General features: G+C 36.9%; 11 protein-coding genes across 29 annotated transcripts; 3 read left to right on the top strand and 8 right to left on the bottom strand.

The window, feature by feature from the left end:
- Nucleotides 1-3,722: 3,722 nt before the first annotated feature.
- Nucleotides 3,723-25,715, bottom strand: LOC127791157 (uncharacterized). Of its 8 annotated transcripts, XR_008020877.1 has the most exons (5): nt 25,257-25,715; nt 19,765-19,887; nt 18,211-18,257; nt 14,915-17,234; nt 3,952-4,100 (listed from the first exon to the last, which is right to left on the bottom strand). XR_008020877.1 is itself a non-coding variant. In XM_052320981.1 (4 exons), the coding sequence occupies exons 1-4, from the start codon at nt 25,522-25,524 to the stop codon at nt 4,083-4,085; spliced, it is 456 nt and encodes a 151-aa protein (XP_052176941.1). In that variant the 5' UTR covers nt 25,525-25,715; the 3' UTR covers nt 3,952-4,082. The 8 variants fall into 8 exon arrangements, 7 of the variants coding, with proteins under 7 accessions (XP_052176935.1, XP_052176937.1, XP_052176941.1 ...); XM_052320981.1 differs by lacking the exon at nt 14,915-17,234; XM_052320974.1 differs by lacking the exons at nt 3,952-4,100; nt 14,915-17,234 and adding an exon at nt 17,310-17,484.
- Nucleotides 25,716-26,305: 590 nt separating this feature from the next.
- Nucleotides 26,306-27,445, bottom strand: LOC127791034 (small ubiquitin-related modifier 2-like). The gene is made up of 3 exons (XM_052320763.1): nt 27,302-27,445; nt 26,520-26,669; nt 26,306-26,386 (listed from the first exon to the last, which is right to left on the bottom strand). The coding sequence occupies exons 1-3, from the start codon at nt 27,443-27,445 to the stop codon at nt 26,321-26,323; spliced, it is 360 nt and encodes a 119-aa protein (XP_052176723.1). The 3' UTR covers nt 26,306-26,320.
- A 5,172-nt stretch (nt 27,446-32,617) lies between these two features.
- LOC127791154 (pentatricopeptide repeat-containing protein At2g13420, mitochondrial-like) lies at nt 32,618-35,053 on the bottom strand. The gene has a single exon (XM_052320964.1). The coding sequence runs from the start codon at nt 34,417-34,419 to the stop codon at nt 32,743-32,745; it is 1,677 nt and encodes a 558-aa protein (XP_052176924.1). The 5' UTR covers nt 34,420-35,053; the 3' UTR covers nt 32,618-32,742.
- Nucleotides 35,054-35,303: 250 nt separating this feature from the next.
- LOC127791155 (WEB family protein At1g12150-like) lies at nt 35,304-39,228 on the top strand. Of its 7 annotated transcripts, none has more exons than XM_052320972.1 (3): nt 35,304-35,489; nt 36,339-36,452; nt 37,601-39,228. In XM_052320972.1, exons 2-3 carry the CDS (start codon nt 36,345-36,347, stop codon nt 39,125-39,127), a joined length of 1,635 nt encoding a protein of 544 aa, XP_052176932.1. In that variant the 5' UTR covers nt 35,304-35,489; nt 36,339-36,344; the 3' UTR covers nt 39,128-39,228. The 7 variants fall into 7 exon arrangements, with proteins under 7 accessions (XP_052176932.1, XP_052176930.1, XP_052176931.1 ...); XM_052320970.1 differs by having other exon boundaries at nt 36,291-36,452; XM_052320971.1 differs by having other exon boundaries at nt 35,304-35,707.
- Nucleotides 39,229-49,826: 10,598 nt separating this feature from the next.
- LOC127790867 (probable LRR receptor-like serine/threonine-protein kinase At1g74360) lies at nt 49,827-54,626 on the top strand. The gene is made up of 2 exons (XM_052320593.1): nt 49,827-50,358; nt 51,103-54,626. The coding sequence occupies exons 1-2, from the start codon at nt 50,283-50,285 to the stop codon at nt 54,366-54,368; spliced, it is 3,342 nt and encodes a 1,113-aa protein (XP_052176553.1). The 5' UTR covers nt 49,827-50,282; the 3' UTR covers nt 54,369-54,626.
- A 7,162-nt stretch (nt 54,627-61,788) lies between these two features.
- LOC127790593 (probable calcium-binding protein CML41) lies at nt 61,789-62,840 on the bottom strand. Its single transcript, XM_052320163.1, has one exon. It carries the CDS (start codon nt 62,606-62,608, stop codon nt 61,868-61,870), a length of 741 nt encoding a protein of 246 aa, XP_052176123.1. The 5' UTR covers nt 62,609-62,840; the 3' UTR covers nt 61,789-61,867.
- A 2,432-nt stretch (nt 62,841-65,272) lies between these two features.
- LOC127789541 (cyclic dof factor 3-like) lies at nt 65,273-67,792 on the bottom strand. Of its 2 annotated transcripts, none has more exons than XM_052318441.1 (2): nt 67,504-67,792; nt 65,273-66,838 (listed from the first exon to the last, which is right to left on the bottom strand). In XM_052318441.1, the coding sequence occupies exons 1-2, from the start codon at nt 67,702-67,704 to the stop codon at nt 65,579-65,581; spliced, it is 1,461 nt and encodes a 486-aa protein (XP_052174401.1). In that variant the 5' UTR covers nt 67,705-67,792; the 3' UTR covers nt 65,273-65,578. The 2 variants fall into 2 exon arrangements, with proteins under 2 accessions (XP_052174401.1, XP_052174402.1); XM_052318442.1 differs by lacking the exon at nt 67,504-67,792 and adding an exon at nt 66,944-67,497.
- A 2,385-nt stretch (nt 67,793-70,177) lies between these two features.
- Nucleotides 70,178-77,226, bottom strand: LOC127791113 (enoyl-[acyl-carrier-protein] reductase [NADH], chloroplastic-like). 3 transcript variants are annotated; one of them, XM_052320893.1, is made up of 13 exons: nt 77,091-77,226; nt 75,379-75,672; nt 73,701-73,810; nt 73,503-73,558; nt 73,338-73,422; nt 73,199-73,246; nt 71,764-71,838; nt 71,540-71,651; nt 71,348-71,399; nt 71,200-71,251; nt 71,041-71,098; nt 70,670-70,768; nt 70,178-70,567 (listed from the first exon to the last, which is right to left on the bottom strand). In XM_052320893.1, exons 2-13 carry the CDS (start codon nt 75,653-75,655, stop codon nt 70,413-70,415), a joined length of 1,179 nt encoding a protein of 392 aa, XP_052176853.1. In that variant the 5' UTR covers nt 75,656-75,672; nt 77,091-77,226; the 3' UTR covers nt 70,178-70,412. The 3 variants fall into 3 exon arrangements, with proteins under 3 accessions (XP_052176853.1, XP_052176852.1, XP_052176854.1); XM_052320892.1 differs by having other exon boundaries at nt 77,087-77,176; XM_052320894.1 differs by lacking the exon at nt 77,091-77,226 and adding an exon at nt 76,939-77,059.
- Nucleotides 77,227-88,681: 11,455 nt separating this feature from the next.
- On the bottom strand, nt 88,682-90,073 carry LOC127791187 (protein RKD1-like). Its single transcript, XM_052321022.1, has 2 exons — nt 89,696-90,073; nt 88,682-89,218 (listed from the first exon to the last, which is right to left on the bottom strand). Exons 1-2 carry the CDS (start codon nt 90,053-90,055, stop codon nt 88,931-88,933), a joined length of 648 nt encoding a protein of 215 aa, XP_052176982.1. The 5' UTR covers nt 90,056-90,073; the 3' UTR covers nt 88,682-88,930.
- Nucleotides 90,074-92,511: 2,438 nt separating this feature from the next.
- Nucleotides 92,512-97,093, bottom strand: LOC127791124 (protein EMBRYO DEFECTIVE 514-like). 3 transcript variants are annotated; one of them, XR_008020867.1, is made up of 3 exons: nt 96,626-97,093; nt 92,793-93,136; nt 92,512-92,677 (listed from the first exon to the last, which is right to left on the bottom strand). XR_008020867.1 is itself a non-coding variant. In XM_052320911.1 (3 exons), exons 1-3 carry the CDS (start codon nt 97,049-97,051, stop codon nt 92,855-92,857), a joined length of 666 nt encoding a protein of 221 aa, XP_052176871.1. In that variant the 5' UTR covers nt 97,052-97,066; the 3' UTR covers nt 92,512-92,854. The 3 variants fall into 3 exon arrangements, 2 of the variants coding, with proteins under 2 accessions (XP_052176871.1, XP_052176870.1); XM_052320911.1 differs by having other exon boundaries at nt 92,512-93,136; nt 96,626-96,934; nt 96,977-97,066; XM_052320910.1 differs by having other exon boundaries at nt 92,512-93,136.
- Nucleotides 97,094-98,581: 1,488 nt separating this feature from the next.
- LOC127789969 (uncharacterized) lies at nt 98,582-115,442 on the top strand. Its single transcript, XM_052319104.1, has 8 exons — nt 98,582-98,726; nt 99,624-99,919; nt 104,533-104,604; nt 105,200-105,267; nt 111,066-111,222; nt 111,855-111,944; nt 112,035-112,124; nt 114,959-115,442. Exons 2-8 carry the CDS (start codon nt 99,647-99,649, stop codon nt 115,127-115,129), a joined length of 921 nt encoding a protein of 306 aa, XP_052175064.1. The 5' UTR covers nt 98,582-98,726; nt 99,624-99,646; the 3' UTR covers nt 115,130-115,442.
- Nucleotides 115,443-124,357: the final 8,915 nt, after the last annotated feature.

The raw sequence follows: 124,357 nt of genomic DNA, 5'->3' as shown, positions 1-124,357 counted from the left end.
CTAGCAATATCGAGCTTGGAAGGAGATCATACCTATGAGTAAATGATGATATGTATTATACCATTTAGTGGGAGAGGGCCTCGGATGCAAATGACCTAAGGCTAAGGTAATTGTCAAGGTATCTATTGAAGACCTGGCCATTTCTTTAGGAATAGTAGGAAGAAAAATGGGGTCTCTATGTGAAACAATGGTCTTTGGGAAGCGATGCAACTTGACTAGTAATTTGAGGAACAGTTGAGAGGCCTTTAGGCAGTGAACTTGGCTGGCAAGGTTCCAAAGTGTGCATATTTGGTCGGCCTGTCTAGCATCACAAAATTCCCTTGGGATGGGAGCAAGGTCTAATTAACTCCAGCGTGTCCTCCTACAGGAGACTCCAGCGTGGAATTCTTATAGGATGACAGCCTTTAATGGGGGGATCCTAACCTTGTAGCAGATTAGACCATTGTCAAGAGTGTCCCTGCCTCTGGGTGCTCTACCTTTCAACTACTTATATGGGCTCAATAAGTCAAGGTCAGTCTTATTTTCCCTCTGGATCTGGTCCAAAAGATCAGAAGTTAGGTGGGCCTTGCTAATCATGAACTAACCACCTTTTGTCTCCTATTTTTTTTTTATTATTTACCTGTGATATTCGAAATTCGCCTGATTAATCACCAAGGAGAGGTGATCTTTCCATTGATGCACTTCATGATAAATTTGAATATGGACACAGTTTATACATACTCAGAGCTAAATATTAGATGTAATCCATACAATACTTGCCTTCCAGCCTTATTGCTACCTTCTAACTAAATATTGTCTTTCAACAATAATTCTGTCTTTCAAGCCGTCACACTAATTCGAACCCCGATACTTTATGTAAAATTTCAAATACTTTATCACTGTACCATACCTGTTGGGGGTATTGCCTCCTATTCTTTCACTCAGCTAGAGTGAACCTCCTACTACTAGAGAGGGCAACTGCTACTAAATATTCTCTTTGTCGGTCCTGGAAGTGATAGCCTAATCAAACCTATACAACTTGCAAAGGTAGTGCTGCTGCGCAAGTTTGGATCACTTGTGTCATTAAGCTTTTCAAGCTTCCATGGTATGTCAAGGTAACTGAGTTGCTTCCTAATACATTACCGCATCCACTACCATACTGCCTAGATGCTGGCAAATAATTCCTTCACATACACACACTGATGCCTTGGCCAGTTTAGGATTGAACTTTTTGCAGAGGACAATATGATGATGATTTTGAGTGAGTACAGCACCAACATATACCTGTGTTAGAGGCATCAGTCTCCACTAATATAAGGGCTTCGCAAAGTTGGGAAGAGCTAAGACTTGTGTCTCTGTCTCACCGTCTGGAGATTTTAGGATGCACCATGAGATGCTCCCTTCAATAGGTTGAGTGGAGCAACAATAGAGGCATATTGTTTGATGAACCTTCTATAGTATCCCGCCGAGCTTCCCTAGGTTTGTTTGGCACTAGCCCATCTCTTGGCTGCATTTGACTTATCTTCCTTAGCTTGGGCAAGCCAAATGCATGGTTTAAGGTGATAGGCCGATCAGCAGTCATTTCTCTTCTAATTGCAAACTTCAGACTAGAGATAAAATGGCTTGAACGGGCGGGCCTAGTGAGGCCACAGACTTGGCTAGATAACTGGTCAAATTGAGCTGATACTCGAGCATTGTCCTTCTTTGAGTAAGCTTAGCTAAATTCCCTTGAGTGTCATCCTGAGGACTAATAGGCCAGCTTCAAACTCCCTTCAAGATCTCAGCAGATGGCTGTTGCACATCCATTGGAACCACATGGATGCAAGACCATCTAGATAGGAGAGTAGCTGCATCTTTTTCTATTTTGGATGTGAGAGTACCAAAACATTTTTCAACATTGAAAAGCCATATTAAGGGGTTGCCTCCACCAAATATTGAAAAATCCTCAATATGATGTTTGTTGCCTTTCTGCCGGTGCTGTACTAATTCCCTTGTTAGCTTCTAGTTCAGCTGAAATTTCCGCAACTGTTTATGGAAGGGATTGACAAAAACAGCTAGCTCTTCTTTCATTTGTCCAGCGATTTCTTCCTTCCTTCCTTCATCCTCCTTTGAGATATCTGCATGTCTATTTGAAGGTTAGCCACCTGATAGCTAATCTTTCCAGAGTTTCCTCTAGCTGTTTGAATCTAGTTTCTTCTGTCATATTAACTCTTGATGAAAAACACCAATGATGTAGCTAAGGGTGTCATTAAATATGAATCAGTGACAAGTTCCTTCATAGAAGAATAACAAAAATATTCTTTTAGCTCTACCCTTCCAAATGGCCGGTTGCCAGCTTAATTCTCTCAATGAAACCACCTCCTTGTAGAAGTTGTCATTTGCACATGACAAGAAACCAAACATGTGCCCTTCTCTTCAGCCCAGCAGCCCTCGAGTCCCCGGTGCAACCACAGCAGGAGCCTACATTCTAGCTGGCATCTAGCCAAAGTTAGGGACGATCGAGAATAGTAGGGCTAGGGGCCTTTGTACTGCAACAAGGGAAGGAAAGGAACGATAATACTAAACATAGAAGATGGCATTTACCACAATGACGTGTATAGAGGTTTGCTAAACTTATTTTTTTTTTTTTTTAATAAGACAAGACCGCGATCTTAGTGTTAATTTTCCAGCTTCAACCATTAGGTTTGATGCTCTAACCAACTAGGCTATCCCAAGTCGGTTATCAATGGATTCTCTTTTTTCTGCCACACATATTCCTACAGGATTTTTAAAAGTCAAAGAAGAAAAATAACAAACTTTTGCAAATTCACAAATCTATTCCACACTATTTTGACCCTGTACAATCCATTCATGGTTAAAAATCTAGAGGGAAAAAAGAAAACAAATACTACAAGAATAGCAAATCCATAAGAATAGTAGATAGTAGGGTTTCAAGGTCTAGTTCAGAGTCTCTATCTTTCAGAAGCATCTTTTGCAGTTTGTTTACTTATGTTTTGTTGGGTAGATCTTTAGACTCTTGGATCTCTTCATGGGATCACAATAAATATGAACGAACAAGACTGTTTTGTAACAAATAATTTGATGAATGCTCAAGTTATCTACTTCAGCCATGCATGGCCTGGATTTTCGGCTTGTACCTCATATTCAATTTTTCAAGACCTCTTCCCCATATTTATCTAATGCAGCTGCCTGTCCCGTTTATTTAGCATGAGCTAATCAAAATTATTTTTTTTTTTGTTCGTTAGCTATGATTTTCTGATGCAAGCAGACAGGAAAATGAATTACCCCATTTTTGTGTATATTTAATTTTCGAATATACATATAACAGAATTGTTTTTCTTTCCTTTTTCTCCATCAAATCCTGATTCCAAGCATAGCATTATTGTTTCTTTCTTACTGACAACAGATCATCGAATTGGTTTGGGTGCATAAAGGCTACCTTTAGGAACGCCCAAGCCAACTGGTGGGAGACAGCTACTAACACTATGATCTGCTTCAAATGTGCCTTCAAAAATCATTTGCACTTTGTTCCCAAAAAAAATTGTTTAAAAAAATTAAAATAAAATCCTCCAATAGTCTCAAATCCTGCCCATTTAGTTTGTGTCACAAGTTTGATGGTTAACCCAAGAGTTGAATTTAACTACACATGTTGGGTATACTGCAAGTTGACAGGAAGATATAAACAAATCACTTCATCCTTGATACCATCAAGATCCACAACTTTCTATTATGATTGCAAATAGTACAGCAAAAAGGAGAAGAACACCACAGAGTTTCCATTTTTCAAACGTTCTTTCAAATTTGTGGGGGTGGCATCTTAGAATCAGTACAAAGGCAATACAATAAGAAGCATATGGAGATTGCCATATGCGTCTTTGCATGAAAGTCAACTTAGAAATTTTAACGATCAATATGTTTCGTTTATTCTCAGAAGTTCTATAATCGATTTTGAATCCTAGAATGCTACAAAGACTCATCACTATGCGGCAACTTGCAAGCAGCCTTACGGTCCTTGGACTTGTATTGGCCAAGCGCTTCTGCAACAGTTCTGCAACGGCATTGATTTCCAGGCCGGATCACATCCCCATAAACAGCCATTTCAATCATGTCAAGTTCCTTATCTACATGTTGGATAAACAGGCAAATTGATGGTGAATTGAGCTAGTTGAAACAAATTTCAAACGTGAAAGAATGTCTAGACACAGCCACACAAACTACTGATTCAAGCAACAAAACAGTTCGGGCAGGTCTTCATGAAGAAGATAATATAAAAGAAACGGCAAGGCCTAAAACCGGATATACTTGTTAATCAATGAGAGTTTAAGGTTTAAATCTTGATTGAAATGGTCAGCAGTACACTGCACATGGTAACTGATACCCCCCCCCCCCCCGATTCACTTGACTTATCAAAGAAGATCTAAGGGGCAACGATCAAGGTCAGAGGAGTAAATAAGTTGGCTGGCATAACAACCAGCCATGTGCGTAAGGGGTAGAATGGGGTATCGCTGGTGTAACAACCCAACTATGGCATAACATAATTTAGTTAAGGGGAAGGGGTAGGAATATGTAAGGGGTGGGGGGGGTAGAGAGGAAGGGAAGTTGTTTTTCTATAGGAATTTGGGAGAGAGAGGGCCTCTCGAATGCCCTAGGTGATCTTGTTCTTGGCTGGAAAGTTGTTTGTTACTAATACTTGATTGTTGTTTGGAATTCTATCGGAAATCTTACCATTTTGGTATCAGAGCATCACCGATCCTAATGGTGAACTTGACTGACCGAGTGGGTGAGTTAGAAGGCAAGATGGAAGGCATGCAACAGAGTGTTGAATCGGTGGCGAAGAATGTAGCGGACTTGCTGGAACAGTTCGCTTGGATGAGAACGAGATGGGAAGAACAGGAGAGGGAGAGGACGAACAAGGAGAAGCTGGGAGGCCAGCCTCCGGAATTCGCCCAAGATTCAGAAGCGACACCAGAAATCGGGGTGAGGCGAGTGGAGGCAGGGGGTTTCGAGGGGGGGGTGGCGTCCAAAGGGCCGAGGCCGACGGTTGGAGATGCCCCTTTTCGAAGGCGAAGACCTCGATGGATGGATATTCCGAGTTGATAGATACTTTGCAGTGAATGGGCTGACTGAAGAAGAGAAGATGGACCCGACAGCGTTGTGTTTGGAGGGTGTTGCGCTCTCGTGGTCTCAATGGGAGGAGAAGCGGCGAAGGGTTAGGAGCTGGGAGGACTTCAAGTTCCTAATAAGGAACCGCTTCCGACCCACCCAAGAAGGCTCAATCGAAAAGCGTTTTCTCGCCCTCCGGTAGAAAGGAACTGTCAAGGAGTACCGCCAATGCTTCGAGGCATTGGCATCGCCCCTTGAAAACCTGCCGAAAGCCATGCTAGAGGGGCATTTCATCAATGAACTGCAACCTGATATCAAAGTCGAGTTGAGGGTGTTGAGGCCGAGAGGCTTAAAGCAAATAATGGACTTAGCCCAATGCATAGAAGAGCGAAATCGGGTGGTCTGAGGTGGCGTGGGTGGTTCAGGGTCGAACAAGGGACAGGCCATGCTAAACCCAGCTCAAACTTATCAGCGAGGGAGAATTCTACCACCCTTCCAGTAGCCCCAAAAACAAACGACGGTCAGTCCTAATTCTTATCGACCACAAGCCATGGGGAGAAGGAACAACCCACTCTTCAAGCGGCTTAGCGAAGCTAAGTGGAAGGCAAAAAGAGATAAGGGTCTAAGCTTTAGGTGCAATGAGAAGTATACTATAGGTCATAGGTGCTGAAACAAGGAGCTGCAAGTGCTTATGATATACGATGAAGAGGTAGATGGGGGAGAACTGTTGGAAGAAATTACAAGAGAGCCTGGGCAAAGTGGGGAGGTCATTGAGCTCTCCATGAATTCGGTAGTTGGATTAACCACACCACAAACTATGAAGCTTAAAGGAGATATAGAGGGGCAGCCAGTGGTGGTGCTCATCGACGAAGGAGCCACCCACAACTTCATTGCAACAGATTTGGTGCAACTGATGGGGCTGATCAGGGAGGAAACAACAAGGTACGGTGTGATTTTGGGTACGGGAGTGGCAATTCAAGGGGCTGGAATTTGCAAAGGAGTGAAGCTTCAGCTCTAAAATTTGCAGATTGTGGAAGATTTCTTGTCCTTGGAGTTGGGAAGCTCGGATGTTATTCTGGGAATGAGATGGCTAACAACGGTGGGAAAGATGAATGTGGATTGGAAAACTCTCACCATGAAGTTTCAAGTAGGGGGCATGGCTGTAACCTTGTGGGGAGCTTGAGCAAGACATTGGTATCTTTAAAAGCTATGGTAAAAGCATTCAAGGAGAAGGGGGAAGGGATGTTGCTGGAATTGGGGACAATGGCAGCTGAAATTGAAGAAGACCAAAGAGCAGTTCCAGAATTGCTGAAAGGGGCATTGGCTGAATATGGAAGGGTGTTTACTGTTGTGGAGGAGCTGCCACCTAGTAGGGAAAGGGACCACGCCATAAACCTAATTCTAGAATCCTTACCGGTGAGTGTAAGACCCTACCGTTATCCTTATTTACAAAAGAATGAGATTGAGAAGTTAGTGGGTGAAATGTTGGCCGCGGAAATCATCCAACCCAGCTCCAGTCCATTTTCCAGCCCAGTATTATTGGTTAAGAAGAAGGATGGAGGGTGGCGCTTTTGTGTCAATTATAGGGCCTTGAACAAGGTAACGGTTCCAAACAAATTTCCCATTCCGGTGATAGATGAGTTGCTTGATGAATTGCATGGTGCTCGGGTTTTTTCCAAGCTTGACTTAAAATCTGGTTACCACCAGATTCGGGTTAGGCCTGAGGATGTTCCAAAGACAGCATTTAGGACTCATGAAGGGCATTACGAGTTCCTAGTGATGCCTTTTGGATTGATGAACGCCCCGGCTACGTTCCAAGTATTGATGAATGAAATTTTCAGGGATTATTTGAGGCGTTTTGTGTTGGTGTTTTTCGATGATATCTTGGTGTATAGCAACAGTTTGGAACAACATGAACATCACCTAAGATGTGTGTTAAAGGTGTTAGCAGACAACCAACTGATGGCCAACAGCAAGAAGTGTGTGTTTGGGCAACTGGAAATTGAGTATTTGAGCCATATTTCCTATTTGGGAGTTTCAGCTGATAGTAACAAGGTGCAAGCGATGATAGATTGGCCTCCTCCAACAACAGTAAAGGAATTGAGGGGGTTTCTTGGACTTACGGGGTACTATAGACGCTTCGTGAAAGACTATGGTAAGCTGGCTCGGCCTCTAACGGATCGATTGAAAAAGAACAACTTCTTTTGGGATGTGGTTGCTGAACAGACCTTCCAACAACTAAAGGCTAAAATGGTATCCTTACCCGTTTTAGCCTTGCCCGATTTTGAGAAGCCCTTCATCATTGAAGCTGATGCCTCGGGGCATGGAATGGGGGCTGGTTTGATGCAAGAACAGAGGCCAATCACTTATTTCAGCCAAGGGTTCAGTCAGTTGGGAAGGAAGAAATCAATTTATGAAAGGGAACTCATAGCCATAGTGTTTGTAGTGCAAAAGTGGAGGCACTACTTGTTAGGTAGAAAAAAATTTATTAGAAAGGATCAAAAAAGCCTCAAGTACTTGATGGAACAGCAGGAGGTAAGTCCTGAATATTTGAAATGGATGGTAAAGCTAATAGGATACCAATTTGAGATACATTATCGGGCTGGAATGGAGAATAAGGCGGCTGATGGGCCGTCCAGAATCTGTCACACAGCAGCTTTGATGGCTTTGACAGTGCCTAGGGTGGTCCAACTGGAGCAGGTGGTAAGCAAGGTAAACGCTGATTCAGGGCTGCAAAAATTGATCCAAGAGTTACGAGCTGACCCCTCCTCCCATTCTAATTTTCAGTTGGTGGACAAGCATCTCGTCTACAAAGGACGACTTTACTTACCCAAGGGATCCGCACTAATTCCGTTGATACTCCAGGAAGGGCATGATAGGAGTGTGGGAGGACATTTGGGGTTTTTAAAAACTTACAAAAGGGTGTCGGCAAATGTCTATTGGTCGGGTAGGAAGAAGGATGTGCATCGGTATGTAAGTGAGTGTACGACTTATCAACAAAACAAATACATAACATTGTCACCGAGGGGATTGTTACAGCCACTACCAGTTCCTAACCAAATTTGGGACGATATTGCCATGGACTTTATTGAAGGGCTACCAAAATCGAACTAGATGGATTCGATCTTGATCGTGGTGGATCGACTTAGCAAGTATGGGCATTTTATTGGCCTTAAACATCCATTTATAGCTGGGGATGTGGCTGGAACTTTTATCAAAGAAGTGGTGAGGCTCCATGGAGTTCTTAGGTCCATTGTGTCGGATAGAGATAAAATTTTTATGAGCAGATTTTGGGAGGAGATTTTTCGGCTACAAGGCACCAAACTCAAAAGGAGTACAGGTTATCATCCACAAACGGATGGGCAAACCGAGGTACTCAACCGGACTTTGGAGACCTACTTAAGATGTTTTGCTTTCTCCAAACCAAAGGCATGGTTCACTTGGTTACCTTGGGCTGAATTATGGTACAATACCTCATTTCACACAGCTGCCAAGTTAACTCATTTTCAAGTGGTGTATGGGCGGGAACCACCTCCCTTATTACGGTTTGAGAAGGGAACTACCCCTATCTCGATGGTGGAGCAGCAAATGATTGAAAGGGATGTGACCCTAGATGAACTGAAGACACAACTATTGAGGGCACAGGCAGTAATGAAGAAAAGAGCAAATAAGGGAAGAAGAGAAGTGAAGTTCCAGGTAGGAGACTTGGTTTATTTGAAACTAAGGCCGTACCGACGAAGGTCCTTGGCTGCTCGTGCAAATGAGAAGCTAGCTGCTCGTTATTATGGCCCGTTTGAGATTGAAAATGAGGTAGGTCCGATAGCTTACAAATTGAAACTGCCACCACATTGTCAAATCCACCCTACATTTCATGTGTCCCAACTACGGGAGGCTAAGGGTGCAGTGAGGGCTACTATAGAGTTGCCCCAACAGCTTAATGAAGACCTGGAAATGGTGGTGGAACCTTCAGCAGTGCTAGGAGTGCGGTCAGGTGCTGGCAAGAACATGAAAGGAGCAGAAGTGTTGATCCAATGGAAGGGCCTTCCACCATTGGAAGCCACTTGGGAGCCTTACTCAATAATTCAGCAACAATTTCCATCCTTCCACCTTAAGGACAAGGTGAAATTTGGGGGAAGGAGTAATGATAGGCCCCCGATTCACTTAACTTATCAAAGAAGGTCTAAGGGGCAGCGATGAAGGGCAGAGGAGTAAATAAGTTGGCTGGCATAACAACCAGCCATGTGCATAAGGGGTAGAATGGGGTATCGCTAGTGTAACAACCCAGCTATGGCATAACAGAATTCGGTTAAGGGGAAGGGGGAGGAATATGTAAGGGGTGGGGGGGTAGAGAGGAAGGGAAGCTGTTTTTCTGTAGGAATTTGGGAGAGAGAGGGCCTCTCGAATGCCCTGGGTGATTTTGTTCTTGGCTGGAAAGTTGTTTGTTACTAATACTTGATTGTTGTTTGGAATTCTATCGGAAATCTTACCAGTAACACCTATATCTCCACCCCCATGTCCCTAAAACAATCTGGACTGCTACCTTTTGCGACTTTGACTTGAAACGTGGTGTCAACTCTTAACAACTCATCAAAAGACTCTCTCTTTACACACACACTATACTAAAAAACAACTGGCATCCAGATTCCAGAACGAGGGTCTCTCCTTGAGATCAGTCCTTGAACAATATATAACTACTGTTCCTGCCAAATTTCAATCAACTTAAATGTAACTCTGATGTCTTTACATTTTTCACTGTTGGAAACAACAATAGCAGCAATTATTTAACCCTAAAATCAAAAGGATCTTGTATTATTATTTGTTGTTTACAGACAAAATAAGAAATGAACATTAGTAATACAAGAAGACTTGGCATGTCCACCTTTTATAGCTTTAGAAGTAAAGAAAACATATGTGCTCTCATTACTCATAAGATACAACATATGCATAACATTATCAAAAATTGGTTATATGTCTACAATCAAATCTCTCAACCCTTAGATATTGATATTGTTCACCATTTTGAATTTCCTTACCTTCTGTCAAAAGTGGCTAAAAAGATATTCGATCTTATTACCCTTGAAGGGTTTAGCTGAATATATATATATATATATATATATACAAGATGTTCTATCACAATAGGCAGCTTCCAAATCTAGATTAAGCTGTTTCCTAATCTAGATTTGGAAATACATATACAATCTAGGATACAACTGGAACATATAATCAAGACACAATCTTCTAGAAGATGTAGCACAAAAATATAGAAAGCAAGATCAAGCATATCAAGTCCAACATATAGACAAGGAATCTCGGGTAGTTTCTAACACCATCAATACCAACTATCCTTTCACTTGTAATTTGATGTTAACCAAAGTAGCATCCATATAGTCCTTCTAGTTTTTTATTTATCTTAGAACCTGTAATTCTTTAGTTTCTCTTCAAAATCAAACTTGGCATTTATGCATTCTTTAATGGTATCTACTCAAACAATATTATATTTCGTAAATCTAACCAATGGATGGTGGATTGCTGTGATGTAAGAGAATCTCCAAGGGAAGAAAAATCCCCCCAATATATATAGATCCCAACAACCCAATTCTCATAGGAGATGGTTCTTGTCAGGAATAAGAATAAACCCACCTGCAACAGTTTGGTCTATATGCTGATATGCCTCATCTCCTATAACTCAATATTAAGAGAACTGAGACAAGAACTTTCTCTCGTAAATTGATCCTTTACCACTGAACTATTTGTCCATATGACATGCTATGATGAACCTCTGTCCAAGCTTCTAAGACAGTCATAGAACTCCCACTTATTCAATCCCAAGGTGTTCAATATTGGCGCACATACAAACCTCTACATCCTATTTGAACAATTCAGTTAATAAACAACCTAAACACTAGCCAAGTGACTAGTTATCTAGGACCAGGTCTGGATAGCTTCCAAAAATACATGCCCCAATCTGTGGCTAACATGTTTGTTGTTATGAGCTTACCATGTGGTCCATGTGGACATTAAGCACTTGCATTTGACACCCCAGCAAGCACAATTGTGAACAGTACGATTGCACCCACAGTATGTCAAATTTTACTCATCACATCCTCGCAAGAGCTCCATTAATGCATGGTAACCATGCATTGAAAAAGGAGTCAGTGTGGCCCCACGACAATGCAAGACTTTTGGTTATAAGGTGACAGGAAGAGGAACTTTGTTACAGAAGAACAAGACTTAGTGAAGCTTGAATCTGAAATATAGAAATTTGGTGAAAGCTTGCCAACCATGGCTATGCAATTGTGATGAATGGAGAAGATTGAGGGGCAGTTTGACAATGCAATGAAAGTCCAAAGACAATGCAACGAAAGTCCAAAGAAGACTGTAAGCCACGTAAAACTGCTACTTGATATTGGTTGAGGAGGCAGTGACAATGTGGGTTGGTTGATAAAAGCTCTGATACCTTGTCTGATTCAAGATGGAGATGAAAGTGCAGAAAGGAAGAAGAAGAAGAAAAAAAAAGGAAGAAAACCAAGGGAAGAATAGAGAAAAGAAATAGTGGAAAGAAAGAAAGCAGAAGAAGAAACAGATAGGAAGAAGCAAATTAGGGAGAAAGTAACCAATATTATTCAATATCCAACATTACATTGCATCTCTATTTATTGATTAAAAATCCTAAAATAGGTTTGACCCTTTCAAACTAGTCCTATCAAAAAATCTATTAAAACACAAAATACAACATTCAAAATAGTAATCAACAGGATATTTTAAGTCTCAAACTGCAAGAATTCAAAAATTCCTTAGCCTAAATGAATCACTTTGTCTCTAAGCACCATGTCAGTGCTTTAATTTATTGACAAAGAACGAGGAGAGATCTTTTGGTTGTGAGAACACCTACATCTTAGAACTGTTTGTATTCAAACATTTCCCAAAGTATGCACCTCCTCCTAACTAATTTCCCTCCATTTATGAGGGCCAGTATTAAAACAGTGAGCTTGAAAGCTTTATCCTAGATAGAAATTGGAACAAAGTGACCCTTGTGCTTCAAAAGGTTCACCAAGAACAATGATGGAAGACTAGTGAGCAAAAAGTTTGGGGCGACTCATGACTAAGAGGATTTGCTTAGCTTCATGCCTTACATAGTAGTTCTCAGGGATGGGGTTTTGATCCCGAACACCAAAGAAACAATGACTACCTCTTGGAGTACTTTTTGACATTTCCAATTTATGGTATTCAAAAATGTCTGAAATATCTACCGATGAGGTACATTGTTCAGCCAAGAAGACAAGAAAGCATGATAAAGATTTCAAGGTTTTCTCATGGACCTTCTTTGGTACATTACATGAGAAATAATGCTTCTGAACTGGACACCTGGCAAAAGGAAAAACTCAAGAAGGGGTTCATCAAAGGTCTCCCTCAATAACCTTCTCTATTAGGTTTATCATTTTTAGACTGCTGAATGTGTCCATTCTTTAATGACTTCCTGTGGTAGGTAGAACTAGTTCTTATTTTTCTCCAATTGTAAGTACCTTCAGGTACTAACATCTCAATTCCAAGGACCCTCAGCCGAACTTCTTCACCCCAGTGTTCAGTTCAAATAAAAAGCTAAGATTTCCCTGGCTGAATCAGACATTCATTGATGTTACCAACAGCATAGACACATTGCTTCTTAAATAGGTAATGCACACATGAATAAAAAGTGTGGAAAAGAGTTGATTACAAAACGACAAGACTAAAAAAAGGACAAGGGCAAAGAATCTGTGCTCCAATGCTGCAACTGTGAGATCAACGTGATTGCAAGGAAACCTTCTGAGGTGAAAGTGCTGAATATGTACAGCAAAAGAACCTAATCCTCATAGGAGATGATTTCTGCCAAAGATAAAAATAATCCCAATCTAAGCTGGTGTGAACTATCTGTTGTTATGCCTTATCTCTTATAACCCATTCCTAATAGACTGAAACAGCAAGAACTTCCTCTCCAAGTCAAGTTGCCCTTGGCACTGAACCATGCATTAATGTGATGTGTCATGGTGAATTTCTGTCTCAACCATTTGAGCATGTAACTCTAGAATTCCTATGTATCCTATTGTGAAGTGTTCAGTGAGTGCATCTTCTTGCCTCTGAGGGCTATGCTTATCCACACATTTGCATCCATACTCAAAACAAGTCAACATAAGAACAGCCTAAAACACTAGCCAATGCCTTAATTACTCACAACCTGGTCCAGATTGCACCTCAAACATATGTTTACCACTCAATGATCCAATACATCCCATTGTAACTACTACTTTAATATTACGAGCTTACCACATGGTTCATGCATACCTAGGCAATCAAGTACCTATAATCATAAATTCATCTATAAACATTGACAAAGAACAAAAGTTTAATGAAGATCATTTATATAACTTACATGAAAATCATCAGTTTTCCATAGAACTGCCATTGCCGTGGTCCTCAATTGCTTCAATAAATAATTATTTATAATTCTTCCCTCAACACCACCCCCTCCCCCCACCCCCCCAAAAAAAAATCTAATAATGTTAATCAATAGGGAGCTTATCATACCTTGATCTAACTTCAAAAGGATCACATTGAGATCATTTTCTTTTCTTCACATACCTTATAATTAGTCTACTATACTTTCTTCTTCATCCTACCACAAATTATAACACCAATAGGGTAAAAATGGGAACATCTAACCCAACAGTCAAAACTACATAGGGTCCTGTCCATTCCAGACTCATGGGGCTAGATCTTTTTACCCCTGCAGGCAAGAAACCAAAATTAAAAACAAGTAAAGTTTGACTAGAAATGGTTAAAATTATAACCTATTGTGTGGGATATTAAGATATACCCCAATGACTGGAAATGGTTAAAATTATAACCTATTGTGTGGGATATTAAGATATACCCCAAAACTGGAACTTTGGGGTTCATAGGTAATATATTTGAGCTAGCAGCATTATTAAGTGCCGATATATATCATCCAACGTTATCAAAGCAATTAAAACATTAAGTTTGAATGCTTAGCTTATCCAGTTATTTGATAGTGGTAGTTTAAATTCTGATGCTAATACAAGAATAAAATTAAAAACACATTTATGAAACAACAATACAATGGAGAATGCATGAGTATTGAGGAAGAGGCATTCTTGCCTGGTTCATCACTGTCTTAAAGGCACACTTATCCATGCATTATGACAACTTTTCGGTACTTGTAGATGACATCCACATAAATTAAAAAAAAAAACCTGATAAAGTATGTAGGTTTTTAACATTTCTAAAACTTTGAGAACTAGTCATCTCTCTCAATGATTACTCAAAAGAACTGTGATTTTAGGACTTTTTGCACAACAACTTAACATAACACGTGTTACTTGCAGATTTTTATCAATCAAAAACAACATTGATTTTTTATGCGTGTGCAGACTAATCAGACTAGAGCACGTTCATCATCTCTGCTTCAATCCTCCCAACACAATTATGAGATGATCAATGGAAAGACGCCTCGTTAAATAAAAATCCAAGACTTGATTCTGCAGAGGATGCAAACTACATTTTGAATGGAAGCCTACAAATACTGCCAAATTAACAAACAAATTACTTGAGATACATCGAAGTTGTTGAGATTCTAGAAGATTTGTAGTATAGAATCGTTTGTGATTCTTTCCTCTCAGTCTGATTGCCTTGTTGTACATTAGCGGTGAGATTGGGCTTAATTATGGGTATGATTGGGTGTCTGTAAATGAAAGTGATTATAGGTGCTTAATTGTAGGGGATCCTCCTCTATCTATTGGGTGTATATTGACTGAGAAAAATATGAATGAAAATATACCATTCATCATTTTGAAGTTGGTATCAGAGCCACACTGAAATTTTTTCTTTTCCCTCTCCGCGTTCAGTCGATCCTTGGGCATTCAGTCGATTTCTGCACAGAACCACCCTAGCATCTCACTGCTATCGCCATCCTTGTGTCATCGCCAAGCATCTGCCATATTGCTGTTCGAAGACCAACACCGACACAGTTCATAGCCCAAGTTGAGTTCTTCATTTGACTTGTAGTTTTCTTTTATTCTCAGCAAGCAAAAAAAGGGAAAAATTGTTGTCGTTTAAATATTTGTTCGTTTGAAAAAAAAATGAGTGAAAAAAATATCAAATCGTCTGGGACAAAATCAGTTCCAGTTATTGTTCAGTCAGAAAGTATTTTCAATGCAGGAATCATACTCACCGATTGAGGAAATACAAAGCCATCCACAGAATCAGAAGATGGATATGAAAAATGGTATGCTGAAAATCAGAAGGTGAAGAGATGGTTGTTAATGTCCATAAGTCCAGAAATTATGAAGCCTTATTTACACTTACCCACCGCTCAAGAAATCTGGAGTGCTTTATCAAAGGCTTTCTATGATGGAAGCGATGAATTACAAGTTTTCACCTTGAATCAGAAGGCCTCTACTACCAGACAAAGTGGCAAGTCTCTCTCTTAATATTATGGAGAATTGACTGAGAATTTTCGCGAGGATCATTGAGATAAGGTACTCATGAAAAACCCGGATAACATTGCAGCATACCGAAAATCCACTGAACGACTACGACTGCACATCTTTCTTGCTGGACTGGATGGTGACTTCGAACAAGTTTGAGGAGAGATTCTACACAAAGATCTAATTCCTGATTTGGAAGAATGTTATCTGTTGGTTCGACAAGAAGCAGTACATCATGGTACTTTGAAAGGAGAATCTGACAATTCTGACACCTCGGCCATGATAGCTCAACAGCTATCAACTCACAATTGGCAGGACCGATCCAAGAACAACCGTCCCAAGATGAACCCTAGTGCTGATAAGTCAACCTCCAAAGGCACTCATTGCAATAAGACTGGTCACACCAAGAGCAACTGCTTTGAACTTGTGGGATATCCAGAATGGTGGGATCATAATCGCGATCAGCAGAAGAAGAATTCCAATAAGACCTCGACTGCAGCCATTGCCAAAATAAAAACAGAGGATGATGTTGTTGAGAAGGCCTCTGCATTGGTAGCCGCTGCGGATAATGGTGGTAAGGTTTTAAATATTTCTGCACCTGTTACTAATAGTACACGGATAATTGATTCTGGTGTTGCAAATCATATGACTTTTGATTCTAGACAGGTCTCACCCCTTAGACCTTCCTAACAAAAATTTGTTTCCACAACCAATGGTAACACAACCCCAGTTATTGGGGAGGGATCCTTAACCCTTACTAATACTTTAAATTTGGATTCTGTGTTAGTTGTTCCATCTTTAGGCTACAATCTTTTGTCAGTTACTCAAATTACTGCAGCCTTATCTTGTATCGTCATTTTTTGGCCTGAATTTTGTGTATTCAAGGACTTCCAAACAAGACAAACGATTGGTTGTGGTATTAAGCAAGGGAAGCTGTATTACTTGGACCTGCAGTCAAAGGATTCCATCAAGCTGCAACAAGCCTTGATAACAGATTTGAAAAAATTATTTCCTAGTTTGTTTACAAGGTACGATATTTCTAGTTTCCATTGTGATGTGTGTGAACTGGCAAAAAGTTGCCACCGTACTTTGTTACCATTAATTTTGAATAAAAGTCCACTTCTTTTTATGGTTATACATTCTGATGTTTGGGGTCCATCTAAAGTCCCAACTATGGGGGGATCACTTTGGTTTGTTATTTTTATTGATGATTGTACCAGAATGACCTGGTTATGCTTGATGAAATCCAAAGATGAAGTGAACTTGTTATTTCAAAATTTTCATAAAATGATTAGAACTCAGTACAGTGCAAAGGTTCGGGTCCTACATAGCGACAATGGTGGAGAATATCAAAGTTCTGATCTTCAGCAGTATTTAGAAGCACATGGAACCATTCATCAGACCACTTGTTCCAATACACCCCAGCATAACTGAGTCGCAGAACGAAAAAATTGACACTTGTTGGACATTGTTCAAGTATCGTTGATAGCAACAAATATGCTTAGATCTTATTAGGGAGAAGCAATTGCCTCTGTCCCATACTTAATCAATTGGGTACCTTCCAGCTCAATTGACTTCCGGACACTTCTCCAAGCTTTGACTGATGTTGTTGTTACCCCAACTGTCCCAAATCTGCCTCCTCATGTCTTTAGTTGTGTGGCATTTGTTTACCTTCACAAGCACCAATGCAACAAGTTAACTCCTTGTGCATTGTGATGTATGTTTGTTGCCTATCCCTTATACAAAAAAGGATATCGATATTATCATCCTCCAACTCGACGAATGTTTATTACAATGGATGTGGTTCATGAAGAAACAATGTATTCTTCCTCTGGGTATGAACTTTAGGGGGAGTACCATCAGGAACTTCAAACTCTCGATTATGATTATCACATATTTGAGGAAGGTGAATCTGAACAATCTGAACCAATAAATCAGGGAGTGAGCGAATTGGATTTGAGTAGTATAACTTTGGAACTAAGTGGTGATGAGCACCCAGAAGCTAAAGAAATAACAGAAGAAACATGAGATAGTATAACTCAACCTCCACCATCATTCGAACAATTTGGGACCAAGGATGCCTTCACTAATATACCAAACCAATCGTTGTCTGCTGAGGATGTTCTTAATTTAGAGTCTGAGCCATCTAGAAAACAGTTACTGCATCGTCACACTAGAGGTACTCCTAAACCCACATATGAACCTGAACTATTTAGCAAACTCAGATATCCCATGAGTAACTATGTGTCTACCCATCGTTTGTCTGAATCAAATAAGTCATTCGTAAATCAATTATCTACTATAGTTATTCCTAACAGTGTGTAGGAAGCCTTAGTTGATCTAAGGTGGAAAGCAACCATGAATGAGGAGATGAAATCATTGCAAAAGAATGAGATGTGAGAACTCGTGGAGTGTCCACCAGGAAAGAATCCAGTCACATGTCGTTGGATTTATACCATGAAGTACAAGGTAGATGGTAGTATTCAACGCTTTAAAGCAAGACTGATAGCAAAAGGGTACACTCAAACTTATGGGATCGACGACACAGAGACATTTGCACCTATAGCTAAAATCAATACGTTCGAGTATTACTTTCTTTAGCAGCAAGCTTGAATTGGCCGTTACAACAGTTCGATGTGAAGAATACCTTTCTGCATGGTAAGTTGTCCGAAGAAGTATACATGGATCTTCCACCTGGATGCATGGTGTTAGAAAAGCAAAGTCAAAAGGTGTGCAGATTGAAGAAGTCATTATATGGGTTAAAGCAATCCCCGAGAGCATGGTTTGGAAGGTTCACAAAGTCAATGAGAGCTTTTGGTTATCGTCAAAGCAATTCAGATCACACTTTACTCCTAAAGAAGCAACATGGTAAGATTACAGCACTCATCGTATATGTGGACGACATGGTGGTTATAGGAAGTGATCCTAAAGAAAGAAAAGCTCCACAAAATTATATGTCTAGAGAATTCGAAATGAAATATCTAGGGCCTCTGAAATACTTTCTTGGGATTGAAGTTTTTCGATCAAGTACAAGAATTTTTCTATCTCAAAGAAGGTATCCCTTAGATCTTTTACAAGAGACTAAAATGTCAGGATGTTAACCTGTTGATACACCAACAGAAAAAGGTCTATAATTTTGTGTTAAACCCAATCAAATACACGTCGATAAAGGAAGATACTAGAGACTTGTGGGCAGACTGATGTACTTAGCTCATACAAGGCCAAATCTTGCTTATACATTAAGTGTGGTGAGTCAATATATGCATAATCCTGGAGAACAACATATGAATGCAGTCATGCGCATTTAGAAGTATCTGAAGAGTGCTCCTGGGAAGGGAATTTTGTTCACAAAAAATGTTGATCACCAGAGTATAGAAGTATATACTAATGCTAATTGGGTCGGTGTTGTGGATGACAGACGATCTACCTCTGGTTACGTTACTTGTATAGGTGGTAATCTTGTGACATAAAGAAGTAAGAAACAGAATGTCATTGCTCATTCTAGCGCAAAACCTAAATTTAGAAGCATGGCACTAGGACTTTGTGAGGCATCATGGCTAAGACTCCTCTTACAGGATCTGGGTTACCTATCTAGGCAACCAATTCGGTTGTTTTGTGACAATAAAGCAGCATGTGACATTGCTCATAATCCAGTTCAATATGAAATGATCGTACAAAACATGTTGAGGTGGACAGATTTTTTATCAAGGAAAAGTTAGATGAAAAGATTGTGGAGTTGCCTAAGATAAAATCAGAAGATCAGCTGGCCAACATCCTCACCAAAACAGTCTCATATCGAGTGTTCTCATTATTTTTAGGCAAGTTGGGCATGTGTGATATCTATGCACCAACTTGAGGGGGAGTGTTGAGATTCTAGAAGATTTGTAGTATAGAATCGTTTGTGATTTTTTCCTCTCAGTCTAATTGCCTTGTTGTACATTAGCTGTGAGATTGGGCTTAATTATGGGTATGATTGGGTGTGATTATATGACTGTAAATGAAAGTGATTATAGGTGCTTAATCGTAGGCGATCCTCCTCTATATATTGGGTGTATATTGACAGAGAAAAATATGAATGAAAATATACCATTCATCATTTTGAAGTGAAGTTACCTAACAAGCAAAGCATTTTTGGAAGACAAAATGCATAGATGAAACCACGTTTCTGCTAAAAAGAAGGCAAAAGAATGAAGAAAAGTACCGGTGAACTTGATATCACACGAGTAACCTCTCAGTTGAGTCGCATCAACCTTATCCTTATCTGATTTGAATCTATTTACCCTGGTTTGTAGAATCTGACAATTCTCTGCAACTGACTCACCACCTGTAACATGTAAGACAAAACATGGTGAAGTACTGGTTTCTTCCAATATTTTTGCTAGGAAAATGAAAAGAGAATAGCTTGCCCTTGTTTGATTTTAAAGGAAAGAGAAAAGAAAATGATAGGATAACTATTTAATAGGGCGGAAATCCCTGCCCTGTGGCCCTAGACCCCACCGCATAAGCCCAGCAAAATATTGGCCCAAAAGACATTGGATCCTTCTATATCTGCTTAGTTCTATTCTATCCTTAACATCCCCCCTCTCTTCCTCTCTTCTTTAATTGTTGAACAGCTTTCCATTTTGTTTTTTGGATCCATATATGGATTCTGACTTAGGCATTGGAGAGCCCTTTCAGGGACAGCCCTGGGCAGTTCTCACTATAGGTCATTTGTAAGGTTCATGCTAGGAGGCTGCACCTGATCCAGCCTTATTGTTGGCTTATGTAGTTTTGCACGTTATCAATATTGTTTACAGAATAGGAGAGAAAAGAAAAGTGGGAAAGAAAATATATTAGTCTTGGTTTTCTTTACGTTGTCTTGTATCTTGGTCTCCTTCAGAGTTTCACTTCTTTGCACTTTGTCCTCAATTTCTAAACAGATACGACGCCCCGGTTTTGAAGCAAACGAACGCCTCCCAACACCCCCCCACCCCACCCCCCGGCCCCCAAACAAAAAAAAAAAAAAAAGAGTAGAACAATGCAGTTGAATTACAAACCCGAAAACCCTATCCCAAACATGGCCGAACCTCCACTTTTGAAGCAAACCCTAAAAGCAGAACGAAAAGAAGTTCAGTTTCCAGACCCAGAAAAATCGAGCCCCAACAGAGCCAAAGCTCCAATTTTGAAGCAAGCAAAAAAGAAGACACAAAAATTCAATTTACAAACCCTGCTCGCTGCTCCAAACAGAGCGAGGCTCCAGCATTAAAGTAAACACAAAAATTAAATCCCCCAGCCAAGGATCCATAGCACCAGCCGAAGAGTCAAAATTTCTCGAACCCACCCACGTATATTTTCAATAGAAGCAGATAAAAAGGACGAAAAATAGATGGGAGAGATAGAGATGTAAATGGACCTTTGGAGTAAGGGATGATGTGGTCGTACTCGAAGCAAAGGCAGCCCAGGCAGTTGCTGAAGCGCTTGCAGACAACATTGCCGGCGGCGTCCTTGCGCCACCTCTCGGGGTGGCGGCCGGGAACGGTCTCGGCATTGGCCCAACATCTGGCCTTTGCCTTGGCATCGAAGTACCTTTCCCTTTCACGGCTGTTGCTATTCCCACTCTTACCGCTACTGCCACCAGCCGAAGAAGAATCCATTTATCTCTCCCACCGATGGATCATCAGGATGTTGGGGAACAGAAAAACGCAAAACCTCGATATATAATTAATTTTCTTTTTGCATTTTGGCCGAGACGGGGACTTATCTTTTATTTATAGTTTGGTGACGTTGTTAGAAGGCTGATTGGTTTAACCATTTTCACACTAATTTAAAAGCTTAAAAGTTAAATACCATTTAAATTGATAATATATTTGAATAAATGTGTTTTAAGTTATCAATTTTTAAATTATATATTTGATTTATAAAAGATGATAAACTGTTAGAAATTAATCAAAATATTAAGATGGATATACTGTCATGCTGATGAATAATATAAATAAAATTTATAAAAATATTAACTTTTAATAAAAAATTATATATAATTATTAAAAAATATATTAATACAATAAATATGTATATATGTTATATAATTCATGTTATGTACATATATATGTTATATATACATATATATATATGCACGCACAATGATGGTCGATATGGAAAATGTTGATGATGGAGGCGCATACGACGATGGAGGAGATCCGACGATAGATTTGCTAGCAGGAAGTGGCAATAAGAAATCTAATAATGAAAAAGGTGCAAATGTTGGAAAAGAAAGATGGAAGAAAAGGAGAGCAATAGAGGAGACGGAAAAGAAGATTGAAGACCAGAGATGTAAATATGTGAAATGTATAAGGGCAAAATCATAATCAGGGACAGATATAGAAATTTATGTAAGGGGAGGTTAAAATTTTTGTTTAAGGTATAAAATTATACATCATAAATTTTGGGGTGGGTTGGAATTTTTTTTTACTAAATTATTAGTAAAATTTATTATTTTTTATATTAAAAAATATTTTTAATTATGAGTTGCCCTGGGCTCACGCATGCATCCACCCCTAATCATAATTTGGGCTCACGCATGCATCCGCCCTTAATCATAATTCAATCGATCAATGCAAAAGCTCTTGACAACATTTTTGCAAAAGTTGAGAGCTTTTTCCAAATACTATTGGTTTAGCATTCAAGATGTATAGCTTTTAAACTATATAGCTTTGCCAAACACTTAATAAAACAAGCTATATAACTTATAAGATAAATTATTAACTTATAAGTGATCAAAACGATAAGCCAAACACCCTATAGGAAAGCAGTTTGACCACTTATAATCTATTAGTTTAGTTTATAAATTGTTAAGTTTCTTTTGTTAAATGTTTGGCAACACCAAACAGTTTAAAAACTATACAACTTAAACGTTAAACCAATAGCGTTAGGAAAAAGCTCATATCCCCTAACTTTTCCAAAATGCTGCTAGATTATTTTATGCATTAACCGATTAAATGATTGTTTTACCCTCATAAATTCCACATATTTACAACCCTTACCCCCTCTTTCACATCTTCTTCTCTGCCTCTTTCATTATAGTTGCCAGATCTCCTCATTTGTTGTCGCCTCCATCCCTGTGTTGTCATCATTGTTGGATCTCCTCTTTTGTCGTATCGATCGTCGCCTTCTCCATTGCTGAATTTCCTTCTTGTAGATCGATCATTGTCCATCTCCTTGCTTGGATACCCCCCTACACTTGTAGATCAATTGCTGCCTCTTGCTACTATTGCCTCCTTCCTCATCGTTGTGGCCTCTTGTCCCGTTGACCATCTCCTCCTCCATTGCCCACACACACTATATGAACATTGTATTAAAAATTATATTAGTATATTTGTTAAAACATTGTATTAGTATATTTTTTTAATAATTGTATATAATTTATTAGGTAAAATTTTATTAGTTAGACATAAATTTATAATTTATTTTTATTAAAAATTAGCATTTTATGTAAAAAAAAATTATTATTTAACAACATATTTATTTTTATTTTTTATTAAATTATGATAGCTTATTAATTATTTCAAACCAAACATATAACTATTAATTGATAGTTTAAAAGTATATTTATTCAAATAAATTACTAACTTAAATGCTCCTCAGCTTAAAAACTTTACACCACTTAAAAAAATTGAGTAACTTAAAAGCTGCAATCCAAAATGCTCTAGCAAACAGCCTCTTAATCATCCTAATACAATTATGTGGATCGAGATAGATAAACAGATGCTTAGCAGTTTGGGCTTTTAGTTAGCATATATACACCCACGCTGCTTGTTTGAATCTAGGGAAGGACACACATGGTAATGGTAATTAATTCTGAAGTTGTGAACCGAAGCTCAAGGTAAATCTTCGACATATATATATATATATATAAACAATTCAATAGAAGAAATAAGTTTTAAGGTGGCAATTATAAGTAAATACCAATGAGACAGACATGGTGTAATGATCAGCATATTTTGTACTCTTATTTAGTTGTCTAAGTTTAGCATTTAAGTATTCAATGAACATGATTGCTACTCATTTGGGCTCAATATTGTCAATATAGGTATACATCACATGCAAAGTAGACGTGGAGCAAAAAAGGGTGATTTTGGTGCATGATAAGAGTGAAAATAAAGCTTGAAGGTATGGTTGGCTATTAATTTGAAATGAGGTGGAGAAAGTGAAAGTGGAACAAGAGCGAAAAGTGAAAGGCGAAGAAAAGAAAGGTTAAGGAAGAAATCTAGTGGTCTACAACGGTATGCATTCCACTGTAAAACTGCTGCAAAAGTTAGTTTCTGGAGCTTACGGTCTTACAGTGGTATGCATACTGCTATAAGACCGCTTTATGAATTGCTATCTGGAGTTCACGGGTCTGCTGCAACAAGTATACCGCGGTAGGATCGCTTGCGGTACAGTTCTAAACTTCAATTCAAAGTGCGATTTTGGCCATTTCCATCTAATTCAATGGGGAATGAGAGTTTTCATTGAGCATGGCTCAAAAACCCTAGGGATGGCTATATAAATGCTCCATCTTAGAGTTTTGAGGAGTTTTGGATGGAAGAGGAGTCGACGGAAGATTGAAGAGGTGAATGAAGGCAACTTGAAGATTATACTTTTAGTTGTATTTTTCTTTTCTTTCTCGATCTCTACTATGGATTTCAACTCTTTTCTTTTTCTTTTGATTATAAGAATGCATTGCTAAGTGTTTATAGCTAGGGTGAAGGAAGAAACCTCGACTTCTAATGGTTTGATTTAAAGTTACTCAATTTACTATTTTCTTATCTATTCGAGTTGATTGTTTGTTATGTTCATAATGTCATTTTGATGCTTGATCACCATTAAAACGTATTTGTGATTGGTATTGTTTTCGAGAGATTCAATACGGATTAGACATGATAGCAAACAACGTAGGGTCCTATAATAAATAAAGATATCGTTATGTCCTGTGAAATCATTTTGGGATGATTGCCGTGATTGAATGCATGTTTATATGTTCAAATGTTGATTAGAGATAATTAATCTCATATATATACATGAAACTAAATGACCATCGAGAGAGAGGCTTTTGGTTGTAATTTGATCATCGATTTTCAATCTAAGATAAGGAATAACAAGATTCGAGTAATGAACAATTAAATTATAGAAGGCCAACGGTAGATTCATAAACTCCAGTGTCTTATCCTTGTGAGTTTTGAATCAAAGAAATTGTTATAGTTGTATCTTTTATTAGTAAATTAGTTTTCATTACAGTTGAAGTCATTGTTAATGTGTGTGTTAGGTTGAGGTTAAATCAGTTAGAGTAAATGTCAAAAGTTAGTCTTCATGAATATGACACTCTATTTATTACTATATTACTTGTCACGATCCATTCACTTGCGGAATAGAATAGATGGATATGTATGATTCCAGAAGTGTAGTTCTCCGAAGACCTTCAAAAGGGTAAAGTTGAGTGTATATAAGAGAGTGGCCAGTTGCTTGGTGAATCAATGCAAAATGTAACCACCCATATCGAACAACACTTGCAACAGTATCCGGATTCAATGGCTTAATAATGTTGTTCCCAATCTGGAATTCCCCTGCCCATGTGTGCGCGCGTGTATATATATATATATAATTCAATCTATGGATAGATAGATAGATAGATAGGAGAGAATTATAAGTTGAAGATAAGGGGAAAAAAAAAAAAGTTACCAGTACTGATCCAAGATATCCAAACAGAATCGCAAGTGGAAGAGAGGGAAACTGATATTTGCTGAGGCTCAAACCCTTTGACTGTTCTCTGCGGCCGAGGATCGGTGTCTGACAAATCTACAGCGTGGCCGCGGAAGGACTTGTCGAGAGGAACGGTGGGGTTGAAGGGGCCATCGAGGGTGGTAGGAATCTGGGCATGAACAAACACCAATAAAAATCCCAGCTGAGCCCAGAGAGCAGACATCGTCACTTCAAGATGGGACGCCATTAGTGTCTGGACGATCGAGCTTATTAATAATTTAATGAACCCATCAAACAAGCAAATTCAACCCAGCTAGCACAGAGAATATGCGCAGGAGCTTCCGGGATTAATACATAAATAATAACAATGGATGCATAAGAAGGGGTGGCCGTCGTCTATAACGACAAAGAGTCTAACAGAAAGGTGGCAAAAGGGGATGGCATTGACATGTATGATGTGTTCCTTCAGCTGGTCTAAGCCCATACTGGCAATACTAATAATAGTATTATTGTGTAATTAAAGGCATAAAAATATGTTGGCAAAAGTGGGTGTTTGTTGGGGCTGTGCTTGTCTTATATAATTAATTCTATAAAACTTTAATAGCATTTGGTGATTTTCAAAACTAGACACGTACGATTACTCCTTAATCCCTGTATTTATGATCATACACACATATAGATAGAGCTTAGAGTACTGTGATATGTCCCATTTCTTTTATATATTTGCTCTCAATGAGTCAATGTTACTGCGTGCTTTGTTGCTTTCATAATCTGTATTTTAATGGTGGTGGGAACGGCACGTAAGAGTGTTGACATTTGAATTGGCACATTCCCATCACCTGCAATATTAATATCTATATATCTATACCTTAGCCTTAGAGATATGAATAAAGCATTCATTTATTAAAATATATAGATTGTCTTATTACATTTGAAGTTTCATTACGAGCAGCAGCTAAACTAGGACTAGGAGGAAACATAATTTCCCTTTATTTGTGCGTCTATATTAGGAGAAAGACACTTCATCTGCTGCTGCTGCTGCTTCAAGCCTGCCCACCACCCAGCTGCTCAAGCATCGCATCGATGCTATCGCCATCTTCCAGTTCAAGCTGTAAATTAATTAATATTCCAAATGAAAGCGTGATCTTTAATTACTATATATATATATATATATATATATGAAAATGAATAAGGGAATAGAAGAAGAAGAAAGAAGAGAATGAATGAATGAATGAATTATACCTGGTTTGCAGTCTTCTTGGGATCAACTTTTTTCCCATCAATGAGAAAACGAACAGTCTCATACTGCAGACCGCGTCGCGTGCAATAGTGTGTCATCAACTTCTTCATCTTCGTTTCTCCATAGATCTTGTAAAAGATCTCACGCCCGTCCTAGGGATGATAGATCCGAGGTTTAAAAGAATTAGAAACCACAATCAATTATTAAGTTTTAATTAAGACAACTAATTACAAAGCAAAAATGATGTCAAGTCTTCGTGTTAGCTTGGCTTTAATTCATGATAAGTACCGAGCACTATTTTTTTTTTTATTAACACTTTGAGCCATACTCAAAAATCTAATCAATCGTTTGATTTCTTATCTCTTAAAATTACATTGTCGATATTTATCTAGTTATTTATTTCAAACGAATGATGTGACTAATGACAAATATATAAATAAAGCAACATTTAGTTGATACTTTTGTTTTCGTTGGATAAAATTTGAAATAAATTTAAAAATACAATCAAACAATTTTTTTTTTGTGGACCCTTTCTTTAATTTATTAATTAAGAAAGAAAATTTTGGTCCCTTATTCAAAAGTTTTTGACTTTTCATATTAAAATGTGTGAAAATAACAGTGATGTGTATGAAAATTTGTGAAAATAGCAACCAATCAATCGAGCAGAAACCAATTAGGCCGACATAAATCACATATAGATAGATAGATAGATAGATAGATAGATAGATAGGGTACCAAATTTAACATTTTTGATGAGAATAGAGTAAGGGCGTAGGGAATGCACCTGAGCTGTGACGAGAATAGTAAGAACATTTTTTGGAAGGGGAGAAGTCGAAGATGATCCAACTGGAGCAAGAGCAGCTGCTCCGCTGAACGATTGGCCTTTGCCTTTGTTAATTCCTCCCTTCTGCTGAGTGAATTTTTCCATCTCTCTTTCTCTTACAGACTGAGAGAAAAAAAAAAAAAGAAGATGAAGACGATAATGATGAAAAGGGTCGGGATTTTCGGGTATATATACATATATAAATTTCGAATCTTCACAACATTCTAATTAACACAAGATGCATGCATTTTACTGTATTGTTCAACGTAAGTACTTAAGTATTCGCCTCTATTATTTGAACTAAATAAACATTATAACACGTCTTAATTAATGACCTTTACTCCCTTCAATTCCTTCCCAACTCGTGGAGCTGGTAGGTACCCTTTCTTTTTAACAAATCACTCCTTGTTAGAGGTAAGGTAGGCACCCTTTGGGCAGCAACTTTTAATTTAGAGGGTTGCTGATTATTTCGAATATGCATATTAATCAATGACATTTGTTGCTGCAATTAGCATGGTTTTTACTCACCATCCCTCTCCTTTTCCTATGATGCACAAAAACATTTTGGGGGTGTCGTTTCAAAATTTTCAAAAATGTTTCGTATATGGAAATGCTAAGAACTGTCAAAAAAAATATTTTTAGACCATTTCTACATTTTTAAAAGACATTTCAGGATCGTTTTATAATATTAGAAAAATATTGAAAATGCTTTTCTATCCATGAAGAGGTTAGATGCATTTTTTCCGTCTCTAACTCAAATGCATTATGGAATTTATATTTATTTTTAAATTAAAAAATTATTTTTTATAAGTTTATATATTAAAAATTGTATTTATGAAAAGAATTGTATATTTTTTTATTTATACATTTTTTTCGCATTTCCATTTCTTATTTTTTTTTAAAATATCAATTTTTTCATTTTCGTCATGTATCGTAGCCGTTTCACGTTTTTATTTTATTTCCATGCAACCTAATCCTCTGGTGCATTTGGAATTTGAAATGTTTACAAATTTTGAATTTTAAATTGTTATTTTTTTTTTCCTCTTTCGTGCTGTGGGATGCAATTGGAATTTTGAATTTTAAAAGTTTTTAATGATTAATTATTATCTTTAGGATAAAAAGATAAACTGAAAATGTCTAAGATTTAGAAATAAAATTCTAAAATTAATTAGAATTTGTTCGAGATTAAGTTTAATATGTGAAATGAAACAAAGGGTAATATAGTTGAAAGTGTAATGTGTCCACTTATTTTTGGATAATGTTTATTTATTGTATTTTATTTTAATTTTAAATAATTTTATTTATTAATTAAATATTTCAAAATAAAATGCAAACGTTGTCTAAAAATAGCATTCTCCCTAGTTGGTATTACTTATAAAATAATGAGTAATTTACAAAGATCATCCATGAGATATGATTTAATTGCAAATATCCCTAAAGTTTCAAAAATAGTCATAAGTGTCCTTCCATTTAGTTGGACGTGAAAAATAGGGCGAAATAACAAAGATGAGAAGATGGAGTGAAATTTAGATTTGGAAATATTTCTAGATTCAGAACCTTGATTTGGCTTTTAATCAAAATCAAATTAAAAAAACACAAAAAAAAAAAGAAAGATAGGCGAAATCTTTACTGATAAGTCGAGTGAAAATTTAAAATGAAAATCTAAAACCTTATCGACGAAAAAGTTTTAATACCTTTAAAACTCTTTTAAATTCGACAAAAAATCAGACATTTAGACTCGATTATGAATAAGGTTTCAAAGCACTAAAACTTTATCATCAATGGATTTTCAATACTTTTGTATTTAATTGGGTCCTATCAAAATCGAGACACACACGTAAAGAAAGAGAGATGAGTTTATACATTAGGACATTTATTCATTTTATAATGTTAACTAAGGGTTCTATCAAAATAAACCCAATGTTAACTAACAATAGAAAAGAAATTGCAACATACCATTAAATCTCAAAAGTATTTGTTATATTATTTTAACAATAAGAATAGTTTTTCTAATTATTCTAAATCTTAGGAGTATCATGTATAAGCTTTTGCATAAATTCCTTCTTTATTTTGGGTGAAAAATGACCCTTGTTCTCCTAGCTTACCACACTCACTCATACTAGAGTGATTGGTAGGTTTGAATATATCAGGACTCATCCTTATCCCAAAAAATATGGATAAAATAAAATAATAACAAAGAAATTAAGCACCAAAGCACAAAATAATAACAAATAAAATATGTATTATACTCGTCATTGTATAATACATGGTACATAAACACAAGCACCCAAAGACAGCAAAAATAATTTTAAATATAATCAAAGGCTCAAAGCAAAGCATATGTGATCACTCTTTTAATTTGTGGTAATTAACATATTAACTTAATCATCAGCATATGTACCTCTAAATTAATATTAACTAACATAAGAGAACCTTGTAAAGTAGCAACAGAATCAAACAATAGATATATGTTTCTATGACACAAAAGAGAAATAAAGAAAAAAATAATATAAGTAATAGAAATTATATATGTTTGTGTAAATGTAAATACTTGGCCATTAAGCTTCGATTAGTGGCTATACAATAAGCTTCTTTATTATATATATATACATATATATATATATATTAGGCCAAAAATCAAAAGGGAAACAAAAGAAAATTGAATATCGACCCAGAGTATCACCATAAATATTAAATTTGAGTGTTCAAACCACATCTCAGCAAAAACAAATATAACACAGGCATAGATAGATGATCAGGCTGCTCTTCGACGTCTGTATAATATATATCCTCTGCTGTACCAGACTAGGTTACTTTATCATGCTTCATCTTTTCCATGAAATTAACAGAAGCATATATGGCACTAACTACACCACCAACTCCAAAACAGAAGAGAATTATCAGATTCAATTCAAAATAAAGTATATAATTTGCATTGCTCTATGACAAAACAACAGCTCATAATGGTGTATGGCAAGGTGCTCCGTTGAAAAAAATTGCACCCAGAAAGTAGTACAAATAATAGTAACAATACATTTACAAAAGCTTACAAAAAAGAGTAGTAGAAATTCAGATCACGTATCTATGAATTCTGCAGAAAGGATGGTCCTTAGAAGCTCTTTCAAATTAGCCAGTACATGGCGCGGGCCTAAACTCTTGACGCCAATGAAATTCAAGAGCTGCGCTATATCCTACAATCATTATAGAGAAGAAGAGAAACAAAGAAAAATAAGATAAAAAGTCGTCATTCAGGAAAGGCAGTGACTAATCATGCTTATAATTCGAGAATCTTCAATGAAATCATGTCGACAAATTAAGGATGTAAAAGCCAAATGCCTAGCTTGATCCATTTCTTCTACTAACTTGATTCATTTGTTTGTAGGAGTAGAACTCATGAAGCAGCCACTATTATTACATTTAACAAAGTGGGAACATAATTTGATAGGAAAGAGTTCATCCCTTATCCCTCTTGCATTAAGAAAGTTCTAAAAGGCGTGTATTGTTGATGTCCAACACGACATGCTACTTCTGTTGTAAATTTCCCATTTTTTGTTTGCTATGCATACGAGGAAGACTTTTCTATAACCAAACACTAGAGAGTGAGACTTTTCTACTAAAAATCAGTTATTAAATCTAATCTATTTTTATGTATGTTAACTCCCTTGACTTGGTATTTTTAATGATAGATTCTGATCGTAAATCTCTACACGACAATCGTTCGAGTGTAATGGTTAGTGTTTTAATTCTCTCGTCTTATCAAATCAAATGTCAATACATAAGCAATATGAATCTGTTTTTGGGATTGTGCATCATGTTAGCACAAATATCAGAATGATTTCTTTGGGTTAGAGGGATTGGAATTGAAAAATCTCAAAATCAAATAAACTCATGAAAACAAAACTATTTTAAGCTTTTTAAACGAGAACAGTGAGATTGTGATTCTATCAAAATTTAGAGTGAACTTAAGAACACTCTTAAATTACATGAATTATAACTTACATTAAATAATATAAAATAAATTATATTACATAAAATCTCATAAATGATAATTTTTTAAATATATTACATAATATAAAATTAAATATTTTACATAAATTTCAAAATATAAAATTAATTACATAAATTCTAATTTTTCAAGAACTAAATTTACACTCAAATAAAAAAAATTATTTTCAGAATTACAAAAATTAAAATCATCATCTGTTCTTAATTTTCCATTTTCACAACCAAATTATCATCATCACCACATAAAAAAATAACAAAAGAAAATAAAAAAGCTAAAACAGAAAAAAAAATATATAAATATATAAATGTATGTGTAGTGGACGACCCGGTGGGGGCAAATGGCGGTAGCGAGGCCGACAGGTGGGGGAAAAGGCTGGGGGGTGGCCGTCCGAGCGGTGGTGTGGTGGGTGTAGGTGGTTGCTCACGATAGAGAGATGGGCGACAATAATGAGGGGCAACTATGGTGTTGTGTGAGCGGCGATAAGGGGCCAGCGGTGGCCATTAGAGTGGCAATGTGGTGGATGCAAGCAGTTGCCCACAACGAAAGGAGAGGCAACGGCATGTGGGGGCGAGGCAGTGCGAGCAATTGCTAGGGATGCGATGGGGGTTTGAGTGACGGTGGGGGGAGGGGGGGGCGATGGCGGTTTGTGGCCGATGGTGGGGGCAATCGATTGGGGGCAAGGCGGCGTGACCGGAAGAGGGAGGGGCAACGACAGACCGTGCTCAACTGGGTGGGGGGTGACGATAGTGCTCCTCGTGGTGGCGGGGCAACGACGAACGTTGCAACCCACCGGGATGGGTTTGAGAGAGAGAGATGGTGGTTTTGAGAGACAGGGGGGGCGGGGGAGAGAGAGAGTGGGTTTGAGGGAAAGAGTGGGTTTGAAAATGGATGGACAAAGATGAAAAAATAATTTAAAAATAAATTAAAAAAATCAATAAATCTTCTTTTGACAAGTAACTTAATCCAAAAAAGAAATACTATTGGTACACCTTTGTATACATTTTAGACTATACAAAAGTGTACCAATGATAAAAAAATTCCTCATGAGGCACGTAAAGCACATGAAGACGGGGAGTATTTTGGTCATAATATTCCTTTGTGTAACCCAATATGTACAAAAATAACATACATCTAACATGATTCTAATCCAAAATCTAAATGCATCTTCCCAAAGTAAAATTATTTTGAACCTGAAATTTATGGACTGAATTGATAGCATGAAGGGTGAAACATCAATCAATTGTCTAGAGCACCCAATTTGAGCATGAAGATGAAGGGGTGAAACATCAATTTTTTGACTTTTGTTTTCATATATACAAATATCAAAACTATCATCATCATCATCATCACAAACTTAATTTACTACTGCAATAATAATAGGGGAATTAGGATGGATTCATCTCCTGTAAGGCTTCAAGTGGTAAGCCTGGAATTCGGCACCAAATGTTATGGACTCTTGCTCCAGCTTCTTCTTCAACCTTCTCCAGGTTCTCAGCTTATCAGCCTGTATTAACCCCCGGTACAGCGTCTCAAATGTTGTCTTTTGGGGAAGCAAGCCCCTCTCTATCATTTCCACAAACAAGTGGCAGGCTTTTCTCCACCGCTGCTTCTCGCAATAGGCATGAATCAGCACTGTGTAGGAATCCAGATCTGGCCCAGCCCCACTACCCTTCATATCATCCCATATCTCTTCCACAACCTCCATTTGGTTCAACTTCGCAAACATTCCCGCTAAAATATTGTACGTCTTGATACTGATGCTGACGCTAGGCGGCTGCTTCAACTTCAACTTCCGGTACAATGTCACAGCACTCTCCGCATCCTTCCTTCCCCTGTATTCCTTGAAGAAACAGTTGAAAGTTGCAGCCGACGGAGTCACCCCATTACGTTCCATCTCGCTCACCAATTCTATGGCATCTTCTAGTCGCCCGCATGAACTAAGGCATTTCACAACCGAAGTATACGTCGCCACCGTTGGGCATATACCCATGCTTTTCATGTCCTTCAACTTTTCCAGACACAACTCGGGTTTATGTGCCCGGCTGTAGACGTGAAGCACGACAGAGTAACTGGTGACGTCGGGCTGAATCCCCCTCTCGCGCATTTCGTCGAGCAGTTTCTCTGCAGCTCGAACGGTCCTCTCGAATCGATCCTCCGGGTGCAAACTCGACCTCCTGCAGATCCCATTCAGCAAGACGTTGTAAGCAATTACATTGGGCTCAATCCCGCGATCCACCATCTCCCTGAAGAACCTCTCCCCCATTTGTGGCCTGTTTATCTTGCACCAACCGTAAATCAAGACGGTGTACAATTTGACGTCGGGCTCGAATCTAGACCTGCTTTTGTTGAATAACTCCGTGGCTGCCTTCACGTAACCGTACTTGCAAAGGGTATCGAGAAGGAAGCAAAAATCGTAACGGTCAGCTTGCCTGTCGACGAAACACTCCATATCTTCGAACGCGCGGACGGCTTGGCGAGTCAAGCCGGAAGAGACCAACCTGCGGATCAAGATTGCGAAAGTGGCAGATGTGGGTTTGACGTGAGGATTATAATTATGTTGTGAATGGGACATTTCGAGGATGAGCTGCCAGGCGACGTCGAATTGGCGGACTTTGGCGAGAATGTCGATGAGGAGGTGGAAGGCGGGGGCGTCATGGCGGTAGGAGGGTTGGGATTTGGCCCAAGAGAAGAAGGAAAGGGCGATCTTGGAACAGTTGGAGAGACGGAGGAGGGTTTGGTGGACGAGGCGGGTGGAGAGGGAGATGCCGTAGAGCTGGAGAGAGGATTCCATGGCGTGGTAGGGGTTGTGGTGTTGGAGGAGGATTCTGGAGACGAGGTCGGCGTCGTGTGAGGGCTGGAGGGACGGAAGAGGGCTGAAACCGCAGGATGATGATGATGATGGCGATGATGGAGGAATCATAATATCATTATCGTTGCCGTCGTAATCAGAAGAAGAGAAGGGCCGGCGGGTCAGGTGAAAGGGCAGGGAAGTCATGACAAGGAGGTTCCTGATGGCGGAACGACTGTAACTTTGGTGGAGGAAGAAGCTCTTCTTCTTCTGCAACGACAACATTATTCACTACTGCCGCCACCACAAACAAACAGCAGCTTTGCTACAAGTAAAGTCTTCAGTTTCACTCACTCTTCGTACAGTTGCCTCTCCATCGGCCTCTCGTCCAAACCTAACTGTAAAAGCCGCTCCCACAAAGATTGTATTGCTACACCCAGTCATCCACCCACTGAGGAGGGTTTAGGAACGAAAGAACCCAGATCCAATTGGGTCTGATTTTCTAGACTCGAACCAGATCTGGTTAGGTTTAAACAAATCATCTGGGTTTAGGGATGGTTTGAGAGAGACGGAAGGGGTAAGGGGTAAACTAGTCTTTTTACTTGATTTTTTTTTTTTTTTAAATAACTAGAGAATAGAATAGGGTCGGTGAAATATTATCAAATTTAGGAATGATGTATGAAACTTACCATTTTTGTCTGTGTTGTTGAAGTATGCAAATGCCACAGGTCCTTTGGTCCTTAGCCTCAAACTTAGTTGGAGGGTATATATAGGATTTTAACCTATAAGAAGGACATTTTGAGCATTTTATCTTAAAAAATTAGTGACATTAACATATTCAATAGTCACTAATATGATTGTTTAATGAAAGAAGAAAATTGGTATTTTCATTTTATTTATTGGGTAGATGGACATAAATGTCTATATTAAGACACATGAGAAGATTTAATCAAACAATTTTATACCTACCATGAAATGTTAGTTATCACCCAATTCATTTAGAGGAGATAAAATTGATTTAATTTTAGAATACTAATTATATTGAGCATAATTATTGAAATGGGAGTAATAGTTTATGTGGATTATCAAATCTCGTGAATTTTGTATTATATTGTATTTCTATATTACATTTGCGAAGGAGCAAAAGGTGCGCATAACAGCAAAGACAAGACCGAAAGTAACAATAACAAGAAGCCCAGCTCAGTGTTGCCACGGCCGATGGCTTCAAGGAGGGGGGAGAGAGAGAGACGAGAGAGAGAGCCCAATCCCAATCCCAATCCTCCAACGTACTTGCCTATGAAACTTCGTCATCTTCGATATACCAAAGTGGCTGTAGTTCCTTCTCCATCGGCAAGGCATATCCATTTCCTCCTCTCCTCTCCTCTCCTCTTCTTATTCTGCTTCTCACTGAATCTGTCATGCATCATTCTTTCCCTGCTTCGTCTCTCAGAAAATTTGGCCTTCGCTCTTCATTTCTTCTCCTCCTTCGTCTTCTTCTTCTTGATGCCTGCCTATTTTAATATTGCTTGGATTCTCTTGATTGAGTGTCGGTTGAACTAGGGATCCATAAAAGGTTCTGAACTTAAAGTTCGTTTCTTCTTTATGCCAGTCTATTTTTCTGTTGAGGTTTTGATTGGCCAAGAGTTGCATACAGAATTCCAACTTCTCTGGGTTTTCTCGATTGAACCAGAGATGCATGAAAAACTTCAATTTTAGATCTTCTTTGATGCAGCCCAAAACTTTTCTATGCTTTCTCGAATCAGTTTTAGTTGAAGATGCATGAAAGATTCTATATTTTAGATTTCTTCTTCTTGCCGGCAGCCTAACTTTTCTTTGGGTTTTGTTGATTAACAAACTTCTTCTTGATGCTTGCCTAATTTTCTAGTTGCTTTTACATCCTTATGGTAGAATTTCTTAGTCTAGTCATGTCTCTTGTGTAAAAACTTAAACGGGAATACAGGTAACGTATAACTGAACTGAATGAAGCTCAATATATATGCCACTGACTGTATACTGATAATTTGATAGATTAGCATGTTTAGACCCTCTGTAAATTGCATTTATTTGTCAAATTTCCCTTGGTTTTTGTAGATAGTTTCTCTTCACTATTCTATCAGATTAGTCTCACTTTAACATACCTTGCCGATGGCTTTCAGAAATATAGGATAAGCTATAACGCAGTCACAGTGGACATCTTTTGGCAGGCGACCATGGGGGAGGTCGATACAAAACCCATCGAGTCAGTGCAGGCTGCGTTATCTCTGTTTGGCGAGAAAAGTGAGCAGAGGAAGAAGAAGCGGTCTTCCAGCGGCAGTGATGTAAGTTGAAATCCAAAGTATTTGGAGGTTAGATTTTGTGAATCATCAGAGATTCAATTTGGGCTTTGCGCAGCTTCCTCTTCCGATAATTCAATTCTAGATCTAGTCTACTTCGTGGTTGTTGTGTGTGAGTGCATATGTGCTGTGTATACGAGCTAAGTGTGTGAGAGTGTTGTGGTCTCACATTGCTTGGTGAAGAGGAAGGAAGTGGGTATAAATAGTCAAGTTATGAACTTGGGTTTGGGCCCTAAAAGGGCACTCAAATTTGGTGAGCGGACAAATCCATATCCACACACCGTTACCTTATCGTCCAATCAATCAAAAAGAGTAAAATAATATACTTTTGTTAAAGATTTATTTGAATTTTTTTTATTTTTTTTAAAAAAAAGTCCGAACATTATTCCGAAATTTCTGCGCGTCTAGATGCTATTACAATCCCAGCAACCTTTTCGATTTTCCTCCACGTGTTTCTCTCCGGCATGTCGCACGAACTTTTGCAAATTTCGTGGCCAATTTTCCTGACTTGTCTGGCAGGTTGCTTGCCTCTATGTTGAGTCGAGTCAGGTTCAGTTATATATAACCTAACACCATTCAACTGCAAGGGGGTTAGCCGTAATTGAACTTCTGAGAGTCTCTCTCTCTTCTACTTCTTTCATTCGTCCTATTGTTCACCAGAGAACAAATTCCACTTTGAGTTTTGCCAGCTCCAACAATTCTTAGCTGTTGTTCTGCTGGTGAGATCGTTTTATCCTGCTAAGACTATCGTTGTAGTATGTTAGTTGTCGGTGCAGGACGATTCTATCTTCAGGACAACGCGTTTGCACGACTCGATGTGTAATATTTTTTTTGTTTGTGCTGATCGTGTCGTCTTGATAGGCCATTAGTTGCATCTTTCTTATACCGGTTTTATATATAATATTGTTGTTTACCCCAACAATGGTAACTACTAACTGTAACTAACTCTGTTGTTGAACTCAAAAATGAATGTATATTGGGCAAATCTAATTCGAAGCAAAATCTGCTTAGTTTCTGGAATATGGGATTTTGCAACTGACAAGTTGTTCATCATCTAAAGAATTTTGGATACTTTTCTGTATATGTATAGGATCAGATGGAGACGATTGTTAATGTTACCTCTTCTCCTGTAGGATTCTGACGAGAGAGAGAATGATCTCCAAGGGTTGCTCAAGGGCTTGGCCAACCACAAGGTCCAATTAGAAGCAAAGGACTCGGCCTACAAGCAAGCCCTTCTAAAGCTTGACCAGCATCAGAAAACATCCGATGAACTCGCTGTCATGCTCAAGAATTACGAGTTTGAGAAAGACATATACATGAGTGAATGCAAACAAGGTAGAATGAAGATACACAACCTTGAATCAAACATGAAGCAGATCTCTGATCAGCTATCCGAGAGCGTAAAGATGCGGGAGCAGCTCTCTGTTTTCGGAGCAGAGTTGAAGGCTACGCGGGCAGAGCTACTCAGAATGGAGTCGGAGCTCGCTGCTGCCAGAGATGAAAAGCTTGGGGCCCTAAGCAAAGCAGAAATTGTGGAAACTGAACTACGAACCGAAAAGGGAAGGACTGGAGAGCTTCTGAAGCAGGTACTGGACCTGGAGGAGGCTATTGTGCATTTGAAGCTGGCTGCTGCCGAAGAAGAGAAAGAGATGTCGGCTCGTCTATCAGAGAAAGAGGTTGAATTAGGGCTAGCAATGAGAAAAGCAGCGGAAGCAATGGAGCAAGTTGAGAGTATGAGAAACGAATTAGAAGCTCTGCAGGATTTGGACAATCAGCTCGCGGCCAAGTCTGGAACCATGGAGGAGCAGCACAGGGATGGCATTTATACGGAATTAAACCGGCTGAAATTGGAGCTTGCCGCGCAGGAGAGGAAGAACTCGGATCAAATAGGAAGAACAACAGAAGAGGCGAACGACCTGCAGAACTCTGAGACGGAGAGGCTGATGAGCGAAATGGAGAAGATGGCAATCCAGATGGAGGAGATGAGAGCGAGGGAGACGGAGGCACAGGTGGAGATAGCAATGCTGAAATCGGAGCTCCACAAAGGGAGGTCGAAAGTTGCAGCGGCAGAGGCAGCTGAAGCGAGAGCGTTGAGCGAGAAGTTGGCCCGTAATCTGGCAGTTCAGCAGCTGGCGCTAGAAGCAGAAGAGGCCAAGAGAGAGGTTGGTAGGTTAAGAGCAAAAGCTGCTGCAGGAAGGGCGGCCCAACAAGAACTCGCTGAATCAGCAGAGTATGTGAAGATTGGGAAGGAGGAATACGAGGCGTTGATTAAGAAGGCGGCATCAGAAGCACAAGGCGGCGGGGTGGTGGTGCCAGTGCCACAGAACAAGAACCTAGTATACGGAATGGAAACCAACCTGAGGAAGGAGTTGGAAATGGCGATGGTGAAGATTGGGGAGTTGAGGAGCAGAGCAGAGCAGGCGGCGAGCAGGGCGGAGGCGGCGGAGAAGGCGAAAGCGGCGTTGGAGGAGCAGAAGAGGAGTCGACAGGAGAGGAGGGAGAGGCGAAAGGCGGCATGGGCTGCCCTCAAGGAGGAGACGGGCGACTATCCATTAATGGAAGAAGAAAGTAGCATTAATGGTGGTAGGATTGGGCATCATCATCAGGACTCTCCCAAGACGGATCAACCATTGTTTCAGGTTCTCAACATGAAATTCTAGCACAAAAACAGCATGAATGTTTCATCCTTTGATTGTTTGTTTATTGGCTACTTCTCAATCACAATAGAAAATTAATGCATTTGCTATGGGTTGCAGTGCCACCACCCACGTCTAAAGTAATCAGAGAAACTTTATCCCTCCCTCGCACAAACAAATGCACAAGAAATTGTGTTTAGTGTTTACAATTTCCATTCAATTAAAAGATTTTAGCCACCAGTCCACCCGCCGGTCAACACTAGACTCCCCCTAAGCCAGCCAATCATTCTCTTGATGATGATGGTGGCTAGTGATAAACCACCAAAGGCAAATATACCGTAAATCCAAAATTTCGTACAAGGGTAATGATTATGTTTGTGAGATTACCACCAATGTATTTAGGATGACCTTAATTGATAAGTCCTTTGCTAATTCCCTTGGTTTATTGACCTAGAGATCATGAGCTACCCCTAATAATTCCTTCTTCAGGTCCATTGGTTAGGTTAGGGGTGGATCTTGGAGTGAATTAGGGAGAGGATTGACTCTCAGATTCATAGACCGTTTTAACCCCTTCTCCCCAAATAGACTAAATTTCCAAGGCAAATCTGGGGAAGGGCTGAGACTAGCATAGGTTGTAGCCCATGTCTGCCCCTTCCTAAATTCACCCATAGGTTAGGTAGGATCTTGACCTAATTTAAGTAATTGAAGATGCCTCAATTCTTCAAATTCCTTTGAATTAGATGGTTGATGTCAGGGAATGAATCAAACGAGAAAGAAAATTTGGAACAAAATCATATATACAAAAGATTGAATTTACATAGTTTGGTAAAAAATGATTACGTATATAATTGCACTAGATATTTTTTTATCGATTTTGTGTGAATATCATTGTTGACGTTCGAATTTGGTCGACCGCGATTCATTTTGCCCATTATGAGAAATGAATGCGAAAAAGGGAAAGAGAAAACGCATTAGGGAGATTTGAATGATTCGGTCAGCGCTTTAGCGACTAACACTTACAAGCACTTCGACGCCAAAGTAAGTAAGGGAATACGCTGTGTATTAGCAAGTCAGAGAGTGAGAGCATACTTTAGCTCTAAAGAAAGCCAGCTAAATATAGGAGAAGGAGATGTCCTATCCACATGTCTTGTGCTTTTGTAGGTGATGGGACTATATACTGACGCCAGTGAGGTTTCTCAGGTGGCAGCATGGTGTTGACTGGTCCCTCATTAATGTGGATGGGATCTGAGACGGGTGCACGAATACCCAGTAGAAGTTGTAATAATATTGATGCAGGATGGTATGAGGCCAGGATGAGACCGTCATGGGCCAAGAGATGGGCCGAGAGAGAGGCCAGATCGGGGCCCAGACAACCCAGCTAGAATAATGCCTAGCCCATCATTATTCTGTTGTCTCCTTGCTCATGCGAGTTGATTAGTCGATTTGCGAGCTGATAGCGTCGCTGGGAGTTCGAACTGAATGATCTCGCTATCTGCAAATTGAGAGTGTCGTTGAGAGCTCGCATGGTTCACAATTCGAGCTCGAAGTTAGGTGTTGTGCAACCTAGAAATAACAACCTTAAGCTTGGGCCGTTGGGCCTCAGGTGATTGGGCCGGCCTGTAGAGTCGAGTCCAGCCCGCTTCATACGAGTAGAAAATACATATAACAATCATAAATTGAATTAGGTTTCACAGTTACAATAATTAGAATGTCCTTTTAAGAGGTGACCCTCTAAGTGGCAGGTTATTAGTGCAATATCTTAAACTCTTTTAAAAATCTTGGATATCAAAAAAAATAAATTTTAAATTAATTAGAATTATACCCAAAAAAGGTCTAAGGCGTAATTCGACAAATTAATAGGCCTATGGAGGAATCCAAGAGAAACAAAATGTGAATCCATGATAAAATGGGCCTCAGTGTAACTTATGTGAAAAATTGTAAAATATGTCAATTTTACTTAAGTTAAGGAGGTAATTTTGATCACAAAATTTGACTAAATCGGGGCAAATTGGGTTGATCCCAATACTAGGTTTCATAGACCACATAAAGGCAAACTTGTGGATCCAATTTTATTGAAAATCACCAAATGGATTAAAAGAAAATATAACCCAAAATTAGTTGAAACACGGATCAAGTTGGTCGAGTAGTCTATTTTGAATCTATATGAGACCAGATTGGGTCCAGTTGAGATAAATTGAAAAATAAGTGTTAAAATATACATAACCAAGAACACGGTAGTGCCTTCAGATCCAAATATCAATAATAGGATAAAACATAATCAAGATCGAAATAATAACTCGAGACATGATAGCAATTCAAGAAGGTGACTTTGGACTCACATTCCAGACAAATAAGTTCTAATTGGATTAAACCGTTTTACAAGTCTTATAGACAGTGTGAGGAAGAGCAAAACAATACCTTCAATGCCCATTTTCGATCACTAATGAAAAAGATACATGAAATCAAAATATCAAAGAAATAACTAAAATGAAATCAAAGATTGACACAAACCACTCATGGGAATCTTCCAAAAATTCGATGAGATTCCAAATTAAAATCGGAGATTGATTGAGAATCAATTGAGGACTAGGATAAAGCCAAAAAAAGTGGAAAAAAATTGACTAGATATCGGCCTAAATCAATGCAAATCACATGGCTTGGAATGGAAGAACTCTGACTGGAAAAAAGGGATATGTTTGGGCCCTTTTCTAAGCATTATAGAGAGAGCAAACGAGCAAGAGGGTGAGAAACTAAGGGATAGATTTAAGTGAGTTTTTCCGGCTAGAGAGGTAGAATTCGACGAAGCAATGGCGAGGTGACAACGACACATAACAGTCCCAACTTTTCCAAGCGACAAGAGAGAGGCGTTTGCTTAAGGTGTGCAACTAACTAGCTATTTAAAGCAATCCAAAATAAAATATATAATGACTAGCAATTGTCCGTGCAAAAATTATGTTTGGAAGTGAATACTCTTACATAATATTTGTTAATTAAAATAAAAAATAAAAAATATTAGATATGGAAAATGTTTCGAATGTCTGTTCCTTTTAACGTATTTGTTAAACTTATTTGGTGACTCGTGAAAAAGAAGTCACATGATATTTTTTATTTTATTTGTTAATCCGTTAACTATTAATATTAATCTAATTTTATTTTAATTTTCTTTTCTCGTTAACAGTAATAACAGATTAATCTTCCTTCATTTCGAGTTAAATGTTAACTGTTAATCTGCTATTTTATTTTAATCTGCTATGGAAAGGAAGATTAAAACAACAGATTAAAATTGTTAGATTTTGTTATATTATTATAATAGAGTATAATATTTATTCTTGAAAAAACTTTTAGTTTACTAGTTGGGTTGCAAATAGTTGTGTAGTTAATTTTAATCATAAATTTGATTTTGATGTTATCGAACAATTTTGAATGAATTTGATAATAGAAATATTTTGGTAAAAAAAAAATTCTTATTTTGATATTTATTATATATATATAACAAATATATAAAAAAAAAATTACAGTTACTAATGAATTTTAACAAATTTAATTAATAATTTAATAGAAATCTTAGAATATTTCTCGTCTTTATTTTGATCATTTCATATCTTGATCCAAAAAATATTATGACATTATCTTGATATTTTTTTATCTTACTAATTTTAACAAAAATTAATATTTATCTCCTTACAGTGGAATTGTAAACACAGACACTGAGATTGAACTATATTAAATATTTTGTGTTTCAATTTCTCTTAATTTTCTTTGATGCCAAATTAGCATGATCGATCTTCAATATATTTATTTATATATCATTAATTAATATATTTCTAACACGTGGGGTTAGAACAATTAATAATAATATATATTACAGGAAGGGAAGAATAAGGTAGGTAGAGAGATGAAATGATAGTATTAGTAAATGACGTTGACGTTGACGTTGACCGTTGTATTTGGGGGGGGGGGGGGGGGGGGGGGGGTCTTGTGTTTGAAAAGCGAGCGAGCGATGGATGTTTGTTGGATTCTTTCCTTCTTCCTTGCTGCTATTGCAGGTGAGATGCAGTTTTGGTCATGCAAGCAAACAAACAGAGAGGAGCAAATTCATCCACTCCTCCTCCGTGCAAGTTCATTTCAATTTTCATTGCTTGCTAGCTAAGGGTCCAAATTTAAATTTAAATTTAAATTCAAATTCAAATTCAAATTCAAATTAAATTGTAGTCTCCGCCCGCCCGCCCGCGGTCCAAAAACCCCATTTGCCATTACCCTTCCGCCAAGCCAAGTCAGTCATTAATGGGGGCAACGTGCAATTTTGAAACTCACACTGAATCTGGATGGAAGCATTATTTTTTTTTGAGTCATATTAGATGTACAACTTTTTTTATACATCTTAATCTATATAAAAGAAAATTATGACCAAAATATTTTTCGCCTTAAACACGTCTCTATGCACTCATAAGAAATTTTTTTTATTATTAATACATCTTTATATAATTCAAAATATATAAAAAAAATATACCAATAACATTTTCCAATCCTTTTTTCTTTCCACCAAGCCATGCTTCAATGCTCAAAACAAAATGACATCACGGAAACCTTATTCTTCAGCCATGCCATCATTATCTTTTTCCTACCTGTCCCATCTAGGCTAGATTCCGGTCCGTTTCATTGGTATTATTTTTTATAAAATTTATTATATTAATAATTTTTCTATATTTATATATTTAATTACTTAATATGTTTCATAAAAAAAAATTATAGTACAACACATTAAAATATATTTTATCTCATTTTTTATCAAAAATTACAACTAGAGAAGAGATGATAATTAATTTTTATGAAATTCAAAAATATTTTTCTTATCCCTCTTTTTCTAATCAAATACACCTTTCATGTTTCTTTTCTTATATTTTTACTTCTCTTTTTCATGTGATTATTTAAATTTTTTATTATTTTAATTTCATATTTAGATTGAATTTTTGAGTTAATTTAACTTCTATTCTTTAATTTTTCTTTCATGGAGCAATTCAAACTTTTCGTTATTTCAATTACACCACAAAACATGTATTTTTGAGTCAATTTATTCATTATTTTTCATATGTAAAAGAAATAATAAAGTATACATTATACTCTATTTACATCAAAATACACAGGTTAAACTGATTCAAAAATACAGATTTAGGGGTATAATTGAAACACTTAAAAATTTAAGTTATCATACCAAAAAATAAAATAAAATATAGGAATTAAATTGATTCAAAAATATAAATTCAATAATGTAATTGAAATAACAAAAAGTTCGAATAACTACAAAAATATATATATATAAAAATAGATGGAGTAAAAATATAAGTTTAGCTGCCATTTTGTTTTAAAAAGTTCCAAAAATTATTAAGATTTAGTAACTTTTTTCTTTCTTGAAAAATTCAACTGTTTAATTACAAAATTATAAATAGTTTTTTTTTTTTTTGCATGAAAAATTTAATTCAATTTTTAGGCTTTTATCAACATTTGAAAAGGTTTAAGCCTACTCCAAAGTAACTTTCTATGCTCTTTATTATATTATAAATAATTTATTTTTTATTTTAATTTTATCTCGTTAATTGTGATTACCTCAACTACATTCTATATTCTTTTCTCCATTTTATTTATTTATTAATAAATTTTAATTGTATTTATTTTACTTTACCTATAATCTTCACACATACATAAAATCAAAAATCAAATACACAAATCAATATACAAATACACAATATCACTTATCTAATACAAAAATAAATAAATAAAATTCCAAAATCACAAACCCACCTTTGTGCTCGATTTGCTCTTTGCTGAAGAAGATGTCGTCGTCATTTTGCTCGTTATCGCTGCCCACTTTTGATGTCCGCAACTTGTCTTCTTTGAATCTGCTCATCACCACATCTGTAACTCTAAATCCAACCAAGTTTGTCTTTTGTCGCATTTGGTCGGGCCTCTTTTATAACATCCCGCTCGAGCGATAGGAAAGATTGGAATAACTTATCCTGATAGGTCTACGCGAACTTCCCAAGGGAGTCACTTATCCCTAGATTACCCCAAGTCAAGTACGCTTAACTTGGGAGGAGTTCTTTGTCAACATTCAGCCCAAAAGGTATCCAGCTAGTGTTGTTTCATTTCTTACACTATCCTTGATATATACTAATCTCTCTAGGCTCTCAAGATATTACATTCTCCCCCCCTTAAGCACATGACGTCCTCGTCATGCGACCTTACAACTGGTCCCAGCTCTCTCCCGTCCAGTGTTCCCGATCCAGTACCCCCAGCCTTGGGCTAGTACACGGCCCCTAGTCTAGTACCCCCAGCCTTTGGCTAGTACACGGTCCCAACACACGGCTCGGGTCGGCTCTGATATCACCTGTAACATCCCATTCGAGCGATAGGAAGGACCGGAACAACTTATCCTGATGGGCCTACGCGAACTTTTCAGGGGGTCACCCATTTCTGGATTACCCCAGGTCAAGCACGCTTAACTTGGGAGTTCTTTGCCAATATTCAGCCCAAAAGGTATCCAGCTAGTGTTGTTTCTTTTTTTACACTATTCTCGATATATACTAATTTTTCTAGACTCTCGGGGTATTACATCTTTACACATTGAAATAGTTGTGGAGGAGAGATAGTAAGGGTGGTTTGGCTGAAACTACTCGCCAGATCTATCAAGGGGATTGGATTTCACCAAAATTTTGGTAAGCCAATTTGGAGATGGCGAGCATGTTCGAGGTGGGTTTTTGAATTTGGCTCACTAGATTTTGACTTGGTGAGAGATTTGACTTCGTCTTCTTTAAAGTTAGCCCAAGAGCATGTCTAATCAATACACCAAATTGGTGTATGGTGTCATTGAATACGCCATATTGGTGTTGGATATAAATTTCAATCATCAAATTTGGTGTTAGTGAATACTTCATCAATACCAAATTTGTCTTTTTGTTTTATTTCCAATTTTACCCCTCTTGATATAACTCTAATACAAATTATTCCCTTTATATCCTTTATTACTTTTAGTATATTTGTATATTTTGATTAATAATTAGAAATATAAATTAAATTATTATAAATAATATATACTCTTGGAAATATTTTATTGAGATCTATAAAATGAGTATAATATTGAATATATTTTAAATTTTTTAATATATATTATAAATATCATGTTAATATAAAATGAAATAACTTTGTTTATATATATTAAAAACTATTATTTCAATAATTTGGCTTGATAGAAATATAATATTCTTAATGCAAAAAACTCAATAATATAATAAAAAGCAGTAACATTCCCATTGACTTAAATTAAAAATACATGATGAAAATAGAAAAAATGTTAAAAATAACAACAACAACAACAACATGGTTTAAAAATAAAATACTTGATATACTTAATTCTAAATTATCATTTAAAAATTCTGAAGGTCATCTCCATTTTCTTCAAGCTTTAATAAATTTTAACATTTAATATGTATTAGACCAATTAGGGGATGACATGTCAATGAACTCCAAAAACCCATTGAGTTACTCTAGGAATGTCCCTCCTCTTCATTCATCTCATCGCTGGATGGTAAGAGAGAGAGAGAGAGAGAGAGTGTGTGGATAGGCAATGGGAAAAAATAGCGTTTGAATTAATCTCACTAGGAGCGACATCTTTCTATTTGTACAGATGAAGTGATTAGGAGTTAGTCAGACAAATAATGTTATCACTAAAATTATAAATAAAATCGAAATTATTATATTGTTCACCTCGAATAATATAAAATCTATCTGATATAGATAAAATCAGAAGATAAATTTAAACCGTGCATTGAATTTACCAGATGATGACAGTAAAACAAAACCCTAAATAACGTTAAAGGTGCGTTTAATTGCAAGTATAGAATTTGTATGGAAATAAAATATTTTCTGGATAATGAATTACTTAAAATTAAATTTTAGAAAAAATATTAATTGAAGGTGTTTGATTGGTTTAATTTTTTACCTAGAAATTGTTATACTCTTTTAACTTTTGATATTTGATTGCCATTATTTTTTATGAAAATAATCACATATACACATATGCAGATAATCAATAATCAAATACATAAATTAATAATCAACTATATAAAATAATTAAATATACGCATATTCAAAAAATAAATTAAATATACATACACAAAATAATATAATAATTAGACAGTGGGTCTTTAGTTTCTCAGCAAGTTCAGCCACAGTCGTCGTCGTCGCCCAACTATTGTTGTCGTCACTACAGGTCGCCACTGTCTACTGCGCCATAGAATTGCCACCCTTGCATCATGACCTTCTGTCTTTCTCTTATAACACATCTGTTCGTCATCTCTGGTCACCGCCCACACCTTCATCATTGCCAAAGCCTCAGCCAATGGTTGTCGCCTACGTCTTCTCCAGTCATTGCCCATGCCTTTGTCATCGCCTATGTTCTGCAAGTCACCGTTGCTTATTGCTCACCGATGATCACTACAATCACAGGATTTGACTGATCCTTCTCTTCTCCAGTTGATTCTTCTTTTCTTTTCTCTATTGATGGGCAGTGGTGGAAAAAGAAGGCCAACTATGTGGTGGGTGGATTTTTCAATTTTCATAAAAAATTGCATCTATCTTTCATGAAAAAACTATTTCCAACAAAAGAAAAAAAAATAGTATCACGTGACTAAGAAAATATTTTTTAAAAAAATTTGATCATTCAAACACCTCAAAAGTTAAAATTTAAATAAAAAATAATAATCAATCAAACACGACACTAAGACGAGGGAAGTGCCCGTCATGTGGAGACTATTTCCAAGCTGTAGCTAATGAATGAATGAGGCGACGATGGATGAGCCGTATGGTCTCCTCCTCCTGTTCATCCCTCAATTTCATTCTCTCACTGGGCCCGCCCCCAATTGACTTGTTACTCTTATTACTAATACAATAATAATTATCATTTAATTAATATAATTGCTGATGGTGGATGCGTGTCTAATTTGGTCTTCTTGAACAAATCTCTATATATTAATTAATTAATTAATTATTATTCAAAACTTGAGGAGCAGCCAACCTAATACATACAGTCTAACAATAATAATAATTATAATAATAATAATAATACAATGAATTTAATCCTCATCATACTCCTGCCTGCCTGCCAAATAACATTAATTAATTAATTAATTAATTTGACCACCACCCACACCCAACCCCAATCCCAATCCCAATCCCAATCCAGAAGAAGAAGTAAATATAATATGAAACTCCCGAAAACAAACTCCCTCCGTCACGCGCACACGCCCGCGCGCACGTGGGGTCCTCCATACATAGCAGCTCGGTCTTGTCTCACCATTCCTTCCATCCATATTCCCCGAACCCAGCCCCAATGCGTGTGCCCAAACTGGCACGTGTGCCATGTGAAAATTCAAAAGTCTCCCTCAGTCAGTCCTGCATATATTTATTTATTTATATATATATATATGTGGAATTTAATAAATATTTTTTGAGTTTGAAATTAATGTCAATAAATAAAAAGCTCTTTATTGAATTACGGGACATCTTTGAATTTTGTCTCCACCCAACCACACGTTGCCCCGTACACATTGCTTTCTCCTACTTTTATATTAAAATCTATTATTTATTTATATTAATATATATATGTTCTAAGTTTTAATTTTATTCTTGGATGAAATTAATTACATTACATTAAATTAAATTACATTTAGGTTGTTTACATTATTAAATTAAATAAGTTTTGCCTTCATTAATCATTATATATTTGCTATTCTATCTCAATGCATAACAACATATGATTAAAGTGTAACATTAAGTATCAATGACAATAGTCTTTAGGAGGTAGATCAAGTAATTGGGCTAAAATAATGTGAGATTCATACCAGTAGATCGTGAATTTAATTTCTTATCATGCGCAGTGAAACAAAGTCTTCACATATAATTTACTTTCTCTGTCGAAATTGAGAACATAAGTGACGAAAGACTGCAAAATGACGATAATCTCAAATATCACTGGCAAATAACATTAAATATTTTCTTCAATTCAATATCATAAGAATCAAGTAATTAAATAGTTAAACAATCTTAATTATAAGATAATGATAGGGTCACTTATTTGTAACACGTCAAAGGGGGGGAAAAATGAATAAATTTCTTTTGGTGATGTTATCACAGGTTGAACAATTGCAATTTAATTAATTAAATAAATAAATCAAAGTTGGAGATGGTGATAGCCAGCGTTTAAGGCTTTTATCTGTCTAATTTTATGAAAGTAGACAATAGGGATTATAACCTTAAATTATGGCATGACATGACATGTCATGTCAGCTGCTGACAAGGATTTGGGTTTTTTTTATTTATTTATTTACTGTAGTTGGTCTACATTTAGTGGGTGGCCACTTGAGTTTGTTACGAGGTATTTACACTCCCAAGTCAAAAACTTTAATCTGGGTTTAAATTGTGGTTAAGTTGTAGTTAGTTAATGTGATTATTATAAGATAATGTGCCACAAAACAAAAACAAATTAAACTAATACCATTTGCACACATAAACAAGGGCTGGCTGGGATTTGACCCAAAAAAAGTAATGGAAAATGGAGATTTAGTCATTGGATTCTAGATGGGGGGGGAGGGGGGAGGCACAGTTTGATGTGAAGCAACGAATCCGCAGGCAAAAGCATAACCAACACAACACAACACACTACACGCCCAATTCCGGTCAACATGGGCGGCTCTTTCTGCAACTCCCCCAAACACCTCCTTAACTCCCTTCTTTTCTCTTTCTTCTTCTTTTTCTTCTTAATTTCCTAAACAAACATCTTCATATACAAACTCGGACTTCAACGATCTCATCAACCCATCAGATTAACTTAAAGCGGCCAAAATTTTCAACTTATATAATGAATATAACCAAAATTTGTAAAATAGTTTGGAATAGGGACATTTCTTCCCTGTTTGGTTTGGTTTGGTTGCTCTAACTTGAGCCGCGCTCTCAGGCACCCTTCATTTCTTGCACCCCTTCTGCAACAAGACAGAGAAGAAGATTACACTCGTTTCAATTTTATTTCTTCATCCCCATCCGAGTTGGCAAAGAAAGATCACCCGGTATTGTTAGGGGGCCGGGGAAGAAATTAAGCAGAAGAAGATTAGGCTGAATTACCAAGACGATGATGATGATCTTGTCAAGGCACAAACTTGATGCTCATGGACTCGCATTAATCTATTCATTGGTCGTGATTACAGGTACCGATCAAGTTCTTCCAGTACTGCTTCTGATTAATTTCTCTTTTCTTTATATATATATGGGGTCAGTGATTCTCAGTTGATTATTATCAGCTAGCCTGGTCGTCTTTGGGTTTGGTCTTGTTTGTTAGTTTTCTCATCGCGGAGGTTTTCATTTGGTTTGTGTCGTGTCATTTGATTTGAGTTTATGCTTCCTTTCTGGGTGCCTTAATTTGGAGATGTTGTACTGAAGCTATTTCCATATGGGGTCTCTGGTCATCACTAGATCTATATATATTGCCGTTAATTATGCTGCTGGTTTAGGACGGACGGAGGGCGGTTAATCATGCATACATGCATAATTTAATTAGCTGCTGCTGCTGATGCTGCTTGGGGTATGGGTGCACATGGAGATTGAAGCAAATTAATGGACTTCCCTTTATTTAAATTTGATCATGTGGGTTTTCAGATTAATTTTACTGTTGAGTTAATCTAGAGCTAGCTGCTAATTAATTAGTTCTTGGAGATTAGATTGGTGGCATATATATATATATATATAGGTGTTTGAGGCAAATGGGCTCCTGCTGGATTCTAACTGTGTTTGATTGCTGTGTGTGTATTGAGCTAATTAAGGGCCAGTTTTCCTTTTAATACGCCGATTCTCTTTCTCTCTCTCTCTCCTTCATGGTTAGCATCGAGCATTGAGCTTTCCGAGGATGATTTTCTTGCTTTGACTCGAATGTTAAATTCTCCATTCACCTGCAGTTGCAGGCACAATTGTTGCCGGAGATTCGCTGGGATCCGACAAAAAGGTGCTGCTGAGCTTGAAAACCCACCTGGAAGAACAAAACCCCATGAATAATCGAGGAAGATACTCCCTCTGGAACCAGCAGAAAAACTCGTCAGAGTCCCCCTGTAACTGGCCCGGAATTTCATGCTCCGGGGCCCGGGTCACCGCCGTAGACCTCCGCGACAACAACATCGCCGGCCGGATGTTCGGAAACTTCTCAGGCCTGACAGCCCTCAGCCGCCTGGACCTCTCCGGGAACACCATTGAGGGGCCTCTTCCAGCCGACTTAGGCCTATGCCACAGCCTCAAAGTGCTCAACTTGTCACATAACATCATGGATGGTGAGCTCAACTTGACCGGCCTCAGAAGCTTGGAGTTTCTTGACCTCTCCACCAACAGAATATTCGGCACAATCCAGTTGAATTCCCCAGAAATCTGCAGCAGCTTGGTTGTAGCCAATTTATCCACCAACAACTTCACGGGCACCAGTCCTGTCCATGGCTTCGATCAGTGTCCCAACTTACAGTCCCTTGACATAAGTGGCAACAAGTTCGCCGGCAGGATCTGGCCGGGTTTCACCAGGCTTCAAGAGTTCTCAGGCTCCGAAAATCTGTTCCATGGCGAGCTTCCGCCGGAAATCTTCTCCGCGGATAAGTACTGCCGCCTACGGGTCTTAGACCTGTCTGAAAATGCTTTTAACGGGACGGTTCCCGGGGAAATCTCAAACTGTAAAGAATTGTTAATGTTGAATCTGTGGGGGAACAATTTCACGGGCCAAATTCCCGAAGAAATCGGACGTCTTTCCAGCCTACAAGCCCTCTACTTAGGGAACAACAGCTTTTCAAGAAATATTCCAGAGTCTCTGCTTGGCTTGGGAAGCTTAGCCCTTCTGGACTTGAGCAGGAACAATTTTGGAGGTGAAGTACAAGCAATTTTCGGACGATTCACCCAGCTCAAGTTTCTTGTCTTGCACTCCAATTCATTCACTTATGGGTTAAATTCATCTGGGATTTTCAACTTGCAGAACATCTCTAGATTGGACCTCAGCCTCAACAACTTCTCCGGCCCACTTCCGGTCGAGATCTCTCAGATGAGGGGCTTGCAGGTCTTGCTTCTTGCCCACAATCAATTTTCCGGCTATATCCCATCCCAGTACGAAAATCTGTCAATGCTCCAAATCCTTGATCTCTCTTTCAACAGGCTAAACGGGTCAATTCCTGCTAGTTTGGGAAACTTGAGCTCGCTGTTGTGGTTGATGCTGGCCAACAATGCACTCGCCGGTGAAATCCCGCCGGAGTTGGGCAACTGTAAGAGCCTGTTATGGTTAAACCTCGCAAACAATCAACTTTCCGGGCGTTTTCCATCCGAGCTCACGAACATTGGCCTGGATCCAACGCCGACTTTCCGGGAAAATCAGCAGGATGATTGGGTATTTGTAGGGTCGAGCGAGTGCCTGGGAATTAAGAGGTGGATTCCGGCTGACTACCCTCCCTTCAATTTTGTCTACACGCTTCTCACGAGGAAGAACTGTAAAAGCATTTGGGACAGATTGCTTAAAGGCTATGGACTATTCCCACTCTGTATTAATGGCTCCAGAACATTTCGAATCTCCGGTTACGTTCAGCTCAGTGGTAATCAAATCTCCGGCGAGGTCCCCTCGGAGATTGGGAATATGAGAATCTTCAGCATGTTGAATTTGGGAGTCAATAAGTTCTATGGCGAGCTTCCCCACGAGATTGGTGCGATGCCACTTGTGGTGCTGAATGTTTCACGGAACAAGTTTTCTGGAGAGATTCCGTCGGAAATCGGGGACATCCAGTGCTTGCAGAACCTTGATTTGTCCTACAATAATTTCTCTGGAGATTTCCCGGCCAGCCTCCAAAATCTGAGTGAACTGAACAATTTCAATGTCTCCTACAACCCGCACATCACCGGGGAGATTCCAGAAACAGGGCAGTTGGCAACGTTCGAGAAAGAGGCTTTTCTTGGCGACCCACTGCTAAAGCTTCCGTCTTTCATAAATGGGTCTACAGATGCGAATCCAAGAGCCAACAATAGCGATTCAAGGCAGCCCACAAAAGTAGCTTCATTTCTGGTGTTATTCGCCCTGGCGATGGCCTTCCTAATATGTGGAATGATGTCCATCATAGTCTGCCATGTTGTGCAAGGTCCGGCGGACATGCCGGCGGGATACTTGCTGGAGGAGGCAAAGGGGGGCCGATGGGAGTACGGGTCGAGCTCCTCCTCCGGCATGTCCTCCTCGCCGTGGCTGTCGGACGCGGTTAAGGTCATCCGCTTGGACAAGAGGGCGTTTACGCACGGCGACATCTTGAAGGCGACGGGGAACTTTTCCGACGAGCGGATCATCGGCCGGGGAGGGTTCGGGACGGTGTACAGAGGCGTGTTGCCGGACGGGAGAGAAGTGGCGGTGAAGAAGCTCCAAAGAGAAGGCAGCGAGGGGGAGAAGGAGTTCCAGGCAGAGATGGAGGTTCTGAGCGGGAACGGCTTCGGGTGGCCGCATCCGAACCTGGTGACGCTCTACGGCTGGTGCCTGGACGGATCGGAGAAGCTACTGGTGTACGAGTACATGGGGGGAGGCAGCCTGGAGGATCTCGTGTCGGACCGAATCCGGCTGACGTGGAGGAGGCGATTGGACATAGCGGTGGACGTGGCGCGGGCGTTGGTATACCTGCACCACGAGTGCTTTCCGGCGGTGGTGCACCGAGATGTGAAGGCCAGCAACGTGCTGCTGGACAGGGAGGGCAAGGCCCGCGTCACGGACTTTGGGCTGGCGAGGGTTGTAGACGCCGGGGACAGCCACGTCAGCACCATGGTGGCGGGGACGGTGGGGTACGTGGCGCCCGAGTACGGGCAGACGTGGCAGGCGACGACGAAAGGGGACGTGTACAGCTTCGGGGTGGTGGCGATGGAGCTGGCGACGGGGAGGAGGGCGGTGAGCGGCGGCAGCGGCGGCGGCGGCGGCGGAGGAGGGGATCAGGAGGCGGAGTGTCTGGTGGAGTGGGCGAGGAGGGTGATGGGGAGAAGTAGCAGGCGGCGGATGGTGCCAGTGGCGGTGCTTAGAGTTGGGTCGTCGGGGGCGGGGGTTGGGGAGGGGGCGGAGGAGATGTGTGAGTTGCTGAGGGTTGGGATAAGTTGCACAGCTGAGCTGCCACAAGCCAGGCCTAACATGAAGGAGGTTCTCGCCATGTTGATCAAAATCAGCAGCACCATTTCACATTAATCAATCATTAATTGTTCATTAATTAATTATTGTAAATGTCATAGATAACACTCGAGGGCACGAGGAATATGGATCGCACAAGGACGATTATCTCAAAAATAAGAAGAAGAAGAACCACAAACACAGACATAAACAGAGACATGTAATTAAATCCAACACACAAGAACGCACGGGTCATAATGTCAAATGATCATCATCATCATCATCCCCATCATCATTTGTTGGTTAATACATAATGAAGGAATTAAGTTTTGATCACATGTATAATTTCTACTTGACCCAATTATTAGTGTGTAATAATTGTGACCCAAAATTTTGAATTCATCTGATATTGAAACTCTTAATTTGATCGTAATTAAAACTTAGGACCTCAAATTTGACTGTGATTGAAATTTATCTCTAATCGATCATTTTTTGATCAGAATATAATCTCTAGTATACATCTACAGATGAGTGTTAGGTCTATAAATAAATGTCCAATATACTAAAATTATTATACCAATATCATCTTAAAGATATTTTGTTCTTTTTACTTGTGCTTTTTCTCGATTTAGGCTTTTCACATTAAATTTTTGTGTTCGTTTATGTGTTTGATGATTCAATCATGGTTTGTTTTTTTATTCAAAATCCTAATAAACTAGTATTAGAATCGTTGGATTAAACCATTAGCTTTTGACAAATCTCAACTGTTGGATCTACAGTTTTTCATCATCTTCTTATGCTAGGGTTTGCCGTCGCTACCTTAGCTCCATCATCGACGATTGTTGTCGCCTTCCTCCGCAGACTCCGTTAACAGCATAACGACGACCATAAGATGCCTCTAACCATCGCGTATGACCGTTCATCTTTTCCTCCGCCCTATGCCATCATTGTCTCTGGTCATATTTCACCATCAGTGTTGATTTCCTGTGTCTTTCACTATCGACGACTTCGTCCAATGTCGACCCCCTTAGCTTCACCATCGTCGCCGTCATCAACTTGCTTCGTCTTCTCCAACCTTCGCCTTAGCCCTCACTATCGTTTATCAACGATAGTTTTCATGCCATCATCGACTTGCTTCATCTTCTATCCTCTTGCCTTCTCATGTCACTTACTGTCCACTCGTCGTTGTCTTCCCATTGTTGTTGCCATCAATCGCCTAGCCACTGCCATCAGTCTCCTACAGTCACCATAGTCGTCAACCCCAATTTTCTGCCATTAACAAAGCTCTTCAAGTTTTGCCTTTAGCTAGATCCACCTAAATCCAAACCTAAACCTGTCCAAGATCTGATCCGCTTCAGATCTATTTAGCTCAAATATGACCCATCAGACTAGATTTGACTCACCAAATCTGTTTAGCCTAGATTTGCTACCTAGATCTGCTATCCTAGTATGTTTTCTATTGGGCTTTTATTTATTGATTGTTTGACATTATATAGGGTTATTTGATCCTTGTAATGGCTACCTTAAATTATGATATTCTATTGTTGGAGCAGAATATTAGATTCTCATTATGATAAGTTAAAATACGTGCAATTTTGGCATGAATGGACTTAGATGATGCATTTTTGGGCTTTGATAAAATGAAAAAATCATGGAATATTGAAGAAAAACAACGTAAGGATCATAAAGTATAATCTTAGATACATCTGTATTTATCAAATCAATTTTGCAAGATGTTTTAAAAGAAAAAATTATTGATGTTCTATGGTTAAAACTAGAATAGTTGTGTATGATTAAAAACTTGACCAGTAAGTTACATCTAAAGCAAATGTTATATTCTTTTTGGATGACAAAATGTACTTTTATTGAAAGCTATTTAATAGTTTTTAAGGAAATTATTTTTGATTTGAAAAGTATGAGGTTAAATATGATGATTAAGATTTGGCCTTAATTTTGTTATGCTCTATTCCGGTCTCATATTGAACTTTTAGAGGCACCATACTCTATAGTCGTGATACTCTCACCTTAAATAAAGTTTATAATGCGAAAAAATAGATCAAAATCTAGAAATAAAGATAAAATCTATAATTATTGTAGGAAGAAAGGATACATAAAAAATGAGTATTTTAAACTATAGAACAAAGTTAAGATACAAAAATCTAACAAAAAATAAAAAAAACAATCAGAGACTTTAGGTGAAACTAATGTTAAAAATAACAGTAGTGATGGGAAACTTATGGTGGTAATTAATAAGATTACCAAGTCTTGTGAAGATTCGATCCTTGATACAACATGCACGTTTCATGTTTCCTATTAAGGATTAGTTTTCGACACATAAAATTTTGACTACTGGTGATATATTGATGGGAAATAAATTTTCTTGTAAAATTGCTAGCATTAGAACAGTTAAAATTAAGATGTTTAATGGCATTATTAAAACTTTAACTAATATAAGACATGTCCCCGATCTTAAAATAAATCTTATTTCATTGAGTACTCTTGATTTAAATTAGTACAAGTTTATTGGTAAAGGTGGAGGCATTAAAGTCATTAAAGGTGCTCTTGTTGTAATAAAAGACAAAAATAATATGGTAGATAATATGTTCTAAGGAGTTCTACCGTTACATGTGATGTTGTTATTTCTACTTTTTTTTTTGTAGATACTATAACGACCCGCTCCCACTTGGGGGCGCTACCGGTAAATAATCGACCGGATTACTCACCCGACGAACCACAACTGAAGGGTAGGACTATGTTTCAACAAGAAACGCCCTAGGTGGGAACTAAGTTTCGTCTTTCCCTTCGCTCCACTTAAGAATCGGTCCCAACTCAAACAAGAAAAACTCAGCGGACCGAGACCCGAAATCCGAGTGAGCTTCACCTCTCTTCAACTCGCCTTATAGCAAGCCAGAGGTGACCCAGGCACAAAGCTAACATAACAAACACTTCGCTGAGTATTGGGGATTTACGAGAACATACCTCGCTGATTTTTACTACGTCCGAAACTCGGCTTCTCCAACTAAGCCATATACAACGAACAATCTCACAATCATTTATCACACTATGATTATTACAACAATTAAATACATTTAACGCTCAACAACACTTACATTTACTCACAAGGGTATATATACATAACACTATATGGCTACGTATAAGAGATAATAAAATACACAACTCGGGCAACATAGTTAGTTGCCACAACAGCCTCCCGATACCATCCTTGCTTGCATCTGGACTTGCAACATCTACACATGAGGTAAAACCTTATAAATCACAAAGACTCAGTAAGGGTGTAATGCATGTCAATATGAATATAACCATATTTATGTATGCCAAATCCATGCAAATGAGGCTAGGTCCATCCATCCTCACAACCTTCCAGGGTTTAAGGCATCAACCTATCAACCTTCACAACACTAGTCCTCCGTATGGCCATAGGTACATTAGGTCTTGCATCACACAAGATATAACCACTACATGCCAATGCAACATAAAAACATTATCAAACATATTTACCAACTTGCAAAGCCACCTCCACGTGGGGCCATCCCTTATCTAGCTCGAAGCCTCATCTCTGCCTCGGTACGAACTCTAGCCTGAACCTCAAGTTTCTCTAGGATCATTGTCTCCCTGGATGAACCTAGATGCAAACAGGCAATCCCAACTCCATTAGCATCTGGCATTAAACCAATGCCCTCAACTTCGCTACACACCATCAGAACCATCTATCAACAACTCAACAAAAACAACACCAACCATGGCATAAACCAACCATCAACAACTTTCCAAACAACCCCGACATAGGGTTTAATCCAACAAATAATTATTCTACATTAACTCGCTTAATGCAAATAATTTGGGAAGAAATATTAATTTACCTCAACTCATCTGGAGAGAAATTTGAAAAACGTCCACACCGACGTTGGCTCTCAAGCTGCCACTTGCGCCCAAAATCCCATTTTCAAGCTTCCGACACACTCCTCAAGCCCCGAATTAATTTCTAAAATTTTTCTAGAATTTTCTGGAATTTCATCATATTTTTCCCATTTTCAAGATTTTTCCATTATTTTCTTTTCATTTTTTTTCTTTTCTATTTTCCTCTTCTTCTTCCCTGTTCTTTTTCTCCCGCACGCGGCTCCTGCGCGCGCACCAGCACCCGCTGGGCTGCTTGCCTCCACCAACCGCCGTTCATGGCCACGCCGCCGCCGCCCCCCCAGCAATAACACAACGCGCAGCGCCACCGGCCGTCACGCCTCCACCGCGAGCCACCATCACAGACGGCCTTCCACGCACAACTAGCTGCTGCAACTCCCACGCGTCCGCCATAGCCGACGATCGGAGCTCCTGGCCGCCCTGTCGCGGCCGCCTTCCACAGCCATTGATTGCTCCTGCGACCCCCGCCATCCGTTGGTCGCTTTTAGTTGCTACACAGCCACTACTTCAGCCACTACCAGCCCGCACCAGCCACTGCTTCCCTATCGGCCATGGCTGCCGATGCCTCAAGCTCTCTCTCTCTCTCTCCCGCGAGCTCTTTCACACTCTCGCGATCTCTCTCTCTCTCTCTCCCGCGAGCTCTTTCACACTCTCGCGATCTCTCTCTCTCTCCTGCTCTCGGCTCCTCCCTCCCGATATCTCACGCATATACGTCCTCTATATATATATGTATATACATAAATTACATCTTTGCCCCCTCTCTATTCCTCATAATCTCACTTAGAAAATTTGGGTAATTGCATTTGAAGAATTATTAATTGCACTTGGACCTTCCAAGGTTTTAATTTAATTACCCTCAAGTCACCAAAGACCTTAATTCTCTAAAATTAATAACCGACATTTACTTGGGAATATCGACCTCGTCCCTGCGCCTGCATGGGACCTTTACTCCACCTAAAAACACTTCAGGGTTGCCTTAATTGCAAAATCGGACCACCCCTAGGGTCCCTTCAGCTTCCCGAAAGTTCTCTGCAACCATTCGAGACTGGCACCCACTCGGGCTTATATAGAAATTATTCTGAAAATTATTCTCGGTCGGACTACTTCCAGCGTCATTATCCTCATCTCGAGACGCTTACCAATCTCTTGGCCTCGTCACTGGACATCTAAGTCCTGAGGCACTCCTTGTCACCAATTCGATAATTTTATTAATTAATTTTTCGAAACCAACTATTGGGCTTCCTGCACACCCGAGATCCTTTCAAAATAATCAAAAATTATTTATTTTCAATACCATGTAATACCGGGTATTACAGATACTGATATCACTCAATTGTGCCAACTGTATTTTGGATATATGAGTGAAATATGTATTACTAAATTAAATAGAAAATGACTTATAGAATGGCAAAGTATTGAAAAATTGAATTTCTGTGAGTATTGCGTCTTTTGTAAGAAAAAATGAGTTAGATCTAATAAAAATATTCACAATACGAAAGGGATATTGGATTACGTCTATTCTAATATCTGGGGTCATGCCAAAATGCCCTCTGAAGATAGTGCTAGATATATGTTGACTTTTATCGATAATTTTTGTAGGAAAGTTTGAGCATTTTTTTTACAACAAAAGATTGATGCTTTTGCTAAGTTTAAACAATGGAAGATTATAATTGAAAAATAAACTAAAAGACAGATTAAGTTTTTTCGTACTGATAATGGTTTAGAATTTTGTTCAAATAAATTTAATAATTGCTACAATAAAGAAGGGATTCTAAGACATTTAATAATTTCAGGTATACATAGAAAATTGGTGTTGCTAAGCAGATGAACAAAACCTTGATGGAAAAGATATGTTATATGTTGTAAAATTCAAGTTTATCTAAATTATTTTGGGCTGAGGCTGCAAACATGGCATGTTTTCTCATTAATCAATTTTTTTACTTTTCCATTAATAAGAAAACTCTAGAAGTGATATGGTCTGATACTCCTGCATATTATTTTGATTTAAAAAATTTTTGATGTCCTGCTTTTGCTCACATTGATGATGAAAAATTAGAACGAAGGTCTAACCAATGTGTCTTTCTTGGTTATAAATTTGGTGTTAATGGCTATAACTTATGGGATCCAAAAGTATCTAAAGTTATAATTAGCAAAAATATATATTCTTTTTTTATAAAATTGCTATGTTTTGTGATTTGTTTGCAAAAAAAGTCTAACCCTATAAGTCAAAAGAGTTATGATATTCAGGTGGAGCCCGAAATTAATAATATCCAAACATTTGATTCTTCGTTTTAGATTAAGTCAAGCCCAAAAGAATATATTAACCCATTACAATATTATATTTGTAAAAACCAAACATAGAAAAAATATCAAACCCCTTCAAAGGTATGCTGAGTCTAATCTTGTCACTTATATTTTGAGTGTGACTGAAAATATCTATTGCAAAAGCGTTGTATGGATTTGGTTGGTATTTGTCAAGAAAATTAATTTTTTTATAATTTTGTTAAAAGAAATAATTATGGATAATTTCATATTTGAATTTGATGTTAAAATAGAGATTGTGATAATTATGATCCAAAATTCAAATTCATCCGAGATTTAAATTTTTAATTTGATTGTGATTAAGACTTTAAATTTGATTATGATTGAAATTTATCTCCAATCTTCTTATTAGAATATAATTTTTTGTATACATCTATAGATGAATGTTAAGTCTATAAATGTGTCAAATGCTTTAAAATTATTATACCAATATCATCTTAGTGATATTTTGTTACTTTTTCTCGTAATTTTTTTCGATTTGAATTTTTATATTTATTTGTGTGTTTAATGGTTTGATCGTAATTGTGTTTTGATTTAAAATCCTAAAATAGTGCTTAACTCTAACCAATTGAATTAAGCAAAGATCCTTCCATGCATTAATTTATATTAATAAAATATCTTATGGGCCTCTCTATTTTATCAAGAGGCCACTCGGCTCAGCCTGTTATAAATTGTAAAAGGCGTTTGAAATTAATTAAGATGGCATCAAATTTAATTAGGCACCAAGTCACTGGCTACCTGCCTACCTAAATCTGTATATATCTTTTAAGTAAAGGATGCCTGATCAGATATTTTTTAATATTATTATTTTAATAATAATAATAATTCAATTAATATGGTGTATAAGAAGTGAATAATGATGAATAACAACAATACAAAATTAACGACAATTAATAATTTTAAGTAGCATTATTATTTACATTTAATTAAGAGAGTCGCTGGTTTGAATAATATTTTAAAATCAGACTAGATTGGCCAGTCAAATCGGTTTAATCAATAATTGGTGGTCTATTCAGTTCGATTTGACTCAAAAAATTAAATACTTTTTAACCTGATCAAAATATAATCGGACCGATAAATTGAGAATCGAGTTGACCTCGATTTTTTTTACTCCATCACTCTCTTTTAATTTTTTAATTATTAATTAATTTTTTAATAATATATATAATAATTATATATAAAATATTAGTTGTATATTAATTAATAATAATATTGTATATAATAATATATAAAGCACTAATATTTTAAATATAATATATATTATTTAATTATAAAATATATATTACATTATCCGGTCGGACGAATTACATGTGACACAGTTAATAGGCCGGTGCGGTCTGATTTTCAAAAGATTGGGTTTCAAAGAGCAAGGTGTTGAATTCAGCAAAATCGACCCTTCCATCACCATTCACATCGAAGGCTCGAATCATGGCTTGGCAATCCGCTTCGTTTGCAACATGAGCAAAGCCCAAGGCAGAAAGCACTTTCTCCAACTCACTTGCGTCGATGAAACCATCCGAGTTGCTATCGAACACGCCGAAAGCTTCTTCTGCTTCTTCCATGCTCACCCCCTCCTCCTCCTCCTCCCCCTCAAACAAAGCCGCTATGTCATCCGACCCTATTCTCCGGGCCAGCCCCACCTGATCATCTCCTGCTCCAGATGACGATGACGATGACGATGATGAGCAACACATATTGATTAATCCTAATTTGCCCATCACCGCCTCAACTTCTGTTCTGGACAAGTACTTACCATCGTCCTCCTCCTCATCCTCGCGTTTTGCATTAGTACAAGTAGTAGGCTTGGCGTTGGAGTTGGCGGCGGCGGCTTTAAGGGCGCTGTTCTTCTGCAGTAGTAGTAGTAGTTCATGCCAGGGTGAGGGGCAGGCCTTCCATGAGCTGAGATTGAAGAAAAAGGAGGAGGAGGAGAAGAAGAAGAGGAGGAGGAAGAGGAAGTAGTCAAGTGTGGTCTGGAGAGTCATATTGCAGCAGCAGCAGCAGTAGGAAAACCATAAAACCAAATACTCATGATGCAGTAGTAGTAGTAGTGTGTGCATCATGATGAAACGAACCCACAAATATATATATATATATATAGACACACACACACACACACAAACTATTGTTGGAAAAGGGTATAATTACAATTGAGCTATATATCAATCTATCTATCTATGTATCTGCAGCAGCAGGAGTACAGAGTTTAGGGTTCTAATTAGTTGATCTGATTGAGATGAAAATCAGAGTCTTTTGAATTTATATATGCATGTTGCATGCGCTGGAAGTCCAAAGGATCTTCCTGGTATGTGCATGCGTTTTTCCTTACCCCTACCCTGCAACTGATTGAGCATTGCTAAAACACGCTTCTAATGCTGTTCGGCTTTTGAATATATTAATACATACATATATATATATTAATAATTTACAATCATTTAACAACCCTTAAATGATTGCAATGTTGTGATAAAGAAGCTCCTGAGATCGGAGTTCCGTAGGGTCTCATCTCAGTAAATTAATATTTTATTTGTTTTTAGATTAATTAATGTAACAACATAAGAATAAATTTGCTCTTAATTAGAGAGCATATGTATCCAATCAAAGTGTTGAGAATATTAATGTATGTAGCTTCACTTTTTTATTAAAATAATGCATAAAATGAATAAAAGAAAGAGAAAACAGAAAAGGCAACGTTGACCTGACCTGACCTGCCTTTCTCCATGGATAGGGAAGGGTAAGTTCACAGGAAAGGACGAGGAAATGCCACAGAAATGACAAATTTGCATTTAAACAGCATTAACTCTTTTTTTTTTTTCCCTTTTTCTTTCTTTGGAAATAGTCCCCTCCCAACGAGTCAATTTGACCCTGAAATTTAAGAAAAATTGGTAGGGGCCCACCTCCTCCTCCAATGATGGGGTGCCACATCACTGATGATGACAATGTCATCAGTGACGCCCCTAGCATTGCTCGAAATTTAATGGCCCTGGTTTGCTACCAACAACTAAATATCTATTTCTTATGTGTCTACCCAAAATTTAATTCATTGCCCATTCACCAATTCTGGAGGTCTTTCGATTCAGACTGACCAAACTGATATTGGTTCGGACTCAATTTAGATCGGGATTCTTAAAAATTTCAAACCGAAAACCAGATCAACTACGGTCGAGATTCTTAATAATATTATTTATTTTTAGCTAATTTTTATTTTATTTTTTTTAGATTGATTCTTGATCAAAACAAATTAAAAATCAATTAAAACTTGTTTCTTCCGGCTCAAAGGATGGCCAGACGTGAGTCAGGAAATAGGCTTTGATGATCAGTTTGTCGAGGGGTGATTGACACCTGCAAGTACTCTGACGTTTAAGTAAATAAAAGATTAAATTGACAGAATATCAGTAAATTAGAAAATAACATACCTTGTCTCTTAATAGACATAATTTATATAGGAGGATAGATTCTCCTGCATGTAAGCTTGCATCGGACATTGCAAGGTGATGGGAGTGGATGTCTGGCGCCGATGGGGCTCCCTGACAGTGGCATGGTACCGACGAGACCTTCATTAAATACGAATGAGATCTACCATTAATGAGAATGAAATCCTCATTAATGAGAATGAGATTTAGAGCTAGCATGAAAGTACCCAACATGCGACAGTAATGATACTATTGCAGACTGGTGTAGGGCCAAGATCAAGTTAGGGTCGGCCCGTGGGCCAAGGGACAGGATTAAGCCGTGGGTCAAAGGTTGAGATTGGGTTGGTACGATCCAAAACGCTTTATCTAGTTATCTTAGCAATAGATCAACTCTCTAAAAGAGTTTAGGCAACTAGCAGTGTCATGGCACAGCTACCAGTCACCCTTCTTGTCAAACCAACTTATAGAGAAAATTCAACCAATAAGGCAATCATCCTCACATGATTTTGGATACTCTAACCTCAAGCAAAAGAAGAAGAACAATCTTATCAAACAATAACCAAAGCTACAAGAGAATATAGATATATATATATATAAATTTTGTCTACCTATCGATTGGTAGAGAAAAGAGTAATCGAAAAGAATGCTCTTCGGAGCTGTAATGCTATAGCTATGACTAATCTCATATGATATCACTATCAAGTAAGTACATATAGACTGAGGATGATAGAGTCTATTGATTTAAAAAGACGTTGTATTCTTTCTTTTTCTAGTGGCGGAGCCACATTTTGGCCAGCTGGAGTCTTGGCCCCAGTTGATTTTTTTATTTTTTAATTTTTTATATATATTAGTATGAATAATTATAATTTTTATAATTTGGTCAGTGATAAAATTAGCCATTAGCCCGGACTAAAATTCTTTCTTGGCTCTGCCACTGTCTATTTCCTCCTCTTACTACCTCATGCACTCCTCTCTTTTTACATTTCCTTTGGGATCCTAGACTCTGATTTAAATATGGAAGGGTCTTTCCAAGATCAACCTCTAGCAATCTCACCACTTTCTTTGGTAGCAGGACCTCCTGCGATTTGGACCTTGGGTGGATTTGCCATACTTCTTGGTGGGTGCAGGTATTGGGATGTGAAGCTAGAATGCATGTAACCGATCTCATGCAGTGGGAATAAAGACGTGGTAGGTTGTTGTTGGATGACAAATCACATTCCGGGCCTAAGATCTTTTAGGAACATAATTCCTTTTTTAGGACGAACAAAGAAAGGACCATCTTGTTACGAAGCAGAAAGATGAAATACCAAGAGATTGAAGAACTGCATTATTATTCATAACCACAAAGGAAAATGAGGAGGAAAAGAGCCATTTTCAGATTGAGTTTGACAGTTAAAAGTTACATTATTAAAACCTGCTTCTTGGTACCATCTAACAACCATCCCAATCCCTATTCTAACGTCAGTATCCTTCCTATGTATAGATATATACAGCGTCACAGACAAAACAAGAGAGGGGGCATCACACAAATGCGATCTATCCAAACAGAGATCGGTGACTCAAATTCATTTGGATAAGCTCAATGCCCCATTTTTCTCTCCCTTAACATACAGCACTACTTCAGGCTCCCTCTTGGAAACTGAGGGACCTAGACAGGGCTGCAGGGTTAGCCTGCAGCGGGGAAGGGGGCACAGGAGCATGATTCTTTTCGTCACCCTTTGCTTGGAAGGCCTTGAAAAGCCCAATCCTGCTCGTGGAATCATTCTTAATCCCCAGTGTGGTCCATATAGAACTTCTTGCAGCTTCATCCGGGTTATCAATCCTTAAAGTCTTTGGAATTAAGATGGATCTCCCTGAATTCTTAGGCTCTAGTGGCACTTTTTCATCTTGATTGCTTGGTTTAAGCAAGTTTCCTTCTCTTGAATGCTTCCCCAGAGTTGAAGTTGGTGTCTTTTGGGTTGTTGAGGGAGATGGTGGTGGCAACCAAGGAACACTCCAAGCACCCGGTATGCTACAATTCCAATAAGGTGAAGGATAGATCGGTATAGGGAAGCCGGGAGGATAAAAAGCCGGTACAGGAACTGCAGGATTCCAGGGATAAGGCCAGGGAACTCCATGAAGGCATGGAATTTGTGAAGACATGCCATTCAAATTCCGCAAAATCGGTTCTTGTAGCCCATTTCTCACTCCTTCCTCCACTGAATTTGAAGTTGTGACGGATGATCCACATGAGCAATCATCGCCATTTTCTCCACCATTTCGACCAACTGTTGTTTTCCCTTGATCAACTCTATAGAAACCACGACGGATGATGCCATTAGGAGCCTTCTTGTCTGCAAGATTTAAGGCAGAAGCCATGGATTCGCAAAGTGGTGAGTCCGGCCCAAAGGAAAGTACAGATCCATTGATTTCGAATGCAGGGTGGGGAGCTCCATTGGGGGCATCTACGCGAGCCGCCTGGAGAGCTTCAGAGATGGTGATGTGGTGACAATGGGAGGCAGAATTCTTGGTCTTTCGACGCCCGGCTCCAACCGGCACGTTCCTCATGGTGCCCCCAGCAGTCCAGTATCTTTGACAGCTCTTGCAGAAATGCCGTGGTTGATTGATGTTGTAGTTATTGTAGTAACAGAACTTCGTGTCCATGCTGTTACATCGCGGGCATGGAAGAATCTTATCGGGCTTCTTCAGGGGTTTCTGTTGCGGGTTATTAGCATCACTTTGATCATTTTCGGTCTTAGGAGCCCCTGCAGTTGCTGAGGGCGATTTTGGGATCTCATCATGCTCTGGCACTGGCAGTGCTTCCGAATTTTCAGAAGACTCCTCCTCCATATTCGGAGCTGTAGAATGTTCTTTCTGTTCATTCCTAGTGAGCTGTGGATCCTGAAATTCGAAAAGAAAATGAGTCATAGAGGGAAGAGGAGGAATATATATAAAATTGAAACAAGTGCTATAAAATCACAGGGAAGAGTGAGTACAGAGACGGACATTCAAGAAAGTTCCAGAAGCAAGAACGAGTGGTCTGCTTGTTGGATGGTTTCAAATTAAAGACGTTAATTAAGCAAAATTCCCACATCAAGGATCCTCCTGGAAGTTACATAAAAATTAAGACAAAAGCAAAAGGAAACAAAGCCTTCTTCGTCTTCCCTTGAAGTTGTCATCAATGAGAAGGAAGCACACAACTAAGTTTACAACTAACAAGCTACTGAATTCGAGTTTTATGAATCGTATCAGACTCCAATCTTCAAAAGGCATAGAAAAAAAAAATTAAAAATTCATCTGGGTATAACGGACACAGGAAAGGAATTGATCTACACAAAGCGCATTATTCAGAAAAGAAAACACACTCATGGAATGGGAAAGTTGAAAATTCAAAGTAAGAGAAAATCCAAATTGCAGTCAGTACTTGAAACGACGAAAAAAAGTGAGAAACTGGAACCGTCCACTATTTTATAAAGCAATATGGCAAGTGGGTGCTCTCAATTTGGCAGATAATTTATTGGGATCTATCTATATTTTATGCAGATAGATATGCATAGAGTTTGAACCTTGTTTCCTGCTTCTGTTTCTGCTTCCTTTCCTTCTTCTTCTACCGCTCTGCTCGCTTTCTCGCCTTCCAAACAAGAAGTACCCGTCACCGAACCACCATCTTCAGCCGAGCAGTCTCCGATGGCAGCGGTAGCGCCGTTTTCCGGCAGGCCAATCTCCTTGCCGAAGAGCTTGATCGCCGGGTCTTTCATCTTTTCCATAAATTTTTTCACTAGAAAAAGCGGGAAAGTGGCCGAGAAAATCCAGGGAGAGTGGGTGGGTTGGCATCGCTGGGGGCTATGATTTTGATTTGTTAAAAATGAATAGAAAGGGTGGGCGCCACGTCACGCGGCCAAAGATTTCTCAGCCACAAGTTCTTGTGGCCTAGATATCTTCCTCCCACATCCTTAGATTCTTTTCTGCTCCCGTTGCACCAAAACTTGGTGCACTCTTTGACCAATCCGCCTCTACGTTAGTACAGTAACCGCTTGGCCCACATAACTTCCACTTACGTGGCACATCCCTATTGGCAGGCAGTAGATAAAACCTGTACTTGGTTGCAGCTTTCACTTATGTACAACAACATGTCAAACCTCCCTGGCGTTCTATCCAAAAATTTGGAATAAATAATTTAAAAAATATGAATAAAAAATAATTCTTTCAAACAAAATAAAATTAAAACTTAAAAAATGCTACAAGAATAAAAAGGTGGACAACTCTAAGCAAATTACATATCTAACCTTTAACGTAAAAGACAACTTCACCCTTATTTCTCACTCTCTCTTTCACTCTCACCTCTATTTTCTCTTTCACTTACGCTCTCAGAGATTCCATTACCAACCTCTCACTCTCTCTTTCACTCTACCTCACGGAGACCCATTACCTTTCTATTTTCACTACATCATCTATTCCCTTTGATGCCATATGTTGCAATTTTTTTTTAGTAGTTTCATTATATTTTTACTTTTCTGTTGATATGTTTTTGCCACTAGTTTCTAGCATTCAAAGTCTTTCTTCCAGTGTACAAAACACCTCATAGAAAAATGGACACTTGGATGATACTTCGAGAAGTCCAGAACTTTTATAAGAATTTCTAAAATCAAGTACCAAAAGGGACCTCTCAGGGGCTTGTATTGATAAGGAAAAGAAGTACATAACTTCATTTAAATGTAAAATAATTGAACAGTCTCCAAAGACTAAAAAGAAAATTTTGAAAGATCAGTCTTGTTCCAGAAAATATTAAAGAAAATGGGAAAATCCTATTCAAATTCCACCAATTTCAGAGCAAAATTTTAATGTTAGGCATTTAAATGCTTAGATCTGTAAGAATGCTGCATGCAGAGCCACTCTATCTATGAAAATGAGGGCATTCGATGGTAATGGAGGCGACAATAGGTGCTTCTATGGGAAATAATAAGGGTTTCTTAAGATAAGAGTGCCTCAAAGTAAAAGAGAATGACGGTAAGAATGAAAGAAAGAGTCAGAGTGGGTTCTACATTTGGACGGATATTCAAAAACATGCCAAGTTCTTACTGTATTTTGATGTCAAAATATCGCGAGAACTTGAAGTTGTCCACCTTTTTGTTCATGTAGCATTGTTCTTAAAACTTTACTCATATTACAATTTTTTTGTTTCTAACTTTTTTATAAACTAACTTAAGTATCAAAAGACTCATATAGAAGATATTCTATGCCCCTAACGATTTTTATTTCACAAATATCTCGAAAACTATAAACTTGAAAGGATAGAATTTCATAATTTTAAATTATTATTATATCTAGATAATAACATTAATAAAAATATTGATAAAATTATAAATTTAAAAAAAATCATTTAAAAAACTTGAAATATCAAAGAGTCAATTAGGAATGAGAATTTTAAATACTCAATGAATAAAAATATTATCTTGACAAATAATTTAATATTTAATATTTAGAGGAAGGTGAGAGCATTAATTTGTTATATTAAATTAACTATTGAAATGAATAGGGTTGTTGATGAAATGGAGACGGGCGGGCGGGGATAACAGCAGCAGCAGAAACTTCAAGGTAAAGCGAGTTAGAGGGGGGACACGCGTAGGATTGGCAGGCGTTAGAGATGATCAAGAGCGTACACGTCATCGGACGCACGGAATGTGTAGACCCCAGCCGGTGACCGCAGGCTTGAGAGTTGAGGATGATGGAGACGGACACCTACCTGTCTCATCCAAACTCCCAAAAAGTGAAGCCCAAACAACATATCTTTCTTTTTTAATCACTTTTGGGGTGGTTAAAAGTTATGTTGCACGAAAATATTTATATTATTTTTTTATTTTTTAAATATTTTAAAAATATTTTTTATTTTTATTTCAAATTTTATTTATGTTTACTTTTTTAAAAAAAAAATCTATTTCTACATTTTCGTGCAACATAAGTAAAAAGTGGTGCATCTTTCCCTCTACTTTTTATCTTTAATTAAACAAGACAGGTGTCTGGATAGCTCCAAAGAGACATCCTTAATTAAGGATTAATTATATGACAATTAAAAATAATATCTGATTAGAGTGGGCGGCTGGCTGGCATCTTCAATCTTCTTGCTTGGCATTTGATTTGGACATCCACAAAGATGCTTTATTCTTTTAATTTTCTTTTATTTTATTTGTTTAACTTTGTTGCTTTTGCTTTTCAGGCGGCCAATCAAGAAGATGGTTTAACTATCAGAGCAACTAAATTGCAACCCTCCAATCAGATGGATGATCACAACTATATATCCATATCAAATAATAATAGAGATTGAATCTCTCCCATGGTGACAAAAATGGGGGGCTCGCCGCCCAAACCATTAGAAAACACTACCACTAACTTAAACACGAACACTTGAAAGCTCTTCCGATGATGATGGATGATGGATGATGATGCCTCTCTCCCCTCTTAACTCCAATGCTTGTCCTCAAGGTCGGTCCTTTGGAATGTCAAGGTCCTTAAATATGGGACTATCGACACCCACCCCCATTGCATTCAGTCCATTGTCAACGTAGATGACAGCGCCGGTGATGGCAGAGGCTAGCGGCGATGCCAGGAATGCAGCGGTGTTCCCCACCTCATCTGGACAATCGCAACCACCGTGGTTATGGGTAAGTCGGTAAATTAATAAGCAGCAAGGGAACAACTAGTCATAAGCTATGAAGAAGGAATAGGATCCACCACCTGCTGATAATTCCTTTTGCAGCGGGGCATTGGCTACTGAGTACTCGATCATTGTATCTATGAATCCAATTGCCTTTGCAGCCCGGCTCCTCAACGGACCTGGTAATTTTACCTTTATCAGTCACAAATGTCATGCCAGAGATTGACAGAGAAAGCGCCGAGAGAGATCAGCCAGGTGACACAAAGAAAGCCACAAGTACGGGCTCAAGACAGAAGGAACTACAAATTAGAAATCACCACTTGCTTAGGCTATAGCATTTTATAAGATATGAGTGGCTAATTACTCATGGGAGGTGGTGACCCATCCGGGTTGATCAAAACGGGCTCTAGATTTAACAAGCCAAACATTGAATGATAAAAGTGCAAGTTACCAGCAGAAATTGTATTGACCCTAATCTTATGCTTTCTTCCAGCTTCAAAAGCAAGAACCTGAATTAATCAATTGAACTAGGATGTTAGAAACAAAAATAGGAAACCGCCATCAATTTGTGTCAACCAAAAGCCTATGAAGCTATTTCCGGATAACTTACTTTTGTATCACTCTCTAGTGCTGCTTTGGCTGAACTCATGCCGCCTCCATAACTGTGTGTGATATAGTTCAAAGTGAAGGAAACTCAATTATCCATGAAATTTCAAGCATGGGAGGTGTAAACTTGAGCGAGTGAAAAATACCCATACCCTGGAATGATCCTCTCAGAAGCAATGTACGTAAGAGATATTGAGGACCCACCTGCATTAACAACATTCTTAAGTTTCTTCATGTCTTGCCCAAGCAAAAACATATAATCAAACAAGCAAAATGGGAAAACGAGAGGCAGAAGGTATGAAAAGACAACTCAGATCATATTGTCCAAGTAGGAAAGAACATGCCTGCATTCATAATAGGAAGAAAATGTTTCAGTAAAGAAACGTATGAATAACTTGAAGCAGATACAGCAGCAAGATATCCCTTCCTGGATGTCTCCAACAGAGGTTTAGTGACCTACGCAGATGACTCCTAATAAGCAAAAAGATGAAGAATGTACTAACACCTGGGGAACGAACAAAAGGGAAAAGATAATGAGCATACATGTACCGTGATGCAAATTGCATACCTCTGGTCCATTAGCAAGTGAATGCACAAGAATATCAATGCTTCCAAAGTCCTGCTTCACTACTTCTGCAACTTCCTGTGACATATCAGAAACAATTAATATGATACTTCAAAATCTTCTTAAGCAAACTTAAAATATGGCCATATCGTCTCATCATGAATGTATGGTTCCTCAGAGAAACCAATCCAAAATCTGGATTCAGTTTTGAGTCTAGGCAAAGTTCAAAGCATATAATGAGAACTGCTAAGAGAAAGAGGCATACACACATAAACACACAGAGAAAGATGTATATACAAATACAAGAAACACCAAAAGAAATTTAAGCAAATGCAAAACATCAAATAACCTAAATGCCTTAATCCAAGAAATGATTATTGACAAAAATTTATTTCCAAAAATGAGGTGACCCAAAAAAAAAAAAAAACTGAGATATTCCTCTTTTTCTTAATTAAATGTTAATTAATTCTACGTGGCAATGGTACATTGTCACAGAAAAGAGCGATACCATGACTATTGCAGTATTTTAAGGTAAAGGACTGTGACAATTCAAGTTGACCCCCTCATGGCTTTCAGATGAGTAAAAATAAGACCAGTCAGCAATGAAATTGGCTGAAGTTTTAAATTCACTTGACGATTCTTACACCCGCTTCTAAGCAAAATCCCATTAAAGCAATGGACTTCCATATTTAGACGCATTAGGTGGACACTGGCAACAGCCTCTACAGACATATAAGAGGGGCATCCTAAAACTGGTTCTAAGTCCCAAGTATTGATTTGGGATGTTTTGGATGAGGAAGAGCCTCCTACAAGATTTACTACACTTAGTTTTTATGTTTCATGCATTACAGTGTTTTTATCATTCTGCATAATGTTCCTTAAAGTTTTTTTGTTTAAGTCTATTATAGGTTTTATTTATGGTCTTTTCCTGGTTTTATTATAAGCCATTTCAGTTCTGTGTAGTTTCCCAATAGGAAAAGGATTTTCCAAACCTTAGTGGGAATAACATTAATAGAACTCTATAAATAAAGTTGTAATTTTTCTTTTTCATTTGTGAATAGAACAATTACTGCAGTTTTCTCTAAACATGTATGTTTTCTTTGAATTGCATGATGTCTAGAAGATATTTCTCACTTTCCGAATATTTCAATTTCAGATTCTTAATTTTGTAACCCTACCTTCAGACCTGTTTTCAGCCCTCCAAAATTTATCTTTTCAGACATATTTTTCTCTAAATTGCCTATCAAACGATTATATATCTTAACCTAGCCTTTTAAACAATTTTCCCAACCCTTCTAACCCTAAATAAGCCTCCAATCAGTCGGTATTCTCATAATACAAATCTGTCCTACAAAATAACGTTCCTAAAAAACATCACAGACTCCTCAGACAATAAATAAACATGCATCACAGAGTCAGAAAGATTACAAGAATATACCTGAACAGTCCAATTAGCTGATCCAGCATAACGCTTGTTTGTCTTCACCTGCATGGAGCCACATGACAGTTTTATGGTAAATACACCAGGCCATATTTAATATGCACAGCATAATGAAACTTATTCACTTTTGCCTTACATCATCAGGTACATCATCAGGATTGTCAAAGACTGCATCTAGGGGATATATTTTGCTAATCTCCATCAAAGAACCATCTGGCAAACTGAAACGATTAATTTTTCATCAGAAAATGACAATTATTAGGACTTGCCATTTAGGTGTGACTGGGAAATGAGAGCTTACACGCGTGATTCATCAAACTTTCCACGTCGTAAGCTGGATTCAAATATGTTTAAGGCCTGCACAAAAAAGATTCAACATAACACCAGCCAATTTAAGGTAAGGTAAAACAGACCCCAGGAATTAAGTAAAACAACCACCAAGGAGCCTCAGCAATCCATTTATTGGGGGAAAAGAAAAGAACTTCAGCTATTGACTTACAGGAACCCATGTGCCAACGAGGATTTCAGCACCTGCCGCAGCCAGAGATTTTGCAATGGCCCAGCCATATCCATTATCATCAGCTACACCAGCAATAAATGCCCTTTTACCTATGAAGAGCACTCTCATGTTCAGTTGATCAAATACAATAGTTACAATGTACCATGAGGAAACAGAAAATGTCAGAGGGAGGCCACTAAAATAGAGCTTAGCAGTTAAATAACCAAAATCTAAAGATACTGCAACATTGGAAGGGCTCAGAGATTTACTAAATATGATTTTACAAACTACTTCATAAAAGTTTTTAAAGAAAAAAGATGAAATGTTAAAGTTGATGAGTAACTCCTAGAGATACTCTGCATACGGTTCTTTGAAATGCCACTTTTAAGTTAATAGATGACCCTCATGGTAATGTGGTTCCTCATGTAACTCACTTATAAAAAGAAAGGAAAAAGAAATGTATGTATCACTCCTCATAGAAGGCAAGCATATATAACAAAAATAATCAAAACCCCTAACCTCACTAGGTGGGGTCAACTACAAGAATTCTAGTTCTCCAACCATCTCTATCTATGGCCATGTCTTCCAAAAGACTATTATATTCTATGCCATGTCAAAGAATTTTCAACTAACTTTTTTTTTTTTTGGTTACCTTTACCTCTTTTGTAACAAATTTCTTCCATTCCATCCACTTGCTTCAAATTTTCGTTTATTCATCTTCTTCTTCTCACCTGTTGAAACCATCTTAATAGCGTTTGACATACTTTCTCTTAATAGATGTCATGCCAACATTATCACATATAATTTCATTACCAGTTCTACCCCTTCTTGAATGGTCGCACATCTATTTTAACATCTTCATCTTAATTATACTCATACTGTGATACTTTTCTGCCCAATATTGCCAATACACCAAGAATGGTCATACAACTGCCCAAAACAACTTCTCTTTTAGCTTTAAAAGGATTTTACAATCACATAGAATGCTGGACACACTTCTCCATCATGCCTAGATTCTCTGACCAACAATATCCTCAATAATTTCTCCTTATTTTTTAACCATTGAGTCACAATATTTAAACTAATCTTTAGAAATAACTTGATTTTCAAGTCTCACCTTGACAGTATTCAAACTTTTATTTTTATTGAACTCAAATTCCATATATTTGGTTCTTCACTTGCTGAACTTGAAATATTTGAATTCAAAAGTTTCCCTCCATAATTCAAGCTTAATATTCCTGCCTTTTTTGTCACATCCACCAAGATCACATTATAACACACATCAAGGCATCTCTTCTTGGATGTGCTTTATGAGTTCATCTATCACAAGAGCAAAGAGAGGAACACATGCAAATGAATACTAAATCCATTGAAATGTCAACATTGACAATTGTCAATCTGCCATGCATACAAACAAAGTAGGATAGTTGGTAGCAGAATCAGATAGCTTGACTTATGAATTTGAACTAAATACGAAAAACAAAAGTAGAAGCGAAGTGAGCCCAATTGTACCAATTCCTCAGTCACTTCAGTAATTTGTGCTTATAGAAAATTTTGATTTACGAATAAACAATGGAGTTGCTTGAAGACAGCTAGACCTATCACTTCAGGCACTCCATCAGAAGAAAGAAACCCATAATAAAAGCATGTGTAAATTAAGGGCATACAGGAGTTTAACCTTTCAAATCAATTGGTAATCCTGATACAAGCTTGCTTTCACTAGATTCAGACATAGCCTTTGTAGCAACCTTCTCAAACTTTGCAGGAGATGACATGAAATTACGCTGGAAATGTTGCACAAACGATATATGGCAAGTGCTAGCAAGCTTAGTCCATAATGTTCCCTTAGAATCCGCTGCAACACTTGCAACACCAGCCTTGAAAATTTTGCGAGCGGAACAAATGGATGGCCTCGCAACAGTAAATTGCAAGCCCGTAGAAGCAGTTGCCGCCATTTTCAATAAGCAAAGTCCTAAGGAAGATAAAAGTAATCTCAGCAATACGCTTGAACCATAAGAAGTTTACAAAAGGACATAAAAAGAAAAAATCTCTAGTGGCAATTCAAGATTTTAGTTGAATGAGCAACCTGTACTTAAACAAGGACAATACAGGAACAAAGAAGGTCAAAGAAACACAACTAAGCACTTGATTTTAAGAGTTTCAATCATTTAGGAAAAATAAAAAGAAAAGGTCCACTAAATTGAGCATAACTGATCTATCTAAATTCGGTTTGTTTGCTTTGACCAAAGTCTTGCATTGATGTTGATTGTATGCATTTTCTACCTTCTAACTTCAGCTCTTGAAACTTGACAACAAGATGAAATCAATTACGACTAGAAATAAACAGCACCAGGCATTTGAAATTTTTACAAGAGACTGTCAGCAAAGAAGCACAATTATCCCTTTTCATCTCTTGCTAGTCCACATAGCAAGTGTATATGTTCACATATAGATAGTTTCAACCTCAATTGGCACTACCCCCTGCAAACATGAATTTTTTGAAATATTTTGTACAACATTCCCAACATATGGTTAATCCGGAACCAAAACTAAATAGCTTAACTTTTTAACTTGAGAAATTGAGACATCCATTGTTTTTAGGTAAGGTATTCCAAAGTTCCAATCATTTTATCATTTCAGGAACCCAAAAATAAATATAATTGATGTATTTTTTTTTTCTCAGTAGAATGGATATATTTTATGTAAACACATATGATAATAAGGCACAAATATGTAATCACTAGCAAGCAAAATTTCATCATGATTTTAAGTCCTTGAAGCACAAATAGATCAGAAACAAAACCTAACTCAATTTCTTCTCGTTTCTCTTACCCTTCCCCCCAACAACAAAAAATGTTCACCTAGGAGAAAACGGAAAATATTGCTTGCAAAATTTTATAATTCAGGTAAATAGAAAATGTAAAAGTTTCATCTTGATGTACATAAACATTGAAATCCCCCCAGCAAGACTTCAAATTCTCCTTTTCCTTGCAAACCCCTGGCTTTATCTCAGCAGCCAAACACAGCAAGGAAAACATATTCACGATCAACTCAAATCAAGAATGCTTGTGAACCTTCTTATTAAGCTAGATGAACAACATATAAGGTGAAATTTCAAGTACAGGGGTCGAACGGACACAAACATCATTTTGAACAGAAGAAGGTAAAAAACTAGAGATTCACGCATGCAGAGTGTATCAGAATATAACAAGGACCAGAGAAAGATGAAGTAGCAAACTTGATACACAAAAGGCTCGAGTTTGGTTTAAAGGCACTAAAAAATAAACCCAAATGGGTGCTTGGAACTCTTCTTAAGAAGCTCAATTGCAAGGGAATGAACTGATAGAGAAGCCATTTTTAAGTTCAGAGAGGGAAAAGGTAGTAACCTACCCGAGTGTGGAGGAGGAGGAAGACGGCAATGTCGTGAAGGGGCTGGGTTTTGTCGAAGGAAAACCCTTCCCTTCCCTTACAAAGTTTAGTGGGTTTTAGCAGTAGAGATTTACATTGCTTCAACAGCGAAGAGGGCTTTGATGACTGCGTCAGCGTTTGGGCTTCTCTGAATGTCAAACAATACAAACCCATTGGGCCTTCTCAGATCCGTATTCGTTTTAAAATTGGATTGAATGGATAGTTAATTAGTTTTAATTATACTAATAATAATAATAATAATCAACGGATTTGATTCGGGTCGGATCTCAACCAGATTCGACCCGTTCATTCTGGTTAGGCTCTTAACATGTAGTATAATTAAAAAGAGAAAGGAACCCTTAAATATATATATATCAATTTAAATAAGAAAGTAGAGGCATCCTACAGCGAGTGCGATTTTGTTCACCCCTTTTAACGAGGTGAACGTAACCCCTATTAGTGAGGGTTAAAAAAATAATCATGTTTTAAAAAATATATATTTTTAGTTATTTTTTTGAAAAAAATCATTTTCAGTCACTCAAACAAATTAATTATTAAAAATAATCACTTTTCAGTTTTGACTCAGTCAATTATTTTTGTAAGTCTGTCATTTTTTTATAAGTTCTAATCCATCCAATTTTGATTCTATCATATTTTCAGTTAAATTCTAAAAATAAATTTTTTTTTGAAACATAATTAATTTTTTTTAAAACAGTTTTGTAATTTTTTTTCAGTTAAAGGGGTTATTTTTTAACCCCACTGATGGGGGTTACGTTCACCCCCGTTAAAGGGGTGAACAAAATCGCACTCTTCTGTAGCCCAATCCCAACGAAGCCTCTTTTTTTTTTTTAATTAGGTGGAAAGATTAAAGATTATAATATTATTAAATAACCCCATGTTCAATCGGTGTTGTTCACAATCCACATTCATTGGGTCTCTATTTAATTTTATTCTCTCAAAAAAGATTCTCGAGAGAGCTTGAGCAAATTACTAATGTTTTTCTTTGGATTGGATTAACTTATCCTCTCACGAGGCTAAAGTGGTTTGGTCTAACATTTGTTGTCTTAAAGATTAAGGCAGTTTGGGCCTTCATACCTTGTTCCTTTGGAATCAAGTTCTTGTTGCTAAGCTCATTTGGTTTTTTATGCATACTTTATCTGAATCCATCTTAATTCAATGGGTTCACTCTTACTACATTAGAGAGTCATGTTTTTTGTTTCTTTTGACCCCCTATTTATGGTACTAGCATAAGCTTTTCCAACTTAAAGGTAAGGTTCGCTGATGTTTTGGGTGGTACATAGACAATGGCCATAGGATCTTTCTGTGGCATGATATCTGGCATCCCTTAGAGGTACTTGTTGATTTCTTTCTCGCCAACTCTTGTTAGTTCTATCTCCCCTCCAATGCTAGGATCTTTGATATTATTGTGCAAAGTGTCTAGTGTTAGCCTGAGTTTGGCCCCATCTAGCCCCTTTCATGTTCTTTAGCTTATTTTCTCCTCCATGCCAGGCCTGTCTCAAATCTATTCCCCATATCGCATTTGGTGGCTTTTAGCATCTGATGATGCTTTCTCAGTGAAATATGCGTTGCGGGCCTTACAGGTGCAGCATAATAAAGTCCTCTAGTTTTGTCTTGTTTGGCATGGATTTGGTTTACCATCCTATGCATTTATTCTTTGGGTTGCTATTAAGGGACGTATGTCCACTCTTAACCAGCTTAATCTCTATTTGCCTTTCCCTAACTAGTGTTATATATGATAGGTTGCTCCTAAGTGCCACACAAGCATTTGTTCTTCACTTATCCCTTTTCGTGGTAGGTCATCTCCCATTTTAGACGTCAGGTGAAGTTTGCTTGGTTCTAACAATGCTGGTCTAATGGGATTTTCTAGGCTGCGCATCGATGGCATGGCAAATCTCTCTAAACAGTGGCAGCTCAGCTCACTCTTTGGGTTGTTGTTTACTTCATCTGGCGTAAGCGCAATAACCGTTGCTTTAGGGATAGTATGTGATCCCCTTCTTAGCATGCCAATCAGATCCAAACCTCTGTTTGGACTTGATTGGCTTTGATGCGCTTCCTTGGCACTTTGCAAGGAATGGCCTTTGTCCATTTTTAGCATTTATCGCCTTTTTGTTTGAGCTAGTCATTGTCTCTTCTCTCTTTTTTTCTTTTGTCATGTTGTATTTCCAGTTATTGTTGATCTTCTTGTTTGTGAGATTGGTGTGTTAGCAAGTCTACTGGCTAACGTATTCCTTAACTCCTTTTCCCCTCCTCGTGTCCGCCCCTTAGCTGCTACTCGATTATGTTTCAATCTCCTCCTTCCATCATCTCTTCCACGACTTGGCAGGACTTCTTTGTTTTGGCTTATTATGGAGTCGTTTCTTTCCCCAGCGCTTTCTCTCATGCTCTCATGCACCATTTTGTCTTGAGATGGTTGTTACAGCTATCCCACCTTAATCTGGTCTTGCTAATGTATTTTTCTCTTTGCCTTACATGGTTTGAGGTTGTATTAGTTTTTTTTTTTTCTTGTGAGTGGATTGTTTTGTTTCTTGTTTCCTAGCAGGGTATGCCCCATCTTGCTTCTGTAGTCGCTTCTGCGCCTTTTCCTATTTTATATATTTTATTTACACAAAAAATATTATTAAATAACACTGATAAAGTTCAAAACGATCATCACCTAATTCATTTAGTAGTGGTGCCCAAGATTGGTTGCTTGGTTTTGAGACATTCTTAATTGTGTCAAGCCCAACCTTGTCCACAAATAGCTCAACTTGCAAGAGGATAGAAGGGCTCAATTCTCTAGTTGGTTCTTCGACATTTAAGTCAATCATTAGGTTCGGTTCGAAGTTGAACAATGCAATAAATGAGATACTTAGTTGCTAAAAAGTTAATCCCTTATATATATTGGCATATTGAGAAGCTAGTAAATGGTGATGATTGTGCCACTTAATAGATCAAAGGTCAGGCTGTATACAGTCAAAATTTGGGATTGGCGGATGTCTCAAATTGTGTCGTGTGGAAAGTTATACTTATGTCCACGGGGATTCTTAATTGCAAAACAAATTGAACCTAGAACCTGATTTAATTAAGTGTAGGCTTAACCCTTCACATTTATCTTCATGGATTGAATAAGACTCTAAATTAATCTAAGCTTCTAACTTAAATCTCATCCAATGAAAGATATTTTTGTATTTTTCTCTTAAGCTCAGATGTCACATCATCAAACACTAATATGTGATCAATACATGCTATGCCCATTCATGTTTTGTCAAGTAAAGGAGGAACTAGCGGAGTAAGAATAGATTTCCAGGTTGAAGCTTCTTGTCACCAATTCAACCACTAATTACACCTCATAAAATGTGACCATAGAGTTCAGCAGGCAGCAGATGGACCTTAATTAGGTATACATATGTATGTGTGTGTGTGTTCAAATTAACATCATTGTTTTGTCACCCTCCACTAGCACATAGTGTGCCCCATCTTATTGTTGCTATTTTGACTTAATATATGTCTCACTTTTGTCACAGTAATTTGGTTTCACATTTATGGTTGACAAAATTTCCACACACAATCATGCACTACCACACTATCAGTTTCATAATTCATGTCACAGTGACACTACTATATTATATTATATTGTATTATATTATATTATACAAACAACGTTATATTTTATACACATTATTAATTAATCCTCAAAATATATATATATATATAGAGAGAGAGAGAGAGGGAGAGAGAGACACACACACACAAATATATACAACTCATTGATTAATATTTATAAATTGCAAAATAATTAAAATTCGTCATCAATCGAGAATTAAATGTGTGAATATTAATTAGTTCATGAAAATGTATGTCTATGGATGTCGGTAAATCATGAATAGAAAAAGAAAAGCTGCGTGCGGCTATAATTTTATTTGACCTTTGTTTGCAACATCACTACTTAGTTATGTATGACACTAGTACACTGTTGCAGCCACAGTACTCCACAATATGTGTGTGTGTGTGTGTGTGTGTGTGTGTGTGCATGAGAATGTATAAATGGAGAAGCAGAGCAGCCAAAGCTTCAGCATCAGACAACAATAAATTAAGCTTCATTAATTATATATCTTGCTAGCGAGAGAGAGAGAGAGAGAGAGAGGCTCACAGAGAAGAGAGGAGAAGATCATATAGTAGTTACTGTGAAGAACAATGAGAGCAGCAGCTTCTTTCCATCACCTACTCATTCTATTCACTCTCACATACCTCATCTGCTGGATTAATGCTGTCCCAGTTTCAAGTAATTAATTAATTAAATCCCTGCTAGCTAGCTAGCCGATCATATATATGTATATATATCTCCATTACTCCACACTTTCTTCTTCTTCTTCTTCTTCTTCTTCTTCACGATGATGATTATTCTTCATTTATTTTCTCGACCATGCAGGAACAAGAAACCTAGCTGTTGGATCTCAAGTTTATCCAGTTTCAGAGAATACTCATTTGGTATATATTTCCCACTATATATATATATATATATTAAATAAACAAGTTTTTACAGGATATGCATATGATATTAGTAATAAATGTTATTGCCATATATATGTATACATATATGCATACAGTTCTTTATTCTTTTTCTTCTTTTAAATTATTGTTACACAATCTATCTTGTTTAATTAGTTCTTAATTTGATGCTCCTCACTCAGCAGGCAAATACAGCTGAAGAAATTATCAGCTTTGATAAGGTAGAAGAAGTTATCAAGAGGATGGATGTAGAACTGCATGATTATCCAGGATCAGGAGCTAATAACCGCCACACTCCAAATCCAAAGCCATGATCCATCGATGGATGAAGAGCAGTCTATATATTAATTAATTACATCTATATATATATATGCTGCAGGAGATTGTGGGTTTTCTCTTAATCTTGGGTAGCTGGTTAGTGTCTTTATCCATCTGTATCTGTTGGTTAGAATGAGTATATACATGTGTGTGTGTCGCGTTGTTATGAATTAATGAATTTGTGTAGGATTATATGCTGAGTGCATATCAAACCAACACCATCTCCATCATCTAATGATCTCATGATGGAATTAATTAATAGTCCTTCATTTGTGTTACAATTAGAGGAATATATTGCAAAGTTTATATATGCTTCCATATATATATATAATTATTTCTTAAACCAAAAATAAAATTTCACCATATGTAATAGCATGGAAAGAAACTATTTTTGAGTTTTGAACAAAAATATATAATTTAATATTGTAATTTATAATAAAATGCTTACAGTTATATATAGATTATTACTTAATTGTGTGAGTGTGTGTGTGTGTCATATTAATAATATGAAAACTTTGTAAATGTTGCTTCTGGAAAGATCCACACAATACTAGACAACAGGGGATTAATTAATAATTAACCACAGAAAAGTAAGTAATTAGTCCATCTTTTGACCCTTTTAAGTATAAATTATCATGAAGTGGCATGGGACAGTAGTTTTGTGCGGTTCACATGGTTACACTGAGGAGCTTATATATGAAGATTAGTTATTTTTTTATAAATAAAAGCTGCAATTGAGGAGATGATGATGTGACAGCTGAGGAGGAGGATAAAGTGTTATTAAGAATTATTTTCATTATTTGTGGTGCAAACTGCAACCAATTAATTGAGATTGACATGAATGAATGAATGAATGAATGAATATTGTTGTTGGGTTAGGTGTAGGTCAACCAGTTGAAATGGCTTGGAAATATCAAAGCTGTTAGCCACTCGAAATGAAATGTCTTTAGTGGAGAGAACGTGGATTGTATGCTGGGCAGCCACTTTCTTTCCACTTTCTTTCCATTCAATTGGAGCATAGAAAATTTGTCAATTGCTTTCTTCTGCCATTTGGATCCCCAAACCTAGCTGCCTGCCTACCTACCTAGCTATATATGCATCTCCTCTCAATAAATATATATATATATATATGTATGAACCATCAAAATAATCTTTTGAGATTATATTGTGAGGATCCAACTCAAAAATATTGAAAGTCTGCGAGCCTTAGATGAAAGTCTCTAGGCGAAGGTCCTCATAATTTGGTATTAAAGAAAGGTTGGGATGAGTTACCCTATACACTTAGAATATCGGGTAGAGTCAAATTGTCTCTAAGTTGTCTATCATTGAGTTTAAGTCTATATACTTAGAGTTTTGACTATGCGCATCTGATGAGAACATAAACAACCACCTGTTAGAGGCCATGGATGGGCCATTCATACGCTCAAGATGTCAGGAGATTTCAAAGAGGCTCCTCGATAAGAGATGACCAATATACATGACATTTTGACAGTCATTTTACAGGCTTTTAAGATCTTCGGACAGGGATCCTCATATATATATATATATATATATACTAAAAGTGAAAAAGTTTGGCTAATTAAATAAGCATCCATGCATCAATAAATAATTAATTGTTATTCTAATTATACGATTCACCAGTTTAACATAATATATGATCAAATATCCAAACAAAATTCTCTTTTAAATTAGCACTTAATATATCTATTATCTTGAGCAACAGGAGAATATATATATATAGCCAGGCACCATGTAGCATTAACCATATATATTCTTAAAATTTTCACCTTTCACTTAGAAAAAAAATAGGATAAAAACCCATTTTAGTCATCATTAATGTCATAGGGTTAAAGCGACCAATTTGTAAAATACAAGGGTTCACTTGAGTTAAAAAAAGTTTAGGGACCAAATTAAAGTGACAAATCATAAAAAATTCAGGAGCATAACATGATCATATGATCATTTTCTAAGACAAACTTGATCATAAAATTTGATAGTGAAATTTATTGCTTCTGATCCTTGGCTAGCATCAAGTTGAACAGTATAAATTATTTTAAACATATTCTCTGAGTCGAAATATAAAGTAAATCTAGCTAGATTTAAATTCAAATGCTTTTAATTATAATAAAAATGTACTTTACTGATGAATTTAAAAGAAGTGTTCTTTGCTTACGTGCCGACCACGGCCCTTCGGGTCATCTCTCCTACCCTTTTTCAGAAGACAAAAGTCAACTTATTTAGCCCTAACTCATATTATTAGTAGTTTTGTGGCCTCATCTTTATCACTTCCAGGTGCCTCTCTTTTTAAGGCTTGCTTCTACGTCTCTTTGTTGTTGATAGCCTCGTGGGCTTAATTTAGCTCCAGGTTGTGGTCCTTAGGCTCTGATTGATTGCCCCTTTTTGCCTAATAAATCCTTATCGTATTATTTATGCTTGCATGCTTTGGCCTTGATCTATATATATATTTTGAGTGTGTTTGAGGGTAGAGTTGAGAGCACCTATTACAAAAGGGAAAGGAAAATTTTATATGCAGTGATCATTTTTATTTTCTATACTCACATATTTTCTATACTCACATTGAAAAACGCCTAAGAAAAAAAAGTAATTTTTTACCCTTACTTGCAGCCACCCATCATCGGCCCAAGTTCTTATTGACGATCATGGTTGCCGTCATCACACCTGAACCCCAAGGTTCAAGTGTGTTCAGACGCTCCCAAACTTGGCGATGATGGGTGATGTGGCCACCAGCCAGTGCAATGATAGGTAGCCATGTTCCTTGCGGTTGTCGGCGATGATGGACGATGCAAATGGGATGGCTACCTACAACGGTATTTTTGGAAAATAATTATTAAGTGTAGAAGATGGTAGTGGAGAGCAAAAGATGTGGGTGCAAACCTATTTTTGCCCTCTGTTTGCATCCACCTCTTTTGCTCTCACCCACCTCTTTTGCTCTCCACATCCACATTTAAGTATGACTAAAATAAATTTGAGTAAAAACTCATTTTTGCCTTTTGTTTGCAGCCACGCCTCTTCTCCTCTCATCATTGGTCGCCCCCATCCTCTTCTTCGTTCATCATTGCCGTCGACTTATTTCCTTAACAACAATGCGACCATCATCATCTCTGTTCGGGTGCATTCAGACTCGGCCACCATCATCTCTATTCATTATCACTGGTCACCCCATCCTCTATGTTGTCATCGCCGGTGGGAGCAATGCATACTCGCACACAACAATTGGGCGTCGACAATTCACATGGACAAAATGGTGGTCATGGCAAAGAGAAGACAGCAACAACAAGCAAGCGCTAGAGATTGCAAGGAATGCAGCCGCCAACCAACAGCGACAAACACAACCGCCATCACCGTAGCCGCCTATCATTGGGGTTTGAGTGCGATGATAGCGGTTGTGTTCGTCATGACCGTCGGCTGACAATGACACACACACACACAATTGAAGAACTGAAGATGGTCGAGAAAGTAGTCAGAGAAGAGTGTCAGCGACCATGCCAGAGAGCACAATGTTCACAACTGAACCCCAATGTTTAGGGCATTTCAAAGCCCCCCCAACCCATGTGTTTGAGGGCGCCTGAATGCACCCTAACGTTCAAGTGTAATGATGGCGGTTGCATTCATTGTGGTCGTCAGTGCCCACTTGATGTCGCTGTCTTCTCTTAACCATGACCACCGTCTTTTCCATGTGAGTAGTCGACACTTGCTTGTTGTGTGTGGGATGGTTGTGTGTCTGTGATGGTAAGGGTATTTTTGAAAAATAATAAGTGCAAAGAGTAATAAGGGTGGATGCGAAGTCCAAAGTGTAAAATTTTAATGAAAATTAGGTGTGGATAGTAAAAGATGTGGCTACAAATAGAATTTTCCATTATTTGGGATCAAGATCGATCCTTCTTTCCAAGATGTTTTTGAGGAAGATGGCCAAATGCAAAGGTGGAGATATACCAATCGAAGATTCAAAGAGAAAAAGATTAGAGGAAGAAAAATTGCATCTTTTTAAATTTTATATATAAGTCTTTTTAATTATAAAAACTCATTGTAATTGAGAGATAAGAATTGTGTGAGGAGAAAGAGAAAACGAGACCTGTATAAACAATAAACTACTTATCGCTAATCAACTCAATCTAATAAAATCCATCGATCTACTCAATAGATTTAGTAATTAAGATGAAAAAGTACCTTGATTCGTACCATTGGGTTTTACTAGCAATAGGCCACTAGGATTGAGAAAGGAAAAAGAAAACAAAGAGTTGTTGGAATCAAGAGAGGGTGAGAGAGAGTTGTCTACATACTAGGATAAAATGGTTGATTTTGATATTCTATTAACTGCAAGAGAGGTATATACTATTTTTAAATATAGAGGTAGTGATAAAATTTATCTAAATCTCAAGAATTAATTATTATTATATATATGTGAAATTTACCCTTAAATTATTGTTTTTGTTACGGTTATTATTACAAGGAGTTATAGGGTCGATTATTTTGAAATATGTATTGGTATATGCATCAGCAACTGCTCAACATTCTTAATTTGGCTCCAAATAAACTCCCATTTCACAATTGAATGCATGGATGGGTCTTAATTAAGAGTTTCAATGCCCTCAAGCCGGCTGACTCTTATAGTTATCAAAAATGTTGGATATTTTTTATAATATTTATGTATTAATATAATGTACTTATAATAATATGATAAAAAAATAAAACGCTTTAATACACAAATATCATCAAAAATATCGTAATTGAATAGTTCATATAAAATTAATCTATATTTCTTTGTATAGTGACGGAATTTTTATAACATTATGTAATATAATTTATTTTCATATATATTAATTTGCTACCTAATATTTATAGTTACTTATGATAATATGTATTTTAGAAATTTTCAGAAATTAAATGATACTTTCGTGAGCAAAACATGAAAACATAATTTTAGAGTAAATTACACTAATCACCTTGAGGTTTGCACAATTATGTAAATCTCCCTCATCAATAATAATGAAGGTAAAATATTTTACCTTGATCATTGTTTCTCTTCTCTTTCCCTTTCTCCATCTTGCCTTTATCATTTTATTAAATAAGCAAATATATATATATATATATCACCAATACATAATTAGTTGTGGTCCAAATGAGTACCAGCATTACAAACTAGATTTGTTGGAACCCATATGGCGTCCAAGTTCAAAACCCAAGCAATATTGCTGGGATCATGTGAACATATATAGTGTCACGTTAGAAAAAGATAAAAAGTGTTTTTGTTTGACACCAACTCTCTAGGGTCGACTCAAGGGTTAAGGGCCCTTAGGTCATTATTAATTTAGGAGCTCTTTAAAATATAATATTTTTTTTTATTTTAAATTTTTTTATAACAGACAAGACTGACTTTTGAAAGTATTTTGGAACCCTTATTTTTTCGGGCCGGGGCGCCTTAGGCATAGGCCTTAGTGGCCTTGCCCTTTAGTCGGTCTTACAACTCTCTACCTTCTTTAATTATACACGACACTACCATGGATTTATGCATGCCATTGTTTCTTATGAAGCCTTCCAAAGGGTGTGTAATTAATGTTTAGTCTATGTTTAAAATGTGTTTATGTAAATCTCCCTCATCAATAAAAATGAAGATAAAATATTTTACCTTGATCATTGTTTCTCTTCTCTCTCCCTTTTTCTCCGTCTTGTCTTTATCATAAGCAAATATATATATATATATATCACCAAGACATAACTAGTTGTGGTCGAATGGCTACCAGCACTGCTAACTAGGTTTGTTGTAACCCATATGGCGTCTAAGTTCAAAACCCAAGCAATATTGTTAGGTTTGTGTGAACATATATAGTGTTATGTTAGAGAGAGAAAAAGAGTGTTTTTGTTTGACACTAACTCTCCAGGGTCGGCTCAAAGAGGGGGCTAGGTCATTATTAATTTAGGAGTTTTTTTAAATATAATTAATTTTTTTTTATTTTTAATTTTTATAACAAACATGACTGACTTTTTAAAATATTTTAAGGTCTTCTTTTTGGGGCCCCAGGCATAACGACTTTAGTGACCTTACCCTTCAGCCAGCCCTACAATTCTCTACCCCATTTGATTATTCGATAGTACCATAAATTATTACATGCCATTGCTTCTTATGAAGACCCTCCAAAAGGTGTAATTAATGTTCGATCTATGTTTAAAATGTGTTTTTAAACTAAATGATTGGCAATTTATTATCTATCTTTCAAACCACTGTATGCTTGAAATTAATCTTCCAAAATATAGTTTAGTAACTTGAACGATAACATAGAAATATACCAAGAGCAATGAGATTTAAATAGAATAATTTGATGATTTTCTAAAATTCAAACTAAATCACTTTCTTCTTATCATTGTGAAAGAAAAAAAAAAAGGGAAAGAAAGAGAGATTATTATTAAAATTAACTCAAAAGAGATGTGCAAATGAGTTAAGATTATGAACATTGATTCATCCAATAAAAGTGCGATTTCCCATAAATCATAATCGTCAAAACAAATAACCCAACTTCCTTTTAGTCTCTCAAACTTAGTTGCAATAACTAATTGAATGGATTTCGTTCACTTGACAAACACTCATATTTTGTTAAAATTATAAGCCATTGGATTAATAATTCTATGATATTATATGATATTTCATATATAATTTCGTTTGTATACTGGAAAATTAAGCTGATCTGAACCACAACGCATGCATGAATATCGATCAAAAACCTGCTAGATTTGGAGCGAGGCAAAATGTTCGTGCGACTGTACACAACTAGCAGCGGCCATTAACAAAGATTAAGGTCCATGAAATCTCTATCTATCCCATCATTAGATGATCGATTCAAGGTTGGTCAGATTGATTTAGAACATTAATCCGTTGATGCTGAAATGGAGAAACACTCAGGCCAACAAACACCTCGTCTCTTCTTCTTCTTCTCCATAAACAATATTAGCATCTCTCCCATGCGGCGGGCGGTTGCAAGCTAGGAATTATAAGAGCATGAGAAGGGTACTGATAATGATGAGGAGGAGATTCCAATAAGGAGTGATCTACTTCTCCCCCTTCCTCCTCCTGAAGGAGCTGCCATGGCCATCAGCTTCCGCTTCTTGTAGTTGGCCTTGAAACAAGCTTGGCGGAGCCTCTTGGTCTTGTCCTCAAGTTGCAGATCAGGAGCCGCTTCCATCAACTTCTTCTCTTGATTCAATATCTCTATGGCTTCCCTCATCTTCGCCTCATCAGCAGTACCCTCCCTTTCTTCCTTCCCCAGATCCTGCATATATACATATACATATATATATATGTATATATGACGCAATAGCTAGCTATAGCCGGTTTCTTCTTGAAAACTGTTAACTATTTAATTTCAGTTTAAATACCTTCGATTCACACACACACACACACACACATATATATATTGTTTTTTTCTCTCTAAGCAAGATCATTTCCTTGAGCAAAAGCCCCCATAGACTTAATTCTTCTATTTACTTGGGCATAAATATAACAGAAAATATATTCTGCAGTATGACATAAATTAATTTCGAGAACTCTTCAATTCTTATCACTGATTATATGCTATGGTTAATTAGGGATATATGTTACAGAGCAAAAATGAGATTTGATTATATATATATATATTTATGTTCTAACCATATTAATTATTTATATATATATAGTAGAGAGAGAGAGAGAGAGAGAGAGAGAGAGAGAGGAGGAGGGAATTGGGTATATATGTACATAATATATATACCTGCACATTTTTTATTAGGGTTTGGAGGCTCATCAACTTCCTATGAGGCCATCTCCTAATACCCAATTCTCTGCACCTTTTCTTCAAGAGGGTCAATCCAACATTGAGTTCCTTGGCTGCTTGTGTTATTGGCATGTAGAAGTACTGCGAGATTGTGTTCCTGGACAAAGACTTTGATGAGCTGCTACTACTACCGTTCCTCTCGGCCTGATGACGATGATGATGATCTCCCCTGCGCCTAATCTTAAGCTTCTTCTCTCCATCACTGTGTTCCTCATTCTTAATTTCACTACCATCACACAGCAGCAATGGCTGCTGGTTCTGATGATCATGAGCCTGAAACTCCTCGGCACTACTCATAATCACTTCTTGATTCCAAAATTCACAACCATAATCTCCACAACCAAACAAGAAATCTCCTGCACCAACAGCTAGCTAGCTTGAATATATATATATATATGTATATCAAAATAAGTACTGCAAATAAACATGATAATATACATATATATTATGAAATCAATAAATTAATTAAAATGTAACCTGCAGGGACTTGTACAAGATCCAGCCCTGAATACCAAGGGTCATTGGGGAAGCTTGCCATCAAAGGCAAAGCATCAAAAGCGCTCTCTTGCATTGAAATACCAGAGTGACCATCAAATGCAGAAAGTCCAATACTTTTCACAAAAACCAATTGAAATTAGAAAAAACAAAAAGAATAGAAATTACAGATAAAGAGGTTATATATATATATATAGAGAGAGAGAGAGAGAGAGAGGGAGAGGGACTCACTCAATTATGTAACCATAGAGAAAGAGAGAGATAGGAAATAGGAGCGGAAATAGAGCAGTAGCATTTAGTGTTTACCCGAAGTGATGATGATCCAGTGGAGGCAGCAGTTGGGTGGTTGGGAAGGTGAAAGCTTCGACGTCTTCATCTTCTAGTTGTACGTTAGCCATGGAATCGTAGGTCGACCATCCCTTAAGCGACTGAGTTGATCCCATGTTTCAGAGAGAGAGAGAGAGGAGCGGATGTCTAGCTAGGTTTTTGTTCTACAATAACAATAATGGCGGCATAGCCAATTCTTCTGCATGGAATGGAATGGAAGGAATAATATTGAGAATGGAGAAAGGGATAAGAAGAAGAAGAAGAAGAAAACATAAATTGGAGAGAAGAAGACAAGGAGGCAGTCTATATATATAGAAGGGAAGGGAAGGGAAGGGAGAGATAGAGATGAGATTAATGTGATTGGCAATGTAGTAGTACGTTGTAAATCGTGCGCCGGCGTATCATAAAACTGGCCAACCCATGCATGCATCAACTATCATTCACTGCTGTTTTCTGCGCACGTGTGAAAGGAGCTCTCCACACACATATATTTTATTAATATATATAAATTAAAGGTTATACTTAATATATTTTATTTTTAATATTTAACTATATTATGTTTATTAAGGGTAATATTCTGTATATTATTTACTTAACCAATAGAATTATTTAAAAATTAGTATTATTTTTTTAATTAATGAGTAATAAATATAGAATATTTTAAAATATTATAAATAAATCACTTTAATAGGTATCTGTTTTTCTATATGAAGAGTATTTTTTGAATATATTATATAATAATAATAATAATTAATAATTAACTGGGAAATTAGGGAAAACAAGTAAATTGATTAGAAAATTTACTAAAAGGATTTAATATATTAAAAGAAAGTATAATAATAATAATAATTACAATAAAAATTGGTAACTTCAGATGTTGGATGTTGGACTCTTATCGTTAAGGATTCTGCTCTGTCAGGGCTACTACTTACTTCCATCATTACATTACACACATGACGTGCCAAAGCTTAATCATTCCGCTGCATACTGTACTGCATATATATAATAATAATAATAATAATAATAATAATAAAGAAGTAGAAATTGCCATCGAACTGAAAGTTAAATATGCAGGGAGTTAGAATAATAAAAGCATAATAATATACACTAATAATTATTGCAATTTATTAGCCCATTAAAAATTTGAATTTATTTGGATTTTCTTGGTGGCTGAGCAGTAGTGACCAGTGAGCACATTATTCTAGCAATAATTCATTATTAGTGGTTTTAAATGGCTTAGGTTACAATTTTACCTTCACAATGCTCAATTAATTATTGCAAGTGACGAGTAATGATTAATTAATTAACCAGCTATTTATTCATCATTTATTTATTTATTTTTTTTTTTTTTTGGCGGGGGGGGGGGGGGGGGTGGGGGGGGGGGGGGGGGGGGGGGCGCGGGGAGGTTACTAAAAACTAAGTAAAAACTCCTTTTGTATTCACAACCCTTAAAAGTTTAAGATTATTATACAAAAACCCAAAATACCATTAACATCTTTAATTAAAATTTGTGACTTTTAAGTTGACGATATTCTTTATTCTGCATATAGAGCACGAGTTTTAGTTAAATATATATATATACATTTAATTTTTTGGGTTCTTTTTAGGATTATTGTAACAAATTTAAATTTAGAATCATTATCGGTACACGAATGAATGATCATCATGTGTATGTATATAGAAAAAGATACTTTTTTTCATATTTGAAAGTTTTAATAAATATCAAGAGCAATAATGGCCATTTACAGATAAAATAAAGACGAGAGCATAGAAGTTAACAGTCGTGTGTTTAACAGTGCATGATTAATTCAAGGAACAAATGTTAAAAGAGTTCACTAATAACAGTAATCCTCCGGGGATGATCATATATCTTCTTGTGTTGAGTGTTAGATATAGATCATCGTATCCAACACTTACATATAGACTAAGTGTTGCACCAAAAAGTCCAAGCCTGTGACATTATATATGTGTGTGTAACAACAGTCATAGTCGCATGAAATACTATCAAATGCTGTAGAGGCTGAAGAACCACCCTTTGTAACACAAAGACTGTCTTGTCACATTAACTTCTCTCCAAGTAACAAATAACCAACATCCCTAGCAATAAAAAATAAAAAATAAACAACAAAAATACCCACAATATCATAATTACTATTCAAAATTTTGAAAGGCATAAAAATGATGTAAGGTAGGTTAGGTAGAACATCGACACCTGCTGGTCTCGTTTATTCTTCAACACCCACAAGTGCACACCCCCCAGGCTCATACCATCTCTCACTTTCTCGACTTAGCCCATCCTCCTCCTCTTCCGCCGCCGCGTCCTCGCTTGCCACCGCCAGATTTTATTTGCATGTTTTCTGGCAAGGGATCTATGCGATCCACGCACTTCCTGAAGCTGAAATCATCAACTGATTCATCATTTCTTACGAGAAAGAAGCAGCGGCTTCTATACTGGGGATGGTATCGCACTTGGAAGGCAAGGATCCCACAACCAATCTTCTTCTCTGGTTCTGGATGCCCCTTCTTAAGCAATTCTAGTAGCATCATGTGCTCATACTGCAACACACAACACAGGAGCAAATACAAACAATCAAAGACAGACAGACAGATGAGCAGCCTGCCTGAATCACCAAGCCAAACCCCTTTTAATACAAGCCTAATTAATTAGAATAACAAACAAGCAATCAAATCCAAACTCAAAGATACATGTTATCTAGTTCTGACGCATAAAGCAATTCAACCAATTGACTTCCCGTGTAAAAACAGGTAAAAAAACATGAGATTATCTCGCCCACATTTTTGTATTATCTCAAGTTACAGTCTCTAGCCAAAATGTATGCAACCTAGGAGAGAGTTTATCCAACACTCGCACAACATGCATATGGATACACTGTTCTTTCTAAATAAATAGACCGTACATATAAAAAAAAACACATAAAGGTGTAATAGTTGGATGCACGAGGAGATGGCTGCCCCTCTACAAGCAAACTCATCTACAAATGACACACACGCGTATATATATTGCATACATCAATATAAGGAAGGCAGTATACATGCTAGTAAAACCCTTTTCAAATAATCATTCTACATTTCTACTTGTTTCAATAGTTACTGTGGTGGTTGTTGATGCAAAGGACCAATGTATGGCGTCAAAATGACATTTTCTAATAACAAGGGTAAATTACCAAAAAAGAATACAGGACATTTACTGTGTTTTCAGATTCAGAATGACTCTTTAGTTTTCTTCAATAGCCACATCTAACTTTGTAAATTGTTTAATTATATAAAGTAGTTATCTCCCATCTGCTTCTGCCATTTCGTAGTGACATGGATGTTTAAATGGAAAATCAAAGATAATGTGGCTAACACATATATTATACAAGCCGCTGAGAGAGAGAGAGAAGGGAAATTGAAGAAACCCAATAGAGTTTTAACCATGAAATAACTGATCCGGGGAATATGAGGAGAATAAGAGAGACAGACAGTGTTCAAATAAGGCACTGTGAAGGAGGAACACAGCCTGAGAGAGAGAGAGAGAGAGAGCACTTGCTCATTTTCAGATAACTCAACGAACTTTTTTGTTTCACTTCACATTTCACATATGAGATATAGGAAAGAAAGAGAGGCCAACAGCTGACAGGTGGGTAACCCTTTTTCGTTATTAAACCAGCATTGGCTGTCTTCAACAGATTCTCTGCCGCAAAAGGCGGCAGTGGGTCAGCTGGTGAGGTTTCCTTTCCCTCAATGGATTCTTGCAGCAAGCAGCAGTGGATGACTGGTGCTTCTCCAATGTAATCAGCTTCAATCACTGGTGTCCTTTACCAGCAACGGTGGCAAGGAGGCTTCTCCTCCAGCAGTGATTATTGAGTTCTTGAGAAGGGTGCTTACACCAGGCCAAAGTCCATTTCTGTGGCTCACTCACTCCCCCCCCCCCCCCCCCCCCAAAAAAAAAAAAACCCCCAACCAACACACAATGCCCTCTCTCTCATTGGGTTTTGGCCTCACCTGAAACCCATGCCCAGTTCTTATTTTCCACATCTCAAATTCACATTATCTCTTCTCTTCAAGGAAAAAAATACACAGAAAAGTGAAGATGGTATATAATTGCAACATTTAAAAAAGCTAGACATGACTATTAAAAAAAATAAGAAGTCATTATAAATTTGAAAACATGGTAAAAGTTCAAAATTTTTTGGTAGTTTAATGAAAGAATTAAGATAAAACCCATTGAAAATTTAAAACAGAAAAACAACAAAAGAAGCACTAATAGAACATCAGAGTTGCATGCCCTATGGAACACATCAAATCTGAGCGCACCAAAAACCAATACCCATATCTTTTAGTCCAGAAGACAATACATGATCCCACTTAAATCCAGATAAAAATATTTAGCAACAAATTAACCTCCTTCAGAACTCCTCTTCAATGAATTCCTGAACCAATTTCTTGGAATGGTTATTCATATAATTCTAAGGCCCAACCTCTGACTAGCTTTGACCACGCCTCATCCTGATCAATTAGGTAACTATGGTCATCTATGCAGAAGACACCCCTGAACCTTGCCCAATCTCATCGCCCTCAAGGCCCTAAATAGGTAATAGAAACCCACCAACCAACATCTTCAATAGGAAGTCTTTGGCTGTCAAGGACCCAGGCTCACCATCTACTCGAGTAATATGTCAACCAAAATCCCTATTGAAGACATTACAGTGTTGTCTTCAATAGTTGGTAATAATTAATATTGATTCCACACTGGCTGTATAAGCTGAAGTGGCTATAATAGCTGGTTTATCTGCAAATAAACATAATTGCAGTGTTGAGACTGATATTCTGATAACTGCTTAGGCCTACTTAAATCCTCGAGGAAGAGCTAACTGGCCAATTAAAACCCCTATTGAAGACATTACAGAGCACTGGGAAGGAATAGAAATTGAGTGTGTATAATCATGCATAGAGATGGAAACAGAACTGCTGATGTATTGGGTGGAAGGGAATTAAGAATGGATTATTTGTGCAAGTGTCAAACAAACCGGGCAGTTTCCCGCTTGGCCCGGCACCATGCTTGCCAGGCCAAGCCGAGCCTGTTACTGAAACAGGCTGGGCCACCTGATTCCGAGGGGGTGGCCAGGCCACATGCAGGGTCATTCCTTAGCCCACTGGGTCGGTAAATTTTATTTTTAATTAAAATTTTGTTTATAAATATTTTAATTACTAAATATAATGCCATCTGATTATCTATTTGAAATTTCAAATGTATTCATATTTATTTACATATATGATATATTGTTAAATTAACAAATTTTAAATGTTATATGACCATCTTGAAATTTTAAATTTTAAATAGATAGGGCTTGGCAAGGCCCTATTTATTTAGTCAGGTCAGGGCAGGCACACTTGATTTTTTGGCAGGCCAGCCCGCTCATGCACGACCTGGTCCATTAGGCATCTCTAGAAGTAGCTGAGTTAGAGGCTAGTTGCTGTGCTGCCAGTTCCAAAAATTTAGATAAGTTTGCCAGGAGTTTGTTCTGTTCCTGAGTAGCTTTGTTTTGTGTCTGGATTCTCTCTTTTAATCAATAAACTCAATTGAACTAAAAAAACAAAAACCAACATCCACAGAAAGCCTAGACTTCCAAATAGATCACCACACTCGTAATACATAAGTAGAGTTGCCCTTCCGCTACATGCACGTTAAAATCCAGACCCCTTTTTTTCTCCTGTACAATCTTTCTTTTCTAATAGACATGCAGACGATCCCAAAAAAAAAAAAAAAAAGTTTAGGCACAGAGTCATATGAACATCTCATCCAATCAGTGGTTAAACAAAACGGTGCAGTAAGCAGAGTGTTTCGATAACTTAATATAACTACCAAATTAATTGCAGAGAATCGCCGCAACTGATATTTAGGTCAGAAAATACATAATACATTACTCATAAAGCTTAACTAAATCATGCCATGAAAAGAATCACAATCAAAAGAAGAACGTGTGAGACTATAAACAAAGGTATCAAGTTTCTCGCGAACACATGTATACTAATACACATTACCTTATTGACATTGACATTGGGCGTCCAGTAATGGAGGAACTTGTAGAAGTAATCGAACATCTCCACAGATGACCCGAAACACTTGGGACCTAAGCTGACCTGGCTCGAATCCCCGTCTTTCTGTTTATCTTCCTCTCCTTTCAGTTTCTCCAGTCGATCTTCCTCAGAGGACTTCTCAACCTTCTGCTTCTTCACAGTCTCCTCCTCCTCCTCCTCCTTGCCCTCAGTCCCTCCTTCCTCGTCCCTCGCGAGCTTCGTGTTTGCATCGCCGCCGTTGGATTCTTGGGCGGCGGGACCTGGGGTCACGAGGTCCATGTCTTCTTGAGCGGCGGCGGGACCTGGGGTCACGAGGTCCATGTCTTCCTGAGCGGATGGTTTGTCAAGGAGGGTCTTGGTGGACTCTGTCGCAGAGGAGGGTTCGGCCATGATTGATTGCTAATCTCTCCGCAAAAGAGTAGGAAGCAAAACCCTAGCTTCTTTATTTATAAGACCGTGATTCCTAGTTCCAGTCGGATCAACAAATTTGGGTCGAACCCGAATGTTTTACCCTTATGGCTTTTGAACCGTAATTAAAGTATGTTTTATAATTTTTTATCAATCACGTGATTTCTTAAAATTGTACCCTTTTAATTTATTATGGGAATATTTATTAATCTATATATAAGTTGAAAAAAATTAAATATAAAAAATATTATTTTTTATTATATTTATTAAATTTATCTGACATATTAAAAATAAGTTACCAACTTTTTATCTGTTCAAAATCAAATAAATAAATATTTATCATAAATTTATTTTGAATTTTATAAATAAGAGGAAAAGACTCGTATGCGCACTTATCCCATAAACCTTTCAAGCTTTTTGATTATAAGAGGGATATTTTAATAAAAAAAATCTTATTTCATTATTTATTATATGTATTTTAACAAACATATGAAAATAAAAAATATAATTTTCATGTAATATTTATTAAAATGAGCAAAATAATGTTGTATCAATATAAGGTTTGAATGTTTTCTAAATAAAGATATTGAATAGTCAATATAAGATTATGAAACATTTCAAAATTTTTATCAAATTATTTGTTAATTCTTTTGAATGCATTAGGAGATATATAAATCATTTTTTTCTTACCTATAATGTCTAATATAAATTTATTTAGAGGAATAAGAGATTAATTTATTTAAACAATTAAAGATAATAATTCACATGACTTATTTTTAAATAAATTTAACAAATATAATAGATAATATTTTTGTTTGTAATACTTTTTATACTTCACTTTTTTTAACCTGTATTTTGATTAAAAAATAATAACTCTGTACATTTTAAAAAATTTAACAAATAATATGATAAAAATGTTTATAATCTTATATTGATACTATCTTATTATTCAATTTAACAAACATTTATTATATAAATTTATGGTTTTTAATTAAATATTTCTATGCCATTCTTATTAATATTAATTTAGCAAAAATACATACTTTTTTATTTTAATTATTATTTTTATCATGTAACTATCTTTTCTTTTGAATATAAGAGTTAATGTTATTTAGGCTAACTTCATAATTTTAAATGATAATGTATAAAAGGTCCATAATATTTAATTAATATAAAGATATTTTTAAATATTTTATAATAATTATTTTTGTGTGGCTTTCGATATTTGTATTTTTGATTACGTCAAGAAATGTAAATCATAGATTGGGTATTTGATTATTGTACAGGGTAAGAATTGTACTTGTAATCCATCAGATTAATATCAGTATATTATTTATTTGATAGCTCGATTTATGTCTTGAAAGTGATATTTTTAAATATTTTATAAGAACGAGGGATAGATAAGTAAATTAGGAATGTATGAAAAAATAAAATAAAATAAAATGAAATGAAATGAGGCGGCAAAATGTATTATATTTTAGTTTAGGGGATAAAATGATGAAGAGTGATAGTTAGAGGTTGGCCCACGTAATTAGCCCTATCTCTTTGGGTATCTACTGACTATCTGTCATCAATTTCAGAGAAGAAGAGGTCGCGGCATTATCAAGACCTGTTCAAAGCTCTCGCAGACGCCAAGAAGATTGATTTACGTTTTCAGGTACTTTCGATTCGATTCTCACGCTCTGAATCCGTTCTCAGTTTCTATCCTGGTTTCGATCGTGATTTTCTGGGTTATATGTTGAACCTAATGGTTGGCATTTGTGTTTCTTTTCCTGGTTCTCCCTTTTCTGCACCGTAAAATCGAAGTCTTTCGGGGTTTTATCTTTCTTGGGAAATGCTTTATTTTTGTGCTGCTCGGTTGCTGAGAAACCGGCGAAAGATAGAGTTAATGGAAAACTGGAAGATTTTTTTGTTCTGTCGGTTTGATGATAGCGACGGTTTCCCTGGATTTTCACTCAACCGGCAATACCCTGTTTCATGGGGTTGAGCCGAAACTTTTGTTTGCAAGGATATGAGAAGAGGAAACGAAATTTAATATTGTGGATTATTTTCAGTATACGAATTTAGGGTAATAGAACTTCAGTCCAATTTTTATTGTTGTATGATTGTGTCAATTAGCAAAATGTTCCTGCTTAGCTGAGCTCAATGCTGTCATTTGGATTAATCATGCTATATTCGGTGAAGAGAATGGGAGGAGACGACAAGGATAGACAATAGAGAAAGGGAAGAATATTCCCCCTATTGTTTGGTTGGACAGAGAGTGAAGAGAAAGGAAATAACAAAATATCGAGCTTGTTTAGGCACGTCTACTTTTTTATAACTTAATTTTCCTCAAAGTTTCTGGGAAAAACTTAAAGAGTGCTTTTGGTAAATCTTGAAAACTTATGTATTTTATTTTGCTAACCAAACAAGACTAGGGAAAGCATAAAGCCATTTATTCTATTCTTTTCTCTTATACCAAAAATGCTTTCAATTTAATCTGTACATTATGTTTGTGGTATTATCCTAATTGTTTGCTTCTAAATGGGTCATGAATGATATTTTGGTGAATCAGGAATTTCTTCTGTAAGAATAGTGATGGGGGACGATCTAGTCCTGTCTGTTGACCACCTCATTACACCCAAATCATTTCAATCACTAGAAGCCAGTGAGACCCCAGGATCATCTAAAGATGGTTCTTGCTCTCATATGGCTGATCCAACCACCTCTATTGAAATCAAGGATGTGGAGGAACATGGTGGAGACGATGAAGAAGAGCCACTTATTCAGATGGTGGAGTGCCGCATTTGCCAGGAGGAGGATAGTGTCCAAAATCTGGAGATACCTTGTGCTTGTAGAGGCAGTTTGAAGGTATCCTTTCCTATGGTTCTAAGTGCTAATTTTATGTTTTTCCTGCATTGAGTTTTATTAATAAACTTTCAGTCTTTCACATATGTTTTTAACCTAAACCAGTTTTTATTTGCTTGGCTGTGTTCTGTTGGCATTTTAGTGTCAACTTTGGAATAGTAAAAATCATCATAGCATCCTTTTGTTTTATTTGATAGTTATAATTTTTAAATATGCCTTAAGATGTATTAATTTTAAAATTGTTTTATTTCTTTTTGTTTTCATTGTTTTAGTGGATGAGATAAAAGAAGACATGAATACTAAGATTAAGATATGGGGGAACATCCTAGAATCTAAAAGTTTTAAGTTGAGCATATTGAAAATTGAATACATGAGTAAGTTTAGTAAAAATATATGTATGGTAACATGGTGAGGCTTGAAAGTCAAGTCATCCCCCAAAACTATTAGTTAAAATATTTTGGGTCATAAACACCAATAAGTGCAAAAATGAGCGTAACAAAGATGAGATCATTACAGTAAATATACTAGAAATGGATAGAATTAAACATGTGGTTATTCATACTAAGGTTGGAATGGCTCATATTAACGATGTTAAGATCGTTTGATAATGTGAAAAGAAGAGCGGTAGAGGCTACTGTGAGGAGAGTGGATGGGATGGAGGAAACCTTTAGCAAAAAAGATAGAAGAAGACTAAGAAAAATTTGGTGAGAAAATCTCAATTATGACGTGGGTTATGATAGTTTTATGGAAGAAATGCCAATTAATAGAGATGATTGGTGAGCTAGATTCATATAGCCGATGTCATGTGCCAATGACTTGGATGACTTACACGTGAGGGTAGTGACTTACACACGTGGGTAGTTATAGATAATATGACTTGTACCTAGTTAAAGCTATATGCAATTGTATTTTTTTTTTCTGGTTTTGGCGGGACTTAAGGCGCAGGGACTCAGTATATAAAGGATTGATCCTATCCGCCAGGAGACATCTGGAAAATTCAATTGAAATTCATTTGAATCTCCCTCAATCTTCTCTCTCTCTCTCCCTCTCTTCATTTCCTTCTATGTTTGTCTTAATTCCCTCACATAATTCTCTTGGATCACATCCGATTAGTGAGAATTCGGTGTCAGATCAGAGATCTGATAGCTGATCCCAACATGTAGTTGGTTTAAGGCTCAATATGTTATTTTTGGATTTCTTTGAAGAAAGCTTCTGTGCTCTTTTTAATGCCTAATGAGATAGATTATCAATGTCTTAGACTCATAAGCATATAAAATTGTTGAGTTTATTATGGGATTCAATCATTTGTTTATTGAGAATAAAAGCAACAGATCATCTTAAAATTTGCCTATTCAGTTGATTTGAAAGATGCAGACCTTGGAAGAGCACATTAATAGAGTAAATCCAAATTTCAATCAACCTCCACTCAATTGAAAAATAATGAGAAGAATTGAAAATTAACAAAACTTTGCTTGTCTTGAAGATTGGGTTGAAGGTCAAGATCAAGAGAGTAAGTCAGGATACCACATTAATTATAGAAAGTATTTTTTAGTTTTTCATCTCTAATTTTTCGAAAAGGTTAACTCTTTTGTGAATAGACGTAGCGGTCTGCAAATCAAGGCTAAAACTACATACAAAGTTGATCCTCCTTTGACAATTATAAAGTGGGGAGGCTTGTACATTGGGCATCCTTTTTTTAATAGAAAATTTGAAAAATATTTTTAATTGTTAAATTTAAAGAACCTTTTTCTTATCTTAAAAATTTAAAAATGTGTTCAAAATAGTTATATAAGACGTGTTGTTCAATTGTTATATAATGTAATATCATGTTAATGATTATATTCTTATATTAAAACATTAATAACTACATTATTATGTTATAAAAGTAATATTATCAATAAAATATTCACGATATTGCTAATATTGTATTTTTAATGATTGTAATTTATCACTAAAAATTATTATATTTAAATTCCAATTATGATTGTTTTACATCAAGAATCTTCTCTAAGCCTTTACCTATTTACCCTAGTAATAGATGAACTCCATGAAACATATCAAAGTAGATGTCACGACCCAAAAGAGGGCCTGTGACTGGTCCCTAACCCTTAGTGAACCATAGGCCCGTTAAGATCAAGCAAACCTATTTACGCATCATATCTTAGTAATAATAACAGTAGAAAATAACTGAACCATAACAATATGCATCCCATAAATAAACTGAATAACTGTCCATACTATATACTATTTGTGTAATAACTGGAACAAACTACTAAGAATATCAATGTTAAGAGAATATCTAATGCTCACCAGAACAAACGTGGGATCTTCCAAAGGGACATAACTAAGCCAAGCTAAACTAAGCTGAACTTGATCAAGTTACTCAAACTGTCTGATCTGTTGGTTCCACAGTTGAATTGTAGTATATATTTTTTAAGTATCTATAATGAGTCAAAACCAAGTGAATAGACAGCATATGTTTTGGGGGAATCAGGACAAGTAATAAGCTTTTTCATGAAATAAATACAAGAAAAATTACTTTTTCATAAATAAAATATAAAATTCGATTTCAAGAAAATTCTTTTCAATAAACTTTTTTTTTTTATTTTCAATAAAATTATTTTCTTTCCATATCTAAACATAAAAACCAATAATTTTTATTTTCAATTGGAGTACACTAAGGAAAATGGATCCTTATAACAGTAATCATTGGTCACACCCATGCCAAAGTAAATACTGTTCCATGTGTTGGCTGATACACAAGGTTAGTGGTGCCCCTGCTATCTGGGATCATATCATGGTGTACCAAGGCTAACATCGACTGCCATTAGCTATAATATCCTATCATAGGTTCTCTCAAAACATTTATTATATGCAAGGATCCATGTATCAGTCATCAGTACTGAAAATTCCATTCATAACAAATCAATCAACAGATCTTCACAATTCCTTTCATATCAAATAATCCCATGCATTTCGTAACCATATTCATAGCATATATCTATTGACCCATGAGCAAAACAAAAGGAATAATAAAGGGCTTGCCTCAACATTCTAAGCTCTAGAATTTTTGACATAAATGATTTTGCTTATAAGGAATAATTAAAAAACACATTTATTTTTCTTTTTTCACAAGCATAAATTTCAATTGATGTGAAAAGAAATTATTCATGCATGACTTGCAATGGAACCCAGAGGGAATAGGAATTAGGAAATACCATGTTTTGCCTCCTGGTGCACTTGGTCACTCTCATATCTTGCTAGGACCTTGTTGGCAGCAACATTAGTCCGTCTCACTTAAATGTGTGGACATGGTGTGGACTACCCAAGCATTACTGGGTCAGGAATCAAACCACAACCTTGGATTTGCAAGGAGATGAGTCATGAGCCATGTTGTCAGTATGAAGGATATCACCTTACTGAAATGCATGTGATCCTCTTGTCTTGCTTACTTGTGTTCCTGCAGGTCATCAAGCTTATGGATTTTTTACTCTTTCACAGCACAGGAATGCCATCAAAGTTGTGTTGGATGATGAGATTATTGCTTCATCTCAACAGAAACTTTTTATGTTCTTTGTGAAATGGAAAGATCATCCAAATTCATATGTTACTTGATTGCCCAAATTCTTAATTTTTATCTCCTTAATTTTAACTGTTTCATCATCTTAAATAGGGTTTGTTGGTCCCTGTACAAAACTCTGTTAATGCACTCTCTAAGGCACCTTTGATTATTGAACTGATAAAACAAATTTGATAATTGTTCTTGTTCTTGTATATTTCTGTGATTGTCTCTGGTTATGCATTGTAAACTCTGGTGGACATTGACTCAAGTATCATGTAGCTAAAATTGAATGCAAAGGCATTTAATGTCAGAAATTTTGAAATCTGGAAGCCATGATATTGTATTCCACAATTGTGTTAATTAACTATATAAATGTTCTCAGTCTTGATTTAAGTGTGCATATGCATGTTTTATTTACAAGGATGGGATGCTTCTGTTCTTATGCGCATTATTTAGGTAAATGTGGTACTTAACTTTTTAATTATCACAGGCAGCATTTGGCTGGGGCTTTTGTTAACAAGTGCCTGACATGATACAATTGTTTTTCTGTGTTAAGGGTCTATTGACTGTTGATATTTTGAAGTCATGTAATGTGTTCTGTGCTCCTTAAGCTGTCATATAATATAGTATGGTTGAGTATCATTAGACTTATACCCATGGCAGTCTACCAGCTCAAAGTTGGACTGGATAATTGTATCCTGCTTGTCATGGACGATTGCAGTTGTTCACATTTTTATTTTTGGAGCACTGATTTTGATGGAACAGCTCCGGTTTTTATTAACTGGAGTTTTGGCAATATTTGACAAGCAAGAAGGAGCATGCTATCCAATGTTTGGCTTGTCGTGAGATGATACTCCTCTTGCCAAGCTTATTGACCCTGGAAAGGATTATTGATGTGCAATTTGATTATACCTCTATGTACATATTTGTTTGGAAATCTTGAAGTCACCTCTAGCTTCTATAAACTTATTTTATGAGGTCCTAATTATGCCAACACATCTGATATTGGTTTGAGCTTATCTATCTGGGATGGTTGACAACTTTCTTTGTCCAGTTTGCTCATAGAAAGTGTGTTCAGCGATGGTGCAATGAGAAAGGAGACATAACTTGTGAGATCTGTCACCAGGTAATGCTGCATTCATGCTTTCCATATTTTGTATGATGGGTTCTGCATGGATTTAAGGAAGTAAATGACTTGTTTGATTTCAAGAACTAGCATGTTAAGTTGGGTAATCGACAATGATTAGATATGCACACATATGAAATTGATTCAGATGATTTTGCCTAACATACAGGTATTAATAAACTCTGTATATCAGATGGCTGCATATCTTGTGCATTTAGCTTAGGCACACTTGACCTCATATTAATCAGGATGCATTAGTCTCTTGTTTTACTTCCTCTGCTAGTTGCTTTGTGATGTAGTAACTGCACTATCTCACTTCAAGAAATTGAACATTTGTTTCCTTTTGATAATAACGTCGTCATATTTAGTTCCTTTAAATGATTTATGTTTTTGTATGTATGAAATACAGACTTTGCATCCTAAATATGTTCTCAGATGTTTATTGAGTCAAATCCAATTTATTAAAGTCAGCATATTTCTGTATTTTTAAATAATAGTTTCAGCCCAGTTTGTGTCTGATAAATTTATTATTCCATTGGTTTGAATTATAAGTCAGCATATTTGCTTATTGAACAAAATGTTCTCTAATATACAGCCTTATGAACCTGGTTATATTGTTCCTCCACCTGTACCTCGATCTGAAGACGCTGCCATTGATATCAGGCAAGTGTAAGCTTATAGTCTTTTGGCCTTGTGGTATTGGGTAATAGTTGTTCATTGAACTCATTTATAAAATATTCAATTGACAAATAACAACTATTTTTTTTACAGAAGCCAAATTGTTTCTTGGTTGATAACTAATAATTTAATAACTTTTAACAATTAATTTTGGAATAGTAGTGGCCTTCTAAGAGGCTAGTTTGTGCATTTGATCAAGCTTGGTAAGTCTAGCATGAGAATCACAAATTTGAGTCTAAGGACAGCCACTTACTTTCACTAAGCTAGATGTTTGATTTATATCTAGTCCACCTTATTGAGAACTATTGTTGCATTGGATTAAGTAGAGTATTAAGCGCGGTCATTTGTTGATAATGTTTGGTCTTCTTAAATCCTTAATTGGTCACGTATCTTAAGTATGGATGTGGGTTTTATAGACATGTTGTGAAAGGTCAAATATAATTTGTAGTAGTATATAATAATTTGAAAGAAGACAAATAGATAGTGTTATTTTTTAAAGTATCTTATCCACACAAGGGCCTTGGAAATTTTCCATGCGATCAATTTAACCTTTTCTTTTCCAAACAATTATATAACTTAGAAGATCCAAGTGTCTGATTTAAATATCTGTGACAAAAATCTATCCCTTTCACATACTTGTAAAGAAGAAAAAACATTTGTCATACTTGTATCTCATTCCATTTACTGACGAAGCAATGGGAATAAAGAATCACTTTCTCTTGTGATTCCAAAATCACAACAAAAAATGGTAGCAAAGCTGGGTTCCTAAATGTCATGTACCTAGGGTTCAGCCTAGGGTTTGAATTGGAAATTGGAAGAATGAGGGGGGAATTTGGCAGAAGTGTAGGGAGAATTAGAAAAATAGGAAGTGAGCGAGGGAAAGATTGAGAGAGAGATGGAGAGAATTTTGAAGAAAAAAATCAAAAATATTTCAAATGTATTCATTCATGTCTATGAGTTATGTTGGCTCAGTCTTATATACTGATCCTGATAGCAGTGATTTGACGTCAATAGGGATGTCAAATATTCAAACCAAGTATGACTGAAGGCTGCTGCGTTCTAGGTACAACTGCCATTTACTTCTAAGTACAACTGGTTCAATCCAAACTACAACAGAAACAAATAAAGGAATACATCTATTATCTATTACTACTATCAGTGTTCTAAAACGCGCTAGGCGCTAGTCGAACGCCAGGTTGGGGCCTAGTGCCTAGGCGGCTTAGGAAAATTGTTAGTTTTTTTTTTTTCTAACTTTGTGATGTGACTTGATGTTATTTTCAATTAAATCAAAGTTGAAATTGGCATGAAAATATATTTATCTAACATATATATATATCTAACATATAAATAGAAATAGAAATAGAAAAATATATATATCTAATATATTTAACATATAAATAGAAAAGAAAATATATATATATCTAACACATAAATAGAAAATAAAATAAAATAATATAATAAACCTAACACCCAACAATGCGCACACGAGAGAGAGAGAGAGAGAGAGGTCGGAAGTGGAAGCGGAAGCGGAGATGGAGCTTGACAGTAGCAGTGTCGTTGACGCAGCAAGGACGCGGCAACGAGGATGGAGCTTGACGGTGTAAAGACAGTGAGGAAGTCACGATGGAGCTAGAGGCAGCGGCGGCCTTGGGCTGAGATGGAGCTTGACAGTCGGCGGCGGTGGGCGCGAGAGAGAAGGGGAAATTGACACGAGAGATAAGGGATAACGAGTAAGGGGAAACAAAAATCCTAATAATCAATTTATATAAAATGGATTAGGCAGCCCAAGCGGCCGATTAGGCCATAATCGGCCAGGCAGTTCACGCTACTAGGCGGTCGCCCGGTACCGATTAGCCAGGCTGACGCCTAAAGGGGCTGATTAGGCCACAATTGCGACGGTCAGTGTTCGCCTAGTGCCTCGGCCCCGCCTAGGCCGAGTTTTAGTTCACTGACTGCTATACCCTTTGAAACATGACAATTCCCCCCTCCTTGAGAGAGTTCTTGTCCTCAAGAACTTACAGCAATTGGCCACTGCTCTTATCCAATTCAGCTTTCTCTATCTATTTTATTCCTCCCTCTTTCTTTCTCCTTCTAGACCTCTTCTTCTTCTTCGTTCTTAGGTTCTCAAGATCAATCCCAAGCATAAACTGACCCAGAACTTCAATAGAAGAAAGCTTATTGAGTTCAAGCCTAATATATTCACCTCCTATAATAGCTGTCCAATCAAGATTGGTCTCCAATTTAAGAACATCTCTTGAGACATCGACGTCAGTTGCCTTCGTTAAAATCAACATCAAAAGCTGGATTGCACCTTCTGAAATCTGGCTTCCATCTTTTGAAATGACAGCAACCCTGTCACCCTATTTAAGATCAGTGAGATTTCCTCCTATTGGTGTTGTCTTCACTTTCTCATTGCCTTTTTTAACCGAAGCTAAGGAATCCTCAACATTATTCGGAATCAACGACAATGGAACAATATCCTTAAGAAGTCCAAGATTAATTCCATTTCTCACAAAATTCTAATCTGGGACACCATCCAATCCTTCAATTCATACATTAGTCACCAGGCACTTCATCAAATACTCTCCCATTTTCCTCTTTGCAACCTTTCAGTAGATGCATCTTAGTATTATTCCTTCTTCTAACTTCTCAATCACTGCAACAAAATTCATCTCAACATTGCTGTTTTTAGAAATGGATTGAGCCTGTATTTCTTTGAGAAAAACCAGATGAATTTCAGATCCCAAAGACCCCGATGTGTTTATTCCAAACTCCAGAACGTCTCTGTCATCTCCATTCATTCCTGTCGCTTGATGGACTACATCAATCATCTCTTGTTCTGGACTTCCGAGAATATCATCTATAGCATCTCCTCTTGACTTATAAAAGAATTCAGCTGGGATACTGAATTGATACTCCTTAGACAGTATTATGAAAAACTCTTGCATCTCCTCATGTATCGCACGCCCTATTTCCTCGCGCATTTGACCAAACTTATTATCAAGCCTCTTTTCCCATGTCTCCTGATTCCAACTAAACTCCTCATGATTTCTATTGTAACCACTGAAACTGCAGCATTCTTCTTCTGCAATTGAGTCTTCAACTATTTCACACGTGCATTGTTAGCCATGGCAGAAATCTCACTAGTAGGACAAGTCAAAGACCCAAGGAGCGTGAGCTTTGAACATAGTGAATCCAAAACCTTCTGTGACCTAATCAGCTTTGCTTCTTGTGACCGATCTATCTCAGCGCTTGATTCACCTCTGGATCAGCTTCACTAATCCCCGTAGTGACCGTGAATCAGCTGCTCAAATTTCAGAATCCAGCCATGAACCGTTGGAAGTTAGTTGAACTGAATTTGCTTTCCTTGATCGATTGTAAAAGTGTTTGAAATCACCGTCAAAACCAACTGCAACTTCCTAGCCGAGTGTCACTTCTCTCCTTCAGTTATGATCGGTCTCAATTTCAACAACTGAGGCCAATTGAACTCGTTGGAATGCTTTGCTTTTTCTTACTAAACACACACTACAACATTCTCATAAAGCAGCTGCGAGTCAACCTTCTCTTCTGCTTCACCGTAGTCGCCTAGGATAAACAATCGCCTCACAATAGTTAGCGATCTTCAATTCCCCAGCAAAATGCGTTGCTAGGTAATAGATTCGATTCTACCTCCTGGCTCGCTTGCTGCAAAAGTCTCCTATACTCGCCTCAAATGCAATTCAATAGCCGAAGAGCACCCGCTCTACTTCACCTTTCCACTTCGAACAAAGTTAACTAAATTTCGAAGCCTAAATCAACCTCTTGTTTCCTTTTACTCATAGTGCCTAGAATTCTATGGGAATCACCACCTGTGGAATTCTCTTCATTGCTTCACTGTTGTGAATTGTCGGATTTCTAATCAGAATCTCCTAAATCACCACTCAATCCGTTCTGATAATGGTTGAGGTCGCCTTCCTGAATCTCGACTGTAGCTGCTGAAGTCCACGGGTTCTGTTGTTGCTGATCGAGCAATCTTTGATACCTTCAGGAACAGATCGGAAATGATCACCTATCCATGGCCTAGAATCACCATCGGAATTGGCTTCTAGTGACTGATTTTCTCTTCTAGGAATCAGGCTTAGATTTCTTCAAAATCGGATAGGAACACCATTGAATTTCTGAACTCACAGCCCCAGAACGATTGTTCTGATTGTGATCGTAAGTGGTACCTATGGTCGGAAATCTTCTAGTCTGCTTCGCCTTCCCCTTTCGGCCACAAATATCAGCTTTCAATCACCCTCCATGCATCAGAATCGAATTCCAAGAATCACTCATCTCCTGTACGCAAATCAAATTTTGAATCTCTACTACTTCAAGTTGCTTCGGAATTCAAATTCTGATTGTGATCGTTTCTGGAAGTTGGCTTGGTCAATTGTTAGAACTTTCGATTTTGTTGAATTCATTGGACCATTGGAATCGCCTGGGCTGCTCGCCTTTATCACATGCAACGACTTGGATCCCGTTGCTAGGGAACAACTGCCGCAATTCACCTGGATTTGCTTTGTGACCCTGTCTAGTCAGAATCGATAGGATCGCCTCAAGCCCTGCTGCCTCAATCACGTAACTTCCTTTAAACTCTCCTGCTTGAGTCGCCTAAGTCCACTGCAGTTGCCGACAATTGACCGTTATGACCACTTTCTCAGTCGTAACTTCCTGAGATTTAGTCGGATGTTGCTTCACTCCTAGATCGCTTACAATCGCGGCCTATATTGTCAAAATTCGCCTGCCTCTGCTTTGCTGCCAAAATTGCCGAACTCTGCTTCATTGGGTCAGTTAATAGGATTTGACGAAATCATAGCCGAGAATCATTAACTCTGATACCAATTGTCATCTACTTAGGGTTTAGCCTAGGGTTTGGATTGAAAATTGGAAGAATTAGGGGGGAAATTTGGCAGAAGTGCAGGGAGAATTAGAAGAACAGGAGGTGAGGGAGGGAAAGATCAAGAGATAAGATGGAGAGAATTTGGAAGAGAGAAATCAGAAATATTTCAAATGTATTCATTCATGCCTATGAGTTATGCTGGATCAGTTTTATATGCTGATCCAGATAGCTGTGATTTGGCGCCAATAGGGCTGCCAAATATTCAAACCAAGTATAACTGAGGGCTGTTGCCTTCTAGGTACAACTGCCATCTACTTCTAAGTACAACTGGTTCAATGCAAACTACAGCAGATACAAACAAAGGAATACATCTATTATCTATTACTACTGTACCCTTGGGAACATGACACTAAAATTGTTTTTTTTTTCCCTCTTTATATGACATTCTTTTTATCTCTTTTCTTTGCCCCCTTTCGGCTTCCTATCTTCAGTTAAATCACTTGGTTGTTTTTGTGATTTATCTACCTTCAGCCATTTTAGTTTGATTTTACATGACCAGTTTGTTAATTGATGCCACCTTTAGTTTCTTAACTGGTACAATCTTTTTTCTATCTTGCATTGAACTGTTTCTTATTTACCACCTTTTCTGTGTTGTGCGCATCTCCACAACCGTTTTTACTAATTCCAAACTACTCTTTACCATAAAGTACACCTGCTTGTGCCACTATCCTTGAAATTTCCTTTTATTGAGATTCCTGACAACCACAAAAATAACTCCAGAATCATTGATCATTGGTCCCTCTGCCAAAAAAAAAAAAAAAAAAAAAAAAGGGTCTGTTAAAACTACTCTTATATTCTGCATGGTTATATATAATCATATGCTTCAGTGTTGATTCCTTAATTTCATTGTTTTACCTCACAGTGAGGGTTGGACAATTTCTGGTTCTCCTCTGGACCTGCATGACACTCGGCTTTTGGCAGTGGCAGCAGCAGAACAACATCATCTGGAGGCCGAATATGATGAATATGCTGATACCAATGCAAGTGGAGCTGCATTTTGCCGCTCTACTGCTCTGATTGTAAGCTCATCTGATGCATAATCATAAATATTGTGGGGGCAAGAAAGAGAAATATTTACAGAAAAAAAAAAAGAAAGAGAAAAAATATATGCTGTTCTTTTGAGAATGTGTTTCTATATATAACAAAAGATGCATGACAGTTCATTTTTTTACTACTGTCAATTAGTGGACATTGACCTTGAATTTACCATTTCATCTAACAAGTGCTGCTGATACTCATTCTCAAATAACATATAGCAGATGTCTTTTGTAATGCACTCCTTCTACCCTTCCCACCTGGATTTACCAATAATGAAAAATAGAACCTTGATGTTCCAATATCTGTACAAATCTACTTATATTTCAGAAGACAGCATTTAATTTCAAATGTCTGAAGCTTTTCAGATGATCTTGTTCTGAAACTTCTAATCATCCCTCTCAAGCTTTCTCATCCTTCTTCCCCATGTTTTGCCCCCCTTTTTTTTGTTTTTCTTCTATTAAGTTGAGTAGTGGGTCCATATATTCCCTTTAGATTTAGGTGGCAGGATACTGTGCTATTGGAAAGGCCCATAATGTATTCTCTTTGAAGCTCTTTGATTGATTAATTATCTTCCAGCATTGTTTCACTATCCTTCTTTCTCTAATTTTTGCAGTTAATGGCTCTTCTACTCTTGAGGCATGCCCTAACGTTTGGTGGTGGTGATAATGACGACGATGACGACGATATTTCTACCTTTTTCACTGTAAGTGGAACTTTCTTTTCTATGTTTTGGCATTGTAGCATGCATTTACTTTTGAGGTTGCACGAACATAAAATTGTTAATTGTGGACAGCTTTTCTTGCTGCGGGCTGCTGGTTTTCTTCTACCATGCTACATCATGGCCTGGGCTATCAGTGTACTGCAGCGTCGAAGGCAGAGACAGGTTAGTAGAGACTCCTTCACAGGAACTTGTTTCCTTTCTTTCCTACAGCTCTGCCATCTCTTCTTCTCGGGGCAAAAATTGATGAAATATTTGCGTGTTGCTATTTTAGTGAGGGATAAGAATAGGGTCAGTTACAGGAAAATCTGATTATTTCTCTTGCATAGAATAAGGATTCGATTTGTATTGGAGTACTCGTGGCCTAATCATGGGCATTCAATTATATGGGGAATAATTAGTGATAACATAGTGTAGCTTATGTTGCGTTTTCTTTACTTTTTAATTTTCAGTTTTGAGTTTTGAATTCATTTTCAGTTTTCTGTTTTGGTAGTCTATTTTTAGAAAATTGAAAACGCGTTCTCTTGTCATTTTGAAAAACTATTTTTCAAAACAGAAAATTAGAAAATACGTTCTTTTTGAAAATTTGAAAATATTTTTTTAATGATATTTTATTCAATAAATTTGATTATTAAGTAAATTATAAATATTTAATATTAATATATTATTAAAAAAATATATACATTTTAAAGTTAATGAATTTTATAATATTTTTTTCCATTATAATAATAAAATATGAATAAATAAATATGTTTTGAGTTTTGAGTTTGTTTTGGATGAAAACACTCAAAACAACTTTTTGTTGTTTTTAATTTTCTTTACAATTTTTTTTTTGTTTTCAAAAATGCATTTTTAAAAACAGTAAAGAGAATGCGTTTTCAATATTTTAGAAAATTGAAAATTAAAAATGATTTAAAAATAGTAAAGAGAACGCAACCTTATTTTCTGGACAACAAATGAAGCCTTTGCATGAGATGCTGGTGCTTGTCTTGCCACTTAACTTTTTATGTTTTTTTACTATATAATTTGGGATCTTGGAAAAAGGAAATTTGAGGCATGATAAAAAAAATGATTTCATATACGAGGAGTGCTCATAGACATTTGATTATATGCGGAAAAATTAGTAATAATACACATTTAATTGTATAGGGAAAGATTAGTAATAACAGAGTTGTATGCATAAGCAAGCAAACTTATAACCAGTAAATTATTTTCCTGGGAAAAGATGAAGCCTTAGGATTCAAACATGGTGCAATTATTTTGTAATTAATATGTTTGCGTTTTGTTGTGTTTTATTTGGTGCATGTACACGGTTGCAAACTTGTTACCCTTAAATCTTAACAGCTGTTTTCAGCCCATGAAAATTTAGGTGATGTTCTCTTTGTGTTTCAGTTTTGAGTTTTGAGTTTTGAATTCATTTTCAGTTTTGTGTTTTGAGTGTCTGTTTTGGGATTATTGAAAATGCGTTCTTTTTGTCATTTTGAAAAAATGTTTCTCAAAACTAAAAATTAGAAAACGCGTTCTCTTCGAGATTTTGAAAAAAAATATTTTATGATATTTTATTTAATAAATTTGATTCAAAGCAAATTATAAATATTTATTAATAAATTATAAATTTAATTCAAAAGACTTTAACCTATAATACAATTGATAACTAATAACAGAATAACAAAAAAATTTAAAATCTTTAAAAATATCAGACTTTAAACATTAAAATCTAATAATAAATTTTAAACATCTATTAATAAATGACTAAAATTACAAAATAACATAATATTAATTTATCATAGGTATAATCCAAAATCTTAAAAATATCTTTAAAAAAATTAATATAAAAAAAATCATTTTACATTTTTAGTTTAATATTCAAATAAAATAAAACAAAAAAATAAAACAAAACAAAACACAGAAAATCAAATTGCAGAAGGGTTTGCAATTTGCGATTGGGGGGGCGGTGATGTCGAACGGTTGGGGGCAATGAAGTCGGACGGCTTGCAAGAGTTTGCGATAGGGGGCGGTCGACGACAGTGGTTGCAGTGGTGGTGGCGGAAGTGGAAGCGATCGACGGCGGTGATGGCGATGGCGGGCCAGAAAAAAAAGAGAGAAGAAAAGAGATGGGGGGCAGTCGAAGGCGGACGCGATGCAAGGGTTTGCGGCGATGGTCGCAAAAGCGGTCGACGGCGGTGATGGCGATGGCGGTGGCGGGCCAGAAGAGAAGAGAAAGGAGACCGGGGGCGGTTGACGGGGGATGCGATGCAAGGGGTTGCAGTGGCGGTGGCGATCGACAGCTGTGGTTGCAATGGCGGTGGCGGTTGACGGCGGTGATAGCGATGGCAGTGGCAGTCGACGAGCAAAAGGGAAGAGATGAGGTCGACAGCCAGAAGAGAAGAGGGGATAAGAGATGAGAGAGGATAAATCTGGTCTTTGAAGTCGGTTTGCACAGTGGGGAGGGGGGACGCGTTTTCCGCGTTTTGGTGTTTTAGGTGGGTTTTCACTGAAAACACCCAAAACAACAAAATGTTGTTTTGGGTTTCCTTTACAAATTTTTTTCTTGTTTTCGAAAATGCGTTTTTGAAAATAACAAAGTAAACGCGTTTTCAGTGTTTTGAGAAATTGAAAACTCAAAACGGGCCGAAAACGACAAAGAGAACAGGCCCTTAGTTGCATCTAAGAATATCAACTTATTTACTCTGGAAGTTTTATCCAGTTCTGTCATGGCCGTGTAATTGCGTACGGACCTGTTTAACTACGTGTTGAAGTCCGTGTTCTGATGGCAGATATAGAAGCGCGAGGAGGTGATCGTTGGTCACCCCTATCTAATAACATGAATATAAAATATAGCTATTTCATTGGCAGATATAGAACAGGGGTTTTTAGCAGTTAATTACAATTATTTCATGCATCTGAGTACTGAAACGATGAGCTCCCCGGTTGTGTTGTACAAGACAATGAAAAAATGAACCATCATTTAATTCTCTAATGTATTTTGGTTAAATCAGGAAGCAGCAGCAGCACTTGCAGCAGCCGAAGTTACCTTCATGATTCAAGCAGGCCAGCGCCGGGGCTTGCAATTCGTGATAGCGCCACCAGGAAGTGCAGCAGCACCAGCAGCCACACCAACACCAGCACCAGCACCGGCAGTGGCTCCCAATCTAGATCCTCTTCAATAACAACATATGAAATACCCCAAAACTTAGATGATGATGTGTGGACCACGGTCCCATTCTGAGTGTACCATTCGTATTGTCTAAACATAAGCTGGAGACTAGAGTGGAGAAGCAAAATTAGATGGGTGTCTCATATCTCAAGTTGTCTTGTTGCCTTGTTTGTTTACTTTCTGGAAGAGCTTGACGTTTGTTTCTGGTGATTAAAGGAAAAGAACAAGAACTTGTACATAAATATTGCAAACCCGAGGAGCAACTGTTGCTGGTTGGGAAAATTTATGGTAATGGAGAGTTAATAATAATAGCTTTGAAGAAGTGATGTTAAAATCCAAATAGCCGACTATACTCACTCAGCTGGAAGTGATGCTGTCCGGTTTTGAGAGACAAAAGCCAGCAACAAAATGTTTGCATTTATGATTGAAGTTTCCAATTGTTGGATGATTTAGGGCACTTGTCCTCCAGTAAAGGGAAAGATGGACTAAACTAGTTAGTCTACATGTCTCCAGTAAAGGGAAGTAGGTGACCACAACGGGTCAAAACTTGCATGGGAAGGGCAAAATGCATCCGACCTCATAGATCCACTCTAAATGGTGTGATTGCAGCAAAAGAAACTGGCAGAAGCACAATAACATGAGAACATCTTGGAGCCATGCCAGCTCAAATCAAAGCAATAGTGGTAACCAAACTTCGTCATTGATAGCAACAACACAATACGATCCCATCCTTTAGCATCGCCACGTGCAAAGCAAGCCTCATGCTCATGAGAGTCTGGATATCAACCGTTGTTAATTATTGTAAGAAAGAGGGAACCCCAAGTCCTTTTGCCAAGGTCCCATGAGTTTTTACCATATGTGAGAAGGGCTTTTATCTTCAAAGTCGTTCAACTTCGCCTCCATTCATACATATATCAAACACCCACGTCATAGTCACCTCTGCTTGCTTAGATCTTTGCCTTGTTCTTGCCCCTATGCTTGCTTGTCATCATCAATAGTTGTTGAATTTGCCCCCGTTTTTAGAAGACCGTGAATATGTACGATGCTTGTGTGGAGGCATATAAGGTAACTAAAGATTCAAAGAGGGAGATAGACTACCACATTCTAGTTTAGCCTTTTTTTTATTTATTTTTATCTATAACTGAGAAATACATAATATAAAAAAAGAGAAATTGTACACATACATCGCTAGGGCATATCTCGAGCAAGAAAAAAAAAACACAAAAAAAACTAACAATACAAAAACATAGAAAACAAGGACTCTAAGGGCATAAAGCCCCCCCCCCCCCCCCCCAAAAAAAAAAAAAAAAAAAATTAAATAAATAAATAAATATATAATAATTATAGATTATTTAAGATGACTTGGGGAAATGTGCCATAAGTGGATCAATGTCAACCGCTAAAGAGTTTGGAAAAACTGAATAGTAGAAAGACACATCCAAACAACGTTTTAGATTAGATAAGCCAACTGGTTTGTCAAATGTTTTTGACCACGAAAACATCAGTTGTTGTGCTCATGCCAAATATAGTAGACCACCCCTTGAAGAACAAGATGGTTGCCCAACTCCCCACGGACATTTGCCACTCCCTTTTCTAAAGGCCCAATGCACCTCTCAATCCCATCGACGTCAGGGCTATCCAAGTTTAGCCCATATCTGGAAGAGGATGACAATTCACTTCCAATAAGAGCACTCAAAGAATAGGTGACTATGCCTTTCTACAGCTATGTGACATAAGAAACACCACTTTGCAAGACAAGTAAATATTGAGGTGATCAAGAGTTGACAATCGCTCCTTAATAGCCATTCAAAGAATGAAGGCAAATGTTGGGATCTGTGAGCTATGTCGGACAAAATTGCACCAATGCACCATATCCCTCTGAAAAGGCAAGGCCTTAAAATCCTATCTTACTAAAAAGATACCATTCTTCATCGAAAGCCACTGAAGGAGATCAGGCCGATCCACCATAGGTGAGAAAGGCATGGAATCTCATATAGCATCTAAGGAGGCATTAATCATAAACGACAATCTCTAAGTTCCATTATCAATAATCACACACCTGAGTTTCAGAAGATATCAATGCCTGCTGAGTAAGCTGACTCGAAAATCAGTCCATCAGAATACCCAATGGATGACAATTATCATGCCATAGAAAAACCAATTGCCTGTTCTTGATTTTTCGCTTGAAATATCTTTGAACCACACAACATGAAGACATGAGCTTTCTTCAATACCATGGACATGAGTAAGGGGTATGAAGAAGCCAAAACCATTGCCCCCTACGTCGATATGAATGCACCCACCAAGTTTAGAGGAATTCTTGATTAGCCTGTAGCACACGCCAAATAAGTTTGACCATCAATGACTGATTCTAGATGTAAAGGGGTTTGATACCCAAGGCTCTTTGCTCATTGGGGCAACAAATGTCTTTTCAGGCCACTTTAGCTTTGTGTGGGTTAAGCTCAGCATTACTTCAAAGTAGAGTTGGCCTAATGAAGTTGGGCCTTAGGCAAAAAGATTTGTGGAAGTCTTCGGATATTCATTTTTTTTTATAAAAAATAAATAATATATTTTCTTACACCAACATTTAATCATTTTATTAAAAAAAAAGTTAAAATTCAATCAACTACAAAATATAATAATCTCTTAATGACAATAAATTTTTAACTAAAATATAATGTCTCAGAGATAAAAAAAAAAAAAAAAAAAAAGTCAAACAACTTACTACAATAAACAAAGAAAAACAAAACTAATTTTTCTTAAAACTCTAAAAAGGTTATTGCGAGGAAAAAATTATACATTTATGATTCTCTTATAGAAGAAAATAAAACAAAACAAAATATTAAATTGATAGCATTAAAAAGATAAAATTCATCAATAATGAGCAACGTTTTATTCTATAAATATGTGTTGAACTATGTTCACTTTTATGAGTGAGAGAGAGAGAGAGGGGAAGGAGGGGAAGAGGAAAAAATTGGGAAGAGAAAGTGGATTTTATGGGATATTGGGATATGGATTATGGGATTTGGGAACACAGAAAACAACGGTTAAAAATTGAAAAATGAATGAAAGTTAAAAAAATTTATAATGTTTTGTATTTAATTTTTTAATAAAATATTTATTATTAAAAAAATAATATAAGTTAAACTATGTTCACCTTTAATTTTTTAATATATATATATATATTACAAATTTTTAAAATTTGGGGCCTTCTAATTTTGGGGGCCTTATGCCATGGCATATATGGGTTTATCGTTGAGTCGACCTTGCTTCAAAGGAAAGCTCTCGGATTGTTTCCATTTCTCTAATTACCTGCTTAGGCAAAATAAACAAAGACACCCATTAAACATGAATAATTGAAAGATTTGACTTGACCAATTGGAGACGATTGTAGAAGGATAACAACCTACTTCGCCACACACTTGCTTACGAACTTTGTCAAGAATTGGCTGACAATCATTGTAGGACAACTTCATCTTAAGAAGCGGAACTCCCAAGTACCAAATGGGAAGGGAACCATGCCTGAAACTTGCAACTAAATATAGCTTCGCCCTCAAGATCTTATTTGGGTAGGGGACAAAGCAATCACTTTTGTCTGAGTTGGCCACAAGGCCAGAAAGACATGAGAATTGATCAAGACATGACTTCAAAGTGCCCACAGAAGCCCTGTCCCCATGAGTAAAAAGTAGGAGGTCATCAACAAATATTAGCATGATAGTTTGGATCTTCTCATAATGCCGATGAAACTGAATTAAAGACAAGTTTGGATCTTCTCATAATGCCGATGAAACTGAATTAAAGTCATTTGTCTAAGCGTGATATCTCACGATCCCTTGCAACACTTGCATCACCAAAACAAACAAATAAGGCGATAAGGAGTGGTGACTCAAGCCTTTATCCAAGCACAAAACTAGTTAATCTTAATGAGTATAGTCATGGATTTTGGGATAAATCCATCGACTCCTCATAGACAATGCCTTTGTTCCGCCAATATAATCCTTTCCTTTGTCTTAACATCAACCTCTCATAGACAATGCCATGACCTCTAGAGGTAATTTACAACCTTATTTTAGAATTTTAAAGGTACTTAGAATAGTTTTCTCTTATATATTTTGATTCATGCGGGTTGAACTATCTAGTTTATCCACGATCATTGGGGTTGGTGAATTACAAAAGCGAGGGCTAATTTAGTTGAAATGTTACTGAAGTTTATCTTTTGGTGATAGCAAAATGTCAAAATCTATAAATTTTATTTTGTGTTTTTCTATTTTTTCCTTAGAATAAACTTAAGGTCAAAGTTTACAAAAGGAACAATATATAGAACAACCAAAGTTGACCTAGACATATATAAGCCAGTTTTACTTAATAAGTTGTGTTGCTTAATTTATTTCCAACAAGGGCTTATAGAAATAAAAAATGGTGGAATTTGATTAAGATAACCAATTAAACATTTCCTCTGTTGGGGGTTTGTTTAATACCACATGAATTGGTCTAATCTACAATCCCTTATACTTAATTTGTAGTATCCGTTCAGTTCCTTTTAGTAAATATTGCGAGGAGATAAGACAAACTATAAACTTAATTTACTCAAAAACTCTATATATTCTCCTTTTCTATGCATTAAAAGAAGAAGGTCCGAGTTATGGCCGGTAATTAAGCAAAATATAATAATAATAAAAATAATAGAAATAAAATTAAGCACGATAATTAGAAATGTGGACACCTCTTTAATAATCTGATATTGATAATGGCAGTTAACTGATACCTAAACAAACTCAAGAACACACCTTTTAATTAATATGTGTGTGTGTGTGTGTGTGTGTGTGTATAAACACCACTTATTTTAATTTGCAGTTAATAACATCCTTCACTCGAATGCTACTTACTTTAATTTACATGGAAGATGTTATTATTTTGTGATATATACATTACCACCTTAATTAATTATTGCTCTAAAACTATAATAACACCTTCAAATTTCTGTTCTTTCTGAGTTACAATCATTATGCTCCCGGAAGGTAGCCAAAGGCAAATAGGAGCTAGCTAGGCAGATGAATTCAATCTTGCCCTCACAGATCAACCACTTCTGCACTGACAAGATTGATTTAATTTGTCGATGAGACAAAATTCTCACACAGAAGAAGATATAGAAACCGTGCCCAATTCTCAAAAAAAAAAAGGAAAAAACTGTGACCCAATGGCATCTTTCTGATGAAGACGATCTCATCAGCTTCCAGTTAATTAGCATTCCCTTCTGTGGAAATTCCGGTGGCATCCACAGGCGGCGCAGGTAAGTGCACCGGCAGTGCCCTCCTCTCCTTTGGCCATGAACTCCCTGCAACCGTCCACCACATGCCCTCCGGTGTTGGCTGCATGGTTTTTCTGACACTCGGCGTATCGGGCGCTTCTGATCACAACCGCAGAAGTAGCAGAGTTTCTGCAGCAACTAGGTTCATCCCTTTTAACAACAAGCCTTTTCATCATCTTCTCTTCTCTTTTCTAACCCTAATCCTTCTAAATGGCTTCGCCCCCGCCCCAGCTGACAGAACTGATCATTTGGGCCAAGAAGCAAGTTTATATATGCATTTATACTAGTGACTGGCGAACTACCACTCTCTCTTCTTTTTAATTAATCATGTGTTGATGTTTTGTCTTTTAGGTTTAGTTTAGGGACAAAGAAAAGTACCCTCTGCTCTGGGGTATCAATTTCTAGTCAGTTGGTAGTGGTCAAAGCTTTCAACATCGTACTCTTGATAGTTGTTCCACCATTTGCTCTTCCTAGACAGACAGTCATGCATGAAAAACACACACACACACACACACACACACACATACACATATTGGGTTTATTTATTTTGGATGACAAAATTCATCATAATTACTAATTACTAATTGTGTTCATCAAATTAATTAACTACATCATTTTCATGATAACAATTTTATTAGTCATATTGCTTGATCAAGCTAGCTATTAAGATCTATACATTATAATAATCCATTTTTATACAATAATTTATAATTGTATGAATGCAATGAAGTCAATTTCCCTACTCATAAAAGGAGCTTAAATCTGAGGGGCCGGAAAACATAAAAAGGGGCTTAAATAATATATAAAATGCACCCTGATCATCACTAAAGACTAAAGTGTCATATTCTATGAATCAATATTGACATCTAGAAGGAGAGGGAGACATGACAGAGATTGTCCTTGTTCTTGGAACCGATTTTACCCTTGGACAAATCGTTGGAAACCCTAGAAATATATGATGTTCCAGTTGTCCTTGCATAACTTTGGAGGAGAAGAACTGGCATTATATGTCCATATATTTATATATATATATATAGCGCAATCATATATAGAACGGAAAAGCAATACGCTTTATTGCCACTTTGCCAACAGCAATCGAAATTGACTATTGTGGGATGAGTCGGGCTAATGAAGCAGCCAAATTATTCTATACTTGTGGGGTCCAAAAATGACATTTAAAGGAGCTATTCTATGGCCCTTACCACAACAATACTGCCAAGGTTTCCTGAATTAATTAGAACCCATCAAATCCCAAGATTTTGTAGCATATACGGATCTGTAGATTAATTAGAAGGGATCACGGAATTAGTTTTATTCAACAAAATGATTAATCCCATATTACACAAAGAAATTCATGGCTAATATATAATTGCATTCTTCTATTTTCTTATTATTATCTATGATAATTTAGAAATTGCATAATAATTAAATGAGAGATATAATAGAATGATACGAGCAGTAGCCAGTAGTGTCAGGAAAATATCTTCTCAGCCTATAGATTCTACTTATTCAAAGTCAAATTCTTAGGCATTAGATGTAGCCGAATTGTTGAAGTTAAAGTCAAAATTATACTACTCAAAAATTTATATATATCAACCATGTAAATCTTGTATAGTAACTAAAAAAAATATACAAAAATATTTTACATACCTATTTACTATATGATATCAGAGCAGGTCATCCCTGTAACAACCTAGACAGGTGCTCATTCCAACGCCCTTCCAACCCCTCCCTCTTTCTCCCGCACTACACTACGTCTTCTCTCTCCAATCTTGTATAGTAACTAGAAAAAACATACAAAAATATTTTGCATACTTATTCTCTATAGGTAGCAACTTCATATGATATTCGACCATTCTTAAGTTTAACTTAAAAATAACATACGACTAGCCTTGTTAACAAGTCATATGAATTGGCCATTTTGCATTATTTATAAATTATGTCCTCCATTTCTCTCTCATTTCCCATCCTTTCCTCTCTTTCTTTCTCCTCTCCCTTTCACATCGATGATGGCAATCATGGCCATTAGCGGCCTTTGCTGGCTTCAATTTATTGGAACCCCATCACGACCTGACCTTTGCGATAAAGAAGAAACCCTTTAATGGGGTTCACCATTATCTGATCAGGTAGGCTCCAATTTAAAAGTGAGAGAGAGAAAGGAGAGAGGCAACCATGAATATCCGGGAATCGTCTTTCAACTTGAGACTAAGTCCTTTATTTATTGCAATTAAGGATGATATAAAGAGAAGGGTTTTAAATCCACCTAAAACGTTCCTAATTATTATTAATTAACAACAATTTCGCTTTTACTTTGACACGGACAAGATCTCTAAGTGTTGGAAGAATCCCTTCCTTATAGTCAAAAAAGCTAATTAAAGAGCAACCTTGTTCCCATCTTAATTATTAAAACTCAAGAAAAATTAATTAATTAAATCTCTGCTATAATTAAAGCAACTTTATTTTTGAAGAAATACTTAAAAATATACACTTTCTTTGACATGCTTGTCAAATCCTATCCTATCTTTATCTTATTTTGACTGAGGGGAGGATTCATGAACTTGTTAACCTCCCATTCTTCTAAATTTTGTTAAGAAAATTATTATGTTCTCATTGATCGTCATCTCTTAACATTTTAAAGATTTTGTATACATAATTTTACGCATATATAAAAAATTTGAGAAAAGTTTTGGTAGATGATGAATACAAGATTTTCTTTGATTTTTACAAAAATTTTCTAAGAATTGAAGGAAAAGCGACTTAGAAGAAACCTAATGATTTTCGAAGAAAAAAAAAAAGAACCCAACAATCGATTTTTCTACTATTGGGTTCGTATCAATAATCACCAACTACAACTGCTGGCGCCAATGGTTATTTCTGTGTTATTTATTTTTTTCTTTTTTTATGTATCAAAACATTATAATTTTTTTATATATCAAAACATCATACATATATATATATATATACATACATATATGTATGTATGTGTGTATATATATAGGTCATGATCAAGAAGGAATGGTCACCTAATCTCTAAGAATTGTACACAATTTAAACGTGTTGGTGTTAGTCAACAAAGTAATATTCATCCTAGTCGACAATCAAACTTGAAGAACTTATTTTTATTAAAAAAGTATAGTCATATCCTTAATATGATAAATTTCATAAATCATTTCTAAGCTCTGGCTAAAATGTTTTTTGAAAAATAAGATATATATTCCTTTCCTTATAGTTAACAAATCAAATCAAATGATAATTTATTTTTATATTTAAGATTTTTTTTCTCTCCCTTTTATTTCTTTTTTCTTCGTTTCTCTTTTTTCTTGTCGACGAATTGCAAAGATTTTCCTCACCAACTATCAACAATTAATTTTTGCCCAGTGATAGAAAAGAAACCTCTTTCTATCTATATGTGTGTCTCTTCTTTTTTTCTTTTTTTATAAAAAAAAATATTTTATGAAACCCAAATATTACGAGTTCTCGAGATCGAGAGTCTGCATTCTAATAAATTTTGATTTAGAACTCACCATATATATATATATTTTTTAATTTTAGAAGAAAGAGAGAAAGTGGAGGGAAAAGAGGGTATTTTATAATTCGAAATTATTAATATAATATTTATATATTAATATATTATACACTTATAACATATTATTTAATTATTATCCAAGGTCTCTCTCTCCCCCTCTTCCCCTCCGGACAGGGACAAATGTTATGGTTCACAAATTAGACATCCATCTCATCTCCTCTCTGTCCCCACCGGGTGGGTGTTCCTTCATTTCAAACGCCTTTTCTCCACCACTCAATATTCTGTCTTCTTCTGTTGGGGTTGGTGGTGTGGTGTGGCCCATCCCCTTTTCTTTTCTATTCTTTTTTCCCATTCCTATTGAGCTTGCTTGCTTGCTGGACTCAAATCCTATTAGGCCCGCATTTTGG

The sequence above is a fragment of the Diospyros lotus genome, chromosome 14 (assembly GCF_014633365.1).
Source record: "Diospyros lotus cultivar Yz01 chromosome 14, ASM1463336v1, whole genome shotgun sequence".
Lineage (NCBI taxonomy): Eukaryota > Viridiplantae > Streptophyta > Magnoliopsida > Ericales > Ebenaceae > Diospyros > Diospyros lotus.
Note: the sequence above shows the minus strand (reverse complement) of the source record. Positions and strands in the feature narration are given on the sequence as shown.

Bases quoted from the DNA above. Each gene is read 5' to 3' on its own strand.
- LOC127791157 (XM_052320974.1), bottom strand. From the start codon at position 25,524: ATGGCGTCCCATCTTGAAGTGACGATGTCTGCTCTCTGGGCTCAGCTG. The intron at 19,888-25,256 runs GTAACTTTTTTT...TACATGTTACAG, and splicing joins GATATCTTGGATCAGTACTG to GTGGTGAGTCAGTTGCAGAG. The intron at 17,485-18,210 runs GTATTCTTCACA...TTATTGGTTCAG, and splicing joins ACAACTTACCATGCAGAAAG to ATTGTTCAGATTCACCTTCC.
- LOC127791034 (XM_052320763.1), bottom strand. From the start codon at position 27,445: ATGGAAAAATTCACTCAGCAGAAGGGAGGAATTAACAAAGGCAAAGGC. The intron at 26,670-27,301 runs GTGCATTCCCTA...TATCATCCCTAG, and splicing joins CTATTCTCGTCACAGCTCAG to GACGGGCGTGAGATCTTTTA. The intron at 26,387-26,519 runs GTATAATTCATT...ATTAATTTACAG, and splicing joins CCAAGAAGACTGCAAACCAG to CTTGAACTGGAAGATGGCGA.
- LOC127791154 (XM_052320964.1), bottom strand. From the start codon at position 34,419: ATGTTGTCGTTGCAGAAGAAGAAGAGCTTCTTCCTCCACCAAAGTTAC.
- LOC127791155 (XM_052320972.1), top strand. From the start codon at position 36,345: ATGGGGGAGGTCGATACAAAACCCATCGAGTCAGTGCAGGCTGCGTTA. The intron at 36,453-37,600 runs GTAAGTTGAAAT...CTTCTCCTGTAG, and splicing joins GGTCTTCCAGCGGCAGTGAT to GATTCTGACGAGAGAGAGAA.
- LOC127790867 (XM_052320593.1), top strand. From the start codon at position 50,283: ATGATGATGATCTTGTCAAGGCACAAACTTGATGCTCATGGACTCGCA. The intron at 50,359-51,102 runs GTACCGATCAAG...ATTCACCTGCAG, and splicing joins TTCATTGGTCGTGATTACAG to TTGCAGGCACAATTGTTGCC.
- LOC127790593 (XM_052320163.1), bottom strand. From the start codon at position 62,608: ATGATGCACACACTACTACTACTACTGCATCATGAGTATTTGGTTTTA.
- LOC127789541 (XM_052318441.1), bottom strand. From the start codon at position 67,704: ATGGAAAAGATGAAAGACCCGGCGATCAAGCTCTTCGGCAAGGAGATT. The intron at 66,839-67,503 runs GTTCAAACTCTA...TTCGAATTTCAG, and splicing joins AAACAGAAGCAGGAAACAAG to GATCCACAGCTCACTAGGAA.
- LOC127791113 (XM_052320893.1), bottom strand. From the start codon at position 75,655: ATGGCGGCAACTGCTTCTACGGGCTTGCAATTTACTGTTGCGAGGCCA. The intron at 73,247-73,337 runs GTAAGGCAAAAG...GGCTCCATGCAG, and splicing joins CTGATGATGTACCTGATGAT to GTGAAGACAAACAAGCGTTA. The intron at 71,099-71,199 runs GTAAGTTATCCG...TGATTAATTCAG, and splicing joins CACTAGAGAGTGATACAAAA to GTTCTTGCTTTTGAAGCTGG.
- LOC127791187 (XM_052321022.1), bottom strand. From the start codon at position 90,055: ATGAGTAGTGCCGAGGAGTTTCAGGCTCATGATCATCAGAACCAGCAG. The intron at 89,219-89,695 runs GTATATATATTA...GTATATATGCAG, and splicing joins CCCTAATAAAAAATGTGCAG to GATCTGGGGAAGGAAGAAAG.
- LOC127791124 (XM_052320910.1), bottom strand. From the start codon at position 97,051: ATGGCCGAACCCTCCTCTGCGACAGAGTCCACCAAGACCCTCCTTGAC. The intron at 93,137-96,625 runs GTAATGTGTATT...TGTGTGTTGCAG, and splicing joins CCAATGTCAATGTCAATAAG to TATGAGCACATGATGCTACT.
- LOC127789969 (XM_052319104.1), top strand. From the start codon at position 99,647: ATGGGGGACGATCTAGTCCTGTCTGTTGACCACCTCATTACACCCAAA. The intron at 104,605-105,199 runs GTAATGCTGCAT...TCTAATATACAG, and splicing joins CTTGTGAGATCTGTCACCAG to CCTTATGAACCTGGTTATAT. The intron at 111,223-111,854 runs GTAAGCTCATCT...TAATTTTTGCAG, and splicing joins GCCGCTCTACTGCTCTGATT to TTAATGGCTCTTCTACTCTT.